This window comes from Urocampus carinirostris, chromosome 1, assembly GCF_059441175.1.
Source record: "Urocampus carinirostris isolate Australia breed hairy pipefish chromosome 1, RoL_Ucar_1.0, whole genome shotgun sequence".
In the NCBI taxonomy this organism is placed as follows: Eukaryota; Metazoa; Chordata; class Actinopteri; order Syngnathiformes; family Syngnathidae; genus Urocampus; species Urocampus carinirostris.
This window is the reverse complement of record NC_142349.1, coordinates 17546429-17690607: the sequence shown is the minus strand read 5'-3', so window position 1 is coordinate 17690607 and position 144179 is coordinate 17546429. Positions and strand designations below refer to the sequence as shown.

At 39.7% G+C, this 144179-nt stretch overlaps 6 protein-coding genes and 4 non-coding genes across 17 annotated transcripts; 4 read left to right on the top strand and 6 right to left on the bottom strand.

Annotated features, from left to right (window-relative positions):
* The first annotated feature begins 37002 nt into the window (after positions 1 to 37002).
* Positions 37003 to 37074, top strand: trnae-cuc (transfer RNA glutamic acid (anticodon CUC)). The gene has a single exon. It is a non-coding gene; the product is annotated as a tRNA-Glu (tRNA).
* A 1852-nt stretch (positions 37075 to 38926) lies between these two features.
* Positions 38927 to 41022, bottom strand: rps11 (ribosomal protein S11). The gene is made up of 5 exons (XM_088329267.1): positions 40896 to 41022; positions 40392 to 40532; positions 40134 to 40209; positions 39290 to 39419; positions 38927 to 39099 (listed from the first exon to the last, which is right to left on the bottom strand). Exons 1-5 carry the CDS (start codon positions 40908 to 40910, stop codon positions 38976 to 38978), a joined length of 486 nt encoding a protein of 161 aa, XP_088185393.1. The 5' UTR covers positions 40911 to 41022; the 3' UTR covers positions 38927 to 38975.
* On the bottom strand, positions 39166 to 39246 carry LOC148373783 (small nucleolar RNA SNORD35). The gene has a single exon (XR_015849091.1). It is a non-coding gene; the product is annotated as a small nucleolar RNA SNORD35 (small nucleolar RNA).
* LOC148373782 (small nucleolar RNA SNORD35) lies at positions 39490 to 39576 on the bottom strand. The gene has a single exon (XR_015849089.1). It is a non-coding gene; the product is annotated as a small nucleolar RNA SNORD35 (small nucleolar RNA).
* On the bottom strand, positions 40271 to 40353 carry LOC148373781 (small nucleolar RNA SNORD35). The gene has a single exon (XR_015849090.1). It is a non-coding gene; the product is annotated as a small nucleolar RNA SNORD35 (small nucleolar RNA).
* A 2279-nt stretch (positions 41023 to 43301) lies between the features above and the next one.
* Positions 43302 to 46161, top strand: polr3k (polymerase (RNA) III (DNA directed) polypeptide K). Its single transcript, XM_088329346.1, has 3 exons — positions 43302 to 43589; positions 43677 to 43764; positions 45944 to 46161. Exons 1-3 carry the CDS (start codon positions 43482 to 43484, stop codon positions 46069 to 46071), a joined length of 324 nt encoding a protein of 107 aa, XP_088185472.1. The 5' UTR covers positions 43302 to 43481; the 3' UTR covers positions 46072 to 46161.
* Positions 46162 to 46206: 45 nt separating this feature from the next.
* On the bottom strand, positions 46207 to 51518 carry cdip1 (cell death-inducing p53 target 1). 3 transcript variants are annotated; one of them, XM_088329316.1, is made up of 5 exons: positions 51417 to 51518; positions 50382 to 50534; positions 49922 to 50074; positions 48615 to 48891; positions 46207 to 47428 (listed from the first exon to the last, which is right to left on the bottom strand). In XM_088329316.1, exons 2-5 carry the CDS (start codon positions 50455 to 50457, stop codon positions 47317 to 47319), a joined length of 618 nt encoding a protein of 205 aa, XP_088185442.1. In that variant the 5' UTR covers positions 50458 to 50534; positions 51417 to 51518; the 3' UTR covers positions 46207 to 47316. The 3 variants fall into 3 exon arrangements, with proteins under 3 accessions (XP_088185442.1, XP_088185451.1, XP_088185460.1); XM_088329325.1 differs by having other exon boundaries at positions 50382 to 50480; positions 51417 to 51515; XM_088329334.1 differs by lacking the exon at positions 51417 to 51518 and adding an exon at positions 48996 to 49071 and having other exon boundaries at positions 50382 to 50480.
* mgrn1b (mahogunin, ring finger 1b) lies at positions 51044 to 69690 on the top strand. 4 transcript variants are annotated; one of them, XM_088329288.1, is made up of 18 exons: positions 51044 to 51163; positions 52258 to 52341; positions 52962 to 53083; positions 55343 to 55461; positions 55556 to 55644; positions 55745 to 55891; positions 56745 to 56862; positions 56946 to 57012; positions 57934 to 57977; positions 58050 to 58097; positions 58231 to 58299; positions 58365 to 58524; positions 58591 to 58700; positions 58885 to 59093; positions 61514 to 61625; positions 61706 to 61751; positions 61817 to 61921; positions 66985 to 69690. In XM_088329288.1, the coding sequence occupies exons 3-18, from the start codon at positions 52996 to 52998 to the stop codon at positions 67095 to 67097; spliced, it is 1644 nt and encodes a 547-aa protein (XP_088185414.1). In that variant the 5' UTR covers positions 51044 to 51163; positions 52258 to 52341; positions 52962 to 52995; the 3' UTR covers positions 67098 to 69690. The 4 variants fall into 4 exon arrangements, with proteins under 4 accessions (XP_088185414.1, XP_088185423.1, XP_088185431.1 ...); XM_088329297.1 differs by lacking the exon at positions 52258 to 52341 and having other exon boundaries at positions 51056 to 51163; XM_088329305.1 differs by lacking the exons at positions 51044 to 51163; positions 52258 to 52341 and adding an exon at positions 66849 to 66894 and having other exon boundaries at positions 52744 to 53083.
* Positions 69691 to 75793: 6103 nt separating this feature from the next.
* On the top strand, positions 75794 to 83582 carry aanat2 (aralkylamine N-acetyltransferase 2). The gene is made up of 3 exons (XM_088353763.1): positions 75794 to 76622; positions 79909 to 80063; positions 81629 to 83582. Exons 1-3 carry the CDS (start codon positions 76454 to 76456, stop codon positions 81932 to 81934), a joined length of 630 nt encoding a protein of 209 aa, XP_088209889.1. The 5' UTR covers positions 75794 to 76453; the 3' UTR covers positions 81935 to 83582.
* Positions 83583 to 83674: 92 nt separating this feature from the next.
* On the bottom strand, positions 83675 to 140839 carry rhbdf1a (rhomboid 5 homolog 1a (Drosophila)). Of its 3 annotated transcripts, none has more exons than XM_088329237.1 (19): positions 140462 to 140839; positions 105810 to 105955; positions 104265 to 104404; positions 102811 to 102918; positions 101053 to 101266; positions 99191 to 99397; positions 96251 to 96370; positions 96017 to 96180; positions 93086 to 93337; positions 92881 to 92992; positions 92716 to 92790; positions 91681 to 91842; positions 91502 to 91602; positions 91369 to 91432; positions 90382 to 90476; positions 89552 to 89627; positions 89373 to 89473; positions 87365 to 87518; positions 83675 to 85653 (listed from the first exon to the last, which is right to left on the bottom strand). In XM_088329237.1, exons 2-19 carry the CDS (start codon positions 105924 to 105926, stop codon positions 85234 to 85236), a joined length of 2682 nt encoding a protein of 893 aa, XP_088185363.1. In that variant the 5' UTR covers positions 105927 to 105955; positions 140462 to 140839; the 3' UTR covers positions 83675 to 85233. The 3 variants fall into 3 exon arrangements, with proteins under 3 accessions (XP_088185363.1, XP_088185372.1, XP_088185380.1); XM_088329246.1 differs by having other exon boundaries at positions 102811 to 102915; XM_088329254.1 differs by lacking the exon at positions 102811 to 102918 and having other exon boundaries at positions 140462 to 140838.
* Positions 140840 to 144179: the final 3340 nt, after the last annotated feature.

Sequence of the window (144179 nt, the reverse complement as noted above, 5' to 3'; positions counted from 1 at the left end):
TGCCTATTAGTAGGCAAGGGGTCTCAAAGTTTAGGCATAGTGGTGGAGGAAGGGGGTGTCGGGCAGAACAGATGTGTGGAAAATCTCCCTGGGGGAAAAGTGTGCCGCCACTGTGGGAAAAGGTCAGGGCATTGGGAGACGTCTCAGACAATACATAATAATAGTTACCATGGTGAAAAGCAGCATCACCAAGCCACCCGCTGTGTCATAGTGGAAGACTATTCAGTAAATGAACAAATGTCTTTTGGTTGTGATGAAATTTTCATTATTTTAAGGAACTGAGAAAGTTTGGAAGATTGTGTGGTATACAAAAAGCTATTGATGTGGTTACTGACTGTGAACGCTGGTTTAAAATATAAATGAATCAAACCAAGGTTTGCAACTGTTTTTGATCCCTGGCATATCTGGTCAAAAGCCAGTAAATCATCTTATCAGGACACCTGGACTTTTTAAAATGAATGTTTTGCTTTGTTTATATCTTGAGAAAACAATCCCATTGTGAGGTTTATCCTGCATGGCCCAGGGAGACTTTCTTTCCAGAGGTTCCAAACACAATATATTCCAGTCTTCTTTTGTTGTGAAAGCCCCCTTGTCCCTTCCAGGATTCTTGGATTGACCACAAAGAGCCGTAGCTACAATGCTGGCAGGTCAGAGGCTCACATTTTCAACCATGATGTATGCTTTGTATATAATTATGCGGGTCAGAACCCTGGGTCAAGATGTGAGGGCTTTTGGAGTGGCAGAATGTGGAAAAGCTCTTGAACTTCACTAAGGTCGCATTCAGATATGCATTTTGAGTCCAAGCGTGTCTCCACTGGGCTGTTGTGGAGGAAGAAGAAGGAGCAGCAGGCAAACAATGTGTAGGTTCATTGCATATCCAATCAATGGGAAACATTCTTCTGAAACCTTCTGGGAGCGTCTGGCTGTTAGGACTCATTGGAATAAATTCCTTAACAAAGTACAATAACGTACAAAGTTTAGGGACAGCCGGATTATTTTGTGTTTTTAATGAAAGTTAGAAATAATGTTTTTCATTTGAGTGAAATTGTATTTTGGAAGACCATGAAAGCAGCCTTGATAATTTTAGAAAATACATTATCATGATTTGTTATGTTTACTTCATAACTCATGATTATTAATTCCAAAAACTGAAATGTATTTTGGAGCCATACCTTATTTTCACATTATTCATTTTTCAATATCTGCTCTAAATCTAAATCTATCTAATCCAACTATTTTAAACTACTTTATAAATCCCAAATTGTTTGAGTGTGTGTGTGTGTGTGCGTGAGTGTGTGAGATTTATAGGCTCAGAAACGGCCCAAATCGATTTTTGTGAAAACATATACAGTTTAACTTTAGGCTTACGCGAGTTTATTCTGCTAGGTTTCGTGTCAATGCAACCCCGAGAGATACCAACAAAATCCATAAACCACCATAACACCATAATGCGGCCAAATTGGGTCCTGCAGCTCCCAACCACTACTCCAAGCAGCTGAATCCAATCTCCTTTTGGCCTTGCAACGCCGGGCCATTTTGCTTGTTATTGAATGAATTATTTTTATATTTGATCCCATGTATTTACACATTTTCATACTTTATTTAATACTTATATTATCGCTATATTCTTTTAAATTTATTACTGATATATAATTATAGTTTTGGAAAGGTATGTCAGTTATCAACAATAACAATAACTTTGTTCACTCTACGATACTTTTTTGGCTAAACCTGCTAACTGTGTTTTGTATTTAGATGTTGTTGACTGTTAAATACTATTTTACCATTTGTCTTGTGAAATAATGAAAAATATTAAACTATTCAATTGAGATATTTAATAACTATGACTATTTGTTGTTTAAGACTAGAGAAAATCCAGACTGATCGAATGCTGAATTCTTAACATTGTAACATAAAGTCTGGTGAACCTAATTGAACCAACTGAAAACCTGACAAATTGCAATAGGCAATGTGTTCAGATAAATAAAGCAATATTGGCCTATTGTTCTGTCAGTCATCTTTAATTTTCAACAGGAACAAAAGACATTTTTTTTTTCAAATAAAAATCCACATAACATCAACATCAAATGGGAGTAGCTGGTAGCATTCAAGCACATTCAGTAGCCCATAGTTTCTACTTCAGCAAAAGTGGGCTACATTTGCTTCAAAGGGAAAAAAAAACACAGTAATGGCGATTATTCTATCATTCACTCAACTGGAACCTTTTTCAAAATAAAATCGTATTGAAATATTATATAACAAAGGGATAATTTCTATTAACCAAAAAACCTCAGTTTCATCATAGAACAGTGAAGAAATTGAACAACGTTTCCTGGTGTATGATACAATAGAAAATCAAGTTTATCTCAGGGGCCGTACAAAACTTTCTTACGTGCCGGACAGGGTCCATGGGCCTTTACTTTGACATATGTGTTTTAGAGGGTCAACATATTAGACTACTTTCAGTATACCAGATAACATAAATCAATACTACGCTGACATTTGATGATTGCTATGTTCTCTGTTGAGTGCAGAAGAACTTTATTTTTATGTTTAAAAGTCGTGACAGAAATAAGTTACTGAACCGATTGTCGTCAAAAACAGAAAGTCAGGTACGCTCATGAGCCAAGACAAACATGGAAGCCTCATCAGTGCTTGAGCAGAAAGCAAAACAGGTAGATGTACGTATCAAAATGACAGAAGCAGGAAGACGGTTCACCATCCTCCCTGACTCCTCTTTTGTCTTGGTAGTATTGACGGAAAAGCTCCTGACTTCCTGGGTCACTGTCTCTGACCTGACCTGGACATCTCCAGGAAGACTCTCTGACGTCCGTAAGGTGCAATATGGCGGATGGAGGATGGTGAGAGCTCACGATCATTCTATTCATATGTACTAAACTTTGATGGTCTAACAACGAACCAGTTAAATGGACATTGTTTACAAATCAGTGTGTGCAAGTATATATATAGGTAGATAATAATTATAATCAACCAGTAGGAAAAACAAGGAAAACTAGAAAATACAGAGACTTTTAAAGTGACCAAACTCTACCTTTTTTTGAAGAAATCACCTCAGGTCCCTTGGGGTGACCCTCATATTATGTAAAATGAATGCACATTTTTCAAACTAAAAGCATTTAAAAATGCAGGTTTATATATATATATATATATATATATATATATATATATATATATATATATATATATATATATATATATATATATATATATATATATATATATATATATATATATATATATATATATATATATATATCTTCTCATCTCATTAGCTGCCTCGCTTATCCTCAGTAGGAGCCCATCCCAGCAATCATCGGGCAGTGGGCAGGAGACACCCTGAACTGCTTGCCAGCCAATCGCAGGGCACACAGGGACAGACACACCTAGGGACAATTTGGACCGGCCAATTCACAGAAGATGCATGTCTTTGGAATGTGGGAGGAAACCGGAGTGCCCGGAGGAAACCCATGCAAGCACGGGGAGAACATACAAACTCCGCACAGTAAGGCCGGTAGCTGGATTTGAACCCACACAGGAGGTTCCCACGACCTCAGAACTGTTCCGCACACGCGCTAACCACTGCGCCGCCGTGCTGCCCCATTTTAAATTAAGTCAAATGGACATTGTTTACAAATCAGTGTGTACAAGTATATATAGATAGATAATAATTATAATCAACCAGTAGGAAAAGCAAGGAAAACTAGAAAATACAGGGACTTAAAGTGACCAAACTCTACCTTTTTTTGAAGATGTTCGTGTCAAGAAACCTAATGAACCGTAGTTTTGGTATGGTGCTAGGGGGACGTGTCTCTTCTAATATCGAGAAATTAGATAAATAATTGTTTTATCCCCACCAATATTATGTGATCACTTGAAAAAAATGCCAAATCCCCACCAATGCCAAAACCAAACCTACACCCTAGGGTGTATCCAATAAAATCAGTGTTGGGTGATCTTCATACAAAGTGTAAAATGCAAATTCCAAGACAATCTTGAACAAGCTTCGTTCTGGTCAATAACCCTTTAAGAGGACCAAAAAACTTTTGGTTGAAAAGAGTCCTTGGATTCGAGCCAAGGTCAAGATCTCTTCTGTGTGTTGACGTTGACTAGAATAATACGAAGGCAAACAGCGACTATGAAGAGAGCCAGACAACTTTGACCTCCAGCTGTACTGCTTCCTCTCCAGCCTCTCTGGGTGGGACTGGCTATGGGCTACAAAAACTCTACTGTTGAAGTCCCTCGGGTCCCACTCCCTTCGTGTCCAATTGCATCTTCACTTATAGCCCTAAGTGCTATATTTTTCCACTGGCTTCATCATTACTGAGAGCTCGCATGACCTGAGGCAGACGACGTTGTTGCAGTTGGGCCACGACCACAGGAAACATCAATCTGCTCCAGTGGTGCCCGGAAATCAAGGATAAGCCTGTAAACAAGCTAAATTAGTTTGGACTGCAAAGTAAAATGGATGATCCTTGGTTAGTTGTGAGTTTCGTGGACGTGCGAAGTGATGGGAGCGTCTCAACTTTTGCCTTTTGTCTTATTTTCTCCTTAAAAATTGTATGACATGTTTATATTGGAGTGCCATGTCTAATATCGTTGCACGCCATGTTTCACCATGTTGATATCAATGACAATAAAGACAATTGAAATTCAAATACAAATGTAGCTGATTACTAGAGGAAAGCAAATATACTGACTACTACTGTGCCCTGACTCACAGGTTGAAAAACTCTGTTCTAGCAAAATCTTTTAGTCAAGTCAGCCAATCAGATCCCAGGGGAAAGTAATAGAAAGGAGAAGATGAGGGAATATTAAGACTATTAAACCAAAGAGGATGATGACCGAAAAAACATAACAAATAATTTCGAAGCGGAGAAAAAAACCCTTCACAATGTTTACTCCTACTAAAAAGTGAAGACATGTCTTCACGTCTGTGACCAAAATAGTAGAAGGACCGTTCTGACCGAGGACACTTAACCCCTAATGCCCCGATAAGTAGATAGACGCCCTGCATGGCTGTCGCCGGTATCGGTGTGTGAGTGTGTGTGTGTAGCACATTGTAAAGCGCTTTGGGAGGTCTTAAAAAGCGCTATATAAAATGCAGACCATTTTCCTTTTCCCATTTACATAACCCGGCTTGCGATGAAATGCAATCGCTAGAGTTACTCAGGAAGTGTGTGTAAAACAAGAGGAAGTTGACTCTGCTGTGATGTTTATGTTGGACGAGGATGAAACAGAGAAACTTTGATCCCCTCCACACCTCCTTGCTTTATTCCACGCTTGGTCTCATTTAATGTTTCCCACTTCCGGTTTCAAAGAAGCACATGTTTATTTGGATCTTTTTCTGGAGACAAATGTGTTTTGCGTGTAAAAAAAAGAACATGTGATAAAATTGATCACTTCTTAATGTCAAAAGGTTGGCGTACGGTATTCATCAAAATAATGTTTAAAAGAAATTGCCTTTTTTAAGTTCAGGTGTAAGGACACTGTGCTGCTCGTCCTGGTGTACGCACCTTGGCCTCCAGGGTGACAGTATAATCAATCTCTCAACATAAAGTTAGAGGTCAGTGTTTCTCAGCAGGCAGCAGGTGTCATACTCTCTACCTTCTGTAGTGTCGTGTTCAGTCTATGGGTCTTATTAATGAATTATTTTTTAGCATACTTTAATTATTTTACCTCTTGTTAATGCAACATCCATTGCAGCCTGGTCATCCTGCAAGGGAGATTACCTCATGTGTGGTCCTTTCTCAAGGTTTCTTCATTTTCCTCATACTGAGGTTTTTGAGTTTTTCCTTGCTCTCATGTAGGTTTTAGATCAGGGGATGGTGTAATAATAGTCTGTGGTTTGCAATAATCTGTGGTCTGTGCAGCCGTTTGAGACTCCTTGTGATTAAGGTCGTCACAAATAAACATGACTTGACTTGACTATACTATGGTCTCACTAAACATGGCACTCCTGTTATTGATCTATCAAAATGTGGCATTTGTCCTAAGTTGTCTTTCTTTCACATTTTGTTCAGTCAGAACCAGTTAGTATCTAAACATCTTCTTCTTAATCGTTCTTTCTTGTTTTTGTTCAGTTATGGTGATTGTTGAATTGAATTGTCTTCATTGTCGTTGATATTGATGTTGTCAAACTGTGTAAGCAACAACATTAGACATGGCACTCACGGCTTAACATGAAATAAGGACTTTTTAAAAAAAAATAGATAACAGGATAAATAGGCAAAAATATTTACAAAGTTGTGCTTAAAGACTGGCTTACGTTGGAAAAATAGTGCAAGGATTTATTTTTTAAAGAACAGTTCATCGTAAAAGCAGTGCAACAAAAAGTAGAGCAATAACATTTAATGGCAAAAAAACATTTAGCAGCAAAAAAATAAATTAAGAAATCCTGAGCCTGTTAATCCTGTCTTAAGGGACTTGTCGCACCTACCACCGGGGAACAAGGTAGTTGCTTGGGTGACGAGTCTTTTATAATGTTAATGCCTCTGCTGGGGTATCTCGAGCCGACAATTTCCTCCAGACTGGGCAGAGAACAGCCCGCGATCTTCTGAGCTCCGTTGATCACTAACAAATAGTTCGTGTGCCTATATTACATTTCGTGGACTTATCATCATAGCACTCTTGTTATTTTTTGGTGCAAGTGTAGAAACCTTTTTTGATGTGTCATTATGTTTCTCTTGGAGCCGGTTGGGGTTGGAACATTATGTAGTTGTATCCAAGCATCATTATGTTCCCTGTGTCTTCGTTTTTTGTATTTTGTTCATTCAGATCGAGTCAGTGTTTCGACATTAGGTAGTAAGGATACTCTATCAAAGCCAATGATAGAATAGTCTTGCTATCTTTGAATTCTAAAGATCCCAGTGAACTTCTTATTTTGTGTTTACCTTTGTGAGGGCAGCACGGCGGCACAGTGGTTAGCGCTTGTGCGGCACAGTTCATGTCATGGGAACCTCCTGCGTGGGTTCAAATCCAGCTCCAGACTTCCTGTGCGGAGTTTGTATGTTCTCGCCGTGCTTGCGTGGGTTTCCTCCGGGCACTCCGGTTTCCTCCCACATTCCAAAAAACATACATTTCAGGTGAATTGGCCGGTCCAAATTGTCCCTAGGTGTGAATGAGCGAGTGAGTTGTCTGTCCCCGTGTGCCCTGCGATTGGCTGGCAACCAGTTCAGGGTGTCCCCTGCCCACTGCCCGGAGATGGCTGGGATGAGCTCTAGCCATGCCAAAGCATGACTGCAGTAAAACTAACTGCTCGTCACTGAGGATAAAAATATATATATATATACTTCTGTCAGTGTTTCTAATAAAGCATGTCTTGGGTTTTGACTGTGGTGGAATTCAAAAGATGAAATCTTTCGAGAAGATTAGGTTTGCTTATATGACTCCACACTGAGAATTTATTGTTTGTTTTTCTTTCTTTTCTGAAAGTTTGGGAATGGCTGTTATCTTCATCATGTTTGACACAAACAGAACCGCCTGCTTTGGTTGTCAGGCACTCAATGGCACACACAAGGTTATCAGCAAACACCCATGGGTCGACCAGGGATATCATGACCACCACGGAAAGCTCTGGGGTTGTTCGCTGGGTCCGTTTTTGATCATTCGACAAAATGAAAGAAAAAGGGACTTCCTCATTTTAATGTCGGAGAAAAGTTCTGATCGGCCGTGCTTTATTGATATTATGACTGAGCATCTTGGTGCAATTATGTTGCATTCCTTCAGCAGCCACAGAAGGCTGCCTTCCGCACAAAGGCAATCAAGTAACGGTGATGAGCGGCTTCCTGTCCATTTATCTCTTTGTTCTCGCTTTGTAGCAAAGTGGAAGGTGGTCCTTTTTTTATCATTCTATCACTGCGGATGTTTAACTTTAACTGCCTCCCTTTTGTTACCCGACAACAATAACACACAACCGAGAGCGCAAAGTAAAACTCAAAGGAGATTCAGCACCGTTGTTTCGAAAATTGATTTCATGGACAGATGGATGATCCTAATCTCCCATTTGAGGGATGGATCGAAAAATATTTTTTTAACATAGAACATTCTCTCAAAAAGAGGGTGAAAATAGGCCAGACAAATTTTCGGGTTCTTGTTTTTACGTTTTTTTTTAAATTTTTATTTGTGATGTTCACATGGGTTTTTACCAGGGCCTATGTTTTCCAGCCCAAAACAGTGCTCTTTTTCATTTGAGACAAGTCAAGTCATGTTTATTTGTATAGCCCTTAATCACAAAGAGTCTCAAAGGGCTGCACAGATGAAAGACTATTCCAAACTACAGACTATTATGACACCATCCCCTGATCTAAAACCTTCACGAGGGCAAATAATACACAGATATTGTCAACATAAAATATTGGTTATTCATATGCTATGGAATAGAAGTGTGTTTTAAGCTTGGATTTAAATATTTCCACTGAGGTTGCACATCGAATCTCAGGGGGATGAACATTCCGCTGCCCCGGGGCCCGAATGGAGAATGCTCTCGAATCTGCGGATCTCTTCTTGGCTCTTGGGATCACTAGTAGACCAGCATTTTCAAATGGCTTTCAAGATGGCTGCGCATGGATACATGCTTGCAGCTCGTAGCTCTCCAGCTAATCTTCTATTTATTGCCGTTCTCTTGTCTTTTTTGCTTTCACTTTTGGACACATGTGTGGCCAAAAACACTTACAGTAGGGACGAACTTATTCGGTTGGGTGAGCGTCTAAATTTCGACTTTTCGGGCACTTTTTATACCGCCTATGATATACCGAGCGAACTTCAAAGAGACCCGGCATCCTTGTGGACAGCTATTCCTCTTAATAAACGACGACAACGTCGCCGTAAGGACAGAAAACAGAAGCGTGGTTGCCGTGCAGGTAGATGTGTGAAGCGTGTGAAGTCCAAGCAGCAAGATGGACGCGAGGATGGACGCGAGGATGTAACTAATTCCACCATTCATTCCTCGCCGGACAACCGACGCTTTAAACTCAGCGCTCACGAACGGCCACAACGCCGGGAGCTTTTGAAGATCTCGACAAAGACTACAAAGAGTTCAGCTAAGTCAAATGATTCAGCAAAGCTGAAATTTGGTCTGTTAAATATTAGATCGCTTGCTCCAAAAGCTTTACTTGTTGATAACATTATTCGTGATTATAAACTTAATTGTATGGGTCTTTGTGAAACGTGGTTGCGCCCGGATGAGTACTTAGCGCTAAATTATGCCTCTCCCCCAGACTACGAGAGTAGTCATTTAGCGCGCACGTTGAAAAGGGGTGGTGGTGTTGCGCTAATCTCTGAAAAATCGCTCAAATTTAATCCACGTACCTCTAATAATTACAAAACGTTTGAGGCTCTTGTGATGCGGTCCTCTCTATTGTCAATTGACGTAATAACTATCTATCGTGCACCTGGGCCATACACAACTTTCTTAGACGAATTTGCTGAACTTTTGTCTGAACTAGTAACCTATGCAGACAAAATTATAATTATGGGAGACTTTAACATTCATATGAACTCCCCACACAGTTCACTTACTATTGCATTTAGTTCTCTAATTGATGCATTTGGTTTTAATCAATTGGTTGATTTGCCAACCCATAAAAATGGGAACACGCTAGACTTGATTCTGACTCGAGGAGTTTTAACTTCAAACATTATGGTGTTACCGTGTACTACCGTTATCTCTGATCATTATTTAGTGACATTTGAGGTGCTAACTAAATGTAGTGTTAAAAAAGCTGAGGGATTTAGCGGACGCAATATAAGCACTGGCACAGTTTCTGAGCTCTTTGAACTCCTTCCTGGAGCAGTTGCGTCCTTTCCTAAATACAATGGCTCGATTGACTCACTCATGAATGAGTTCAATACCACCCTGACTAGTGTGCTGGATTCAATAGCGCCCATAAAACTAAAATCACGTCCTAAAAGACGCACACCTTGGTTTACTGATGAAACTAGAACCCTTAAAAAAGAATGCAGGAAATGGGAGAGAAAATGGCGCGCTACCAAGCTTGAGGTTTTCCATAAAACCTGGTGTGACAGCTTGTTAAAGTATAAAGCGGCCCTTGCCTCTGCAAAATCGGCCTACCTTTCGAAGGTGATCGCATCTCAAAAGAACAACCCCAAAGCCCTTTTTGACACTGTAGCATCCCTTACAAGGCAACAGACTATCGCAGATAGTTCGACACACTCTGCTCAGGACGTAATGGTCTTCTTCACTAAGAAGATTCAATGCATACAGGAAGAAATTGCAAAAGATATTGTTAGTACCACACTGAAATTTACAGATGCACGACAGGGTGGCTGCCCTGGGAAAATGGCCGGTTTTAGTGAACTGTCACTTGATGATCTCAAACAAGTGGTGAATGCGGCCAAACCGACAACTTGCCAGTTCGACCCGCTCCCAGGTTCACTTATTAAAAGTATTTTTAGCGTCCTTGGGCCTTCAGTTCTAAATATTATAAATACATCACTCTCCTCAGGTGTAGTTCCAGCAGCTTTTAAGTCCGCCGTTATTAAACCCACACTGAAACGACCCAACCTTGATCCAGAAATCTTAAGTAATTACAGACCTGTGTCAAACCTACCTTTCCTCTCTAAAGTACTCGAAAGAGTAGTGGCACAGCAGCTGAATGCTTTCATATCTGAGAATAACCTTTTTGAATCCATGCAATCAGGATTCAGGGCTAACCACTCTACTGAGACAGCTCTGATCAAGGTAACAAATGATCTCCTAATGTCAATGGATTCTGGCGCTTCATCACTTTTGCTGCTGCTGGATCTTAGTGCTGCTTTTGACACAGTGCGCCACAATATCCTACTAGAACGGTTGGAAAAATGGATTGGTCTCTCAGGAACCGTCCTCTCGTGGTTCAGATCCTACCTCTCAGATAGGACGCACTGTGTTAAATATGGTGAAACGACATCTGAGCCCTTTAATGTTACCTGCGGTGTTCCGCAGGGTTCAGTGCTCGGCCCCCTACTTTTCAACATTTACATGCTTCCATTAGGTGATATTATTCGCAAGTACAATATCAGCTTCCACTGCTACGCAGACGACACTCAACTATATCTTCCGTTGGAGGAATCTTCCACACTAAACTGGAAATTTGGAGGCCTGTCTCACTGAGATAACAGAGTGGATGTCACTCAATTTCTTGCGTCTTAACTCTGAAAAGACCGAAATGTTAGTCATTGGTCCTTCTAAATGCCGTGACTTATTCTCAAAAACTGCTGTGAACATTGACAAATGTCACATCACACAGAGTGACTCAGTTAAAAATTTAGGTGTCATATTTGACCCTGATCTATCCTTTGAGATGCATGTAAAGCAAATTACTAGAACTGCCTTCTTCCATCTTCGCAACATTGCTAAAATCCGTTCAATACTGTCTCAGTCTGATGCGGAAACAATAATTCATGCATTTGTTACCTCCCGTCTCGATTACTGTAATGCACTACTCTCCGGTCTCCCGAAGTCCAGAATCAAGTCTCTTCAGCTAGTACAAAATGCCGCAGCGAGGCTTTTAACTAGGACAAAAAAGTACGATCACATAACACCGATTTTGGCTAACCTGCATTGGCTCCCAGTTAGCCAAAGATGTGACTTCAAAGTTCTCTTAGTATTGTACAAAATCATACATGGACTTGCTCCCTCTTATCTTTCAGATCTGATCTGCCACTATGTCCCGGTCCGAAGCCTATGATCTGAGAGTGCTGGTCTTCTGATGACCCCGAGAGCAAAGAAGTCTTCTGCTGGTTCGAGAGCGTTCTCCATCCGGGCACCGGTGCTGTGGAATGCTCTTCCCCCTGAGATCCGATCTGCAACCTCAGTGGAAATGTTTAAATCTAAACTTAAAACTCACTTCTACTCCATTGCATACGAATAACCTACTCCTCTTGTCGGTTGAAAATAGTTTGTGTAATATAGTGTAACAATCTGTGAAGCCCTTTGAGACTCTTCGTGATTTAGGGCTATACAAATAAAAATGACTTGACTTGACTTGACATTTTCAGAGCGAAGTCATCTTAAGATAACAGGGAGCCAATGCAGGTTAGCTAAAATCGGGGTAAAGTGATCAAACTCTCTTGTCTTAGTTAAAAGCCTCGCTGCAGGATTTTGAACTAGCTAAAGGCTCTCTATTTTGGACTTCGGGAGACCGGAGAGTAGTGCATTACAGTAATCGAGACGGAAGGTAAAAAATGCATGAATTATAATCTCCGCATCTGACTGAGACAGCATAGGGCGATTTTAGCAATGTTGCAAAGATGGAAAAAAGCTGTTCTAGTATTATTCTTAGCGTGTGTTTGAAAGGACAGATTGAGGTCAAATATGACACGTAAGTTTTTGACTGAGTCACTCTGGGTGATATTATATTTGTCAATGTTCAGAGCCATTTTTGAGAACAAATCACAGCATTTAGATGGACCAATAACTAGCATTTCGGTCTTTTCAGCGCAATAAGTTGAGTGACATCCATTCTCTTATCTCAGTGAGGCAGGCCTCCAAATTTCCAAAGTTTAGCGTGACAGATTCCTCCGTCGGAAGATATAGTTAAATGTTATCTGGGTAGCAATGAAAACTGATATTACACTTGCAAATAATATCACCTAATGGAAGCATGTAAATTCTGAAAGGAAGGGGAACAAGTACGGAACACTGCGGACCTCCACATTTAAGGTTTTATTCTTTCATCGAGTTGGCCAATTAGTTCAAAATCAAAATTGTATTCTGCTAAATAACCGAATGAGGATTTTACAGTACAATTACATACATTATCATCAATTAACCTTTGTGCCGTTTGTTAAAAGTCACAACCCATAAAAGTGGTGTCTGCAACTTGAAATTTGGCCACTCCGTCTCCATCTCTTGGCTTGAAGTCATGATCACGGTCTCAGTAAGCTCATTCCCTTAAGTATTAATAAACTATTCTTTTTTAATCTTTACTAGGGTTTAGGTTGGCGTTTGGATTGTATTTAAAACCCGCCTTTTCTTACTTTTACCATTTACAATTTTACAGGCTACACTAACAGAAAACCCGGGAACAAACACCCCTCCCCCCTCTCCTTTTTTTCTAATGTGTCTCAAGTCTCCTAACAGCTGTACTAAAAGTAAGATAATAGCAGATAGGGGCACTGGGAAAAAATATTATGAAGGCTCTTTGATTTCAGTTGGGCATTGTTAACACATACTTAATAGAGAAAATATTCTACTTTTAACTTAAAGACACCTCAACTAATGCACCCCTTCTTTATGAATTTTGTATATTAGTAGGTTTTAATAAATATGTGGAAGGTGAAAGTGGCTAAATTTGAATTTTTAAAAAGCTCTGACGGACTAAAAAAGTATAAAGACCATGTGAGTAATATTTGATATATTTAGTCACTGCCATAAATGTTTCCTTTCCACTTTTAGACATTAGTAATTTTTTAGCGCATTCGCCTAACACACGGAAGGCCCCCGGTTCGAGACCGTGTGGAAACATGTTGGCCTGGAGAGCCCACCAGGCTGTACTTTCCCAAGACACACCGCATGAAATGGTGCCCCTATGACAATAGTGGTTAAGGGATCCAACCAACCAACCACGTCAAAAATAATTATATCCAAAATGTGGTCTTTTTGTATTAACTATCTGAATCAGGGGTGTCAAAGAGGCAGCCCGCGGGCAAAAAAAAAAGACCAATCCAACCATTTTCTCAACCGCATCAAGCTTTCTTATTTCACTTTCATTTCAAAAGAAACGGCTCACCTCTTTTTTACACTTCATACCAACCATATTGAGTGGATGCACGAGATATTAAATAATAAAAATGTCAAAGTTCTTTGAGCGCTGAAAATACAGTATAGAATGTTCACACACAAACTAGGAAGAGGAAGCGGATTTCTTCCTTGGGTGGATGCTGGGTGACCTCACAGCGCCACCACACGCCGGTAGAGGCGGAAAGAAGCACTACAGTACTGTCCTCTACTCGGAAAAAGGTGAACACAATACAAAAAACAACTTACAGCAATGTCCGGATATTTTTTGACATCCCAAAACAAATGTTCGTATCTGCCGTTTTTCGTAAGTCTAATGGTCGTAAGTAGGGGAGCGTCTTGAAGGATTTTATACATTTGACTCCAAGGGATTTTATACGATTAAATACAAGTTACATTTATTGAGTGAAATGATGATTTTCACTGATTGGGCTTCAGGTACCGCTGTTCCAAATGCAGAATGTTTTGGCTGTGGAATTTTGATAACAGGACTCTGACGAAGGACGGCAGGCATTGTTTAGATAAACGCTCTGCTGTTTTGAGTTTTTCCAGACATTGAGGCGAGGGGCTGGACCCCACGTGGGGGCTTTCCCGGCACGCCCATGGGAAGAGCCGGCACACCAGGTTGCGGAAAAAACGTGGGCCGAGAGAAGGAAGCAGAAGAACGAGAGAGGAGGCTTGACAGAGACTCGAGCGACACTAATTTGGCCAATTCGGCCATCTTCGATGGAGTTCACTTAAATCTGCTCTCGTGTGAAAATGCCGGTCTCTTGTCCATCTTTTTCATCAAGAAACGAGCACGCATTGTTTGGTAAATGTAGTTTGTGTTTGGTTAATGGAGTCAGACAACTAATTCGAACAATTTGGTAAACGATACATTTTGATATTTAATTCCTAACAGTCTGTATAAGACTTTTACGAGTGCTCAACAACATTCTAAACAAAGGCTTCTGTAACAGGATCAATCAACACCCAGAAAAAAAATTCCTGCCTGGTAAATGAGATTTGCTCAATGACAAACACGTCGATTGTAACCTCCCATCTCAAATCCTCTACGTTCGCGTACAAAAACGAGCATAAGCTGCCTGCGAATCAAGGCACACAGAAGTTCTTTGCGCGGGAAACACGATCCAACAGAGGAGGCGAAAGACGCAGGGATGGATTACCGCAAGGTTTCCCATGATTCCGCCCCTCTCAGGGGGGAGCCGGCCAGTGGCTCCCCCGGCTCGTCATTATCACCGACGAGAGCCCACAATAGGTCAGGGAGATGAGATAACATTGTGAGCGGCCCGAGCAGCAGGTGAGCGACTCAATGGGTCTGATTAGGTGTCCGGGTCCCAGGGTGTAGCGTTGCCTCAGGGCCCTCGAGGGGCCTCGGCCCCACCATCTGCCGGCCCGAATTCCCGCTCCGTGTGGCGATAAAAACCTGCTGTGTTGCTCCGGGCATTTCCTTGGGGTTTCTCCTGTTACCTTTCACACACTCAAGTGTTACACTTTGCGGCGCCTTTGTCACACTTTCACACACTGGCGCAAAGAAAACTACCGCAACAAAAAGTTCCCTTCTGGAATTTGGATGAATCTCAGGCTTGTGTCGAATTACCGAGGTCATGTTAGACTTTGACATGCCGAGTGTTGGTTTGCGAGTGAGGGTTAAAGGGGAGAATATGCTATGAATTGCTGATAGAATTCAACTGAGCATGATTGAATGGAAAAAATTGTGAGACAATAGAGCAGGGGTCGGGAACCTTTTTGATTCAAAGAGCCATAAAAGCAAAAAATATTAATTTTATTTTGGGAAAGAGCCACACCATATATTATGAGACAAATTTACTAAATTGCTAAACCGGCGCCCCAGACAAAAGCTTAGTCTTCAGCACATTTATTTTTGATGATTTGATAAAAATTATGAAAAGAGAATAATGCCAGAGCCCCTGTCCCAGATTCAACAAACATACCACTTTAAACTTGTCTCTTTCTTGCAATTACTCAAGATCGGTTAAACTCCTTTTGACCCCTTTTTTCATACATATTGGTTTCAAAACCAGATGCAAGCATTTATTTTGTAAAAACGTCACAACATTCTGAGAATAGGGAGCCTTATGTGCTTACCTTTGGCGAGAGATGGGAGGGAAGGCTTGTACTTTTTGCATAGCTCCACCCATCCCTCCCACTCACCCAATCAAATGACTAAGTTCTCTTCCGGTGTTTTGGCATATTTACAGTTAGGTGGATTCATCATAAAGTATCTGAACACTGAACACACATTATATAGTGAACTTTTAAATAAAGGATTCTTTAGCGTTGTACAGCCAAAAGGAGTTTTTTTTCCCCCTTTTTTTTGTGTGACACCTTGACTGTAAATTGTAGAGAAAAACGTGCCCTATATATACTGCGAAGTGTTATTTCCGTGTTAAGCTTTGATTTGGCTTTGCGTGTACCAGATAGACAGCTCCGTAATTGAACATTATGGAGACATTTTGCATGCAATCAAATTGGTCTCTGAGCCTCAGATACCCATAGAAAGAGCCATATATGGCTCGCGAGCCATAGGTTCCCGACCCCTGCAATAGAGTCACCAATATACGCAGCACTCATAAAAATAATCTGTACAAAAAGTTGAGAAACTGCTTTTTTTCCTCCGCATGTTCGTTTGATTCTGGTATGCAATGAGGTATGTTGGTAAAATAGTCTGAAAAAGGATGAACACTCCTATTTAAGGTTTTATTTGCAGATAATTCTGGGAATAAATGAGATGCAGGAAATGGTGGTAGGAATTCTCTTCATGCATTAAAAAAACAATAAAGTGGAATCTTTATAATATTGGTTTGGTTGAGAAATTTGCATTTATTTATATAACATGAGGGAATTACATAATATAAGACATTTTAAATTATAGTAAAACCTTTTCCTCATGCTCCAGTACGAACTGATTTAAATTTTATGTGAGTTTACAGTTGCAGTTGGGTTTACCTTTCGGAACCCAGGGTCAGGGTCTTTGCTAATCATAGGGTTAGGGTTAGGGGTTAGGGTTAGGTTCAAAGTTAGGGTTAGGGTTAGGGTTAAGTGTTAGGGTTAGGGTTAGCTTACTGTAGGGTTAGGGTCAATGTTCCCTCTAATTTTCCATGGGTCTGAGCGTTCACACAAAGTCAGTGAGCAACGCTTAAAACAACAGTGAGCGACAGCAATCCCAAGTGTGGAAACTAAGTCATTATCAAGCATGTCCAGAACTTGACATCACGTTACATTTTGCTGAGTTTCCGGCAATGCAAAAATGTTTTTCATTTTGGAATAATTTGTCTAATGTATCATTGCAAAGGTTGTACGGCCTACAAACGTTTTTTGTTTTTACAACAATTCTTTCACAAGATTTCCATTTCTTTTTTTTCCTGGTATCTTTTGTCGCATAATACTAACATTTTTGGGGGCTTATTCGGTCGGTTGCACGATACACAAATGTATTTAATCACATTTTTAGTGGAAGTACAATGTTGGCAACAAGATTGACTTGGTATAATTGAAAATTATTTGAATGTAACACAAACTTTTTCTTCTTTTTCCCTGTTTTTTTCTATTTTTTTTAATTCCTTTAAAAAAATCTCATTGTGTTTATTTTTTCCTAGCTGTTTTTTCTCTTTTTTTGTTCTCTATTTACTTTTATTCCTTTGTTTCTTTTTCCTTTGTTTTTGGTCGTGTAGGGATTAAAGAAGCAAAAACAACCTGAAGAGCCGTTTGGGACCCGAAAGAGCCGGTTCTTTTTAGAGATGAAGAAGCCGGTTCTCGAAAAACTCTACTGACTTTACTCAACTTCGTTCTACTTCGACCCCGACTTCCAAATACCGCATTTAGAACACAGCGTCAGGGCAACCCGTGTATTTTCACCTTTATGCACTGTAACTTTGACTTGATTCGCTTCTTAATTAGCAATTTCGAGCCCTGATTTTTGTGAGCTGGCTAGATTTTCTTGTGCGTGGAAAAGCTCTGGGTAGTGCGCAATTGGGCACGCACGCAGCTTAGAGGGTACATTGCGCTGGATAGATTTTCTTGTGCCCTGAGAATGTGCGGGCAGTGCACGATTGCGGACGTGCGTAGCTTAGAGGGAACATTGGTTAGGGTTAAGGTTAGGGTTAGCTTACAGAGGTTTAGGGTTAGGGTTAAGTTAAGGGTTAGGGTAACAGATAGGGTTAGGGTTAGGGTTAGGGTTTGAGTTTTATTATCCAGTGTTTTTCTGCCTTGCGTCTTTCTTCTTGCGTCCAATTGCTGTTTGTTTGTAGACCCCATATTTCTAGTGCCTGTAGCCCATGTTGTATGAAGTGGGCTACTAAGTGTGTGTTAGTTTCCCTGCTGTTTCTGATGTTGTAAATGTGTTGTGCTAATCTACATCTGATTGAATTTCCTGTCTCTCCTATATATTTAATGTCACAGTGTTTACACTTTATGACATATATACAGTTTTCCGTATTAGGTGTGAGTGTTTGTTTAATTAGGTAGTTTGTGTTGGTGACGGTGTTCCTAACTGTGGTGGCTTGTTTGTAAAATGTGGGGCCCCGTGTTCGTGTTATGTTGATTTCCGGTAATTTACTTTTTACTAAGTAATCTTTGAAGTTTTTGTTTCTTTTAAAGGCTGAGATAATTTTGTAATCTTGGATTATGTATGTGTTCTGTAGTGTCTGGTTTATATTTTGTTTAATTTTTCTATTAGCAGTTTGGGTTAGGGTTAGGGTTAGGGTTACGGTTACGGTTAGGTTTTTGAAGCAATCTTACTTTCCCAAGGTCCCTCAAAAATATTTTTTTGGGGTTCTTGGGAAACCAAGTTTTTTTAGCACTGGCCATTCAGGAAATTGGAGCGTTTCTTGTCTTACCTGCGTTCGTTTAGTCCATCTGGGAAGAGAGTGTTTAATTTTCCTATCCAGCCTTTTTCTGCCCTACGTCTGTCTTTTTGAGTCCAATTGCTATTTGTTTCTAGGCCCCATATTTGTAATGCCTGTAGTCCATGTCGAATGAAGTGTGCGACAAGATGTGTATTACTTTGTTTAAGGTTCTTAATGTTGTAAATGTGTTGTGCTAATCTACATCTGATAGAATTTCCTGTCTCTCCTATATATTTAATGTCACAGTGTTTACATTTTATGACATAAATACAGTTTTCTGTGGTAGGAGTGATTCTTTGTTTAATTAGGTAGTTTGTCTTGGTAATGGTGTTCCTAACTGTGGTGGCTTGTTTGTAGAATGTGGGCCCCTGCGTTTGTGTTATGTTAATTTTCGGTAATTTACTTTTTACTTGTTGGAGAAATTGCAGGTTCGATAATCGAGAGAAAAGTCTTCTCATATGTGGATAAGGAAAATGGACAGGAGCCAGCCTCGTGGGAGGGAGATACAACTTTTATTGATGCATCAATGAAGTTTCTCAGAGAGCTGGGAACATGACAATGTTTTTAAAGCTGGTAGCGACGATTAAGCTTCGATTACACCCCAAAAGGCGGTCCTGTATCACGTATCAAGTTCAGAGCGTCCCGTCCCTTGCACGCTATCTTCAAGGAAACTTAATCGTCGCCAAGAGTATCTTCAAGGAAACTTAATCGTCTGCCAAGAGTATCTTCAAACGATGTCAACCCGACCTTTTCCCACAACTGTAAGCAAGTCTTTCTAAATTTCTACATGTATGCAAATCTATTCTACAAATGCAAGTGTATTTACCACAACATACTAAGTAATCTTTGAGGTTTTTGTTTCTTTTAAAGGCTGAGATGATTTTGTAATCTTGGATTATGCCTGTGTTCTGTAGTGTCTGATTTATATTTTGTCTAATTTTTCTATTAGCAATTTGGCTAAATTCTGAGTAGGTACTAATTAGTGGGATAATTTTCTGTGTGTCTCGTTGCCCTGTGGTTAAAAATGTTTTACGGACCTGCCTGAGGAAAGATCTTGAGTATCCTCTTGGTCTCAGTGCCTTGAAAAGGGTTTGGGTGGCCTTTTCAAAGTGAATGAATGAATGAATGAATGAATGAATGAAAACTTTATTTCGAACATAAAAATAAAAACAGGACAAAAACAATGAATCAACAACGAAATAATGTCACACATGTTCGAAAAGGGGTAGTCAGAAGCAGATGCTTATTTTTCCTACCCCTTTATCTTCCCTATAAAACACATTTTATATATAGCTCCTCTTATGTCCAATACAACAAAATCTCATGGATATACTTATTAAATAGGTCAGATATCAATAATTATAATAGTTACAATAATCACATACTTTATACACTAATCTTCGCAATACCCATCCCTCAACGTCATAATGCGCATAATGTCACTGCGGCACCAGTGATAATATCAATAAAAATAAACACAATACTTATAACAGTTCTGATGTGATAATAGAACAATAACAACAAGTTAGCCATAGTTTGAAGTGCAGTATTTCCAGTCTCCCTCATATCCCATTTTCTTCATCTCTGTATTTCGCCAGTAATGCTTTTTTATATTTAAATTTGAACACATGTATATTTGGACATTGTTTGATTTCATTTTGCAAATTATTCCAAAGTCTGACTCCACACACAGACACACACATACTTCTCCTGGTGGTTCTCACCTTTGGGATTTTGAATTCACCACAGCCCCTCAAGTTATAATTTCCCTCTTTCCGAGTGAATAATCTTTGTATGTTTTCTGGCACTATGTTTTTGTTGACCTTAAATAACAGTTGTGAAGTGAAAAATTTTATTAAATCATCCAATTTCAATAAATTGGACTGCATGAATAAAATATTGGTATGATCCCGATATCCTACCCTGTGTATGGTTCTTATTGCACGTTTTTGAAGGATAAAAAGGGGCTGTAGTGAACTTTTGTAATTATTGCCCCAGACTTCTGCACCATAGGTTAAATATGGCAGAACTAGAGAACAATATAATAAATACAATGCATTATAATGTAAAAGAACTTTGGTTTTATTAATTATTGAAATGCTTTTAGATACCTTTGTTTGTATGTGTCTGATGTGTGTTTTCCAACTTAATTTATTGTCTATTATGACCCCTAAAAACTTAATTTCTGATACAATGTCTATCGTGACACCATCCATTTTTACTTCTAAATCTTGATTTGGCTTACGATTACCAAAGAATATTACTTTGGTTTTATTTAAATTTAAAGATAATTTATTTATATCCATCCATACTTTTAGGTTAATTAGTTCACGATTAATACAGGTTACCAAATCCATATAGTTATCATTTGAATAGAAAATGTTAGTGTCGTCTGCAAATACTACTATTTTCAATAGTTTTGAAACATTAAAAATATCGTTAATATATAAATTAAATAGCTTTGGTCCCAGGATAGAACCCTGTGGTACTCCACAACAGATGTCCAAATATTCAGATGAAAACTCTTCCATTTTTACATATTGCTTCCTCCCCGTCAAATAACTTTGAATCCATTTCAAAGCCACTCCCCTGATGCCATATCTTTCCAGTTTTTTTAATAGTATATTATGATTAATGGTATCAAATGCTTTTTTTAAGTCAATAAATACCCCGACTGCGTATCTCTTCTTTTCCATACTGTGGGTGATTTCTTCTACTGCATCAATAATTGCCATTGTTGCTGATCTGTTTGCTCTAAAACCATATTGACTTTCATTAATCAATTTATGTTTATCTACAAATTGTTCTAGTCTATTATTGTAAAGTCTCTCTAATATTTTAGAGAACTGAGGAAGCAGAGATACCGGTCTATAGTTTGTAAAAATGTGCTTGTTCCCATTTTTGTATATTGGTATAACTTTTGCTATTTTCATTTGATTTGGAAATGTGCCTGTTAGAAATGATAGATTACAGATGTAGGTCAATGGTTTCACAATGCTGTTTATAATTTGCTTAATTAGTACCATATCGATGTCAAAACAATCCATAGACGTTTTGTTTTTACAGTTGTTAACCACGTCTAAGATTTCTGATTCCGTAACCCCGGATAAAAACATGGTCTTGGAGTTCATTTTTATCAGTGACTCAAATTGTTTACCACTGCACTCTGGGATATTTGCAGCGAGCTCTGGTCCAACATTTACAAAATAACTATTAAAATTCTCCACAACTTGATTTAAATTATAATTTTCACTGTTCTTATCAATAAAATAGTTTGGATATGCATTGCTTACATTCTTTCCTTTTATTATACTATTTAATATATCCCAAATACCTTTGATATTACTTTTGTTATGATGTAATAAATTGGTATAGTATAATTTCTTGCTTGCTCTTAATATTCCTGTCAATTTGTTTTTATACGTTTTATACCGGGTTTCGGCTTCCTTAGTTCTTAGTTTAATAAATTTTCTATATAAGTAGTTTTTTTTCTTACAAGCATTATGTAAACCCTTAGTTATCCATGGATGGTTTACAGATTTATTCTTAATATTAATTTGTCTCATTGGGCAATTTTTGTTGTACTTGTTGGTGAATATTTCCAAAAATATGTCAAACGCACAATCCACATCATCTGTACCATATATATAATTCCAGTTTTGTTTAACTAAGTCATCATACAGTGATGTAATAGTCGCTTCAGTTCTAACTCGTTTGTAAACATAATCCTTAATTGATTCTTGTCTAGTAACCTTTTCATCATACACTGTAAATACTGGTAGGTGATCAGAAATATCACAAACCATTAACCCGCTGACGTTTGTAAATTCCATATTATTTGTAAATATATTGTCAATGAGTGTTGCACTGTGTGAAGTGAATCTACTAGGCCTTAATATAGTTGGGTACAAACTCATACTGTACATCATATTAATATAGTCATCAATGTTTTTATGTTTGTTTGGATTCATTAGATCGATGTTGAAATCTCCACAAATGAATAGTGTTTTGGCGCTTATTGTTGAATATGTTTTTTCAGCCCAGTTTGTGAAGGTTTCCAGATTTGAGCCCGGTGTTCTATACACACAACTGACTATAATATTTTTCCTTTTTTCATTTATAATTTCTATTGTAATACATTCAAGTAAATCGTCAATGACAAATGACATGTTTTGTAATATTTTCGATTTTAATCTTTTGTGCACATATATAGCTACTCCACCTCCTATTTTGTTTGTTCTATTTACATAGTTCAGATTATAGTTGTTTAATTCAAAATTTACACCCCTTCCCTCACTGAACCACGTTTCAGAAACTGCAATAACACTAAACGGGTTCTCAAATTGTTGTAAGTATTCAGTGATGTCATCAAAATTTGTGTACATACTTCTACTGTTAAAGTGTATTATTGAGAATTTGTCTTCAGATTTAACAAAGGTATTGTATTCATTTCCAGTATAATATTTGCAATTGTCTGAGCTAGCTGATATGAATTTGTGGTCAGGATCGAAGTCATCTAATCTTGAATTATTGGAGTCAGTGTGATTAACAATGCTCAGTTCCGGTAAATCATGGCCTAATATATTATGATGGATTTTTTTATTGTGATCTGTAATAAAGGTGTCCATATTGTCAGTCCAGGATGCCATTGTTACTCTTCAGGCAAATCTGTCCAGCTCCTGCAATTCTCGAACCCATAATATTTTTGCTTGTTCCGGGGTGCCGTTTAACTTTATGTATACTCTGCAGTTTGAAGTCCATGTTCCTTGTATTTTGTTCGTTTTCCTCAAAAATCGAGCCTGTCTTGCAATGTCAGAGTTTTTTTTGCTTAAGTGTTCATTTAAATAAACATTAGTCCCTTTTAGTTTTTTTCCTTGCTTAAGGATTTCATGTTTCCGTTTTCTGTTAACAAACCTTACGATGGTCGCTTTGGGTCGGTTGTCACCTCTTGTTAATTGGTGGCATGCTTCTATGTCCTCAGCATTGATGGATATGCCTTTTTTACTCATAAAAGCAATGACCTGTTGCTCAGCAGAATCCTCATCAGCATCTGTTCCAATATTTGTATTTGCCACAGCCTTGGCATAGGTCCGAGGTTTGATGTCCAGACCGGTGATAATGATGTCATTTATCCTGGTATACTGTTCCAGATCTGCTACGCGCCCTTCTAGTTCAATAATCCTCTTTTCTTTCTCAATGTTTTCGTTTTTAAGGTCTTTGATTTCAGCCATTAAACTCAAAATTGTGTCTTGTTGTCTGGTGACGATATCCATTTTATCCATTAAAAAGCCGAGTGACTTTTTAATTTCCTCGAGTTCCTTATCTCTGCTCGGCATCTTGAAGACTTCACGTTACTCTTACGGCACCGTCCGCTGATCGCATCACCCGATCGCCCGCTGAGTCTCAGGTTGTTATTTTCGCCGGACTTAGTTTCCCCGACTGTTGGTCGCTATACAAGTAGCGCCGCCATGTTAGCCAGCGTCAACAATGGCCGATGTCGGAAAGCAGGCGGATCGGCCTCCTCTGTCTATCCGCCGAATCAACGTCAACGTCGACTCCGTGCTTTGGGTTCTTTTCAAAAACCCACAGACGCCAAAATCGTGTCATTCAAGTGGCCATAGCAGATTAGCTTCACTCATTAGCTTCACTCGCGGTGCGGTCAGATTGGGTGAAGCTCTTGTGGAAGTAGAGTGACCTGGGTCAGGAGCGGCTCGCAGACAGGTTTGGTGAAAGTCCGTATCTTGCGAGCAGATTCTGTGGAATCTGAGCAACTGTGATTTTATTAAGCCTCTGTAGGTGTGCTTTGGATGAAGGCTGTTTTTGTGTAAGAGTGCATGTGTGTCTGTGTCTTTAAAGAAGGCCTTAGTGTCTAAAGTTTGTGTTTGAGTGAATGAGGGTCCCTTGTAAGTGGTTGTGTCTAGAAAATCTATCTGGTGGTCATTTGTGGAATGTTTGAGCGTAATTGTACTATGGTGTGTGTTGAGGATTTCTATGAATTGTTTGAATTCCTCTCTGCTATGTGTCCATGTTCCCCAAATGTCATCTAAGTACCTAAAATAATTGGTGGGTAGTTTGTCACATTTTTCAAAAGCTGTTTCCCCCCAATGCGCCATGTAAATGTTAGCATAGGCAGGTGCAAATTTTTTACCCATGGCTGTGCCACTAATCTGTAAGTAGAATTCCTTGTTGAATTCAAAGTCATTCCTAGTGAGGTTAATTTCTAGTAGTTGTAGTAATTCTGTGTTTGGGCGTTTGTCGTCCGGGTATTTTTCCATCCAGCGTCTTACTGCTTTTAACCCTGCGACCGTATTTGTCAGGGCGGACCAGAACAGAGCAGGCGGCAGAGGGTGAGTCCGGGGGGCAACCAGGAAGAATCAGGACCGGCGATTCAGACAGGACAGGCAGAATCAGATCAGGCAAGACAGGGGCGGAGACAGGACAGGCAGAATCAGCGAACAGAGCAGGCAGAAAGGACAGAAACAGAACAGGCAGAATCAGGGCCGGCAGCGGAGTCGGAGTGGCAGGCCGGAGAGTCGAAGTCGGAGTGGCAGGCCGGAGAGTCGAAGTCGGACTGGCAGGCAGCGGAGTCGGACAGGCAGGCCGGAGAGTCGGAGTTGGAGTGGGACTGGCAGGCCGCGGAGTCGGACTGGCAGGCCGCAGAGTCGGACAGGCAGGCAAGGGAGTCGAACAGGCAGGCATGGGAGTCATTGCGCAGTCATAATGCCGATTGGGTGGCAGGGAAGAGGCCTTAGCTTTACTGAAGACTTCCCGTAGGTGGTTGTAACGAAATGGGACCTTGGACAGATTGGGTGAAGCTCTTGTGGAAGTAGAGTGACCCGGGTCAGGAGCGGCTCGCAGACAGGTTTGGTGACAGTCCATGCCCCATTCTAGTATCGACCCAGTGCGCCAGTCGAAATGGGGGTTGTGTTGGACCAACCATAGATGACCCAGAACGAGGGGTTGGCTCGGGGAGTGAAGCAAATGGAATCGGATCCTCTCTTGGTGATTTCCAGACAACTGTAATTCTATGGGTTCAGTTATTTGAGACACGGTGCCTAACAGGTGACCATCTAAAGCCCGAGCAGATATCGGATTAGGAAGGGGTTTAACAGGTATCCCCATTTTGCGTGCGAGGGACAGATCAAGGATATTTACCTCAGCGCCAGAGTCAATCAGGGCTGGGAATGTCTGCGTAGAATCGGGGAGGAAGAGAGAAGCCTGGATAACGGGTCTAGCGTCTTTGGGAGCAGATACAAGGACTGAGTTCAATCGGACGCCCCTTACGTCCGACGAGCGTTGGCCTTTTACCGGACAGGTGGCCACGCGATGTCCCTTACCACCGCAGTATAAACATAATTGATTGACAAATCTTCGCCAGCGTTCCTCGGGGGAAAGAGAGACCCGGTCCACCTCCATCCTTTCTTCGTTGGGGATGACCGGGACCTGGTCCACCTCCATCCTTTCTACGATGGGGCTGAACGGAACCCGGGGGTTTGGTACATTATTAGCTTCTTGAACTTGCCTGGTGACGGATTGGCTGGGACCCTCCCTCTCTCGGCGATCCGGGCGGTCAAGTCAATAGCTTCGTCAAGTGCTGCCGGAGGAGCGTGGGAGACTAATTCATCCTTGAGATAACCGGACAGACTGTGGAGGTAGGCGTCGACCAGCGCCTCTTCATTCCACTCACTTTGTGCTGCTAGCGTACGAAAGTCGACAGCATAGTCGGCAATGGAACGTCTCCCCTGGCGGATGTTCATGATCGAGCGGGCCGCGTCGACCGATGAGGAACCAGAGTCAAAGACCTTAATCAGCTCTTGAGCCAAGAGGTTGAATGATTTGCACGCCGTAGCACCTCTCTCGTAGGCGGCCGTTCCCCAAAGACGCGCTCTTCCCGTGAGGTGATTAATGGCAAACGCTACCTTAGCTGCTTCCGTAGCAAAATTGCGGGGCTGGAGATCAAATATTAATCTACAATTTACTATGAATGGGCGGATCTGAGCGGGATCTCCCCCAAACTTTTCTGGCGAGCCCACTCGCGGCTCAGCGAATCCCGCGCTGAATGAACTGGGAAAGGCCAAAGGTGGCCGGTCAGTGTTGGGCGCCGATGAAGTGGCTTGATGGGTCATTACTTTGGAAAGATAGGACCAGTCCCGACCTAACAGATCCCACTCGAGCCGTAACTGACTCACTTGCTTAGCTAATTCCGCCACGTCGGAAATTACTTGCCGAACTGCACCTTCTAAAGGGGGATTGGGCTGCTGGTTCTGGCTTTCATAGTCGTCAGGGGGCACATGTACGAACGCGGGGTCCATTCTGGTCTGAGGATTCTGTCAGGGCGGACCAGAACAGAGCAGGAGACCCCAGAGCGTTCGTACAATTCTTTATTTGAGGAAGCGTAAGGGTTAGCGGGAGACGTGATCAATCGTAGCGTGGGACAAAGGCAGGTCGAGTTTACCAGGACTGAAGAGAAGATCGTAGCGTGGGACGAAAGCAGGTCGAATCGGAGGCAGGTCGGATCGGAGGCAGGCAGGCAGAATCAGGTAAACAAGAAGGCACATGTAATCGGGAGAGTCTTACGGGGTACAGAAGTAATCCTCAGACAAACAGGTCTCGGCGTAGCGAGCTTAAAAAGGGAACATAAACCAATCAGGGAGCGCATTCCCGCGCGTCAGATGATTACCCCAGGTGGCTCCACTTGGGTAATCATGACAGTATTTATGTTTGTGTAGAGGCTATCTATGTCCATGGTAAATAAGATTGTGTCCTGCGTTATTTTAATCTGTTTTATTTTGTTTACGAAATCATATGTGTCTTTAATGTAGCTATTATGTTTTGTGGATAGTGGAGTGAGGAAGTGGTCTATGTATTCCGCGATCCTGTAGGATTCACTGCCGCAATCTGAGACAATTGGTCTTCCTGTCGGCACTTCATACGGAATAGTCCACGATAGTGGTGATTTGTGTATTTTAGGTAGCAGGTAAAATCTACGGGGTCTGGCTTTCTCTTCCCCTATTAGGTAGTGTTTTTGTTTTTTAGTTATATATTCATTTTCTAGAAGTGTTTGTAGGATATCTTCTATTTTCTGGGCTGTTTCTGGGTATATTGGTTTTGTTAATTTCTTATAATGTGACGTATTGTTTAATTGTCTGTGTGCTTCATATATATATTGTGTTCTGTCTAGGATAACTATTGCACTACCCTTGTCCGCTGGTTTAATAACTATCTGTTTGTTGTTAGCTAATTGAAAGAGAGCTTCACATTCTCCTTTGCTAAGGTTATCTTTGTCTCTGTGAGACTGCGGGTTTAATGTGTTAATTAGGCTTTGGTTATCCTCAATCACTTGTGTTATTATGTTAGGGATTTGATTGTTGCTTGGTTCCCAATTAGATTTTGGTATGAAATGTTTTTGTTCTGAATCTTCTGACTTGTTGAAGAAGGCTGCTAATTTAAGCTTTCGGTGGAATTCTTGTAGTTCACCTCTCAGAATTTCCTTTTGCCTCCTCCTAATATCTACCGTGGGGACGAACGATAAGCCCTTTTCGAGTACATTAATCTGGTTTTGTGTAGGTGTGAAGTTCTGAGCTAGTAGAATGATGTTCTTATACCCCTCCCTATTTGGGTTTGTGGGGGTGTCTAGTTTAAATTGTGTAACCAGTGTTCCAACATATTTTCTGCCGTCTTACCTGTCCAGTGGATCCCGTCCTCGGTGGTGTGGAAGTCCCGTTCTGGGAGTTTTGGGAGGCATGGCATGTTCCTCGAGATGTGGTCATTGATTTCCTCCAGGTTGAGTTTATGGAGGTCTTCTAGTTGCTGTGAGTAGTTGATCAGCGGTATCCAGATTTCAGCTGCTGGGAAGGTGGTCTTGGTGTTTTTTACCATCATCTGGAGTTGTTTCACCGCTGTCTTCTTAGGTTGTTGCTCCCTGTTGTTTATTCCAACCGACAGAATGACCCTCTGTACCTTGTAATTTCGTGGAGTTTTTTCTAGAAGATGTGCCATGTGGTAAAATGTTGCTCCGGGATAGCTGTCAATTTGGAGGTTCTCTCTGGAGTAGGATTCTATCCCCGAGAGATTGGAGTCTCCCAAAATTATATTTGGTTTGACGGCTGTGAGTGTCCATTCTTGAATCTTCCGAGGTGTTCTTGGATGTCTGTTTGGGTGAATGAGGCTGTGGCTGGGGTTGGGTGTGGTTAGGGTTACGGTTGTAGAGACAGGATTGGAGGTTCGCGTGGGCCTCTGTGTTCTTTGTGGAAGTGGCTTGGGACACCTGTCGTCTTGTCGCCCAAAGGTTTCTTCTCCTCTTCCATTTTCCTGTCTCGGTGGTGTTCCCTGTGGTTCCGGGGGTCCCGTGGGACTCCCTGCCGTCCTCGTTCCCTCGGGCTCGGGTGTCTCCCTCAGTAGAGGTCCCCGAGGGAGACCGCAGGATCTGTCCAAAGGAGAGACAGTGTGGTCAAAATTGTCTCCACTTACCTGGGTCTGGTTCCGAGCTGTTGGTGTTCCTCGTGGCTTTGGGAGCCCCCTGGGTCTCCCCGTTGTCCTCGTCCCTTCGCGCTCGTCCGTCCCACTAGGTGAAGGCCACTGAACAGGACTGATAGGTGTCTCCCTCAGCGAAGGTCCCCGAGGGAGACCGCAGGATCTGTCTGAAGGATAGATGGTGTGGTTAAAATTGTCTTTACTTACCTGGGTTAGGGTTAGGGTTAGGGTTAGGGTTAGTGGTTAGGGTTACGGTTCGAACCAATCTTCTTTAGACTTTCATTCCTTTGTTCCCGAAAATATTTTTTCAAGTTTTTACTCAGAAGGGCTTTTGTTTTAGCAAATGTTTACCCCAGGGATGTGATCGAATTTAATACTTATGGCATGGTCAAGAAATGGTGCCTAAAATGGAAATATCAGGATTAGATTTCAATCATTTTTTTACATTGCAGGGTTGTATTTAATTACACAGCAAAGCAAACTTGAGCTGGAAAACAAGTTTGCTATAGCGAGCAGCAGACAGAAAATGTTCCTCTGTAATAGCTCCGCAATGATGTGCCGCCTGACACAGAACTTTGCTTGGATCATGATTTTCCTTGCTTGTCAGCATTCTTTCATGAGTCAGAAATGTGATCTTATTGCGTAACTGAGACATTCGAAATCAGTTAGGACCCAATAACCGTGACAGGAACCTCTTGACCTTTGATTCACAGATCTTGACATGCTTATTTAGCATAACTAACGTATGTGCACGTGTTTTTTAGCATTTTCGGAAAACATTGGCAGCATTTTGTCATCAAACAGAGAAGAGAAAAAAGATGAGAAGCCCAGATGTGGAGTTTTGACCTTAAATGTTTCTTCATAGGCCTTCCTCAGAGGTCCTGAAGAGCACCACAGAAATGAGCCATCAATTTAAAAGTACATTTTTACACTCAATGTTTTGTGCTAAAGTAATAATGTAAAATTAAGGGTAGGGTGCAATATATGGTTACACTTTTAGCAGTGGCTACTTTTGTTTTATAGAAGGGATGTCAAACTAAGTTTGACTAAAACAATGTCGAAAAAACATTTTTACTTTAATGGTCAGTAGCATGCTTTATTATTAACCCCACATTAGTAACCCTGTGTATTGTAATATTATATTGTATTAACAGATGACAAATGATCTTTTATAAATATAAATGTTTTCACAAAAAAATGGGGAAAATATTTTCATGTTTGGCATTGAAATTTTTAGATATTGTATTTTAACTTTTGAGTGAATGCAATTTTACATCTTAACCAACTCACCACACTATACAAACTCGGCACTGCCCTCTAGCGGCAGGAGAGAGCATTTGGGTCACATTTATGCTAGGCCCAATTGAATCATGGGGCCAAATCCAGCCACAGGGTGGGATATTTCACCACTAGAAGTCGCTGTATCATCGAATGAAACCGAAGTATGTGCATTCGAAATAAGTCGGAGTCAAGTGGCCTACTTTAAAAGAGGTGTGTTAAACATGCAGCGCATGGGTCGGATCACGACCGCCAATCTATTTAATTCAGCCCGCAAGACGATGATCATGATGCCAAAAAATGACCGGAAATTTTAAATATGTCCTCAAATATATCTCACAAGTCTTCACATCCTCAATGCCCAGGCTTAACAATACAGTTGTACCTTTACTTACAAATTTAATACACTGGGAGTACGTTCGTAACCTTAAAACTTCATACGTAGAGACGCATTTTGTATGTAAATGTGCTAATCCATTTACAGCCCTGGAAAAATCCAGTATGATATTTTTTTAATTAATCATAAAAGAGCATCAGACCATTACACAAATACATGTTAAAATTACATGATCGCACTATAAACATAAAAAAGAGGCAAAAAAAATAAATAAAAAAATAAAGGAAATTATTAAAATATTCATTTACCTTTCTGCCTCGAATTTATCAAAAAACGGATCCATTGACGGCTGCATTTGCCGGCGTTTGACAATCCTTCAGAAATGTGCGAGGCAGACGTGACGTGGCCCGACGTGGGTGGACTCGTCACTACTTTTTCAAAGTGATTCATTTTCATGAATTCCACGACTTCATGGAATTTGGGGAAAATGTCTTTTGTTTGGGCTGATCGAATAATGACTGCGTCTTTACAGGAACCTTCCTCCTCGTTTGTTAACTTTGAACTGTGACGGTGACATGAAGAGTATGCTGGGAGCACGCATTGCCAGGTAAATTTAAGTGATGGTTTATTTTACGCTCAGGAAACTATTGAAGCCGTCCTATGCTGTATTTTTTGACTTCGAAAATAGAGGCAATCTTTGTGACTACAGGCAAAATTTTCCTGTTAATTTGTAACCTAAAACTTTCTTATTAGAGACATTGATTAGAGGTACCACTGTACTGTTCACTAGTATCAGTCTTTTTTCTTACTTTTCTAAATTATTCTTCACATATTCTTCTCAGTACGTTTATATATGTTTTAACACTTTTTAGAACCTTTTCATACTTTTTCAGTTAGCCCTTTTTACATTTCAGTTTTAAGTACTTTTGAGTACATTTTCACTCATTTCTTTTCTACTACTTTATAGTACATTTTATACTTCTGGTGTCTTTCATTAATTTCAGAATGTATTAATAACTTTTGTACTTTTTCATATACATATAATCCAACATGGCGGCGCATGAGAGCGTTCTCCATCCGGGTACCGGTGCTGTGGAATGCTCTTCCCCCTGAGATTCGATCTGCAACCTCAGTGGAAATGTTTAAATCTAAACTTAAAACTCACTTCTACTCCATTGCATACGAATAACCTACTCCTCTTGTCGGTTGAAAATAGTTTGTGTAATATAGTGTAACAATCTGTGAAGCCCTTTGAGACTCTTCGTTATTTAGGGCTATACAAATAAAAATGACTTGACTTGAAAATGACTTGACATACTTATGTGTATATATATATATATATATATATATATATATATATATATATATATATATATATATATATATATATATATATATATATATATATATATATATATATATATATATATATATATATATATATATAAATGTTTTACCTACATCACTAAGGGAATACACTTTGGAGCTTTGTTGTAAAAGTTTGAAAAAGCAAGAAGCGGGTTACTTTGTGCACATGACGAGCGCAAGGACCTTATTTCATGGCCTCCATCTGTTCAGCTGAGCATTGATGGCAAGGATGGATGACGAACGGGGTCATAACCTTACTCACAGCACCAATGCCCCAAATCTCTCACCCTTAACCTCTGCTGCCTCATGGAAGGCCTGTGTTTTCATAGGGCCAGTGTAGGCTCACCCCTTCGATTTTTGAGCCCGGTGGGTGATTTATGCAAAAACGAGCAGAATGGCCGGGATTCCAAAAGACACCCATTGACAGACAAGACGGAATCTTGCTTTGTTCAAAGAGACACTGTCCAAGAGTCCAATCCAAATCCAATCATTTGATTTTTACAATTTTTGTATAATTTGAAGCGACACTGTCAGAGAGGTATCTCATCAACAGTGTGATTATCAACAATAAAAAATACATCTTTGTATGTAATACAGATGATAAAGGCTTTTGTTTAACGATCAAGCACGCCCCAATTCAATAGAGGGCGCCAACGGTCAATCGGCCGCGAGAATCCCCACACTCGCCCACATTCCTCCACTGATGACTCTGATTAGGGATTCAGTATAAAAAGACTACACCAGCAGGTTCCTTTGTCAGGTCATCATCAATATCACCAACAAACTGTTTTCCAGTTTCATCCTCTTTCGTGAGGTTTGTTTTCTAGTTGTGAAAATGTGATGTTTTTTGACCACTTGTTTGTTACTTTGTACCTCGTCTTGTTTTCAAATACCATTTTTTTTAGCACTGTGCGTCCCTATGTTTGGGTCCATTTGTTAAAATGTAACATAAAAAAATATAAAAATAACATAAATCAATAAACTTAAAAACAAGTTTTCTGCTTCTATTTATAATAGCAAAGTATATCCATATTTGTGACATAAATAAATAAATAAATAAACTGGGTTCAATTTCAAACTTGTTTTATTAATTTAATTTGTGTTTTATTTATTTAACCTTAAAATAGAAATATGATATGAAACGTAGAACTATTGATAAATTTTGAGATTAAATGTAAACATAAATGTTCTGCATTTATATCGCGAGAACAGGAGAGTACTGTATGAATAACCGTCAGATAAGATAATTGCTATCTGTTTTAACATCCCCCCTTTGCCCTTTGTTTCATTAAATCTCCTAGGTTACAAAAAAACAACAGATTTAATTTCGTGTTTGCATTGAACATACCGTACATGTAGAAACCACGGTAAACCGTTCTAAGAGCTTGCTCTGTCCACTCCACGCATCGGCCCGGTATTGCAGTACCTCCGGGAACGGTGCATTCGCACTGATCGCTGCTTGGCCATGTGGCTAGGACCTTGGCTCAGCCTCTTGGCTGGGAGCAAGTGTCTCGGCCTCTTGGCTTTGTAGTGTATTATGATTTGACCAATAACGGATAATGGCTAATTGACAAAGAATATAGAACAATAAACCTCTACAACGTTTTAGGGTATTTTGTTTTTCACGTTATTTTGACACGTTTGTGTTTATTCATTTATTCCTTGTACTTCCCGTGCATTCAGAAATAAGAATTGCACTTGACATTCAGTAAATTCACAAACATGCTGTCTTATCATTACACGCCAATGTAACACTCCAAACCTGGAACGGCTTGAGTTGGGTTTCTAAAAACGGGATCAGGCAAACACGCTGATAAGCGGCAAACCAACCATTTTAAACAATGTGTACTTGTATCTACTAAGACACTTTCTAAAGGGTGTGGGAGTAAATAGAGGCAAACAGACCTTTGCACCTAAACAAATTCTTAGTGGGAGAGGATGTGCTCATGCGTTCTACTGAGTTTTCTGTTATTCTGAGACCACCAGACCCTCAGCGCTAACAGTGTCAGGAAAATCCTGAGTATAAGAGTGATCAAGGACAAAGCATTACACTTCACATTGAATGCTTTTTTATTTTATTTATTTGACTATAAGGGATTTAATATAATACAAATTACATTTGCTGAATGTAGTGGGGATTTTTCACAGGGAAGGCTTGGGGTCAGAGTGGCCTGGACAAGAATGATGTTTACAGAAAAACAAGAACGGGGACAAGGGTTGACGCGGGAAAAGGAGACAAGTGTTCTGATAAGCTTTCTTGTTGTGAGTCCTTAAGACATGGCGGCATCTTTCGGCGAGGAGGAGGTGAAGTTGGCACCTGAGCTGCCCCATGGAGGGGGGGGGGGCTTCGTGACGCACCTGTCAGACGAGGTGGGGAGTTCCTGGACCGCCCATGGGGGGTGGCCGATGCCCCAACGTGTCAAAAAGACGGAAGAGAGAAGAGAGATGGGAGGCTCGACGAAGACTAATTAGACTAATTCGACAATAATTCGGCTAAATTAGATGGAATTCACTTAATAAATACTTTAAGAAAATAAATCTGCCCCTGTGTGAAAATGCCGGCTATCTTTGTTCATTGCATTGTTATGAGAATAAAGTTTGTGTTTGGTTAATGGAGTCAGATAACTAATTCGAACAATTTGGTAAACGCTACATTTACCAGCTCAGTAGCCTAGATGGTAAGGCGCCCGCTTTGAGACTGGGAGGTCGGTGGTTCGCGCCCCGACCGAGTCATTCCCAAGACTTAAAAAGTGGTCGGCGGCGCCCTCTGTTGGCTGCGGCTGCATCGGCTCGCTACAACGGGTCAGGTGCAATCGACATTTCGTTCTGTGTACATTGTTACACAGAATGACAATACAAGGAAATTATTATTATTATTATACAGTTTTTTTCCCTAACAACGTCAATATTTTCTCATAAAAAACGGAAGCGGCTATGATAAGTTTACCCCTTTTCTTTAGGGGTCATCAGCATACACAATGAACAACTACATTTATGTAAACTTGCGTGTTTTTGGACCATATCCCCATTTATCTCTTCCCATCTTTTTGTTTTTTGTGCTGATTGTGCTGCAATATACAGATCTAGCCCTGTGGTCTGTAGAGCTGCTCATACTAGTGGACAGGAGACCAAAGCATTCCCGCCTTATTCCCTGAAAAAGAAGACAACATTTAGCATGTACTGTACTATTTGCATGTACTTGTCAGCATTTCAGGCTCGGTCAGTCAGCATGCACAAGGGAAGTCACATCATTCTAAACAGTGAGCGAGCCACAATAATTACACACGCTTGTTGAATGACAATAGTGTACAAGACACACAAGACGCATGAACAAATCCTGACCTGCTTTCTTGAAAAAAAAAAAAAAAAAAACATTTCATAAAAGTTCAGTTGCTCATTTGGTTTAAATCCAGCCAGCGGTTGGCCCGGCGTTGCTGGCTGATAGAAGATTGGATTTGGCTGCTTCGAGTGGTCGGTAGTCTGGAGATGCAATTTCCAATTGCGCCGCCAGAGGGTGTTAGAAACCCCACTAAAAGCAGACCACACAAGAGCAGAGGTTTATGGATTTTGTTGGTATTTATTGGGGGTGCCTTCGCACAGAACCTATTTTAAGACACTCGTGGAGGCCTAAAGTACAACTGTTTACATTTTCACAAAAATCGGTTCCGTCGTTTCAAAGCCTATAAAGTACATCCAAACACACAAATGCAAAGTTGATTAGATTAGATTGACTAGACTAGACTAGACTAGTCTGGACTGGACTGGACTGGACTAGAATAGACTAGAATAGACTAGAATAGACTAGAGTAGACTAGGCCAGACTAGACTAGACTGGACTGGACTAGAATAGAATAGAATAGAATGGACTAGACCAGACTAGACTAGCAGTTGAATGAATGAATGAATGAATGAATGAATGAATGAATGAATAGAAATATGCGAAACAGCTCAGCAGAACATCTCAACCCAGGAAGAAAAAAAACTGATTACATCTAAATCCAAATTTCTTTTACACTTTCCTAAAAAATCATTTGAATTTCTGTTTGACTTTAGGAGTCAGCCGTTGTGAGTATTTGAGTCATCCTGTGCTAAAAATGAAAATAAAAAGCTATCCTGTCTTGTTGTGTTCATCATACAGTACATCATTACAGTGACATCTAGCGGTGTATTTGGATCATGTATTCTTTAAGGCACAGGTGTCAAACAGGCGGCCTGCGGGCCAGATCAGGCTGCTAAGGGATTGAATCCGGCCTGCGAAACAACACTCAGAGAAGCGCAAGAGAAAAACAAGCTGCAGGTTGAAATATGTCAACTTGATGTTGCCAAAGCCAGGTGCCTCTCACAAAGACAATGTACTTGCATATATTTCTCTCTCTCTCCTTCTTTTCCACCCCTTTTCTCCCACTCTGTCTCTGTCTCTTTCACTCTCCGTGTCTCTCTTTTTTCTCTTCCTTTGTTACTCTTTGTCTCTTTCTCTCTGTGTGTCTTTTAACCTCTTCTGCTCTAACTTCCATTTTCCCTCTTCTCTCTTTTCTCTTTCTCTCTTCTACCCTTCGGGCTTTCTTTTCTCTCCTTCTGTCTTTTTATTTCTCTTTGGATTTATTTCTTCTTCTCCCTTTATTTTCCCCCTCTCTCAAGACCTTTTATCTTTTGTTTCTCATGCTCTCTAACTCTCTCTTTTTCTTTCTTTGTACCTCCCTCCTTCTCTTATTTATTTCTCTCTTTTTCTTTCTCTTTATTCTACTAATCCGGCCCCCGACAGAATGTTTGTTCTATCGTGTGGCCCCCGAGTTAAAACGAGTTTGACACCCCTGCTTTAGGGGACGGTGTCACGAGCGGTATATACTTTGATGGAGTCGAGGCAAGATTAGATTTAATTGGGTGAGATATATACACAATGCAAAACAAAATCATTGATCTCCCTGGTGGTCTAGTGGTTAGGATTCGGCGCTCTCACCGCCGCGGCCCGGGTTCGATTCCCGGTCAGGGAACTTATTTTTCTACATGTGATCTTCAGTAGACCAGGTAGACGATTTTAAGGCTCCGCCGGAAAAGTTTTCCTTTAGGACAGCCAAGATCATCGGTCTTGGGTTGGTTCGGGCCCTATGTTTTAGAGCAAAGGATGGAACCTTTTTCACCAAAAGAGGCAAAAATAGTTTGATTTTATTTTGTTGGAGTGCCACATTATATATTTAAAGACAGCATAGACCCAACCGCCAAACCCGCTCTCATTTTACAAAAGCTGATTCTTCAGGACATTTTCTTTCACTGTGTAAAGCTGGATGTTTTGATAAAACTCTATTAAATAATACTAATGCCAGTGCCTCTGTCCTATATCAAACAAGTATGCGATTTAAAATTAGCGTCCCTCCTGTAGTTATCTGATGCGTGTTGTGGCTCATACATCATTGAATTACGGTTTCAAAACAATATCCAAGGAAATTGCCATGCTGTGCACTGTGGCACTAACCCTCGCTCGTATCTGCTAACACACTGTCATCTAGTGGACATAATTTACACACTGTTTATGAGCACTGAAGACGGATGCGTATATGTACAAATTCTTTTGTAGTTACATACTTGTCAACCTGTACGGTTTTGACGTACAAAGTACGTTTTAATGTATGTTAAGACGAGTAGGGCGTACAAGGATATCTGTACGGATAAACGCAAATTTGCCAATCGCACGCGTCTGCCGCCTCGGGATTTCCCATCATGCATCATTCGGAAAAAAAAATATCGTGTACGATTTTTTTGTATTTTGTACGAGAAAATACGAGTTTGTACAGGCATGAAGCCGTGGAGGTTGACAGGTATGTAATTACCATAACCAGCCTATGCAAGCACAGTGCAAACGCGTAAAACGGTCAGAAATATAGATGCAATCGGGCCATGGGATGGAAATCTTAGTTTATGAATAAATGTGATATAAAAATTAACACAGTATGTCAATGAAGACGCTGAATTTATAATTCCAACCACCAGGTGACGCTCTAGACGACCACATTCGCGACTTGTCGCAAAGCCACCCAGTTTGATAGTCATTTGTAACAAAATAATCAATTACTATGTCATTACCAGGTTAATTGTTGGAAGGTGGGTCAAATACTCGTCAGCCAATCATTTTAGTAGAAAACCACGTTGACTAAGTACTGGTGAACAACATCCAGGGCAGGGCCGCGAGCACCTCCGCTGTCCCTTGAGGACCCTAGGTCGGAGACCACTGTCCCAGATTGATTTTACTATTTAGTTAAGGGATGCAGCATACATCTCGTAGCATGTCTAGCACCTCCTCTGAAACGCTGCAGGGGCATTAGACACCCCGAAAGCTATTCTGATTCAGTCGTAGTCCCCAGAGGGTCGAAAACGCCTTCATAAAGGGAGTCTATTGAGAACTAGGTGTCATTATTGTGTAGGGCAACCAGACTGCTAAATAGCATAAGTATATAAACTAGACTAAGTAACCAGACCTTAGCGCTTGTCTTCAGCAACAATGTGGCGGCCAATTGCAACAGCTCCCTGTGCATATTTTTGAAAATATGTAAAAGCTAAATCACACTCCTAAATCATAAAAACCCAATTGTGAATAGAATCCATAAGACTCTGTATATTCAATTATGTAGATAATTGGAGCAAACAGCCATCATGCAAAGTAATTTGAGGCCCAGTCTGAAATTTAACCAAGATCTGCAAACCAAATACTGAAAATCAACAAGAATTGTATTGCGATTAAATGTACATCATTCATCCATAGCAAATACAAGTTTATTCATCACATGTAACCGATGTGGAGACCGATTACACTTTAGCATAAAACATATTGGTAAAGGACAACCCCAAACAGTATTTAAACAAGATTCTTTTTAATGAAAGCTGACATTCCTATTGACACCTAAAACTTTTGGAACTGTTTCTTGGAGCCAGCTGCTTTTGTCACCTTAAGGACGTTGAACCTCACCGTCTTGCTAAGCGGTCGGCACTCTCCGACTGTCACCGTGTCTCCAACATTGACATCCCTGCACGGGGCAAAAAAAAAATTACTCTTTAAAAAAAAAAAATCACATTGGCAGTAGCAAGGAAACAAGGCTGCATCAGCATTTGCCCTAAGGCGATGTCGTCAGAGCATAACTTGGAAGACCATCGTGAGAAAAACATCATGTACAGTCCAAAGGAATAAATTCCCATCAAAAGATTGGTTGGGGTTACCTGAAGCATGGTGACAGATGCACTGATAGATTCTTGTGCCGCTTCTCAAAGCGGTTGTACTTGCGGATGTAATGCAGGTAGTCACGTCTGATGACGATTGTCCTCTGCATCTTCATTTTGGTAACCACGCCTGTACAAAACAAACCAAAGCTCAAAAAGCCATCTCATACATGCATTAAACAAATACCAAGGCACTGTAAAATACTGCATCAGCTTTGCCAAAAGGCATTGTCGTCAGAGCCTGTAATAAGGCTTGGAAGACCATCGTGAGATAAACATCATTTGAAGGGAAGCATTTAATGAAGGACAACACTATGCCATGCATAATGGTTTTTCCTCACTGCAAAATAGGGCTGCAACAATTAGTTCATGTTTCGGCTGCGACTATTGTCGCCCAACAGTTAGAGTCATTTCTATATGAATACAATATCCGCTGAAACACGTGCGTAAGAGTCTCTGGAGCTGTAACGTACAAAAATGGGGCATCAACCTCAACCAGGCGTACCATTACTTGTCAAGTCTTGGATCGTCAGCCGTCTGACGTACCTTTTAAATGTTCTTGGGTCACCCATCTACCGCCGTGATGCGCAACCTTAACAATTGGTTTATTTTTATCCGTCATATCCAGGCTAATATGTATCCAAGACTTGACAAGTAATGATACGCCTAGTTGAGGTTGATGATTAATAAAAATCACCCTCAATTTAAGATCGTGTAATTGAGTGATTACTCGACTTTCAAAAACTTGTAGGTGGTTGTCTGTTAAAAACTAGTTAGTTGCAGCCCTATTGCAAAAGAAGAAAATACGTCAGGGCATTAGCAATATAAAGTTTAATGAACTGACCAGAGAGAATACGGCCACGGATGGAGACGTTTCCAGTGAATGGGCATTTCTTGTCAATGTAAGTGCCTTCAATAGCCTGTGCCGAAAACATTTCTTATTTAATTATTGGTGACAACACACAAAACACGTTTGATTCTTTGGCGGCATCAGCTGTGCCAAAGGCATCTTCGTCAGAACCATACAGGCTTGGAAGACCATCGTGAGAAAAACATCACTTGCACGTTCATCCAAATCTAGAAACAGAAGCATGAAATGTACCTCTCTTGGGGTTTTGAAGCCTAACCCGATATTTTTGTGATAACGGGGGAGCTTTTCCTTGGTTTCCTTGCCCCCATCGGCGACCAGAACACGCTTCTTGTTCTGGAAGATGGTAGGCTGCTTCTGATAAGCCCTCTCGGTCTGCACGAGGAAAAAAAAACTTGCATTCATACAGAACGTGACTGGCAGGGTTTGATCGTCCAACCCGTAAGACAAAACCGGGCATGAAATTAAAATGTCCCAATGAGATAAGAGATTGGATTGGAAAAACAGAGGGGAAAAGTCTACGTTGTCATGTTAGCAATATAGCTACTAGCTAGTCACACGAGGGTCCACGAAGCAGGTACAAATTATGAATCTTAACCACAGACGTAGCCTTCCAAACATGCACTCGATTGGTAATATAAATCAATACCAAATAGATAATACACGAAAGTAAGCGCAAGTGTTAGTTAGAAGGTAATTCGTTCGTTTGAAAAACCCAGGCCGATTTCTTCAACCTACTTGAACATCCGCCATCTTGGGGAGCCGAGGAGTAAAGAGGCAGGAACATGCACGCGTTGAGCGGAAGTTACCTCAAGCCGGAAATGACGCCTTACATTGTGGTGGTGGGAACTCAGGCTCTTTTTAGTGAACCGGCTTTTTGGCTCAATTCATTAAGAAGGGTCGGCTCTTTAGGCTCCCAATGGCTCTTCAGATTATTAATGATACAGTAGTCAAGTCAAGTCAAGTCATTTTTATGTGTATAGCCCTAAATCACGAAGAGTCTCAAAGGGCTTCACAGATTATTACACTATATTACACAGACTATTTTTCAGACGACGAGAAGAGTAGGTTATTCATGTGCTATGGAGTAGAAGTGAGTTTTAAGCTTAGATTTAAACATTTCCACTGAGGTTGCAGATTGGATCTCAGGGGGAAGAGCATTCCACAGCACCGTTGCCCGGATGGAGAACGCTCTCGAACCAGCAGAACACTTCTTTGCTCTTGGGATCACCAGAAGACCGTCAGTCTCAGATCGTAGGCTTCGCACCGGGACATAGGGGCAAATCAGATCTGAAAGATAAGAGGGAGCAAGTCCATGTATGATTTTGTATAATACTAAGAGAACCTTGAAATCACATCTAAGGCTAACTGGGAGCCAATGCAGGTTAGCCAAAATCGGTGTTATGTGATCATACATTTTTGTCCTAGTTAAAAGCCTCGCTGCGGCATTTTGTACCAACTGAAGAGACTTGATTCTAGACTTCGGGAGACCAGAGAGTAGTGCATTACAGTAATCGAGACGGGAGGTAACAAACGCATGAATTATAATTTCCGCATCCGACTGAGACAGTATTGAACGGTTTTTAGCAATGTTACGAAGATGGAAGAAAGCGGTTCTAGTAATTTTCTTTACATGCATTTCAAAGGATGGATCAGGGTCAAATATGACACCTAAATTTTTAACCGAGTCACTCTGTGTGATGTGACATTTGTCAATGTTCACAGCAGTTTTTGAGAATAAGTCACGGCATTTAGATGGACCAATGACTAACAGTTCGGTCTTTTCAGAGTTAAGACGCAAGAAATTGAGTGACATCCACTCTTTTATCTCAATGAGGCAGGCCTCCAAATTTCCACAGTTCATTTATACAATTTATACAATGATACAATTTAATGAAACATTATGCAGAAAATTGATTAATGTTATCTGTATTACGCTGCCGGATTATATTAGTCTTTATGTTTTCAACATGCAATGAACTTTTACGTGGTTCAAACTTTCCAAATCGTTTATAATATTAAGCTAACAACACCAGGTGACCCCATTTATATTGGCCAGTCACGAGCACCCTTCACAAGAGACACAGAGAGAAATAGCATAACAAGGGAAACAGATTAGGAGACACAGAGAGAGATAGTTAGAGAGATGGCGAGAGACAGGCACACAGATTTAAATAGACAGGCAGAGAAAGAAAGAGACCTGAGAGTGAGAGATAGGGATAGAGATAGAGGGGGGAAGAAGGGAAAACAGAAAGGGGTAGAAAGCGACAAACAGAGGGGTAGAGAATATAAGAGAAAGAGAGAGGTAGACCAAGGCAGAGAGAGGGGAGCGAGAGCAAAGGGAAGGAGAGAGAAAAATAAGAGTAAGCGATAAAGAGATATAGAAAGAGTGAAAGGAAAGAGAGAGAGAGAGACAGCGAGAGACAGGCACACAGAGATAGACAGAAAGAGAAAGAAAGTGATAGAGAGAGAGAGAGAGAGAGAGAGAGAGAGAGAGAGAGAGAGAGAGAGAGAGAGAGAGAGAGAGAGAGAGAGAGAGAGAGAGAGAGAGAGAGAGAGAGAGAGAGAGAGAGAGAGAGAGAGAGTGTGTGTGTGTTTCGAAGGGACCGGACTCCTCATCAATAATATCGTCGTTTATTTCAAAGGGTTGGCTCACAGGGCTGTTTCGTTCGCGAACAACACATATATTCAGCATAATATCATCATATAATTTGGGCTAACGTGTAATAGCTCTTTCCCCTTTCAAATCAAAAAGCGTGTTTGAAAATTGACAGGTCTGTCTGTCAACTGTGTATTAAGAATATGTCCCCCCTGGCCTCAAGTGTCTTATTTTCGTTCATTCCAACTTTGTAGTACAGTACTGTAAAATGACTGATATCCCGTCATCATTGTCTGCAAACTGTTCACTAAACCGTTTTAGATATCAGTATAAACAAAATCAAAATAATTTGAAAAAAATATGTTCAGCAAATCCAGTAATTAATGCAATTTGTTTTTCTCACTAAAACACACCGAACAAAACTGCATACGCAGTGTACAGTCTCTAAGGAAATAGCTCAATCATATCCAGGTGTTAACCGGCATCCTGTAAAACATTAAAATGTCCAACAAATCAAAGACGCAGACTTATAAGGAAGCATTTATCTATGTCGGTGGTTCCGTTAGCTTGTTTCTGACCGATCTCAAAAGAGTGTAACTCCATATCCTTCTTGTTTCATGTTTTCAACACAGATCTCTTTCTTTAGTTTATTGAGATCAGTTGAAACTTTTGTTATTTTTCTCTGGAGATTACACAGCTGTCATCAGTTTTAAGCCTTCGCTGAAATGCTTTTTTGTCCGACCTGCGGTAATGTTTTGATTGTTGAGGAGGGACAGAAGTGCCTGAGGTTCGCGTGTAACACCTGTCCTTACATTCATAACGTCACGAGAAAAGTGAGTTGAACAAAAATCGAACTAACAACGGGAAACGTATCAATTTTATGGGATCCTCCCGCCCCTGAAACGTTTTATTGTCTCCAGGTAAACAATAGGAAGTATCCAAAGTTAAAGGAAGTTGATGATGTTCTGGGCGGAGCTGCTGCGTGGGAAAATGTGGATTCCACTGCGGGTGAGTTGCCTTCCTTGTGCATACTGTAATTATTCCGATGAAGCGTTTTCCTCTTTATTCATCGCATCAGTACACATTTTGTATATATCACGAATGTTTGTTGGATCCCTTAACCACTTGGGTCGTAGGTGAACCGTTTCTTGTGTGCATTGGGCAAGTACAGCCTGGTGGCACCCATCCCTCCCCAGGAAGACCTGCCGATAATACAGCTAACTCACTGGCCTGCCTTTAACCGTGTCTCCACCATTTATGCCAGGGGCGATTTAAGGTTCAGAGCTTTATGGTGCTGAGCACCTAGAGTGTCTGGCTGGTAATTTATTTTCCCATTCACTTTTAGTTGTTTAGAATCACACAAGACTGTTTAGGAGTGTCACTTCCAATTTGTGAACATCACATTACACTATTACCTTGGGCAAGACACTGAATTGCTAATGCCCCCAATAAGCTGGTCGGCTCCTTGCATGGCTGCATGGCCGCTATTGGTGTGTGTGAATGGGTAAGTGTGAAGCACATTGTAAAGCGCTTTTGGAGGTCTTCATTGACTCGAAAAGCGCTATATAAAATTCAGACCATCTACTACACCATTCCCAGTTTTTACTTTATTTTTGAAAGAGTACACACACACACACACACACAGGCTACGCATACAGAAGAAGCAAAGGCCATACTGGACCTGGATGGATGACCACACACATCGCTCACACACGTCAAGTCGCGGTATTGGGCGATAAAACAGTTATTCGACATAACCACTCAGGGATGTGATTTTTCCGCTAATTCGCGGAATTCCGCTTTTTTTATCTCCAAAAATAAAATTTTAAAATTTCCGGTGTTTTAATTGGTAAAAAAAAACGATTTCGTCTCGACAGCATGCCATTTGAGTGTTTCCGTAACTGAAATGAAACGTACTTGCGATTGGTTGAAGTCTCGTGTTGACCAATAAACGCGCTTGTTATAGGAGTGTGCCATTGTTCATTTCTCACACGTTTTTGCCGGGTGTTTAAAGAAAGATGTCCGTGATCGAACGCAAAGATGCTCCGCGAGCTAAAGAAATTGATAAGATTGTAAAAAACAAGTTTCGATGGGACTGGTTGGAGAAGGAATTATCTACGAATGTTGGAAAGAAGACTGTGACGAATTTGTTCAATGACTTTATTCGGAAGATCGATCGTGCCGGGAAAGCACTTTGCATTTGGTGTCATGATACCATCGACTATGGTGGGAGAGGTTTCAAAGCTCTTGAAAGTCACGCAAAGAGCAAAAAACACGTGAAAGAACTCCAGTCAGCTATGTCGGCGGGAGTCTCGTACTCCTGGTAGGGTTACCCAAGCCGAACAGGTCGAAGGGTAGAGTCCAGACTAAGAGTGATCCCAAAAGCTGGTGGCGGCACGCTTTGAGGCGGTTTCCTACAGACCTGGATCCCGTTAGCCGCCTGCAGTTGTAGAAAGATGCCGGTCGTCTAGGGTCTCCCTTGCCACTGGAACCATCTTCTTTACAATTAAGATAGTGGCGTTGGGGAAATGTTTTTTAATGTGACTGATTTTGAGTTGACTTAAACTGTAATTTTATATGGGATAGTTCAATATACATTGAAAATTTATGCTGTTGTCTTGTCTATTTCTTTGTCATCTGAGTGCATTGAAAGTACTTAAAAAAAAACATGAGCTCCGGGGGGGGGCTTCGCCCCACTTTTCCCCCCACCAGGGCACTGCCCTGGTCCTACCTGGTTCCCCCCCCCCCCCCAGCTAGCAATCACCCCCCCCCCCGCTAATTTTCAGATAATTTCACTTTGGTCAAATCACATCCCTGACCACTGTATATCATACTCATACCGTAATACACCGGAGCCTCCACAGACTCTGCAGCTTCACCACATGTAGGGGGAGGGGGCAATAGGAACTAAATAGATTGAACCATTTTAAGGCACTGGAGTATTTCTAATGCTGCATTTTTTTGATTTTCTTTTTTTTTTTTTTAAATCTAGCAATTTATCTTATTTTAGTCTACACCTTCTATTATTAAAGTTTTTTAAAATGCTATAATTGTCTGAGGTGCAGGTGTTGAATTTGACAGTGCTTAAGCCCCACAAAAACAGGCTAGTTACGCTCATGATTTATACAAATCCTCCCAGTCAACATGACAAGAATGTGACAAATTTTTGTTTTTTTTCCCCCCACAGAAACATGTCCGAAATGTGAGCATCCTCGGGCATACTTCATGCAGATCCAAACCAGATCTGCTGATGAACCCATGACCACCTTCTACAAATGCTGCAATGCCCAATGCGGACATAGATGGAGAGATTAATAGATGTATTTTCCAACCATAGCAATTTATTTAACACACATATTGTAGAGATTATTTTTGTTTTGCCTTAAAATGATCCCAAAGACTCAACCATGTGTGTGAATTATTTATATATACACATTTTAAAAACGACAATTTCAGTGTTGCACTTCTTTTATTCATAAAATAGTACCTATGTACAGCAGTCATTAGTTCGACTTCCATTGTTATACAGATCAAACACATTGAGAGAGCAATGCAGACGGGTATTTGTACCATCACAATGGCATATACACTACTTTGTATTCAAATATGTTTTTAAATATTTGCACAGTTTTGAAGTTCAGTAACACTAGTAGTCATGATGAAATTCAACACTTTTAAATGCGCGATGTGTGCTTACAAGGACCTGCTGGTAATAAAAACTCGTTTTGAACCAAGCAACTCTGATTTAGCCATTTTAACAACTAAATTGTATTTTAGTTTCCTTGTTAGCACTGTTTAAAATGAGTGTTACATAACTTCCACTCCAACAATCTTGTCTGTCATAAGCAACCTGTCATTTGGCTTGCGACAAACATTTAACCGCAAGTTTGGCAGCAATACAATCTAGTGTGAGATCAGATTGCAACAGTGATTTTTTACTCCTTACTGCATCTACTGAGGCATTGAAAACAAAAATCCTTCACTAGATGTTTTTTTCGTACCTAAACGATGCATTAGAGGAAGGTAATTTCGTCCCTTAAAGTGCAAATATTCTCTTTTCCTTAAATACATTATCAACAGGGAACGGCTCAACTGTCAATCACTGTGTGCATACCGAGAGTAGTCGGAAAAATTACAAATGGAAATTATTTTGCAAAATCATCATGAGGCAAATGTTCACACACCAAAATGTGATGTACACAAATGGTCACAGTCTTCAAGATGGAAATTATTATACAGTGTATTTGAAAAAATATGAGGAAATAAATAGCATCTGGCATTCTATATTTTTTCAGATCAGTTCAGATAAAGTGCCCAGTTTCACAGCCCTTCCCTACAAATCACTATAACTTTACAAGTGTAACAACAAACCAAACCTTCATTTTTTCGCATAAAACATCAAAGAAGAAAATGCCTATTGAAATCCTGCATCAACATAGGGGTGATCAACATTTAAGAGACACAAAGTGTTTAGAAAGAAACTAACAGGGCAAAACAAAATTACAAACGTAAGAGTAGAGGGGGTAAAGGAAATAAAGTGTGTGCTAATGACACTTGCGGTTAGCATATACGTTTGTATGTGTAGATGTAACCCTTACAGTAAGGGCAGGTGTGTGTAACATCCTTCAGGTCATCAATCAGACATGGAATCAAGCAGCAACCCAGGTCACACCTAAAAGAGTAGCGGGTGACAGACATTAATTGATGCAATTTAAACACATTAAAGCACAATTACCCCAACAAAGTAGTTTAGAAATCCATAAGACAATTGACTTGTCCATGGTATAAACATTAAGGGTGCACTCACACTAGGGCCATCGTACAATACCTAAGCAGGCTTACTGCTTAAAGTCAAGATTTTGGAGGTAGTGTGAGCGCAATGGAACCCTGGTTGGGCTCGCCTGTGAGAGCTGGGCCGGAGTGCAATATGATTGGCCAAACTTGCTGCGCAAACAATCGCAATAATGTCACATATGTAGAAGCGATGTACACTATCGTGACTTTCCTTAGAGCTAGTCGAGGATCTGGATTATCACACGTGATAAACTTTCAAAATGGACAAAAAAAAACTTACGGGAAACTCAACAGTCTATTTTTATAATGAGAAAGGCAAGGCTATTTCATGCAAGCAATTGTCAAGAAACTGACAATTTCCCACAATGGTGTGTAACACACTTGTGCTGCACGGATTTGGGGAAAGAACCTAATTTCCATTGTTTTCCTTTAGACTGTTCAATTTTAAAAGAAAAGTGCATTTACTGTGCTGGTTCTGTTTTTTTTTTGTGAGTACTTAACCCTTGGATGCATGACCTACCAGTACAAACACACATTCATGAGTTAGATTGAAAATTGGTAGGGGGAATACATAAAATACTTAACAGCATTATGTCATTAACATGTTTTATGAGGAATACTTGGAATGTGACAATATTGAAACCTTTTAAAATTATTTTTAAAGTTGTTGAAGCATAACAACCAATTGAAGCATTTTTGACCCCTCTCAAGTATCCAAGAGTTAATACAGTACTGGTGACATATTTTAAACTTAAGTAAATAGCGTCCTCTTCTGGGGAGGTTTACAAGGGTCGCTGTCAGTTCACACGTGGATGTGTGACGTGCTGCTTGGTAACTTTGCCTCGTCTTTATTGGCTTCTATGGCTAGTGCCGTTAAAGCTTGCCTCTGAATGACCCGAATTGTGACAATTTTGGTTAGCCAAATACTCCATCACTCAAACAACAAGGGGAACCATAGGTGCTTAAAGGTCAGGCTACAGCACAGCATGGGAGAAATAGCCCTAGTGTGAGCTGAACCTACAGAGAGGAAACACCCACTGCTGCTGCTTATGTAAATTTCTCACCCCACAAAAAAGCAGAAGAGACAGAAGAGGGTGTTCATGAGACCCACGTCGTGGGAGATGCGTGTCACGATGGCCTGCTGGCAGTGTGGACACACTGTCTGCACTGGGGATGTCTGGAACATCTCGCCCTGTAGCACGGTCACTGTGGTGGCGGTGCCTGGTGGGGCCATAACAGCAGTCCCTGTGTGGCCACGCATGTGCATGTAAGGGCCTGGTCCGGGACCCATGTGGCCTGGCATCGGATGCGGGAAGTGGCCAGGTGGGGGGAAGGCACCACCTGTATGAAAAATAACATTGAAAAAAAAGTAATGTGTTCCAAAAAAACAGGTTCCTTGAACGCAATCACTTTGCTAGTTACTACGTGGTGCGTTACTCCTCTACTTTTCAAAAGCAGATCGTGAATCACAACGTCTAGTGCAATTTGGCAGTTGCGCCTTAGCTCATGAAGTTCTTTCACCTGCAACGCAACACAATCAAATGCAACACGTGACTAAGGCTGGGATATTTACATCTACAGCACCTACATAATAGAACTGAATACTTACAGGGTGCTGTCTCAAGTACATAGTACGAGGACTCTTAATTTCTATATTCTGATATTCTTGCTTCCATATATACTCGCATCTAAGCCGTATGTATTTACGAATATAAAATAAAATAGTCAGTTTATAATGTGCATGCGAATTTTGATGTGTGTCACCAGTCGCAAATAGTTGGCAGCGTGTGAGGAAGGCACATGGCTTATAGAGGAACATCGGAGGCAAACATGAGTACAGAATTTGTCGTAAAAAAGTGCTGAATTTTCGTCTCTTTATTTGAAGTATAATTTTTGCAATACACAATGGCTGGAGAAAAAAAAACGTCCTGGACATTATCCAGATATCAGAAAGGAAATATTCAATGGTGTGAACACAAAGGCCAAAATAGATACGGAGAGTCTCAATGGTAAGTTTGCAAGCTCTCAAGATTGCACAAGCCAAGACATATCAAGGCTTCATCGCTTCCACAGGTTAGTTTATACTTTTTATTCTTTTTCTTTTATTATGTGACTATTTTTTAAATTATTTATAGGAGGTTGGTTGAGTATGTGCGGCAATTTGTAACGAGATAGTTACTTTCAGAGTAACGGGCTACTTTTGGGTGTCAGTAATCTGGGGCGTGAGGCTATTACCTTTTAAATGAAGTAACTTTTACTAATTACTTTTTTCAGTAACATGCTTAATATTGGTCATCACTGCCAACACTTTTCAGTACACGACTATGAAATTTTATGACAAAATAATCATGTCTCTGAAATGATCTATCACCTTGAGGTGGCAGAGGCATATGCATCGGCATCGGCATGGGCCCATCACCAGGGACATGTGGCGGAAGGAAGCCTGGGTTTGGTCCTTCGTATGGCGGCGGACCATAGTCGGGAGGTAGAGGCTGACCTTGCGGGGGTCCTGTCCTTATAGGAGCTGTTTTAAATGAACATGGAGAAAATTAAGCAACACCATGGACCAACAATCAAAAGACCAAGTTCTGATTACTGTTCTGAAATAGATGTGAATATGCACACATTTAATATATATAATTAATATATTGCTCTTTAAAGTTTTTATCCATTTGCATATATTAAACTTTTAATTTGTTTACTTGCGCTGAAAGAAGCCCTTTAATTTTGTTGTAATTGTACTGTACTGTACTGTCTAATGACATTAAAGGTCATTCATTCATTCATTCCATAATTCATGCATGCAATCATTCATTCAGTTTAATTTTGACCTGCTTGTCCGTTCTTTTCCTCAATGAGGGGTGCACTTGGACCTCCAGGGTAAGGCGGTGGAGGATCGCTGGACATAATGGCCTGACGGACAGGTGTCTCTGGTGGGACGGAAAATATGTCGGTTGGACACACAAGTGTCTTCGAAAAACAACCTGCAACGTAGCAAAGATACTAAGGACACCTATTTTGGGCTTCAAATTTACTTCAGACAGGCAATTGTGTGATTAGGTTTATGATAGAGGGACAATTTTCAAAATAACTTTGAAAATCAAAGACAATATTACACGTTTTAAAAATGTGCTCACATGATGTGTGCTAGGATATTAAACAGAAGTTTATTTTTCCTTTTAAAACCATTTGAACAAAAATCAGTGATTCACAAATGTATGCATTAGTTATTACACGACACAACTACTATCTTCGCTGTTACTAAGCTTGCATTTTACATCACATCCCACCGAAATTTAAACAAATGATGATCCAGTTTCAGTTTCAGTTTCAGTTTACAACCGAAGCCAGCTCGCTAGAAGATGTATTCAAATCCAAGATTATCCAGCTCAACGCTGAAGAGCAAACGCGGCCAAAGTGAACTTAGTTTACGTAATTCACACCATAGTGAAAACGAGAGAACCAGAAGAAATCGAAAACAGTGCGCTCTATCGCCTGGAAATGTTAATTAAACATTTTCTTAAGACATTAATCGCCAGTGCAGATAGTGACGCTTGCTAGTGAACAGCTGATACGATAGCCTTTCTAAGCTCTCATCGCTCCAGTGGCAGCGGTAGGCTAATGTTGATGTATTTCGTTCACAAGCGAACAATGCTACTAAAAATCGAATCGAATATATTTATTGGTCACACGCTCGTGTTTTCTTTTACAAATGCGCATAGCTTGTTATGCTAACGTTAGCCGCGTTGCGATTCCAACCTAACGCGAAAATACAAGCCGTCAAGATACTATTACCACAGTTAACCATAGTAGACGTTGGTTCAAATAGACTAATTTAAAAGGATTCAGAGTTTGACGGCAAATACCTCTCGTGCAAATACAGCTTTACTTGAGCTTGATGGTAAATTACGTCACTGTTTGACGACAACCGACATGCGCGAACCGGATTTACCAGGTGCGTTTAAAACTAAAATATGGCGTGATTTAAGTGTGTTTTGTTCCTACGATATACACTTTTGATCTCTTGTCACTTTTTCGAGTGTGAAACCTAGATCATCGATATGATTACAGGCATCCTAAAGAACATACCAAAATATAAACTAATAACCATTTTCTTTAGTGTAGTAGCCCACATCAGTAATTCTCCACTTTTTTTAAGCCAAGGCAGACCTTTTTCATTATAAAATTTCAATTACCACCGTCTGTGGAAAAATACTTAAAAAATAATGTAATTAGTTACATGTTTGTTTTTTTCGAGCTCCTATTATCATGTTGCCTAAATTGACAGTGTTACGCTATGATCACTGTTGAATCCCATCCATCCATTTTCTGCGCCGCTCATCCGTCAGAAATTCAAACAGTTTCACAAAGATCATTTTGGGGGATATTTTAGGGATGCAACGGACCTGTTTGTTGAGATAATTTGGTTCCAATTTATGATTAAATAAATGTTATTGATTCTTAGAATGTTATTGATTCTTGGAAAAATATTTTCATTTTTTTAGCTTTAAGTATAGAGTGTGAAATTTGGCAAAATGACAAAAAGTTATTGGGGGCAGAGGACAAAACTGTATAAGTGATAGGGAGTAAATCAACTTCAACAACTGATTTTGACATGAAATATTGTGGAAAGCCTAAGCATTCTACAAAGTAATTGTAATTTCATCTATCCATCCATCCATCATCTGCACCGCTTATGCTTCGTAGGGTCGCGGGGCTGCTGGAGCCCATCCCAGCCATCTACGGGCCGTGGGCAGGGGACATCCTGAACCGGTTGCCTGCTCGTCGCAGGTACGCTATGCCAGTGATTTTCATCCACTGTGCCGCGACACCTAGTGTGCCGTGAGATATCGTCAAGTGTGCCGTGAGAAATCATCCAATGTCACTTTTTATGAATCATTTTTTGCAAATATTATGTCATTGTCAAGTGTCTGTGCTGTAAAAACTGGGGGTATTATAAATTATACTGTAATTAAACGTACTGTTTGGTGTCATTTTCTATCATTTTTGTTTAGTGGTGTGCCGCAAAATTTTCCAATGTAAACCGCATGCCATGGCTCAAAAAAGGTTGAAAAACACTGCGCTATGCAGTCACGCACGCATTCCTTCTGATCTCTCACCGCTTTAATGGAGCACATGCTCCACTAGGGGACGCTGAGGTACAATAAAGCGAACATTTCCTATCTCTGTTTGTGCGTCAGAAAAAGCTGCCAACCAAATGGCGTCATTGAGTTAGCCATAGCTTGTCCCTGCACAACAACAACTGAGCTTGTTTGTGTTTCCTGTTTGGATCTGACACGACACTCTCATCACATCAGTCGTCATGTCGATCTAAATTAAATTGTATCGCTTGACTGTTGTTTGAATACTGTTATTGGTGTTGTGTAAAGGCCATTTGTTTTGGCTGCCAGCTAACCTATTGCTAGGCGGCTGAGGAATACGAAGATGGGCTCCATCCTGAGTCGTCGAATCGCTGGCGTTGAGGATATCGACATCCAAGCTAATTCGGCTTATCGTTTCCCACCGAAATCTGGTAAATGGTTCTCATTTTATATAATTGCGATTATGCATATAGCTTACACTTGTTTTCTTGTAGTAGTGCCAAACATAATATCGTAATTATGCTTTATCAAATGCCTCCGAAATTGAAACTACACAGCCTGTCGATTGAAAACTGCCTACTCCAGTGATGCAAAGCTACCCAAGAAAAGTAACCCAGTGTTTTCCAAACTTTTAAGAGCCAAGGGACACTTTTTTTTTCTGTAAAACATGTCGAGGCACACAGTCTGTCGAACATATTGAGAAGTCAAGTCATGTTTATTTGTATAGACCTTAATCACAAGGAGTCTTAAATGGCTGCACAGCGTTCTCCGGTGCTGTGGAATGCTATTTCCCCTGTGATTTGATCTGCAACCTCGGTGGAACTGTTTAAATCTAGGCTTCACACTTATATTCTCTAGCTTATGAATGAGCTATATTTCATGTTGACAGTATTTGTGTAGTGTTTGTTATTGCAACATCCGTTGCAGTCTGGTCATCCTGGAAGGGGGATTACCTCACGTGCGGCCCTTCCCAAGTTTCTTCATTTAACTCATGTTGAGGTTTTGAGTTTTTCTATGCCCCCATGAAGGTTTTAGATCAGGGAGATGGTGTAATAAGTCTGAAGTTTGCAAATATATGAAGGAAAAATTAAGTAGTAATATTAAAAATGAATCATTTAAATGGAAAGAAGATAAAATAAATTTAAAAAGATAAATGAAAAAAGTTGAAAAATATAGTCAAATAAGTATTTTTTAAAAATCTTTAAATTAAGAAAAAGTATTATGTGCTTGGACAAGACTTTTTTTCTCTCGTACAATTTTAAATATCCTAAACCAGGGATGTCAAATTCAGTTTGATTCTGTGCAGGATCCAGACTTTCGGTTCTTAAGTGGCCTCAACGGTAAATAATGTCAACTCCAAATTTTTTGCTTTATTATCCTGCCTACATAAGTAACATACCCCACTGATCAAATTCTGCCACCAATTTCATGTTTTTTTTAAGCTTAAGATAATGTTGAAGAGGGCGGAAAACCAAAGGTTCAGTATGGTGTGGAGTTCACATGCTGGTTTAAGATCAGGTAATTGTGTAATTTTATAACTGTAATCCTGTGCAGTCCTTTGAGACATTTTTGTGATTAAGGGCTATATAAATAAATTTGACTTGACTTGACTTGTTGCCTAAACAGTATAACATGTTTGTGATCCCCGTGGCTCTGGACATGTATGTTATTCATTTAGCTGTAATTTGGTATTTGACTACCTTATAAACATTTTTACTACATTTTATTTCTCTACATTTTTTCCCAGTGTATTTTTTTTGTTGCATAGAATGAGCCAAAATATATCTGCCAGGGTAACAAAAAATATTTTACTATGTTCAAACGTTTTCTGTATTCGTTTTTTGTAAATTGAAATAATCAGCAAAATGAAGTGCAGGATTCTTTTGATTTATTTTATTACTTTTTGCAGTGCAATCTTAAACAGCTTCGTCAAACACAACAAATTCATACATATATTCCCCAGTACCACTTTATGAGCAGATAATCAGATATTTAAACAACTACTCTCTGCTGCCACATACTGAAATTGATAAATTTCACTCCGAAAGATACGATTCTGGAAAAGTTATGCTTTTTTGCAAATGTAAATTTGGGCAATTTTTCTGCAGCGCATTAGACAAGGTCTGATGGCACACTAGTCATGTTTAATTGTATAGCCCCTAATCATACACCACTCCCTGATCTAAAACCTATATAAGGACAAGGAAAAACTACAAAACCTCAGCATGAGGAAAATAAGGTTACTCCCGCTTCCAGGACGACCAGGATGCAATAGATGTTGCAAGGGCATCAACGGACAATACACACATCATCAACATGAGACATAAGTAATAGAATGTCCAGTTGATGGCTTTCCTGTTCCAAAATGTTGAAGATGTAGCAATCTCTAGATAACCGTGTACATCAGGTACTGGTGCCACTAATGTGCCTAGGCACACCAGTTTAAAAACACTGAATTAGACAATGGATATATATATATATATATATATATATATATATATATATATATATATTATTTAAAGTTATTTTAATAATCTTTCAAATGTATTCCTACTGAATATGGCATGGTTCTTCTATTAGTATGACGTTGACATATCATTCATTTGTGGACAGAAGTATTTCAATGCATATTTGATTGAATGCCTACGAGATTAAACATTATTTACACTCATTAATGTTTCTACCTACAGGGAATTACTTTGCAAGTCACTTCTTCATGGGTGGGGAGAAGTTTGACACACCACATCCCGAAGGATATCTTTTTGGGGAAAACATGGATTTGAATTTCCTGGGAAATAGGCCAGTGCAGGTAAATCTAACTGTAATACAAATATCGTCCAAACAGAAATACAAAATAATGTGTGTTAAATCCATCATAATGATGATGCTTGTCTTCCATCCAGTTCCCCTATGTCACTCCAGCACCTCACGAGCCTGTGAAAACCCTCAGGAGTCTGGTGAACATACGCAAGGACTCTTTGCGTTTGGTCAGGTGAGACTGAATACTTGACTTTAGCAACATTTTAAGGAGTAGGGTTGAATGTGGCTGATTCTGGAACCTTGATGTTATTTCTTGAATATTTACTTCACAGGTACAAAGATGATTCTGACACGCCTGTGGAAGAGGGCGGAAAACCAAAGGTTCAGTATGGTGTAGAGTTCACATTTGATGCTGACGCACGGGTGGCCATTACCATCTACTGCCAGGCCTTTGAGGAATTTTCCAATGGGATGGCCATGTAGGATTTTTTTGTTCTACACTGATTTTAAAACTCACCTTATTGGATAAAATTTGTTTAATCAAATCAGCTTACTGTAAAATATATATATATTACACTGTGTCTATGGGAAAATAGAATAATATTTTCAAGTTAAATGTATATTTATATATTTGAAGGGTTTTTTGGGGAGTAAAATGTACTTTATTTTATTATTTTATATGTAAATATTTTTTTTCCATTAACAAACAGAGCAACAATCTTTGACAGCAGATACTTTTGCTTATTGTAATTATTATTTTGCTTATTTTCATTTCCCCACTTTCCCTTTTGCATTGATTAATCCACTAAGGACACCATATCTGATTCATCCTAATTTTTATTCCTAATATTCCATTATTTCGTTCTCAACGGTATAATAAAATACTGTTCTGGTATCGCATTTAAAATGTGCATTACATGCACTATAATTATTTTAAGTACTGTATCATTAGTGTGAAATTGTGAAGCTTTATGACCACAATAGATTTGACAGATCCCCACAGACACGACACAAGGCTTTGAGTTACAAGAGAAGGAAGTTTGTGTAAGGTTGATGAATGAAAACAAAAGACCAAAAGATACATTGCATTGCGATGTTGTTTCATTTACATGACTGTATATTTTCAAACAGAATTGAGAAATATTTTTAGGCAGGTGCCTATATTATTTATACTTGTAAATGCATTTTTTTCATCCATGTTTTTTTGAAGAAACACAAGTAATAAGCGTGAAACAATGTCATAATTACTCATACATATACATTTGTTAGGATTATACATCAGATTTACACTGCTTAGCCTCCGACTCAATTTTTTCTCAATATTCTGTGAAGATACAGCCCAAAAGATCTATCCTTGGCCTCAGAGACTGTCCACTACAAGAGGGGCGTGAGCCAGCAGTTCTCTATGCCCACTTTCAAAATCGACTTAAACGAGTGGAAGGAGGAAGACGTCAGTATTTGCCTCCCCTATTTATTTTTGTCCTTTAGCACAAGAACTGCCATTTGAAAGTCCTTTTTTTTTTTTTTTTTAAGCTCAACTTTGACCTTGACCGCGGAATATTTCCTATGGTAATCCAAGCAGTGGTCGACGAAGGAGATGGTACGTAGATTGTTAGTGGTAAACTGTGACTTAAACATACGGTTGACCGATTATTAGTATTAGCAGCAGCTCAATAGCTGATATTTGGAGCTGATACTCATTTGCTGTAAAAGCTTAGAAATTGCTGGATGAAATTGTTAATAATGCTAAAAGACACATAATATGTGTTATAAATTAAAATAAAACTCTTAAAGCTTTTACAGTAAATTAATTAGAATTTCAATACAACTAACTTCAATAATCTTTCACTTAAACCAAAAAAATAGAGTCCAGGAAACGAAATCAGACCTAGCAGCAACTCGTATAAATGTGTCATATAAACTTAAAAAGCTTCCTGATTTTTTTTTACAATAAATATATTAAATTGTCAATACAACCAACACGACTTAAATGAACGCAAAACAAAAAGGGCTTCGAAATTTCAACGGAGGTCCCTAATTGAAAAGTGGGCATTCTTGTTTTAGAGCCAGATGGACAAACAAATCTAACTAAGGTAACAGTTAATTACTCAGCCGTCCATTTAAGCGTGATATTTCTTTTATGATTTCTCTCAATCACAATAACAATCGCACACGTGGTTACCTTTTACGTCTGTACTGTCGCGCCGGTCTGCAGTGTGTGACTGCGGACAGTGCTTAGTGGGGACAGCTTCCTGCTTCAGTGGCTCTGCCCCCGATCGCTTATCCAAAGACTCTGCAGGTGGGTAGCTTCAGAGACAGAAGGCGGTAGAGGGGCTCAGCTGTATCTGAGACTTGATAATCGGCTAGTAGAATAAATAAAAATGCCGATACCGATATCCATCAAATTCCCAAATATCGATGCCTATAATCCCCTTGCGCACTATTCGGTCGACCTCTATCGCATACATTTCAATTCACATTCTCCCAGAGTGAAACGACTAGTTTATTTTTTCTTTCCAAGACTGCCTGGGACACGCTCATGCACTGTTGGCGGCTTTTGAACGTGTGAGTACACATTCCTCATTTGAAAAAAGCTATTCAGTGCTCGACCCTCATTTTATCAATTTTTTTCTGCAGCATGTCGATGGCAGTTTCTCCGTCAAACCACTGAAGCAAAAGCAAATTGTAAGTTTTCTCTCTATTGTGAGGCAAGAAAAGCCACTTTTCGAGTAGAATGAGTCATTATTTATGCAGGAGACATTTGGAGGTGTGGTCGGACGTCAAAAACAAATTAACCCTCTTTGACTTTTGCCTGCAGGTTGACCGTGTAAGCTACCTCCTACAGGAGATCTACGGCATCGAGAACAAGAACAACCAAGAAACCAAGGTAGGCGCATGACTGCGAAACTGGACCAAAACGTTTTGAAAAGTGCATCCTCCGTCCGCTTGCAGCCATCCGACGACGAGAACAGCGACAACAGCAACGAGTGTGTGGTGTGTTTGTCGGACCTGCGGGACACGCTCATTCTGCCCTGCAGACATTTGTGCCTCTGCAACTCGTGCGCTGACACTTTGCGCTACCAAGCCAACAACTGCCCCATCTGTAGACTGCGTGAGTGCGCTCAGCTTTGCTTTTTAAGCAAGAGTGCGCTGTCTGATTTGTGTTTCCCCGACGCAGCTTTCCGAGCACTATTGCAGATTCGAGCAGTCAGGAAAAAGCCGGGAGCCCTCTCCCCTGTCTCCTTTAGTCCCGTTTTGGCCCAGACAATGGACCACGACGAGCACTCCGTACGTTTCCAAGTCCACTAGAATAGGTTATTACAAGCGCTGCTACTTTGAGGGTTATTATGTATTGCATTGTGAGTAAATACTGTCCAGATAATCATTACTTAGTTCAGCCACGGTTATCAAAATGTACATTATATTAGCCCACAATTGTTCTTGTACCAACATCTTTCCTTCCATTCTTCAGGGCAGTGACTCAGTCCCGCCCGGCTTTGAGCCCGTGTCACTGTTGGAGGCCCTGAACGGCCTGCGGTCAGTGTCGCCCTCTGTCCCTACAGCGCCCCTTTACGATGACATCAACTTCTCGGGCGGGGATGGCAGCCGGCAGCTGAGCTCCCCCGAACACCTGAGCGACGGCGGTCTGCAGAAAGCCAAAGTCAGCAAATCACCAGACAGGTACCATTTTTTTTTTCTTAAAAATTTGTTTTTACGTCTATTGGAGTATCGACAGAATGTATTGCAAACTAAAACAGCAGTACCAAATCACGCAACTAGACGCTAAGCCACGGATGGCTAACCTTTTGAAGCTGCAAGGTATTTCTTAGCTAATGATTAATTTGAAGGGTTTCCAGTTTGATATGCATCTCAGAAATTTCTTTCTGTGATACTACTATGTTGTTACGGTTTTTGTCCACCGCCAAACTATATTTCTCGAAAAAAGTGGCTGGGCGATTAAATGTATTGAGAAGCTAATTTGAAAAGATTTTTTTTATTTCTTAAGAATTTGTTGTGTAAATAAAGAACACTTGATTGTTATTGATTTCCTATGCCAGTTAGAAAATATATACTATACTATTCATTTTAAGCATTGTTTCTTAACTTTTTTTGAGCTGAGCACAATTTTTAGTCAAATTTTTTTTTGAGGCACACTCTGTCGAAATTCATTTTTTAATTTTTAAAGCTTATATGATCATGTCGCCTAAATTGACAGTGTAACATTTCTATCTATAGGAATTAGTGGAGAGGTGTTGTAAAAGGATAGTGGGATGTTTGGACGCGTTCTAAGGGATGGGCAGGGCACCTGTATGATGCGGCAGGGTTAAACCAGTGAAAGCTGTCGGGCTCTGATGTTGAATAAAAGGGTGTGTTGTGTCACCCTGACCCGAGTGACATGGCCGCTTTCCTGTTTCTTGTTTCATCTGGAGGGACGAAAGCATGACCAACTTGGGTGCCAAGGTGCCTAACTTGTTTGGGCATTTGGGTTGGCCATGGTCCAAAAAAGTTTGTGTGTGTTTTTGCTGTTTTTTTCCCTTTTTTTAATTTTCTTTGTTATTGTGTGTGTTTATCTTGCTGTTGGTCACCCCTCTTGAGGGATATGACCAAGGTGGATAGATAGATAGATAACATTTCTATCCATCTATCTATCTATCAATCTATATATCGATCTATAATTGTTTGTGGTCATCGTGGATCTAGAGGTAATACAGGTTATTTATTTTGGTTAATAATATTACAGTAATATGGGATTTTTACTATATCACTTTTATAGGTTTTACTACATGTTTATTTTCGTATTCTAAAAAATAATAATATAAAAATAATAATTAAAATGAGCAGAAAGATCTGCCAGTACAATTAACTTTTATTTTACTAAATTAACTTTTTCTGTTTTTTTTTAAATAAGACATTTTCAATCCAAATGAGTACAATTAAAAGCAATATTTTTACACTGATTAATTGTATTATTTCTATTGGAGTACAATCTTGATCAATCAAACTAAATAAGTTATTAATAACATTTCTGTGATTTCTGTGTCTACTTCATAATTAATATATAACGGGTAAAATAATAGGAAACAGCTGCTGGGTAGATGAATGTTAAAGGTTTTGGTCTGACCACTGGAATAAAAGGAAATATACTGAACAATGGGATGCTTTTTTATGGAAAAATAATATCAGGAAATTTCCTGTGGCACACTAGACAAGGTCTCCCGGCGCACTGGTTGAAAAACACTGATGTACAGTAAGACCTTGGTTATCGCGGTTAATGGGGACCAAAACCACCCGCGATAAGTGAAAATCCGCAAAGTAGCGGCGCACCTTCAAAAAAAATAAAAATAAAGAAATAAAAAAAAAAAAATCTCCATTATCTGCACCGCTTATCCTTTTTAGGGCAGCGGGGGGGCTGGAGCCCATCCTAGCCATCTCCAGCCAGTGGGCAGGGGACACCCTGAACTGGTTGCCAGCCAATCGCAGCTGCAAATCACATTAGTTCTCGCAGCTAGCTGCGTTCTTCATCGACGCACAAGCCGAGTGATCCACCGCTAAGAGTCGTACAGCTGGGCGATTTTACGTCCGCCCGGGATGGTCACAGACAAATTCACGACAGGGTATTTACTTGCGCGCACAGCGGGCGCCGTTCGGACGCTCCCGCGAGCGAGCACGACACCGACACAGTTACGGGGGTCCCGCGCACGTCCGCCGCCTTTCGCCGCCTGTCGTTGCGCCGCGCTACTGGGGTCGTCGGACGAGCGGGCTCCCCGCCTTTTCTCGCGTCCGCCGAATTCGCTCCGTCGCGCGGCCCGGGAGTGACATCCGCCAACTGGATCCACTGGCCTGAGTCAGCTCGGGCTGGATTTTTTTTGACCTGATATTACCTCTAATCTGTGCACAATTTTTTCATCCATCAAACCTTTATAAATATAAATAATAACTTACTTGTGAGTTATTAAACATTGGCTACCCAGTGATTCTTTGGAGGGGCTGTGTGCAATGAATTGGTGATTTCCCCTAACACACGCCACTCTCGGTAGAATAAAAATGTGTGAAATCTCACCAAATGAAAATACAACTTTCTTTCTCATATCTATCCCCAGCACTCTGAGGTCACCATCTTCTCCAATCCAGGAAGAGGATGAAGAGAAGCTATCAGAGATGTCAGACGCTCAGCCACACACGCTCCTGTCCAGTAGTCCTGCCCCCACAGATGTAAGTGGCCGTCATTTGCTCTTCCCGCCTCTGCGTTTAAACTCTAGGCGCAAGTAACTGTGAGACATTGATATCATTAGGTCACAGCAACTGAAGATGTAGCAAACTCGCTGTCTCCAGATGATGGTAAGTTGGTCAGAGTTGAAACTTGCTGCTGTAATGCGTTTGAGTGACACGCATTTTCGCCACAGAGGACAGGATGGATGCTGGAGCAGACATACTCCAAGATAGTGGAAGTGAACACAGCAGCTTGACCAAAACAGAGGACGAACAGCCGGGCGACCTGTCGTTGCCAGGTAGGAAAGGCACTAAATAATATTTTCTTGGAAATTCTTAAGAGTGAATAGGATCAAAGTGGACACTTCATAAAGTAGACCTAAATTAAACAAACACGCTGTGAAAAGGATGCAATGAACCCTAATCCTAAAAAAAGAAGTGATAAAGTCTATACACCCTTGTTTCGTGCCAATTTATCGAGTATATAAACCTATGGATATTTTTGGGGGGAGAAGTTCCAGTACAATTATTAATGTTTACAGGGACAGTGTTTTATTTTGTGCCACTCAGTGTAAAAAACAACAACTCAATTCATCAAAAAGAAAAAAACGATACTGATTTATATTATAAGTGACCAACTTGCTACCCCAAAAGCCTTGTAAAAGACTGGGCTACTAATATTAACGGAAAATGGTGCGGTTTGTTCACATTATGTCTACTTAGTTTGTATTTTCCTTGTGCTTTTTAGAAGTTGTGTTCAGGTGCACTACACAATACAGACTTTTAGTGGTCAACCACATTGTCCCTTCATTGAGAAAATCTTATGATCTAAATAGATGTTTGTAAAAAATAGAATTCTTTTTTTCCACATTGTCTATACTTGACATCATTGACTACTCCAGTGGAATATTTGTCATCTGTATTGATCTGGAGAAGTGGTTTCTGCTATTCTTACTTTGGATGTATTAAATGTACCCCCACACAAAACAATAACAAACCATCTGTGTAATATTTGACCAGTAGGGTTTGCTGTATTTTGTAGTGCAATCAAAAATGAGTACAGTGGGACCTCGCTACTTCGCAGTTCGACGTTCCTGGATTCAGATTTTTTTTTTTTTTGAAGGGGCGTCGCTACTTTGCAGATTTTCACTTTTGGCGGGAATCCCAAATCCGACTCCCGTACAGAATCCTCCCCCCTCGCGTGAACGCGCATTCTGCTGTGCTTCCGACAAAAGCGATCGTATTCTATATAACACGCTTATTGAAACCATAAAGCGAGCTAATTAAAATAATTGGCCGATCGTAGTCCATATAATGCGTTTATTTAAACAATAAAGCGTGATCGTATTCTACAAAATGCGTTTGTTAACGCGGATGAAAAAGTCACCAACGTCTCCCGCTCGGGCCGCGATGGCTCTACATGGCGCTACATGGCCCTCGATGGCTCTGGCCGACGGACAGGGCTGCGGGGGAAAGGGGTAGGGGGGGGCCTGTGGGGTTAAGGGGCGGTGAAACCGCGCGCCGGTGTTGTGCCCAAATCAGACTCCCGTACAAAATCCTCCCCCCCTCGCGTGAACGCGCATTATGCTGCGCTTCCGACAGGCCAGCCTCCGCGCGGAGGGGCCGACCCGCACGGCTTGTCGCGGTGTCGTGCGTATCGCGCCCGAAAGTACCCGCGCCGCAGGTTGAGGGGCTCGCTCGCGAATAATAAGGATAAGCGGTGCAGATAATGAGATGAGATTTGCAGATTTTCACTTTTTGCGGGTGGTTTTGCTTTAAACGGGTCTAAAAAAATAATAATTAAAAAAATAATAATATAATTTTTTTTTTTTTTTTTTTTTTTGAAGGGGCGTTGCTACTTCCAGATTTTCAGTTTTTGCGTGTGGTTTTGGTCCCTATTAACCGGGTCTAAAAAAATAATAATAGAAAAATAATAATAATAATAATATATATATATATATATTTTTTATTTTGAAGGTGGGCCGCTACTTCGCGGATTTTCACTTATCGCGGGTTGTTTTGGTCCCCATTAACCTTGATAACCGAGGTCTTACTGTACAACCAAGCACTAGGGTAACTAAATATATTATTTTCTTCGCCAGCCTTTCACAAAGTTTTTGTTTTTTGGTTGTACCAGTATAGCATGATGCCGGAAAATCATGTCAGCTCCCTCTACGTGAGCCACGTTATTTAAAAAATCACTGCAAATTTCTCAGAGTATTTTTAAAAAAATGTACATTTTTATGACGGTTCATTTTTTTTAGCTTATTCAAATCAGTATTATTTTCTTTTTTACTGAATTAATGGTTAAAAAGAATACTACAAGAAGGCACTAAATGATACACAATGGCCTATACTGTATAGCATTTTCCTTAATATAAGTGACCCTTAATGGTAGTGCTTTTAAAAGTAATCCTTAATTCTGTGTTGAAGCTTTAAACTTTAATTCTGATGTTTTCTGATCTTTAACACCAATTTCTAACTTCTTCTTCCTTAATTTAAAGTTCAAGAGCGTTGTCCACTCTTGATGAGCGATACAGTGGTACCTCTTTATCCTAGCTTAATTAATTCCAGGTTCGTGCTTGTAGCTCAAATTACTTGTGTAATGAGTGAATTATCTTCTGTATAAAATGATATAAAACAAATTGGTCTGCTCCCGTCCACCCAAATTAATCAACGTAAACCCTAAATAGCCATAAAACACACCTTCTTTAAAATACAGTAATGAGATGATATTATTATGAGAGCCATATCAAATGTGTGCATGGGGTTACAGAGGATTTTGTGGGGTCTGGTGCAACGAGGAGTCACAGAGACTACATACAGTGCATCCGGAAAGTATTCACAGCGCTTCACTTTTTCCGTTTGTCATGTTACAGCCTCATTCCAAATTGTATTCATTTAATCTCTTATCTCAAAATTCTACACAAAATACTCCATTATGACAATGTGAAAGTTTTTTTTTACTTTTTTTGAATTTATTAAAAATGGAAAACTAAGAAATCACATTTACATAAGTATTCACATCCTTTGCTTAATACTTTGTTGATCCACCTTTGGCAGCAAATACAGCCTAAAGTCTTTTTGAATAAGATCCCACAAGTTTAGCACACGTATCTTTAGGCAGTTTTGCCCATTCTTCTTTGCAATAAGTCTCAAGCTCAATCAGGTTGGATGGGAGACGTTTGTGCACAGCCATTTTCAGGTCCCTCCAGAGATGTTCGATCGGATTTAAGTCTGGACTCTGGCTGGGCCACTCCAGGACACACGGAGTGGTTCTGAAGCCAATCTTTTGAGATCTTGGCTCTGTGCTTTGGGTCGTTGTCCTGCTGAAAAATGAACCTTCGCCCCAGCCTGAGGTCAAGAGCGCTCTGGAGCAGGTTTTCATCCAGGATATCTCTATATATTGCTGCATTCATTTTTCCTTCTATCCTGACTAGTCTGCCAGTTCCTGCTGCTGAAAAACATCCCCACAGCATGATGCTGCCACCACCATGCTTCACTGTAGGGATGGTATTGGCCTGGTGATGAGCGGTGCCTGGTTTCCTCCAAACATGGCGCCTGGCATTCACACCAAAGAGTTCAATCTTTGTCTCATCAGACCAGAGAATTTTGTTTCTCATGGTCTGAGAGTCATTCAGGTGCTTTTTGGCAAATTCCAGACGGGCTTCCATGTTCCTTTTACTAAGGAGTGGCTTTCGTCTGGCCACTCTACCATACAGGCCTGATTGGTGGATTGCTGCAGAGATGGCTGTCCTTCTGGAAGGCTCTCCTCTCTCCACAGAGGAACGCTGGAGCTCTGACAGAGTGACCATCGGGTTCTTGGTCACCTCCCTGACTAAGGCCCTTCTTCCCCGATCGCTCAGTTTAGAAGGCCGGCCAGCTCTAGGAAGAGTCCTGGTGGTTCCAAATGTCTTCCATTTACAAATAATGGAGGCCACGTGCTCATTGAGACCTTCAAAGCAGCAGAATTTTTTTCTGTATCCTTCCCCAGATTTGTGCCTCAAGATAATCCTGTCTTGCAGGTCTACAGACAGTTCTTTTGACTTCATGCTTGGTGTTTGTGCTCTGACATGCACACTCAACTGTGGGACCTTATATAGACAGGCGTGTGCCTTTCCAAATCATGTCCAATCAACTGAATTTACTGCAGGTGGACTCCAATTAAGCTGTAGAAAGATCCCAAGGATGATCAGTGAAAAAAAGATGCACCTGAGCTCAATTTTGAGCTTCATGGCAAAGGCTGTGAATACTTATGTAAATTTGATTTCTTAGTTTTTTATTGTTAATAAATTCAAAAAAAGTTAAAAAAAAAAAAACGTTTTCACATTGTCATAATTGAGTATTTTGTGTAAAATTTTGAGATAAGAGATTAAATGAATACAATTTGGAATGAGGCTGTAACATAACAAAATGTGGAAAAAGTGAAGCGCTGTGAATACTTTCCGGATGCACTGCACCTGTCAACTTATTAAAAAAACGGGGAAAACGTATGTTTTTTCAATATTTTAAAATTGTATACGCTACATAACAATTTGCATACAGGAAACGATTTCTGATAAAAGCTTGTGTTGCCCATTTCATCTCTTATCTGGATCATCTCCGACACTTAGCAGACAACAATGTCATCATAGAGTCCTAATATTATAACGATATTCTTCATAGTCTCTCTTGCTGTCAGTAAATAAGTGTTGTAATGTTTATCGCTAAATAAAGAAGATTTGCAATTTTTAATAAAGGAATCAATTGCCGGAGGGTGACATGTAGAAGATTGGAAGACTGTTGATGATACATAAGCACTTACTGTACACTTAAAATTCTTCTGGTTTTGTATGAACGTATACACAAAAAAATTGTACAACACAATTTTCATTTTTTTCTTGTAGTTTAAAAGCGCAAACAGGTTAAGTTGATGCTGGCAGTCACGAGCGGTGAATGGTATTGAGCGACCTCTAGTGTTAGCCTCTGGGACTACTCGTGAACCGGAATTTCCTTCATATAGCGAGCAAATATAACTTGTATACTGAAATTCTTGTGTTTAGAGATTATCGTATTAAGAGATATCACTGTACTTTGCAAAAGTGTGGGCCTTTTTAGTGTTGCGTGTTCACTCTGGTATGTATTGTCAGTCATCTTGAATTCCCTTGGTATGCTCTGCACGTGGGTGGTGTGCTCCTCTTATTTCCTAACATTTCCTCTCCTTGCACTCCTCCACCCCTACGTCAGCCCTTGGCCCCGATTCCTGCTCTATTGGTATGGAGAAATAAGCGTGGTACGTAGGCATTCCTGTCCTGCTCTTGCCGCTTTGCATTGTTATCTGGTTGCCAGGCTTGCCGTCTCACACATCCTTGTCCTCCCTCAGGGTCATCTGAGTCCACGGAGAGCCTGAAGAGTCAGAGCACCAACTGCTCCAGCCAGCCTCTCCTTTGCACCTCTGGCAGCTTCCACAGGGAAGACGAGCACCTCCTTCCCTGACCTCCATGCTCCCGCTTGCTTCGCTCTTCGTTACGATTTGCACCCAGGCTGTCGTGCAAGAATCCATTTTGTATAAATTTGTATTCAGAGCCCACTTACTCTGTTTTAACTACAATATTCAGGGCTTCATGCAATAGTACCGTGTTTTTCGGACAAGTTGAAGGTGTATCTAAAATCCCCAAATTTTGGCCAGAAATTTAAAATGGAAATTTGTAATCTGATGCGGCTTATATTCGAACTAAACTAGAAATGGGTTATATGCATATTAGTGCAATTATCGCCGACCCCAATAGTATATTAATGGTGACGACGGTTATCAAACTGGATAGCAATGGTGAGAGCACCGATTCCTAACCACCAGGTGGCTAGGTAGATGGATGGTTGTTCACTATAGCTCAGCATTGAATGCATCAGGAATGAGACCCGAATCACGATTGAGGGGGAGCTTGATCCTATCTGCTAAACCACTCTGAATACAACTATACTTGAGGCATTAGGGTCTTTATTTCATTATCACACTTTTTTAATCATGGTACCAGATTCACTAAAATTATATTTACGCTTCAACTCCTGCTGTTGAAGATCTGAAGCCTGCATCCTGGATAGGATTCCGGTTTCCTCTTGCCTAGACAATAATGAAATCAAAACCACGATGGTTTAACCTTTTGTCGGAGTAAAAGACAACCAAGGTTTCAAACAAGGCACTGCTATGCAAGTATAATATAATCAATTTACACTTAACTGTCATATCAACCAGTTTGGACATGCCTACCTGCGGCTACTAGTTGTGTTAACACTTGAAGGTGTCGATGCTTCACTGCATGGTGTTTCACTGCGTGCTGGTGAGTGTGGTGGTGCTTTGACACTGGATGTGCAATGCCCCAAGGACGTTTCCTCGTTTATGTTAGCTGTAGAGAGGAGCAGCCAAAGATGCAAATTTAAGTATGAAATACAGTTGAATAAGATGAATATACAGGATGTGTCGTAAATAAATTAATAGACGACAGGATTGATAAAAGAGAAACGTACTGAATTACAACGCACACAGAAAATCGCAGAGTTCGGAAATCTACTTTGCATCGTTAACACATACTTAATGGAGAAAATATTCTACTTTCAACCCTTTAAGTACACCGAAAATGATGCACACCCCACCTTCAATAAATCTTGATGATTTCCAATGAAAGGTTGTGGCAATTTACCATACCAGATTCTACCAGGGAAAAGCCCCCCGTAACCAGCACAACAATAGCACACAAGTAAGGTCAGTGTCATTTGCAATCAATGATAGCAGCCCACAAAAAGTTTGTGGAATTTAACAAAACCGTGAAGAATGTTTGAAATATGGTCTGAGAGGAAAAGGGTGTGGATTGAAATTGTAAATTCAAAACACATAAGCGTCAAATAATTGGTGGGCATTTTTTGTTTTTGTATGGAAAAAAAATGTACATTTAATTCCTCTAACTGGTTATTTTTTCGGAGACTTGGGATTTTGAAGTTAAAAAGATCTGCAATAGCCTGTAGACAAATGTTGGCAGGACTAAAATAAAGACTGGTTGCCACCCCGAAATGTGCAAGTCTATGAATATTTAGAGGTTCATTAAATGTTTTCAAATTTGATATCCTTTGAATAAATAAAATTATTAAACATATATGTTTTCCCCTGTTTGTACTCATGAGCAGATAATTTGTATATAAAATTTTAAAAATGGTAATCTTATGGAAACTTACCCAAGATTTGTTTTAGCGTGTTAGGCAGGAGCTATTGAACATTTGTGAAATGGTTCATATAATTTGCATGCTTTTGTATTTCTCATTCAGATTTGGAATAATAGATCATAAGAGCTTCATCATTAATACTTAATAATTTTATTGGCCTTAGTCATTTATTTTCTGTGATATTTGCATCTCGAAGTATATCAATATTTTGAAACGGCCTGTATTATGTAAAACAATAGCTGCAACTTGAACTCATCAATCCCATCACGTGATATGATGCTTCAACTTCCTTCGTGATTAGCGCCTCATAGCAACGTTGCCCCCGTTTGCTTACTTAAAGAAGCAATGGAAACAAATGAGCATTTTGTTTTACATTTGTGCCTTCTGTTGATGCTTTTGACAGCTTGTTGCATTGAACATTCTTTGCAGTGCCACACATCTGTAATTAAGACTTTGTGTATAATGGTTATTGTGATTTGGAAATAATGAGTATAGGGGTTGATGAATTGATTATGCATTATAATGTACCTAGATTACCCAAGCTTGCTAGGATTGTATATACTGACTCAATACCCCAAGTCGAGACTGTGCCTTTATGTCCTTGTTACCCCATACCACGTGTAGACCTGGTATCCAGGGCAACACCACACTAGTTTGCTTCTGTGCATATTAAGCCCCTCCAGCCGACTCCTCTGTCTTTAAATACTTGTATGTACAGGTAGGGTAGCATGTGCATTGAAAAACATTAAAGAGCAAACGAGACGTGTAGTCAAAATGTGTTCCAAATAGTGCCATGACATTAATATTGGATTTGCTAGCCCTGTAAGTCAAACCCAAAGTTGGAGCTCAATAAAAGACCTCTTGAAATATCTAAGATTGTGGTTTTGTATGTGGTTATTTTTCTCAATATTCTCATGTGAAGCGTTTCTTTGTAAAAAAAAACAAAAAAAAACCGACTCATCTAAAACCTTGTTTAAAAGGGGCTTGGTAAATCCTCGAGTTTCCACCTCAGGAATGCAGTTGTTTTTTAGCCCAGTGTATCTGATCTAAAATCGTAAGATTATTCATTATACTCTTGCGCATTGATCCAGGGTTCCTGCAGATCTTTGATCAGTCTTTAAAAAGTATTACAGTCATTTTTCTAAAAATAAGGACTTAATTGGCATTAAAATGTCTTAAATCTAATTTTCAAAATTCTTAAAAATGAACTCATAAGATTTATATTTGTTTGAATTAAAACGATTTGGTAAAAAAAGTCATTTTTTTTCAAGTTTCATGATAAAAATGGTCATCAATGGAGCAGAAGAGTTTAAGGGAATTAGGAGTTATCTGCCAATTTTGACCGTGGATTCACGATGTACTGTAAAGGTCCTTTTAATTTATTTTCCATGTCTAAAACTTAGAGTGCCATGTTTTTAAGAGGGAAAGTTTTCAAATAGACCAAAATGTAATTTTTAAAAAATGTACACATTTGTTTAAATTTGCCCCTAATTCATTTGGTGATTTTTGGTTTGTTTGTTTCAATTGGATGTTTTTTTTGTCGACTTGGTCTAAAATTTGATTTCAAAGGGCATTAAAGGAGTCTTAAAAAGCCTCAAATTTAACCTGCTTTCAGCTGTAGGAACTCCCATGATCCCGATTTAAACCCTGCCAAACTAACCATCATGGGCGTAGCGTCCAATTCAAAGTTATGTAGACTGCACTAAAATTAAACTCTAATATTAAGGTTGTGACCTCACAATATTGTCTTTCAGGTCTGCAGGCCGCAAGTTTGAAACCCCTGGTCCACATTATATGTTTTCTTTAGGTCAAAAGATTCACATGCAGCAGCAATTTTGGCTATCAAGGTTTGACAGCATTTAAATCCCAGTGAACTGTTTTCCTTTACCTGCCTTTGATTAAAAATACGTTTTTATTGTGTTATTTTTGTTCTGTCAATGTGTTTAAAGGGACAGTGTGTAATGATTAGTGCCTCCTAGTAGTACAAAAAAACTTTTGTTCAGTTAAAAAAAAAATTGATTTGAATACCAGGATAAAATACCTGTACTATCATCACAGTTCTCGGCACCAGTCCATTCCTTAATGTTGGCGGCCCAGTTATTTTTCAGTCTTCCTCTCCTTCTGGCTGCTTGGACTATGCCCTGGAGAATTATCTTGGTCAGTCCTGATGATCTTGTGATGTGACCATACCACTCAAGTTTTCGTCTGTGCACAGTTGACAGCAGTTCTCCGTAGGGTCCAATTTGCCCTCTGATGGTGTTGCGCTCACTTTCGATTGTCACATGGGCTAAGTAACTGATGCTTTGAAGTTTCCTGTAGCATCGCATCATACCTATGTTATTTTTCATCAGAGAATCACCGGTTGAAAAATTTGTATTTCTTTTACTTAGTGGATACCCTACCTAAGGTGGCCGATGTTTTTGACAACTTGATGCTACACTGCACCATTGCACAGGTTTTCTTTTACATCAGACAATACAGTGCCATCTAGTGGACAAATGTTGTACAGTCAGGCTTTAATCTTGTCAATTTATTTTCTTTAGTAATCTTAGCTACTTTGTTTTTCTTCTTATGTGCTTCTGAATGTTAACTATTCTTTTTTGGAGGGGATGTAAGAGTAATGTTTTTGCACCCAAACTTAAGCATCTAATCTGATCCTAACCCTAAACGCAGTCCCCAACACTTCTCCCTAACCATCTAACCAGCAACAAGCAGTTCTGGAGCCACATGCAGATCTTTGGCGCTCCCTAATGGCTCCCTGGAACTTTTTCCCAAAATTCTGATCATGGAAAACAACATGGTTTCTGTAGGAGGACAAGAATGAGACAGACATTTTTAACATTTTACAATCAATATATGTGTATATGTACAGTATGAGGTGCCTTCCTTAATCCTTATATACAGCATATTTTTTATGGCTCCAACCATGGTTTATTTTAAATTCCAATATGGCTCTTTCAACATTTTGGGTTAACAGTTTCCGGCCATTAATACTAAATGGGTGGTGTGAGGGCACATCGCAAAACCTCTAATTTTAAGTGTTTCATTGTGAATTTGTTTAGGGGCGGAATGGTACACAGATTGGCGATTTAATAAGCAAGCGCTTATGTCAATTTGTTTAAGTACGTATTTTGGGGAATCTTTGGAGATGCTTTCGATTCTATGAAAGGCCGCACGAGAACATTTAATTTGGCACGTGTGAGATCCCCTCCAAACAATGAAGGCATCGTACACAAACATACTTATCGCCATTTCATTAGCGGTCCTTAAAGCTCTTTTAAGGAGGTCAAAGCTACCAGACAGCATTGCAATAAGGATCTACCAGCGTGTGGTTCCATGATCTCCCAAATGCCCTTGATCTCCCAAAACATGCATTCACGTGTACCCACACACCCAAGAAGCACGCTCAAAATCGGTGTATTGCTATTTAAAGAGTAGCACGCATGGTTAGGAAAGACGATTAATCAACCTTTAACGTATTTACTTGTTTTTTTCAAAGCCGTCTTATTGAGATAATAAAACGAACTATTCAACGACGTGTTGATCTACTATTATGGTTACGCTGCAAAAGTAACATTCAAGTTCAAATAACCATCAGGGGAAGCGGTTGTAATAAATATATATTTTTATTTTACCCAATTTTCAAAAAAGATTTTTCTATACCTTTAACTGTTTATGATGGTCAACAATCATATCATAACATTGGTAAAATGGCGGCGCCCTCTGTTGGCTGCGGCTGCATCGGCTCGCTACAACGGGTCAGGTGTATCGACATTTCGTTCTGTGTACATTGTTACAAAGAATGACAATACAAAGGAAATTATTATTATTATATCAGTTTCCTCTAGGTGAGCCTCATGTTATGTAAAATAAATAAAAAAATTTTGACCTACGAGTAGTTTTGAAAAATTTCCATGTTTCTATTGCATTTTTTCTTTTTACTCATGTAACCGCGGTGTACCTGTCCCACCAAAGATCCACAATTCACGCTGGACTGGATGGTGAGGTTTTTATTACAGTTTCTGCAGATGAAATAAGTCACAACATTAGCTTCTCTGCTGGCTTTGATCTCTTTGATGTCATTGGCAGCTGGCTCTGTAGATTGCCCAAAGCATATCAAATAGCTTTCTTTTCAATTTATGTAAAATACATTTTAGAATATCACAATACATTTTTACATCCATTTTAAGTCAAGTCAAGTCAAGTCATTTTTATTTGTATAGCCCTAAATCAAGAAGAGTCTCAAAGGGCTTCACAGATTATTACACTATATTACACAGACTATTTTTCAGCCGACGAGAAGAATAGGTTATTCATATGCTATGGAGTAGAAGTGAGTTTTAAGCTTAGATTTAAACATTTCCACTGAGGTTGCAGATCGGATCTCAGGGGGAAGAGCATTCCACAGCACCAGTGCCCGGATGGAGAACGCTCTCGAACCAGCAGAACACTTTGCTTTTGGGATCACCAGAAGACCGGCAGGCTTCGGACCGGGACATAGGGGCAAATCAGATCTGAAAGATAAGAGGGAGGAAGTCCATGTATGATTTTGTATAATACTAAGAGAACCTTGAAATCACATCTAAGGCTAACTGGGAGCCAATGCAGGTTAGCCAAAATCGGTGTTATGTGATCATACTTTTTTGTCCTAGTTAAAAGCCTCGCTGCGGCATTTTGTACAAGCTGAAAAGACTTGATTCTAGACTTCGGGAGACCAGAGAGTAGTGCATTACAGTAATCGAGACAGGAGGTAACAAACGCATGAATTATAATTTCCGCATCCGACTGAGACTGTATTGAACGGATTTTAGCAATGTTACGAAGATGGAAGAAAGCGGTTCTAGTAATTTTCTTTACATGCGTTTCAAAGGATAGATCAGGGTCAAATATGACACGTAAATTTTTAACTGAGTCACTCTGTGTGATGTGACATTTGTCAATGTTCACAGCAGTTTTTGAGAATAAATCACGGCATTTAGATGGACCAATGACTAACATTTCGGTCTTTTCAGAGTTAAGACGCAAGAAATTGAGTGACATCCACTCTTTTATCTCAATGAGGCAGGCCTCCAAATTTCCACAGTTTAGTGTGGGAGATTCCTCCAACGGAAGATATAGTTGAGTGTCGTCTGCGTAGCAGTGGAAGCTGATATTGTACTTGCGAATAATATCACCTAATGGAAGCATGTAAATGCTGAAAAGAAGGGGGCCAAGCACTGAACCCTGCGGAACACCACAGGTAACATTAAAGGGCTCAGATGTCATTTCGCCATATTTAACACAGTGCGTCCTATCTGAGAGGTAGGATCTTAACCACGAGAGGACGGTTCCTGAGAGACCAATCCATTTTTCCAACCGTTCTAGTAGGAAATTGTGGTGCACTGTGTCAAAAGCAGCACTAAGATCCAGCAGCAGCAAAAGTGATGAAGCGCCAGAATCCATTGCCAGTAGGAGATCATTTGTTACCTTGATCAGAGCTGTCTCAGTAGAGTGGTTAGCCCTGAATCCTGATTGCATAGATTCAAAAAGGTTATTCTCGGATATGAAATCATTCAGCTGCTGTGCCACTACTTTTTCAAGTACTTTAGAAAGGAAAGGTAGGTTTGACACAGGTCTATAATTACATAAGATTTCTGGATCAAGGTTGGGTCGTTTCAGTGTGGGTTTAATTACGGCGGACTTAAAAGCTGCTGGAACTACACCTGAGGAGAGTGATATGTTTATAACATTTAGAACTGAAGGTCCAAGGACGCCAAAAAGACTTTTAATAAGTGAACCTGGGAGCGGGTCAAACTGGCAAGTTGTCGGTTTGGCCGCATTCACTACCTGTTTGAGATCATCAAGTGACAGTTCACTAAAACTGGACAATTTTCCTGGACAGCCACCCTGTCGTGCCTCTGTAGATTTCAGCCCTTTAATATGTGTGGTATTAATAATATCTTTAGCAATTTCTTCCTGTACATTGAATCTTCTTAGTAAAGAAGACCATTAAGTCATGAGCAGAGTGCGTCGAACTATCTGCGATAGTCTGTTGCCTTGTAAGCGATGCTACAGTGTCAAAAAGGACTTTGGGATTGTTCTTTTGAGACGCAATCACCTTCGAAAGGTAGGCCGATTTTGCAGAGGCAAGGGCCGCTTTATACTTTAACAAGCTGTCACACCAGGTTTGATGGAAAACCTCAAGCTTGGTAGCCCGCTATTTTCTTTCCAATTTCCTGCATTCTTGTTTAAGGGTTCTAGTGTCATCAGTAAACCAAGGCGTGCGTCTTTTAGGACGTGATTTTAGCTTTATGGGTGCTATTGAATCTAGGACACTAGTCAGGATAGTATTGAACTTATTCATGAGTGAGTCAATCGAGCCATTGTATGAAGTATCTTTTAACAAGATACTTTTAACAAGAGATCGTATAGTGTTTTTTTTTATGTTTACAATGAATGCAACATATTTGTCTTTAGTCAGAATTTTAACCAACATCATCCTTTTTATATATATGAGAAAATCTCTTTGATCTCTACAAGGGGAATTAACATTTTAGCACAACAGAAACAAAACAAAAATAAATCCAAACAGCTTGACAACGTCAATCACATTACTGTGCATGTTGAGAGATTTGTCAGCTGTGGTTATAATGTTTAAAATTAACTTCTTTTGTGGAGCACCAAAAGATATGTCTTACCGTTGGCAGCTGGCTGGGTAGACTGCCAACAAAACCCCGCCTTCCGGTCACATGTCAAAATCCAAAACAAACCCCACCCCATACCAGCAGGTGGCACTGTTGGACTCATCATTGCAGGACACTTACCAAAAACTATACACATATTTCAGCAGGCATTTCAATAAAACAAAAGTTATTATTACACCCGTTACACTCAAATAAATATCAACTTTTAAATTGCATTTTTTGCTATGAGGAGGCACGAAATAATAGCCAATGGCCCTTTTATGTTTGTTCTCTTTTAACTCGACAGTTTGGGCATTTACCTTTTTTCAAAATTGCTGTATTTTCACATGAAATTTTGAACGTTATTATTACAACTAGTATAAAATGTATTACTGTGTTTAGCGTCTGCAGCTTCAGATTGAGGCACGCAAGTCTCTTACCTCATGGCAGAGGGCGATAGTGAGACCTTTGGCACACCTTAGCCCCAAACAGAATTGTTTTCTCGTTACATGGACTTGTTCTAATAATGTAGGATTACCAATTGATGCTTTTTTTCAAAGTGAGCAGCATAAAGACCTCATCGGTTAAGGTAATATGCTAAATATTGCTGTCTTGCTCTACTAATCAAATGATGAATAAGATGTCGGCTTATTTATTTGTAAATCTGACTGTCGCCTCACCAGACTTAAACCTATAATAAATGCTTTTACATTCAATATTTTAGCATTGACTTAATTTCATGTAACACAATTTTGAGTACTAATTGTCTAAGTGCAAATGGTAAAAGTGTTCCTCTGCACAAAGTAGGTACAGCATCCGTCAAGGGATAAGGATTAAGAGACGAAAAACGGACAAGTGTCACGTTGCCGGCCGACAGCTATTTGGGCAAACTCACACGAGTCCCTCAGCTCAAAGCAGACGGACGGCGAGGAGGCCAACGCGATCTTCGTCTCGTGAGAAGGACAAGCCATCATCATGACCCAGCACCTGAACGCCTCGTCGCCCTTCCTCAAGCCTTTCTTCCTGAAGACGCCGGTCCGTGTGGTCAACCCTCTGCGGCAGAGGCGACACACGCTGCCCGCCAGCGAGTTCAGGAACCTCACGCCTCAGGATGCCATCAGCGTTTTTGAGATTGAGAGAGAAGGTCCGTGGTGGCTCTTACTGTCTTTTGCGGGTCCGCTCTTTGGTGTAGTCCATTTACGCATCTTTAATACAAATTATCGTTATTATGTTATCTTGATTACAAATCATAATTTCATGACCATTTCATGGTGTTGCTTAGAAATTACTCCTTACTTTTACTCCTTACTCCTATTACTCCTTACTCCTTACTGCACTCCTTACTTTTTAAATAAAAGCACTCCCAATGAAAATAACATGAAACTAATTGGAAATACATCCCATAAAGTGCTAAATGACTATTTTGGCTGCTAATGTCTGTTTTTAATGTAATTTAGGTGTAGAGAGACCAATTTCCAACAACCAGCACTGCAGTGTTCTAATAGTACATTGTGTTTGCCAAATGTGTAACAAGGCTAATGGATGATCAGAAAACAATTGTGCAAAGATAATAGCGGAGGTTTAGCTATAAAACAGACTCTCCTTTGAGCTAGTCGAGTATCTGGACCCTCACGTTTGTGGGTGTGATTAAACTTTCAGAATGGCGAGAAAACAAGAACTTTCATGTATTCTTGTTCTAAGAAATGAAGGCTATTCTGTGAGAGAAATTGCCAGGACAATGAAGATATCCGACAACAGTGTATACTACTCCCTTCAGAGAATAGAACAAACAGGCTCTAACCAGAGTAGAAAGAGAAGTGGGAGCACAAGCAAGCAAGAGAAAAAGTACATTATAGTCGAATATTTTAAGTTTCTAGCTAGACAAATTGATGCCTAACAGGTACCCAACTCACAGCTTGGTTAAATAGTACCCGCAAAAAAAACAGTGTCAACATTTACGGTGAAGTGACGTCTCTGAGAAGCTGGCCTACGAGGCAGAGTGGAAAAAAAAACCCGCCAAGACCGGACAACAAAAGATCAACAAAAGAAGAAGATCGTACTGGCAAAAGAACGTAGACATTTGTTAACTCATTCGATAAACAAAAGTTTGACTTTTTTGTGGAAAACTGTCCCCAAACTTTTAAACAGTAGTGTAACTCAGATTTTAAAACCAGTATTACGATTTAATTCTACGTGGCAGCCTTTCATTGTACTATTATATTTCATTTATTTGTTGCTCACATAAAAATAGATTTTTTTTTTCTACTCACCACCTTATATTTATTTAACACTTACTGTGAACATCATTAGTGCCACTGCTAGTGGCCAAGGTAACCACAACAAGGTTAAATACTGGCAACAGGTTCCGAACATTACAAAGCAATGTTTTCACAATAAAGTAGTTTTTTTTAATATATTTTCAATGTACATCGACTATATTTTTTCTTATATACAATGTTAGGCCTGCCAACATCTTTCAAAAAAGAACATTGACGTCCAAACTTTAATTAGTAAAGTAAGGTTTTTTTAAAACAGTAATTATCGTCTTCACAACTATTTCTAGAAGCCTCTTCCAAACAATCTACCTATTTAGGGTGTTAAATGTATTTAAAAAGGAACTCAGTGAAATGGAAACTTGGGGTTTTTTTGGTTTGCATGGATTGATTGAGATGTTTATTAATCACATTAAGATCTCGTGGCACAACTGTTTGTGAGTATATTTTATGGTAACATTTTTTGAAGGGACACAAGATGTCGCTGTATTGTGTTTTGCAACAAAAATGAACGCTATAAATCATAGGGAAGGTTATCAACTACAGAGACTCCAAGTGACCAAACCGCACCATTTTTCTTACATTTATTTATTTATTTCTTGGCCCCAACATTTTGGTGCATTAGCCTCCCATGGCCTACAAGGTTAGACGGCACACAATGCCAGCTTCCTCTAGGTGAGCCTCATATTAGATCAAATAAATACAAATTTCTTGAAAGAAATGTTTTAGAAATAAATCGACGTTCGTATGATAGTTCATGTATTTTTGTTAATTATTCAAATCAATATTCGTTGTTTTTTTTTTTTTTTTGTTTTTGTTTTTTTTTCACCCCTACGAGGTGCTGAATGCTACACAATGCCCCTTACACCAGAAAAGAAATTACTTTGGAGCATGAGGACCCTGATTTCTTTCTAACTTTACAACAATATTTCTGTAATGCAAATTAATATTGCATCAATATAAAATAAATAAGTCCAAAACGTTATCATATAATGCATTATTTACCAATAACATGCAGCCTATTGTACCTGTTTTTTTTAAATAAGAAGCACACAAGTAGGACTTACTCACATAAGAATAGAGTGTGGTTTCACTCCCTCTACTATTTTAAGTAGAAGAACCTTAAGATGCTTGAAGGTACATTGTTTAATATTTGACCACTTGATGATATCGTATTGTCAAATGTGAATGAAACTCAGTGCCAAATGATCACAAAGTAGCAGCAAGATACCAGACAAGGATAGGGGCGACTACTAGGTAAAAGGGTCAGTGTGAAATATTTAGAGCCTTTTAGTGGTACTTAAAAAAATCTTCATTCAGTAGAATAAAAGATGATTGTAAATACGAAGCAAAAATACCTGAACCATCATACTTATAACATTGGTAAAATGGCGGCGCCCTCTGTTGGCTGTGGCTGCATCGGCTCGCTACAACGGGTCAGGTGTATCGACATTTCGTTCTTACAAAGAATGTCAATACAAAGGAAATTATTATTATTATTATTATTATACAAATGTAGATTTGTATTAAAACAAAAATTAGGTAAAAATAAAATTGTTTTTCTTTTATGTAGCAGAAGCCCTTTTATGTTGCCGCCATTTTTGTCTGTCGTTTTGTTGCTTGCTGTGGCACAAGTTTTCATTTGTGTTAGACAACGGCGCTATCTTCTTCTTCGTCTTGCCTTATTCCATCTTGCAAGGGTTTGGCTCCCATACTCAGTAAGTAATGCGAAGATAGTTCCACCTAACTGAAGCGTCGCAACAACTGTTGTCGGTAGTTATTAGGTGACCAAACCCCCCAATTCCAACCCCTAATGCAGAGCAACAGGTACCAATGTTGTGAGTCACAGTATGACTCGCCCAAGTGGCGCTCTACCCCAATGCCACCGAGCAGATAGACAGCAGTGCCATCTAGTGGTCTAATATTACACACCGGGGCTTTAAAAAAATACCAAGTTATTGACCTAGGAATATGTATAAAATCAACATTGGTATAACTCATGTGTTTTTACCTATTATTCAAAATTTACACCACTACGAGGCCCTAAATATCACACACCGTCCCTTTAATGAATATGTTGTTCTTTTAAACCTGTTGTGACACGGTAGATGATTTCTTGCTGTGACATGTGCTGTCCTCTCTCTCTGGCTTCCCCAGCTTTCATCTCGGTGTCTGGCGAATGCCCGCTGACCCTGGAAGAAGTGCTGCAATTTGTGCATCAATGCCCCGAGCTGTCGCTGGGCTGGTTCGAAGAGGGCCAGCTTGTCGCCTTCATCATCGGCACCGGCTGGGACAAAGAGAGGCTTTCGCAGGTCAGAATGTGCAATTATTACGCATTATTAAATGTATTCAACTTCGGGTATTGTGAGGACGATCACTTGTTAAAATTGTACTAGGAAATGATTTGAATTAAAGGATCGACATGAGAGTAAATGATACATTTATACTTTTAAAAATCTAGTATTCGATTTTAAATTAGGATTATGACGTGAAGGGAAATGCTTATCTGAGTTAGGTCCCAGTGAATCAATGAACCAGGTGATTCACCAATTTGCTAGCAATTGATCCATAAGTCTGTCAAAATAACCTCACAAGTTATTGAGGTATATTATCATATGTGACGGCTTTAATTCCAAATGGGAGTTATGAGGTGAACGGCAACATGTGACAAAGCGGATAACGAGCAGACCTTCCCTCCTTCAAATCAGTGTCAAATTTGCTTTCAGAATCTTGGCGCCTATACCGACAAGTGTACACTTGTCTGACCCCAGACCGGAGAATGATAAATTTGATTTCTTGAAACAGATGACTTTGTTTTAAAGTACGGCCCACAAAAAGGTGCTTGCTTTATTATTGATATATATTTCCTGAAATAGTTGGGATTGGGGTAGGTTCTACTTTAGTCAGAGACAATCGTCCGTTGGCTCTGCCATCATTTCAACTATAAATGAAACCTCCTTCTAACCCACTTGAACCGAGTGAGAAAATAATTCTTTCATCTCCAGCCAGCATGCCTGATTCCCTTTTAAAAGGCATCAGACCAAATCTTATATTATATTATATTATATTAGCTTGCTAATTATTCATGTTTCTGTCTCCACAGCCATTTAACTAGTTCACCCACTTCAGTCGTATGAATTTTTTTAAGCTGTTCCTCTATAAATCATTGGTTGTTTGGATCAGTAACTTCAGTTGAATATATTTAATAATGCAGCAGACAGACACAGTGATATTCGAGAAGTTAAGTTTGTAAGATTTACTGAAATAGTGCCAAAAATATAGAAACAAAAGTATCCAGGTGCATAAATGTGAGCATCCCAACAGAAAAACTGAATACATTTCTCCAAGAACCATCTTTTTAAGAAATAACGGCCTTTAAACATTCCTATAGCTTTCAATGAGTGTCTGGATTCTGGTTGAAGCTATTTTTGACCATTGTACTTCACAAAACATGTAAAGCTCAGGAATGTCTTTTTTCGAGCACAGGCATCCTGCTTTAAGTCAAAACACAGATTTTTAAAAATATTTAGGTCTGGAGACTTATGGCCTGCATTAACAAGATTGCCATTACTAACACTGGCCACACAGCCACACAGCATAATGGAAACGGCACCAAATTTTACTGTGCGTAGCAAGTGTTTGTCTTGGAGTGTAAGTGTTCATCTTCCGCCATGCATACCGCCCGTGCTTATGTCCACACCACTTTATTCCGAAATAAAGCTGGCTTGTCCAAATGTGCTAACCACATATCGGTCTTTCTGATTTGAACTGGTTACCCTGCAATCTATTATTTTCTGTCTGTTGAGTGATTACAACTATGATTTGTTGTGGCAAACAGTTTCATTATACGTCATATTTTTCTGTATGCATCCCAAAGGAGGCCATGACCTTGCACGTCCCAAACACGTCGACGGTACACATTCACGTGTTGTCGGTGCACCGCCATTGCAGACAGCAGGGCAAAGGCTCCATCCTGCTTTGGCGTTACCTGCAGTACCTGCGATGCATGCCACGGCCCCGCCGGGCCCTGCTGATTTGCGAGGATTTCCTGGTGCCCTTCTACCGCAAGGCCGGCTTCACGGAGAAAGGTCCGTCGGAAATCAGCGTGTCCAACATGCGCTTCCAGGAGATGGAGTATCTTCTCGGCGGGCAGGCGTACGCCAGGCGGAACAGCGGCTGCTAGCCCCATCGACTATATTCAATGAGGAATTGTTGCTTTAATGAACTTTTACACCTCGTGGACGGCGGGTGCCTTAAATTGTGTCCTCTCAGACTTTCAAAATATTCACGTTACTTCAATTGGTACACCAACGCGTTTTGCTTCCAAAATTTCACATACACAGGAATTTGTAATTTCTGCTACAAAATATATTTAGTTATTCTATTTTTTTGTAAGATGACATGCACAGGAATTAAGAGTATCATAGTTCTTGGCAGGGTTTGTTCAGTGTGATAAGCACAGAAACTTGAAACTGTGACATGATAAAAAAATCATATTTCCAACACAAGATTAAAAACATTTTGTGAATTTTCATTACATCTTATTTTTATGAACATGCCGTTTTCATTTTTTACTTGTATTATTTCACGTGTGTTACATTCACTTCAAACATCCCATACTGCAGTGATCGTTAAGTATTACTTAAACTTGAATTCTAAAATTCATGTATTCCAAACTGCTTTCTTCTCTAGAGTACAGCAACACAGTGACGGACAGTCAGGAGAGGCACAGCCTTATCATGGAAACATAAAATTGAAACTGTATTAAAATATGTTAAAGTTCTTTCTTGTTTAACGTCAACATTTTTACATATTTTATTTTCTAAATTGCTAAATTTTTACATTACTTTATAAATATTACAAACAAAGTTAGTATGCAAGTTATTACTGTGCTGAGGGCCCGCAAATGGAGTGTGAGGCACACAATTCTCATGCCTCATGGCAGAGGGCAAGAGTGAGACCAAGGATTGTGTTTTGGAGAACACCTCTTCCCCAAACCATAGTATTAGTACTAGTATCAGCAAGATAATGTCAGGTTTAGCCATTCAGTATTTTTTATTTGTTGCATGGACCTTTTTCATAATCGAGTACAGTATTACCCATCTATCGATGCTTTTGTTGAAAAGGATCACCGCATCGACTTCATTAAGAAGTGAAGACAAAATTAAACGTCTTTTTCTATGCAACAGTTTATATTTTGCAATTTTGTTCCGTCAATCAAATGAAGAATACAATGTAGGTTCATGCATTCGTAAATCTGACTATGCCTCACCAGCCGCATTTCACCGAATGTCACTGCAACAAAGTAAATACGCACAAGAATTTGACCAAAAAAGGGACATTTTTTTGTATTAACTATCTTCTTTTTTGGTAACACGCGAGTTTTACTTTACTTTGGATTTAGTTACAAAAATGCTCCAGTCTTATATGAGTAATCTCGTCACATTTCCCGTGCGCTAATTTTTGCTTGGTACGTACTTTATTGCAGAATGTTGTTTCTTTGAGTCAGAAACTTTAATGGATTCCATGCAAAAGCAAAGCCACAATAATGCTAAGTCTCCCATCATCAGTTGATTGAAGTTTAAGTTCCTAAAACATTTTCCTCTCAACCCTTTGCTGGGGTTTGAGCTATATGCTAAACTTCATAAACAATTTATCTTTGGCCATTACTGATTGGAATTCTTTTGTGAAATTTCTGAAAGACAGGACAAGTCAAAGTGGGGATTTCCTGTTTAACTCTTTTGCACTCCGTATAAATGTATTTTCTTCGCTCACTTTTGAGCAAAAGGCCAAGCCAGGTTAAAATCGAATTAAAGTGGCTATGACTCAGATCCAGCCACATAAATGCAGCATTTTTATTCTTGTTAGCAATTTTGCTGGATCTCGGTATGAATGAATAATAAAGAGTCAGATTCAAACAGGCTTCTTGTTCATCGTTTGTTTATTTTTTTCTTTTTACTGTTGTTTTCAGTTACATGTAAGTAGAGAGCAGCTAAAACGCTACCATGTTCAAGATGACCATCACTTCCGGGGAAGCAATAAAAAAAAAATACAATTAAGAGGAAACCATTGGAGTACTCAGCATAACGTAACAAAAATATGGCAGTAGTAGTTGGTACATATCTCTTTTAACAAGGCACCAAGGGTTTTGTTATTGGATTTCTATTTCCTGTCCCTGCTCTTTGAGATTGCCTCAATGAACGCTGTGGAAATGGATGAGAACCAAGTGTGGAAAAAGAAACAGCCTACTTTCCAATAGGGTGCAATTCTGTTATACTAAAAGTAAAACTTGAGTTCTTAAAAGTTGTGATTTCCAAATATGTAGTCATGAAATCGTGGTAAAATGATCAGGTTAGCATTCTACATTAATCCAAATATATTAAAAAGTATTTGAAAATGCACTACAGTATATGATTTAGGTTCGGCGTCAGTTTAAAATGAGTGAGAATGCAACTAGAAACTTCAGATTTACTGATTAAAACACACGATTCTCTTGACGAAAGTACGGAGGCTGGAGTGAAAAAAAATTATCAAAGAAAATTTTGTTGAAGTGCTTTTGAGACAAAGTTTGGCCTGATTGTAACATTCAGTCAATCTTTTGCATTATCAAGAGTCCCATGTGGACACTAGCCAAATAAAAATCACTATATTGACCAAATGTGGACATACAGTAAAGAATGCTTCATTCCAACAATGACAATACAAAAACAGATCTTTTTCTAAATGTACAAACGGAAATTAAGAGCTTGTAATTTGGTGAAAAAGTGCTAAGTTTGTAGTGTTTGATGTGGTGTGCAAAAGTACAAGTGGAATTGCAGTAGCTAAATGTCTGTTTTTTGTTTTTAAATTGAAAATGTGAATTACGGTATATGTGGAAACTCAGGTGTTTAAAATAAGGCATTCGTCTACTAACAAGGATTGTATTACACTTTTAAAAAAAAAACTATCAATGGCATTCAAAGGTATTAGTATTAGTTTATGAGTCACTGTCTATTTTCTCTTATTTTTGTAAGTGCCTCTGTGATTATATGGATAAGAAAAATGCCTAAGACGGGGTAATCAAGTAAAAGTTTAAATGATCAAGTTTTACTTAAAGTAGCAATAATAAGGATGAAAAAAGCATTCAAATTGAATTTTTTCTTATTTTTTCCACATCAGGTCCTGATCCTTCACATATATATATATATATAAATATATATATATATATATATATTATATATATATATATATATATATATTATATATATATATATATATATATATACACACATATAATTAAAAAAACTAGACATGAAGTGTGAAACACAAATTACATTTCCATTAAAACCAATGAACCTCATAAGCGAGGTCACCCGATGACACTAAGTGACACGTTGGTTGTATACTGACTAGAGTAGAAAAAAAACTAAAGAATCTTGCTGTGGAGTTCAAGTGGTCTCAGATACGTTCGCTCTGACCTGATTGGTGGGGGAGCCTGAAGCCTCAGTGGAGGTGCGCGTTGAGGTCATATTTCTCGCAAAATTTGTCCGTGAAAGGGATGCAGGTGAGCAGCTCGCACCACTCGCACTTGATGGGGTAGACGTAGAAGAGAACGACAAGGCCCGAGAAGAGGCCCACAAAGACCAGCAGGAAGACGATAATCTGGCAGCGCTTGCGGTAAAGGTCCATGCGGCCGAAGCTGATGTAGGGCAGGAAGGCGAAGGACAGGAAGAAGCCCGACACGAAGCCGCTGAAGTGGGCAAAGTTGTCGATCCACGGCAGGAGACCGAAGGCGAACAGGAAGAGCACCACGCACAGCAGTTTGGTGAAGGCGTGCCACGGCTGTGCTAGGATCTGCCAGCTCTGGAATAATTCCACGAATAAGCAGGCCAGGATGCCGAACTGAGAGCCTGCTGGTCCCACCTGCACGCAACACAAAGGTTCAGGTCTTCCCAAAAGTTCAGGACTTACCAAAGATTTGAGTCATCTGAACCCCTAATTACATTGTTTTTTTTATTATGACTATTATCCAGATTGCCTCCTTTGGGTTGTCTGAGCGGAGATTTTCTCATAAATTCTTGGTCGGGTCATTGCCCAAAAAATAATAACTTGTGTTATTGCTATATTGTTGCCAAGTAGTAATTATTAGAAGTAAAGTCAACCTCTAGAACACCCGCTTAAAACTCCCAGCCCGCGGGCCACGTCCGGCCCGCCATGTGATCATATCCGGCCCGCAAGACCATTTTACATTATAGTTATTAATGGCCCATTCTCCATCTTGTTCAAAACTTGACCCATTAATCCTGTTCAGATACACGCAAAGCCAAACCAATACTGAAGTAAATGGCAGTACTTTTCAGAATATATAGGGCACGTTTTCACTACGATTTACAGTCAAGGTGCCACACAAAATAAAACTCGTTTTGGCTGTACAAGGCTAAAGAATCCTTTATATAAAAGCTCACTATTTAATCTGTGTTCAGTGTTCAGACACTTTTTGATGAATCCACAGAACAAATTGTAAATACGCCGTCTGCGCCAAAGGTAAGCACATCAGGCTCCCTGTTTGCAGAATGTTGTGACCTTTTTACAAAATAAATGCTTGCATCTGGTTTTGGAACCAATGTGTATGAAAAAAAGGGTCAAAATGAGTTTAACCGATCTTGAGTGATTGCAAGAAAGAGACAAGTTTAAAGTGGTATGTTCGTTGATTTTAGGACACGGGCTCTGGCATTATTCTCTTTTCATAATTTTTATCAAATCATCAAAAATAAATGTGCTGAAGACTAAGCTTTTGTCTGGGGCGCGGGTTTAGCAATTTAGTAAATTTGGTGTAGCTCTTTCCCAAAATAAAATCAATATATTTTGCTTTTGTGGCTCTTTGAGTCAAAAAGGTTCTCGACCCCTGCTATATACTATATATATACTATACCCTTTTCGCCGCGCTGAAAACACAATACTGCAAAGAACTACACAGTGTCCGGCTTCGATCAGAGCAAATGATCAAATCAGAGTCTTAAGAGCAAAGAAAACGGAATGATTAGAATTGTTATTTCTAAAAAAAAAATACATGTTTTATGTATATTTCCAGGTTTTGTAGCATTTTCATATTTATACTTTTGACAGGAGATATATTAAGGAGAGCAAAATATTTTGGGATATTTAAGTTTTTTTTTAATATATACATTGACATAAGAGCAAAGGAATTTGAATGTTATTTTAATGTTAAGTTGTTTAAGTTAAGTTCTAAGTTGTATAATTTAACAAGCTATTTTTATTTAGAGCAAAATAATAAATAATGTATAAGTGATTTAAGGTTTAAAATTTATATTCTTGTCTGTTTCTATTCATACTTATGTTCCAAAAACATTAAGTTTAAATGTGTTTAATAAATGTTTATCCTGGTTGGCCCGCGACCTTAAGTGTGTTTTGAATTTTGGCCCCTTGTGCAATTGAGTTTGACATCCCTGCTCTAGAACATGGGTCAGGAACCTATGGCTCGCAAACCATATATGGCTCTTTTCATGAGTACAGATGAGTCAGCGATAAAAGTTTGCCCATGCAAATTCAATCTGTATCGATCCAATTCAAAATCCATTACATGATGTAAAAGTGTTGTTTTCATGTGCTTCACCTCTGCTCTGTAGGGCAGGAAGATGGCCGACGCCAAGTTACCGGTGATGCCGCTGACAATGTAAATGATGGAAATGCGCAACCATCCGGCCAGCTTCTCCAAGTCCCTCAAGATGGTCATCTGGAAAGCCACCGACACCATGCAGTGAAGGACCCTGGCGGGGCGGCAGAGGAGCAGGCCACGTGATTTACGCTGCATTGTGCAAATCCAAGGCCGCACGTTTTCGAACGAGATAAGCCTATTAAGTCAATGTCAGTACAAACAAAGCTTCAAATAGCACTTTCTCTAATTAACTGGGTCAACTAAAAGTAGAAGAAACATTCTCCTATTAAGTGTAGCTGCCCAGACAGTGACGGCCCGCTGCTTTCTATGTTTAATGTAGGGCTGCCAAATCGAGTCGACGCTGTCTCCAAAATCGATGATGGAAATATTCGTCAATGAGTCTCATTGTCGACGATTGTTTCATTCAGAGGTGGACTTGCTGAACTTTTTTGAAAAAGTTGTCCTGCTGCATGATCCAAGAGCGCTCGAGATTGAGGGCACGAAGTGATGGCCAGACGTTATCTTCTAGTAAACACCAGAACTCAATATTTTGTCAACCACAGCAAAGTTGTCCTGGTCCTGTGGCAGCAAAACAGCCCCAGTTAAAGTCCGTGTTCATGATTCCACTATAAGAAAGCCACTGGCCAAAATTGACATACATGGGAGAATTGCGAGGCGAAAACCACCGCTGTCACAAAAGAACGCAAAGTCAAAGTCGTCCGGCATTTGCCAAAAAGCATCTTGGTTATCCTCAGTAAATTTGGAGGAACATTGCGTGAACTGATGTGTCAAAAAGTGAATTTTTAGGAAGGTGTGTAGCCCATTACATATACAGTATGCCGTATAAGTGGCAGATCATTTGACAAAAAGAGCATGATGCAAACTGTAAAACGTTTGGGCGTTTCTGCCTCAGGACCAGGACAACTTTTTGATGACTTCTTGTGTTCTTTTGTGACAGTAGTGGTTTTCACCTGAGAACTCTCCCTCGTATGCCATTGTTGGCCAGTATTTTTTTTATAGTGGAATCATGAACACGGACTTTAATTAGGGTTGCTTTGCTGCCACAGGACCAGGACAACTAGCAGTGGTGGACGTTATAATAAATCCTGGTGTTTATCAAAAGATCCTGAGGGAGAATTTTCGTCCATCAGTTGGTGCCCTCAAACTCAAGTGCTCTTGGATCATGGAGCAGAACAATGATCCAAACGACACCAGCAAGTCCATCACTGGCTTAAGAAACCCAAAATGAAAGTTCTGGAGTGGCAAAGAAAAGTTTGAATCCAATTAAGATGCTTTGGTGTGACCTTGTACGGGCAGTTCATACTAGAATATTCTTCAATATGGCAGACTTGAAAAAAACTTTTTCAAAGAAAAGTGGGCCAAACTTCATCCACAGCATTGTGAAAGACTTATTAGCAATTATCACAAGCATCTGATTTCCGTTATCACAGCCAAAGGTGGCCCAACTCATTATTAGGTCAAGGGTACAATTATTTTTTCACATTGGCAAATGGAATCAAAATTTCAAAACTGCACTTTGTATTTCTTTGGGTTGTCTCTGTGGTATATTTAAATTAGTTTGATGATCTGAAACATTTGTGAGTGAAAATAATGCAAAAAAACACAGAAATCAGGAAGGTGACAAATACTTTTTCAAAACACTGTACGTATACAGAGTATGTTCAATAAAAGATGTATTTTTTCATTGTACCCATTTTACTTGTTCATCATCATTTGCATCATAATAAAATCATTTAAGAAAAGATTATTGCTCATCTGAGTACTCAACTAATCGTTTCAATAGCCGGTGGCTCGTCGACGATTGAAATAGTCTTTATTGCAGCCCTAGCTCAATGGCCACAATATTTGGCACTTGAGTGATTTGATGATCAAAAATTAATTTAAAACTGCAGCAGTAAAACCAATAAAAACACAACAGAGTTGTGTATATTTTCCATTTACGCACCCGGCGTGAAGGAAAAGGGAAAGCCAGAGTCTATAAAATTGATCGGGAATCTCAGGATTGAGGAAAGGCAGCAGTCCACAAACGTCATCCATGCAATGCACCTGATAAGTGGAGAATAAGACACAGCCATGAGGAATTCTGCCAATAAACCAGACGAACTTTGAAGGAAGGACGTTTACTTGGGAGCAGAGAGTGGCTTCCTCATGAAAGAAACCATTCATGAAGTCACAATATTCTCGGGACGTGATTTCACACCTTGAACAGAAAAAACAACAACAACAAAATATCAAGTCAGTGTTAAAACATCAACAGGCAACTCATTACTGTATTTTCTGAACTATAAACGTGCAGCTAAGGGAAAAAAGCCCACGTGCCTCTAGCTTAATTGCATATGGGTCCACCTCCGACAACATTAAGCTAAAAATCTTTCCAGGAATTCGTAAATGCACCTTCAAATAAAATACGGTACAGTAATCTCTTGCTGTATTGCCGTTTACTTAGTGCGGTTTCGCTACTTTGCCGATTATCATCTTGCATTGTGTTCTGCATTCTGATTGGCTAAAAGGAGGAAAATCCTTTCTATTGCCAATAAAGTTGGACTTCTCGACCTGCTAAAATTGCCCTGGAGGCACATGAGGGTCTTTTGGTGCTCCCTAAAAAAATTGATAATGGAAAAATACATGGATTCTTTAGGACGGACTGAAAGGTAAATTCAGTTTTCCATAACGTTTAAATGCTGGCCGCAAAGTACCATGGAACCTTAAGTGGATTGTGTCCTTAATCCATACAGTTGTGTGGTAAAATGGCAATATTATTTATAAAATATAATTAGAGAGTACGGTAAAATAAAATCATAAAGTACGTAACGCTGTGAAAAACGAGGGATTACTGTGTAAGGAAATATTTCACAAGTTATTATTTTTTGTGAAGGTGTGTCTTACACATTGGCACCCTCTTTAAGTTTTTAAAATATGGTAATGATAATCATAATGATGAATGGTTTCCTTACCTTCCTTTGGTTCCGATGCAGCAGGGTCGGCCCGTGATGGTGCAGTCAATGTGAGGCAGGTTGGTGTGGTTCCCTGTGTTGTACCTGGTGCAAATCTAGCAGCAGGAAAAAGTAGTTACTACATAGGGTAATTAAACGCTTGTTCCAACAATCTGATGATTGTAACATCTCATCTCATCTCATCAGCTGCACCACTTATCCTCAGTAGGGTCGCGGGGATGCTGGAGCCCATCCCAGCAATCATCGGGCAGTGGGCAGGGGACACCCTGGACTGGTTGCCAGCCAATCGCAGGGCACACGGGGACAGACAACTCACTTGCTCAGTCATACCTAGGGACAATTTGGACCGGCCGATTCACCTGAAATGCATGTCTTTGGAACATATTAGGACAAAATGTCCAGGTAATGTTCCACAGCGGGACTAAATTGGACACACAAAGGCAGGAGAGCAACCTCTCCACTACCAACAAACCTGCGCCTTTATTATTAAATCTCATTTTTGAATATTATAATTATTTTTTTTAATTATATCCTTTCTGGCTCGTTGAACTTCAAGAATTATGTTTTTCTATTATTTGTCATATTTGATTAATTGAAAAATATCTCTCAAAATAAATGGCATTTCTGTTTTTCTCGAGTGGTGGGGGAGATGGGTGTTTGTGAATTTTTTGACCACTAGATGTCACTGTAGTGTAAAGCGCGGAAATGAGTGCTTATTGGGGTTTGTGCTGGAGAGACACCTCTGCTGGTTATCTCATTTATATTTGTCAGTGTAGCATGAAAATGGTGAAAGTAAGAAAAGACTGCCTCAAGTTCAGTCCAAACGCAAACCTAAACCCCGTACGTAAGAGATGCATGTACTTGCATGCGCATCATGAACGAGCTGAGGAAGGCTGCAACCATGACTTTAAGCTAGGAGATGGCAGCAGAGAGTAAGACAGTTGAGAAATCAATACAGGTCCTTTAAGTAAAAACATTTCCACTCACAGGCCACTTGGTGATATCATCGGGCCATTCGTGTGGAGAAACTGAGCCTGGTTCTACACAAATCCTGACGGGAAAATACACCATGAATAAAACGTGAGTGCTTGTTAGCCGACAGGGGCTTCAAGAATTGTACCTGGGGTCCTGATGGCAGACAGAGCCGTACTGTCTGAATTTCCCATTGAGCTTAGGTGTGCTGGAATGCTGGGGCCACTTCACCCACACCGCCAGAGTGCTCTGCGGTCATATAACATATGCGTATGAATTACTCACGTTTGTTACGCTGACGTCATTAGCTGCACAGGCATTACGAACAGAGCATTGCTCTTCTGAGGTCTGCACACAGCCGGAGCGATCGTTGCGCACGCAGCACGCCGAGTTGCGTTCGATTTCTCGTTTTTCCCTGATGAAGTCATGCACTTGTTTGTCCTGCCGCATGCAGGGAGAGTATTTGGCCCCCAAGTGGATCAGCGCCTCCTGTAGGGAGTTAAAATGTCAATGAACCCTTGCCACATAACAATTCTGTAGTACAGTAATTCCTCGGTTATTGCAGTTAATAGGGACCGGAACCTGCGCAAAATGTGAAAATTCGGGAAGTAGTTAAGCCCCTTGATAAAAGCCACCAGGGTACAAACTTGCGTACCTACTATAGATCTGCAAATATAAACAGAGAACACAGAACTGCAGTTGAACGCAATGCAGTCTTTATGGTCATCATACAAAAGTACAACAAAATTGTGGGTTGTAAGAAAGAGAGGCTATCACAGTCGCGCACACAGTGTTACACCGACCAAAGCCCTCCCTAATCTGCCTTGTGATAGCATTTCTGTGTGTTGTGTGCTCAGAACACAATGCCTGATACGTTGATATCAATGGTAAAAAAAGACAATTCAATTGAAAATCAGCAGTGAACCAGGGATAATTGAACTCAGAGATATAGAAGGAAATACTAATCTTTTCTGTATAATTCCAGTTGTGGTATATTGCAAACCTAAGGTGACGCATTGGGTACGTGGTTCGGTCCAGGGTATATAGGGCAGAGTTCCAGCTACAGTTTACAATCACGGTGTTACACCAACCGACCGCATTTTGGCTGTAGGTCTATGGACACTTTATAATAAAAACCCCACAGAAAAAACTGCAAACACTCGCCAGCCAAGCACCAGGGCCAGTTCTCTCGCTGTGTCTCTCTCTCTTTGTGTCTGTGTGTCTCTCTCTGTGTCTCTCTGTCTCTCTCTCTCCCTCAACATTTAAAATGCAAATATTTAATACTGCTTATAGAGCTATATCAAAATGCTACAATATGATGCAACACATGCACTAAATATGTATGTGCTTTTGTGTTCTTACCGAGCTCGGCCCAATCCAGAAGTTCTCCTGCTGCACAAACTTGACATTTTCGTACACACCTTTGTTTCTTAAAACCTGCGAGACGCAAAGAAGCCGTGATGGCCACGGTTTAACATTACAACGCTGGTGACAATATTGGCTAAGCTAAGTGAAGCGTCCTCTCACAGAATCGATCGTTTCGTGTTGGGAGAAGCCAACCGGCGCTATGCCGTAGATGCACACAGCCAGGATGGTGATGAGCATGTGGACAAAGGTGATCCAGTATGTAAAAAAAGGCCTGCAGGCAGGAGGAGCAGTTATTAAAGATTGTTTACAAATGGTTTACTCGAGCAACATTTCCTTGAGCATTGTTCATGGGAAGGTGCAGCACCTGTGGTCGTCCATGTCCTCTATTTGCCTCTTGACATAGCTGTCGATACGCTTGCGATATGTGCGGTTGGTCAGCTTGCCCACCATGCCCAGTCCGTAAGGCCTCTTCTCGCGGGCAAAAAGTTTTTTGACAGGCACAGCGATGCGCTGGCCCCGCCGCTGTCCGTTGACACTCACCACCTCCTGGCGCAACGGGACCTTGGGCGGGCCTGGTGCGCCCTCTTTGGCTTTACGCCACCCTCGCTCCAAAGGTCTGCCCGGGGATCACATAAACACAAGGCAGAATGAGATAATTTATAGGTTGGCTTTTAAGAAGTGCTTTAATGTAAAGCAGTGGTCATCAGCTACCAGGGCGCGGATCAGTACAGGGCTGCACAGAAATAAAGAAAAGTCGCCCTGTTTTGAAAAAATAAATAAATAGATATTTATTATATTTTGCTTATATCCTGTATAGGGCGCATTTTTCTCCACCCACAAAAGAACTCTGGGTGAGTGTTATATACAAGGTTTAAAGGTAGTATATTACCATATTAGAGCAATGATTGATCAGTCGAAACGTATCGCTGACCACAATTGCACAACATTGGATGCAACCGGAATAATCATAACCACCAGAGATATCTAACAACAAAGTGGTACCATGAGTTAAAATAGTGTGATGATGAAATAAAATGTAATGCCGTTACCTTTGTCAGCTACAACCTTAGTAGTCTAGTCATTAAACAGTGGATTTAGGCTTAGTATTATAATTAGTATTGCTTATGTTATTTATGGTTCGGGCCACGAAAATATATTTTGACAATAAACCTGTCTGCGGTACACAAAAGCTTGGGGACCACTGATTTAAAGTACAACAAATAAAACTTTTATTTTAAACCTGTGTTATTTTATCAACTTGTGTTGTTTAACTAGAAAGTATGGTTTATCATAAAACATAACAGATAATAACTTTATAACTTTTTTTTTCTCGAAGGAAGATTTTATATATATATATATATATATATATATATATATATATATATATATATATATATATATATATATATATAAATCCCTTGTTGATTACAGGAGTTACATTCCAAAAAGAACCAGTGTTAGGCCAAATTTGTGAAGTAGAAATCATTTTTTGCAATTGTTATACAATTAAATACTGTAATCTAGTGCACCGATACTTGTCAAAGACACACCAAAGGAAAGGGTGCCCCTACGGCTCTGGTGGTTAAGGGATACAACAAAACAACCAACTCTATTATACACTGAAAGCAAAGAATAAACCCGGTGTACAGAAAATACAGACTGTTAGGCCAATCAGAATGCAGAACACAATGCACGGTGCAAGTCCAGAAAGTAGCAAAACCGTGAAAAGTAAACAGCTTTATAGCAGGGATTACTGTATTTCACAGCATTTATTGAAAATATAGCCACAAAATGTATTTTTGGAGAAATAATAGTTTCTACTTCCATCCATCCATCCATCCATTATCTACACCGTTTATCCTCAGCAGGGTCGCAGCGGTGCTGGAGCCCATCTCAGCTGTCTTTGGGCTGTGGGCAGGGGACAGCCTGAACTGGTGTCCAGCCAGTCGCAGGGCCATAGGGACAGACAATTTGATCGCTCATTCACATCTAGGGACAATTTGGACCGGCCAATTAACCTGACATGCATATTTTTGGGAATGTGGGTGGAAACCGGAGTGCCTGGACAAAACCCAGGCAAGCACGGGGAGAACATGCGAACTCCACACAGGAGGTTCGATCTCATGACCTCAGAACTGTGTCGCACACGCACTAACCACTGCGCCGCCGTGCTGCCCTTGTTTCTACTTATCTTTCAGAAACATTTTTTGAAAATGTGTTTTTTTTTTTTTTTCAAACGACAGAAACGATGTATTCATTTAAATCACCCAATTAAGGCAACAAAACCAAAAACAAAATAAACAATTCAATTCAAGCTATACATGCAAACAAAAAGCTCTGTTCACTTATTTTCCAGACTAAATAAAATCAAGCATAGCCTTTGGCAATTTTCAATTTTTTTGAATTAATAATTTGTCACATCTTGACCATAAGATCATTAGGTGGTGTTAAAGTGTTGCGGTAGTGCAGTGGTTAATACATTCGCCTCATATGTGAAAGGTCCCTGGTTTCAGACTAGGTAAAAACATATGTTAGCCTGGAGAGGGATGGGTGCATCCAGGCTGTACTTGTCGAAGACACACCACAGGAAAGGCTCCAATCAACCAACCATTAATAAGTAAGATATGTTTTTTTTGTGTGTTTTTTTCTCTTTGCCTAATGGAACAGTGTTCGGCAACCACTGGGCTATAAAACGTTTGGTACCAGGCCGCAGAGAAAGAAATTTACCCTTGCTTTTTACATATACTGTATTTATTAGTGTATACACACATTATTTAACCTAAAAAAACTTCAAAGTGGGTTTTCAATAATTTACTGTATTTGAGCAATGGTTGATCAGTCAACGAATATTGCCGACGACACTAGCTAAACATTGGGAGCAACGGCCATTACAACGTTGTTCAATGTAATGGAGCATTATGGGAATGAGTTCAGCGAAAAAAAACGTTAGAAATTGATTGACCGATCACATACGCTTTTAACATAAAAAAAGGTGGGACAACCTGGTACTGTGAGTAAAAGTAGTGTGGTAATGAGATTGAATGCTATGCCTTTTCCCATTTTATCCAGATCCCGACTGGTCTATTAATAACACAGTGGATTTAGGCTTATTATTAAAGTTATTGTTATTGTTAATAATACTGTTATTAATGGGGCGCCGCAAGAATATAGTCAGACATTCAACCAGTCCGTGTTACAGTAAAGGTTGCCGACCACTGCCATCCAACACATCCCCATCATGGGTCTTGCTTTGCTTGAAAGTTCCTGTAGTGCCCTCTTCAGGCGTTGGACTCACAACATCAGGTGACTCCTCTCCAGAGCACTTTTATCCAGCGCGCTCCCTGTCTGCTCCATCTCATCCTTCTTGTCAATGTGTGTGGCATCTTTCATCACCGCTTCTGACGGGGATTCGAACACTTCGTCCGTATATGTGGACAGGTCTTCATGCATCATAACATCCTGAGAAAGAAAACATACTTAGGAAAGTAATCCAGAGAGCATGTAGTTTTCAGCTTTTTGACCATCTTACTCGGGCGAAGAAGGACGTGTCCAGCTCATCGAGAAAGTCGATGTCTTCCTCCACAAAGCTGGCAGGGGTAAAGCTGCGTCTGTGCGTACGTCGCAGGGTGCTGTCCCGTATGGAACGCCCCTGATGCAATGAACACAAGTGATTAAGTACACGTATCATACACAACTAGCTTTAAAACGTTGGTGTGGAGCAGGGGTCCCTTAAGGACAGATGAGGTGCCTGCAGACCTGTTGTGAAAATAGCTTACCTGCGCTGGGTATTTGTGATTTTCTAGCAAAATTATTTTTCTAGTGGTTGACCGAGTCTTTTAAACCCTACTACCAGTAATTACCCTGGTAATAACACTATAAGTTGTTATTTTAGAAAGGTATCTAAAACTGGGTGCTCTTTGGGTTAATTAGTGACAAAAGTAGAGCTCTCGATTCGAAAAAGGTTGGAAATCCAAGGTGTAGAGCATGACTCAGTGTTCATACTCACTAAAGGAAAATTAGAATCTAGAAGTTTTGCTCTCAACTTATTGTGGACATATACAAAGTTAGAACAGGAAGGTCTGAGCTGAATGTGAACCAACAGCCTCTCAACCATGAGGTGGATGCATGCACCACAACTACAACCTCTTATGACTTCATGTTACACATTTTGGGTTATGTTAACATTGTAGCTGATTCTGCTTTACTAGGGCCTCGTTGCCACATATGTAGACATCATTTTCTCTAAAACTACACCATGTAAAACAGGGATGTCAAACTCAGTTTGGCTCATGGGCCAGGGCCAGTCTTTCTGTTCCGAGACAGGTTGTATCAGTAAAAGAATGTCAACTCCAAATGTTAAGCTTTGTTTTTCAGTATTATGCTTTATCGTTCAGACTACATTAATAACCTACCCAACACATTATACTAACAGATGACAAGGGGTCTTTTCAAACACAACACATTTATTCACAAACAATGGTGGGAAATATTTTTGTTTGGTATTGAAAATGCTACAGAACAGAAGAAAAAATACAAACTAAGGAGACCAAAAGTGACCAAAAGTTTGGGTTTCCTATAGCTGCAAGGTGGCTGAACATCATGCCAGCTTACTCCAAGTGATCCTAATGTTACATGAAATGGGTGCAAATTTCTCAACCTGTGAGTTTTTAAAAAATGTGTATATGTTTATATATACGATTATACTTAGAAACCTGCAGATTCTAGAGCGTTCTCCATTCTGGCCCCGCTGCTGTGGAATGCTCTGCCCTGAGATTTGATCTACAACCTAAGGGAAAAGGGTTTAAATCCAGGCTTAAAACACACTTATATTCTATAGCTGATGAACTATGTTGACCTCAGGAAGCTGTCAAACGGACATTAAGTTATTTATATTTCATGTGATGTAATGGTAGTCTGTACAGCTTTTAGAGACTTGTTGTAATTAGGAGCTATACAAATAAACATAATTTGACTATATCAAAGTTTGTGTCTCATCTCATCTCATCTCATCTCATCAGCTGTACCGCTTATCCTCATTAGGGTCGCGGGTGGGGCTGGAGCCCATCCGTGAGTGTATGTTTTGGAATGTGGGAGGAAACCGGAGTGCCCGGAGGAAACCCACGCAAGCACGGGGAGAACATACAAACTCCGCACAGGAAGTCTGGAGCTGGATTTGAACCCACGACAGGTTCCCATGACATGAACTGTGCCGCACATGCGCTAACCACTGCGCCGCCGTGCTGCCAAAGTTTGTGTATTTTTGCTTAATATTTATATGATTATCGTCTTTTATTTTTAAATGAATGATGTTTTATTTTACTAGTACGGGGCGCCTAATAATACACATAATTAATACTTTTGAAATTAGCAAAAGAATAAAATCAAACCAGAGGTGGGCTAGTACACATAGCAGGTACCATTATCAATGCCATTCCCACTATTGTTTTCATGGTATCGTCCTTCTACTGGCTATTTAAAAAATAAGGAACATTTAAGGGACAGTGTGTAATATTTAGTGCCTCCTAGTGGTACAAAAGACTTTCATCCGAAAAATCATAGTTCGAGAAATTTGTATTTCTTTTACCCCACTTAAGTCGGCGTATTGTTTGTCCAGCACGCTATGCCATGTAACACTGGCCCTTGCTCATTGCAGACAATATAGTGCCATCTAGTGGTCAAATATTACACATTGGGGCTTTAAAGGAAGAGTATATTGCCAATAAATAGATGATTTGTACTTGTGGTGGCGGTATTTCTCATCGGTATCGATGACTACTAAGGATATGGGTATTGGTTATCATGCGGCATCAAAAATACCAAAAACACATCTGTTAATTTAAGATATTTATTACACAAAACAGTGTTTCCGGCAAAATTTATGAATACCAGGAGAACCGAATAACTAAGTTGAATGTAAAACGATGACGTGATCATGTCAAATTGAACAATTTTTCCATTTCAATTAACAAAACACCAAGACCTTGCATTAAGAGTTTGTCGTCCTAAACAGTGTATCTTCCTGTCATCCACGTATCAATAACCTTTCACCGGTTGAGCACCGGATCGTAATTAAAGGAAGAAATCATTACAAAGTACTTCTCCTTAATCCATATTTCATGTCAGAGCTCCTTCAAATTTCTGCTCCTGTTGTTTGACTGCGCTCCTCATTCGCCCTCAAACTCCGTGTTGGCCCCAGCACAATATGATGCAGAAGCTTCAGTCACCCTGCTCACAAGATAATCCTGACCTTCGTTCCATCAACTCCCTCCCGTTCTTCAAAAACCAGCCTTAAAATTTACCTGTTTGGCCTGTCCTACTCCACCCATCAGTAACTAAACAGACCCACTCACATGATTTATCTATTTTTTACCTTTTCTTACTGAATATTATGTTTGTGTGGGTTTCCAACATGTTTTTTAAAGGCGAGTCATATAAAATGCATTATATGCGGATAAAAAGGTCATCTCACCTTAACAAGTGCTGCAGCTGCTCTAAAGCTCATCTTGGCCACGGACTCACGCTTGCGTCGGCGCGGTATCCGGTTGAGACCCGAACGTGAGCTGGTGAAGGAGCAAAGAGACGCCGCCCCGGGTGTGATGGGCGTATGCGGCACGCTGTAGCCATCCACTTCCTCCACCATGCGAAAGGCTCGACCGCGAGCCAGCGGGTCGACAATCTAGGGCAGGAATTAGTTTGGACGTGAACTGGAGAACCAATAGTCCAATACAACTTTTTGTTGATAACTAATAATGCAAAAGAAATCAAAACAATACGCAAACGTGTCTTTACGTTTATGACGTGGAGTAAATATAAGAAGAAATGGAAGAATGGAACACATTTTTCAAGAATTTTAATTATGTGGTCACTAGTAAACACCTTGAAGGCGGGTGCGTAGTTTGAGGTTATTTCACTCTCATGCTTGTTCTTTTATTTTTCAGATTCAGATTCAGATCTACTTTATTGTCATTCTAGTACACGTGTATACAGAACGAAATGTCGATGCATCTGACCCCCACAGTTTCCTTGAATGTACAGATATAAATAAAGTTGTATTGTATTTTGGCTACGTATAGTATTTTACCATAGTGCCGATAGTGCAAGAAGAGTAGCTAACCAGATGTGCAAAATGGGCAGTCAGGTTAACAAGTCAGGTACACAGTAACATTAACACTGTAACAATAACGCTGTAATTACAATAGTGCAGAGAGCAATGTGCAAGGAGTGGCAAGCTATAAAAAAAACTGCCAGTAGTGCAAAAAGTCTGATTAGCAGCCGTTTAGATTTAAGTTAACTATATGTTAGATTGACCATTTAACAGTCTAATGGCCAGGGGGACTAGACTATTGCGGAGCCTGGTGGTCCTGCACCGCACACTGCAGTACCTCTTCCCAGAGGCTAGCAGAGTGAACAGTCCATGATGGGGGTGAGAGGGGTCCATGATGGGGGTGATAGGGGTCCCCGGTAATTTTTATTATAGGATGAAAATTGAGAATAAAAGCGCGTTTAAGAGAGACATGTAGGCCACAGAAGCAGCTTGACAGAGGCTGCAATGATGATTTGAGACAGAAGATGGCGTCAAAAAGTCTAATATTTTGAAGTTACGGACACCACCTTAAGGCATTTTGAAAACAGCAATGTTTACCTTTGCCGTGCCCAAAACGTTCATGTCCTGAATCTCAAATGACATAAATACTACAGTTTTTGAGGGGAATATGTTTTTTTACATTTACATATGCACATTTCCTTGTTAAATTGTAAATTTAATATATAGTGTACAGTCATTTCTGGACTTCAGAGTGCACTTGAGTAAAAGCCGCATGAGCCAATAGTAACAGTTATGTTTCTGTAGTAGTATTATTGTATCATAGTATTACTTTAGTAATATTTTGAAAAATTTCTATAGTATTTTTTCTTATCAAGATGAAAGCAAAATAATATATTGGGTCCTTGTTTTTAAACACAGAATTTTATATTTAGTTCTACAGTATTTTTTAGTATATGCGTAGTAGTATTTTTGTTGTAGACAAAGAAAGGGACAGTGGGGACCAAGTTGGCACATTTTTTAAATTATCAAGACTTTATTAACTATTATACTGTATGTATTGTCATCATAATTTGACCATTTTTGTTGTAGCCTACTTTTTGTACTTTTATAAATATTGTCATTATATTTTGCCCAATTTTATTTGGCAGGTCAGATGAAAAAGCCCGACACTTGATGTACAAAAATCATTTCATTTCTATGGTTTCTTGATTGAATAATAGTAATAATTGGTTGGTGGCCATGATTGTGTTGACAGTAAGTTTACCGAATGCATTTTGATTTTTTACCTTTTGCATGCCATGCGACGAGGAGGGAACATAGAGCGGAGGCGGCGTCTCCGTGCTGGCTAAGGAGATGTTGTCCTGGCTGGGCAAGTCCATTTCTCGGATAACTTGCGGCTTGAGCTTTCCATAGCGCAGGCTGCAATGGCGGAGGCTCTTGCGTTGCCATTTCTGCGTGGCGTCGCCATCCTTGCTCACCCCGAACCAGTCGGCCGTGCCCCTGACGCCACAGGCAGCATTCACTTCAGTCACAAAAAATCATGGCGGTCGTGATAAGATAAGAACGTGGTGGCAACGAGATGACACTTGAGCAGATGTTATAACAGGAGTGTGAGGAACACGTCTGGGCATGTTAGTGAGTGGACACACAAGAATACCAAAGTTCCACATCCGAAATGACAGACACACAAACTTGAACACATGATTGAGCACACTGAAATGCATGTCTTTTCTGCTAGTTTATAAAATTTGGGATATGACTTTAATTTTGCAAAGTTATTTAGAATTTCCATCAGCAGAAAGAATAGTTTTCTTCATGGTAAAAACCTACAGGGCACAGATTAAATAAATAAGCAAATACAGGAATTGCAAATTACACACTATTTCAAGAGAAACCAAGTGTATTTAAATGCATCCAAGTGAAAACAATAATCATTAATTGTCATTTTATATAGAGGTTGGCAACACCAGGCCATGGGTCATTTGGTACCGGCCAGCACACAAAGAAAAAACATTTGCCGTATTTTCTTCTTATAATGTATTTGTGAATGCACCCTAAAAAGTTTAAAGTTTGGGTGCACGTTATACCAAGGTTTCACATTAGTATGTCACAGTCATTGAAATGATTGATCCGTTGACATTCAGCACTGGATGCAATTGAAAATCGAACCTGGATCGTGGCGGTGAGGGTGCTGAATCCTAACCCCTACACTGATAAAATTGTTGATGACAAAAAAGGCATTACATTTAATCCCATCATCACACTATTTGTACTCACAGTGCCACGTTAATCAACGTTGTAATGGAGAGTTCTGAGAAAGAGTTCAGCCAAAACAAGGTGGTAAGACATGGTACCGTGATTAAAAACAGCATGATGATGAGATTAAATCTAATGCCTTTTCCTATGTAATCTAGATTCCCAGTGGTCTAGTGTTTGAACAATGGATTTGGGTTTATTATCATCATTATTATTATTATTATTAGGCAGGTCTGAAAGAATATTTTTAGACATTATACTGTTCTGTGGCATAGAAAAGGTTGCCGACCACTGATGTAATAGTATATAGCTATATTTTTCAGCCTCTTAAAACACCCCCTATATATTTTTTTTTATTTTTTTTTTGAATTATTAATTATACACTATAATAAAACATGAAAACATTCATACCATTTTTACATGTACAGTATCAATAAGTATCAACTCAACTAAATAAAATCATCCTAATAAAAATAAATACAAATACAAATGTGAACAGGAATATTATTTATAAATTCAATACTTATTTTAACAATTCATATTTTTAATTCTACTTAATCAAACATCGAGAAAAAAAAATTGTACCAGTTATATTTATAAAAAGAGACTGAATTATAAAATAATAAATCATAAATGAATAAACAAATAAAGAAAGTAAACAAATTAATGAATGAATTTGCAACAATTTGAAAAAATAAGCAAACACATTACATATCATGTGCATAATACTGTATAGGGGCATGACCAGCTCCATATGCACTCGGAAAAGTGGGGTCTTCCCTGCATACCTGAGCAGGGTTCTGGAGAGTGAGTGGTGTTTCCTGGCACTGCGACGGGCAGCCCTCTGGCCCTTAACGGGCACCGTGTTAATCCGCTCAAAGTGAACCCTCCTGCTGCTGTCGCCGGGCAGGGAAGAGGTGAAGGAGGAGGAAGAAGTGGAAGAAGAAAAAGGAACAGGCAGTAAGTAGCAAGAGTGCAGAGATTGATTTTTCAAGCAAGTGCCAGGCAGATTGTTAATGCAGATTAAGCCAAATGTAAGCAGTCTTCCTTCCTTATGATTTCAGTAAAGCCAAATGAATAGATTTCAAAATAAAAGTCTTACAGAAGACATGTAAAACATTTTTAAAACATTTCATTTCTCTAGTAAACTTGAGCACCTCACAAAGCTGCGTCAATTCAACACACTTTCTTGACACCAAGGTCAACCCCTGAGTCACAGACCGGTCGTTTGTTACTGGGCTGCACAGAAAGAATTAAAGTTGCCTTATTTTTGCTTATACCAATTTTATTTGTGTATACACACTTTTTTTTACTAAAGCTTTGGTGCGCTGTTCACCTTATTTAAGCAATAATTAATCCGTCAACAAATATCTCCAACCACACTTGCACAGCATTGGATACATCAGAAATTGAACCCCGGTAACAACCGTGACAGTGCTGAATGCTAACCATTAGGCTACTATGAATAAATATGACAAATGATAAGGCATGAGATTTTATCCCTCTTAGCACAATATTTCTACTCATGGTGCTACGTTGTTATTGCATCATGGTAAAGTGTTCAGCTAAAACAACGTTATATAATGTGGTACCATGAGTAATAGTGTGATGATGACATAAAATCAAATGCCTTTTCCCATGTCATCTAGATCCCTAGTGGTCTCATGATTACACAGTAGATATTGGCTTATAATTATTAATTTATTGTTTTTATTTCTGATGTTATTAATGGGACGGCCGACAGAGAGGTCAGAAATTGAACCGGTCTGTGGTATAGAAAATTTTGCGGACTACTACTGACCTAGCACAAAAACAAGTAAGACTAGCTATTCTATTTTTGCTAGACCACCGTCTTGCGGTTATATGTGAAAGTACCTGACTGTACACATTATTATTGATAATGACCAAGTAAACATTATTTGCATCAAGATTAGACATGGCAATCATGGATAAACTAGTCAAACATATAACAAAAAGGTAAAATGCAAAATATCTCCATATGTTTGTGGTCCAATACAAAAAAACCCTTACTTACTTTCAGATTTTTCAAACTGACTTCATAATCACCTTGTCTGTGCTTGCTGCTCTACCAGATGTCTACACTAGAAGCATTCTGTTCGCCTGTTAGTAAGCAGGTAAGGTCAAGACGATCCAAGACCGGCCATGCAATTTGAATGAAAAGAAGGAAACAAAGGGAAAGCTAAAAGGTTCTTCTCACGTAAGTCCAACACACTGGCCTCACCTCTTGATGGTTTGTGTGATGGAAGACTGGCGCTGCAAGACCGGTCGCCGGCTGTCAAATAAATCTCGGGGAGGAGACTGCAGATGGGACGTCTCCACCGGCATGCTGATGCTGCGTAGGAAACCCTGCCTCTTCGTCGGCTGAAACAGGTTGTAAGGATAAACGTCAAACTTTAGCCCTAATATTTTGTATATGCCCCTCTAGTAATGCTAGGATCACGATAGAGCATTTTTGGGAGGACAACTACGGCTTTAAAATTTGTTCAAAAAATATTTTAACCTTCTCTGTAAAATAAACTAAAAATAATACATCATCCAACCCCTCAATTTCCATCCATCTATCCTTACATATTCCACTTATCCTTACTAGGATCGCGGTGTGTGCTGAGGCCTATCCCAGCCATCTTCAGGCCGTGGGCAGGGGACACCCTGAACTGGTTGCCAGCCAGTTGCAGAGCACAAAGAGACAGAGCCATTCACATACTCATACCTAGTGAAAATTTAGAACTGCCAATCAACCTGACATGCATGTCTTGGAGTATGAAAGGAAACCGGAATGCCCAGAGGAAACAGACGCAGGCAAATGATGAGGTTAATTTATGCATTTTTTTCTAATGGCCACTAGGGGCACCCGAGCAGTACAGGCAAGAGTGAGTCAGGTGGAATATATGTGTCGAGGAAGACGCAAGTTTAATGTAACTTTGCACTTTGTTCATGACTAGCATGAACAGACCCTCATCATGGAAATAGTGTCAATCAAAAGGGTAGTGGTAACTACGATAAAAAGTATAGTTTTACGAGTCTGTTTATTTGTAAACGGAAACGAACGGGTTACAAGATGTAATGTCCAACACTCAGAATTTTATTCATGTGTTCGCATTACCGTGGGATTTGGAATAAATATTTTACACGGTTGGATTCTATGGATTGTCCTTGATGTAACAAAGCCATTTTCGTGGACATTCAAATAGGTTGAAGTTGGCCAGGGAACGAACTGGTGAGTTACACTGGCTTTATAGTTTTTGGGTATTTTGTTTCAGACTGATCCTGATGTTTTTCTGATGAGTGGCCGGCTCAAAAACACAAACCTGTGACTATGTAAAGTAGATGATACAACGATAATTCTACCCAACCATTTGTCGCAACACCTGTGGTTGGAGTCATTAGGTGACCAAAACCCCCAATTCCAACCCCTAATGCTGAGCGCCAGGAAGGGAGGCAACTGGTACCAAGGTTGTGAGTCTTGGGTATGACTTGGCCGAGGCTCGAATCAGCGACCTCCCAGTCTCGGGGCAGGTGGCTTCCCCAAGGCATCTGGCATTGAATGAGTTAAAACTGCATTAGATGGGCTTATTTTTCGTTTGTGTTTTTTTTAGTTTCGCCAGATCCGGCTGGCGAAACGTATTTACGTGTAGTTTGCCGACCCCTGAACTGAATAAAAAAAATTGAGATTCTAAGTGTATAACCATTAGTGGCACTAAATTCGTTCACTGAAAAGTCATTTGAATACATTAGTAATATCAATTCTAACATTGCTATGGTTCACCTGTACAAAAGTGGGTGGCTCGTCTAGCGACATCTGAGTGGTGGGAATGTCTAATCGCAGCCATGGAGGTTTCTTCCTCTGCAGACTGCTGGTGCTTTCCCGCCGCGCCTCTGCCATGTTGAGCGTCCCCACCACAGGCCTGCCAGCTGGGAGGAGAACAACATAATATATTGTGTCACTTATAGCAAGCATCAAAACTCAAGGAGGATCAAGGATATGACTCGCAGGGCCGACTGACTCTACTAGAAAGTGTTGTTGACTGAACGCGCGATTTTAACAGTATTTTTACTAAAAAGAATGAAAAACAAGTTCTGTTGGAAAATGACGTGTCAGGGCGAGGCAGGGGCAGTAACGGAATACAAGAATTGTATATATGCATTACGTAATAAGGATAAAAAAATGTGATCGTTAAAAAGATGTAATGAAATTACAAATATATTGACTTTGAATAAGGATGATTTTGCAGGATTACATCCATGCATTATCTGCACTGCTTATCCTCAGTAGGGCCACGGGGGTGCTGGAGCCCATCCCAGCTATCTTCCGGCAGGGGACACCCTAAACTGGTTGCCAGACAATTTGGACCGGCCAATTAACCTGACATGCATGTTTTTGGAATGTGGGAGGAAACCGGATTGCCCGGAGGAAACCCACCCAAGCACGGGGAGAACATGCAAACTCCACACAGGAAGGTTCAATCTCATAACCTCAGAACTGTGCCGCACACGCGCTACCCACTGGGCTGCCGTGCTGCCCTGCAGGATTACAATGTTTATTTAAAAGTATAGTTACATAAATATAATGCTCCAATAGACAAATTGTTTTTATCATAGTTTCAACCACTGACAATAGAGAGACAAAGAAAAATGAACCGAACTACGTGGTTAAAATTCAAGCACTTATTTTTGTAGGACTACAAGATACCTGACCTTCTGACCTTGGTTTCCTCTGATTCTTTTTCAAGTTACATTTTTTAACTCACTTAAACAAAGTTTAGTCATTTTATCTATATTATTTTTATTTATTCTTTAATTTGCATATTTGGTGTTGAAGTTGTCCAAAAGTAATTAAAAGTAGTCTATTTACATTATTGCAATATGATGGTATTCGTATAACGTTACCGATTACATCTTTCAACAGGTAACTAATAACTGCACCAGATTCCTTTTTTAAAGTAACCTCTCAGACCCTGGTCAGGACCTAAATTTAGTCCCTGAGGAAAGAAGCATGGGACCACAATAGTATTACACCCAAAAATGTGGAACGAGAAGAAAAACAGCATTGGGTCCAACCTTTCGTAACATCTTCCACTCAAAACTAAAAATAGTATCTTATCCACAGAGCCTATTAAGTGTGAGTACACAACCCCCTGGAGACCTGTTGACAAAAGGTGCGCAATAAAAGCTCTAAACTTCATAGAAAGACCCTCTGCCATCAAAATTCACTTCTTTCCTTCTACTACCAAATTTCTGCATCAAATATAGTTTTCCACATCCTTCAAATATCATTTCCAACAGGTAAAGTAATAATTTACTGTTACACCTAGCCAAATTGTTTTTAATCTAATCTATTTGAATGTGGGGTACATAGTTTGAGGTCTTAAGAAGTTGAAAGTAGAGTATATTATCCATGTAGTACGTGTTAACAATGCCCAAATAAGTTCAAAGAACCTTTATAATTTTTTGTCCACCGCACCCATCTACTTTATCTTACTTTTAGAAAAGGTGTTTCTGCCCAGAACACATGATGGTGTGGAGAGTGACGTTATGCTTGTCCATCCCAAACTCCAAAAGGGATGGAAAAAAGAAGAGTTTAAGAAACGCTGTTACTTGCATGCACCACAAAAGGAGCATGACAGAGGCTGCAATGATGACTTAAGGCAGAAGATGGCATCAGCGGGTAAAACATTTCGAAATTCTGCACAGCACCTTCAAAAATCAATATTTAATAAAAACCTATAAACCTTAGGGGATATTAAAGTATGGTTGTTCTAGCTGGGTTTTGCTCTTACATACCGGTACCTTCATATAAAATGTAATTAAAGTAATCCCTCGCTGTAACGTGGTTCATCTTTTACAGTCTTGCTTCCCAGATTGTCATCTTGTATTGTTTTCTGCATTCTGATTGACTAAAAAGTTTCCTTGCGAGTGGGTATTGATGAAAAATAAAATAAATGCTTACAACTACATATTACGTTACTTGTTTGTGTTAAATGAATTCTTGGACCTGTAAAAGGGTTTGTTATTTGATTTCAATGTAAGATTGAGTAGTTGATTTTATAATAAATGTATAAGATTTCTACTTTTTGCAGATTTTGCCTATCACAGGTTATTTTTGGAACCACCCACAACCCCCCCATCATTTGCCATGTTGCTTGAAGCACTATAGAAAATGTATACATTACTTTATTCTTCCAGATGACGTCAACACAGCATGGCAAAGTCACGTCCCCACTTGCCTCTGCTACACTCTAAAGTGTATACAGTATTCAGTTTTGTGGAGCATGTATGCCATTTCACTGCCAACTTATTGCAAGCTTTTTAGTTTCGGTTTTTGCACTCCTGCTTCTGACCCTGTAACAATTGGGTGGACGTTAAAGAGCGTCAGAATTAAACAATGGGCAAAAAACTTTAGTTTACACGTGGAAAATCTAAGACAAAAGAAGCATCTTTGTGTACTGGATAGGGTTATGTATTCATTCATTTATTATTCATTTGTTTTTTGTTTTTTTAACGTGATATAATGCACAACAGTCTCACAACACTTCAGACTGCCACCACAATAATAAACCAATTGTTAAATTAGCCATGGCAAAAAAAATAAGGCGTAGTGGCACATTCCTCTCTCCTACGTTCCCAGCTAAGATTACATTGGCAGCTGCAGCCTGATGTGCGTTATAGACTGGTTGCTAATAGCCAAACCAATGAAGAAAGGCGAGTCCTAAGTATGTGTACATTAAAAAGTGGTAAAGAACTAGAATACTAATTTTTAACATTACCACCTTTTAAACATTGTTTTGATCCCCCCTAGCCAAGAAACATAAAGCATGATAAGGAAACAAAGTAATGCCCATAAATAAGTATGATTACACCTTTGTTTGTGAAATTTTATACGCTTGAGATGAGAACCAACGTTCATATACATCTGCCCACACAATCATAATTCAGGTTTACCCAAGAATAGTAAGCAGGGTCATTTTCGGAGCATAGACGGGAGAAAAAAAAATTGTACACATCACAACTGCCCAATAATCTTTCAGAGTCATGCAATGATATGAAAAACAAATGCTCAAATCTGGATGGTTTATCAGGAGTGGTTCACAGACAATAGCACAGTTAGGGGGTTTAAGCCGTACCTGAGTTTTTATAACTATTTTTACACAGTCACCAATGTTGTTGCAGTTTTTTAGAGGAATAATCTCACCTTTTGAAGAATGATTACTTGATTAATATTTGCTACCGTGGCCATTAACTATAGCTGACAACTTGGCAAACATTAGCAATAGCTAACATGGCCAAAATAAGCTTGTTTCTGCTCCAATATCACATAACCTCACAAAGCGGCAATGACTGCAGAGGTAATGTCTTTTTTTTCCGAGAAATATGTCATTTTATTGTCAATACTTGGACTGATATATTTTAAAATGTACTTTCATCCTACTTCAAACTTGAAGCTTTAGCAATAGTTGCCCTTCCAGCAGGCCATCTGAGAATGTGACTATGAGAGTTACAGTAAGACGTTCATTTATTTGAAGTGTATGTATAAATGGTAAATGGAGTGCATTTACATAGCGCTTTTTAATCACTGCTTTACAATGTATTTTACACTTTACCCATTCACACACCAATAGCAGCGTCAGCCATGCAAGGCACCTACCTGCTTATCAGACAGTGTCTTGCCCAAGGACACTTCGACATTTAATTTAAAGGTGCCAGGAAATCGAACCTGGGACCTCTTGGTCCCAAGATGAAGGCTTTACAATGTACTTCACACATGACCAATTCAAAAATAATCACCAAATTTCTGTAGGGTTTTACCTATTTACATTTATGTACTCAACAGAGTATTTCGCAGTTGTTAGGGATGGCTTTGTAACTTATAAGAGGAGGTTCATTGAAATCAATTAACCAACCCTTTTAACTCAAATGCAGTTGCATGCTTTTTAACATCATCCAAACGCCATCATTTTTGAGGCCAAGGCTGATTCTTTCACTGTATCAGGTTGTAAATGACACCAATACAGTCATTTTAGTAAAAAAACCCTCTCACCTCACAGTCCAACTGAAGTGACACAGCCTGCCTGGTATTTAATTCCATTTGATCATTTGTGCTAACAACAGAGCTTGCTGATTGCACATATCAGATAAGAGCTGAGCTGAAAAGGATGCACGGGTTTCCCTCCTAGATAACAAGTTTTGTTTGTCATAATAATGATTGATGTTTCCCTTTGGCAAAATAAGTGCCTTTTTGTGGTTCTGCAAATGTGCGTTTGCTCTTGCTTTAAGCTTCTTCCTTTTCCCATCTACCCCTGCAGTGTTAACTCTTCCACGAATAACTGTCAAGCGCACTCCTTTTTGTGCACCGCATGTAGAATATTACACACTGAACTGCAACAATGAAGATAATTTGATGGCAGCATGACAACTGGACATTTGACCAGTGCAATATTATTGCTTTCTTTTGGAACTGTTTTGGTGGTTAGTATCTTTCTGCAGTAATGCAAAAGGAAAGCAGTCACCAACTGGATATTGAGACATTTTGTGACTTAGGTTGAGCATACATGGCGGTTTAATGTAAAATTTGGTCCGACATTGATTAGTAAAGGCTAGCAGAAATCATTAAGAGCAGCGCGCCTCTAAAGCAGATGTCCCTTTCAAGGATCTATAAGCCGTTGGACATGAAACACAGATTTATCCATCAAGAGAGCAGAGAGAGCAGAGAGCGAGCGAGATCTCATTTAGAAAGTGAATAGGTGGGGTAGGGGTGAATAAACAATAAAAAAAACACAAAACTGGATGTGGGCCGACGTCATCGGGTCTGTTTTGACAGTTTGAAGACATTTTTGTTTGTCTGAGGGCTCATAAAACACTTCGGATATGACGCCGTAGGCTACCCGATCAAGATTTTTACCACCAAAAACGTACATGCCATCATTTTGACCATAAACAGCGGTAGATGTTATCACACACACTCTATCTTTACGTGCCAAACACAACACGTCGCCAGATGACTGAAAAACAAAGAAACAACATGTTGAAGTTGCAAACATTTACCAAAATGGAAATCTAATGCGATCGTTGAAGAGGTTTATTCATGCACAAAGACTTGGTCTCAATTTATAAAAAAGCAGTCATAAACTAAAATACTAGTCTTGAGTCAATATATAATTTTTTTTTAAATTCTTTTTCAAATTTCTTAAAGCAGTGGTTTATTTAAAAAAAATGGTAGGCTTTTTTAAGGATAGAAAAGCAGTAGTCTAACGTGTAAAGCAGTAGTGTTGGTGGGTATGCAGAAAGCGTTAAAAACAAGGTATGCTTTGTTTATTGGTGAGAGAAAGATGAGATTTTTCTGGGATAGGTACACTCGTGTCATTTTCCCAAATCAGTATTTCATTGGTTTTGTTAATTAGAGTTTTCAAGTACATTTCTGACTAACTTAATCATGTAAACCAATAAAAGTTGAATATATACATTATTGAATGATTAATTTAATTATATGCAGCTTGATTATTTTGATAATATGCTGCGTTTTTCCAAACAAAAATAAATAATTTTATTTGAACAGTTAAAGGAAAAAAACATATTTAGATGGTTCAAAATTTATAATAAACCATTTGTATCTGAAAATACTGGTCTACTAGTGATCGCAAGAGCCAAGAAGAAATCCGCAGGTTTGAGAACGTTCTCCTTTCGGGCCCCGGTGCTGTGGAATGCTCTTCCCCCTGAGATTTGATCTGCAAAATTAGTGGAAATGTTTTATTCTAAGCTTAAAACACACTTCTATTTTATAGCTTATGAAAAACCTATATTTCTTGTTGACAATATCTGTATCTTATTTGTTATTGCAACATCAATTGCAGCCTGGTCATCCTGGAAGGGGGATTACCTCATGTGCAGTCCCTTATCAAGGTTTCTTCATTTTCTTTATGTTGAGGTTTTTGAGTTTTTCCTTGCCCTCATGTAAGTTTTAGATAAGGGGATGGTGTAATAATAGTCTGTGTTATGCAATAATATGTGGTCTTTGCCGCCCTTTGAGACTCTTTGTGTCTAAGGGCTATATAAATAAACATGACTTGACTTGATTATCTAGATTAACACCAGAATTGGAGTAAAATTAATCTATATTACAATTCTTACTGTATGCCCAGCAGTAAAAATGAGTAATTACATACCTGTGAACCTGAGTCAATTGCTCCCTTAAATAATGATTGCCGTTCCCTTTGTTAAGAGAAAATAGAGTTTACAAAACGCAGCACCTATTTACTCAAAGCAAGACAGACTGCATAGAATAAAAACAAGGTTTAGTTGTTTACGTCACTGAGGATAACATTAGCTAGTGTACCGTGACAAAATTAGCAATTTATGATGACCAGGGACCTACCAGCTAACCGAGATGATCCAGATTAGAGTCAAAACAGACAAGATTAGATTGGTCTGACAAAATAACGTGACGAAAAAAAAATCCATTATAGAAATTGTTGTACGGCGTAAAGTTTGAAGTGATCAGATAAAGGAAAAATAAAGGGGAAATGTCAAAGTTGAAAAGTATGTAATCGGGAATTCCACATTTTGATGTCATCACAAGTATTAGAAAAGCAGAGTGTCTATTGTAAAAGCACTGTGCACCTGGTGACAAGGAGTAGGGCTACACGTTTTGATAAATTGCTCACTAGCGGCCTCGTAAATCAGTTAAACAGCCAGACAAAATGATTAATTAGAATTATTTTTTTTACATACTATAGAATATATATGTATTGACAAATTATATTAACCACGTAGCATACATCTTTTTGGTGAAATAATGCATGGCTCCCAAATACAATAACATGAATCACAGTACAATACCATTTTGAAAATCTACATGTTTTCACAACCCGGGGGAAATGTAAGACCGCAAATGTTTGCCGTTACTTTTTATTGCTTGCTGTTTGATTGGAAATACAAAAAACATGAATATTTACATAATATGTGCCTGCATGCCACCAGGGTTAAATACAACGTGGAAAGTGTTCCTACCATCCCAGCAATAAATAGTAGAAACGAAGACAAGATGGCAACATTTTGTCTTTACTTGGTTGAAAAAACAACAACATATTTAGAACTAAAAAAGAAGTTTAAATGACGTAGTTATACAAAATTATTAGACTCTAAAACCTGGACCTCAATGAATGAGGTGAAGAAGACATGATTTACTCTTCGAGGGCTATATTTGGGTCAAGTTGGATAGGCTAAATACAACCTAATTTAAGACCTATGATTTATGGCAGCACAGCGGATGGGTGGTTAGCGCGCACCCCACGGTGCAGAGGTACAGGGTTCAATTCTAGCCACTGCAGCCTCTCGTGCAGAGTTTGCATGTTCTCCTCGTGCCTGTGTGGTTTCTTTTCGGGCTCTCCCAAAAACATCCATGTCAAATGGCTGGTCCCTTGGTGTGAACGAGCGAGCAAATTGTCAGTCTCTGTGTGCCCTGTGACTGGCAACCAGTTCAGGGTGTCCCCTGCCCACTGTCTGGAGATGGCCTAGTGATGATAAGCAGAGCAGATAATATATATTTTATGACTAAATCAAGTCTAAAACAGACCAAACACATTTTAGGCTAGAAACTACATCACAAAACATTGTGGTGCTGGGTGGGCATTATGAAACCAGGTTGAACGGCGTTGCAGCATTTACCAACTCCCATTTGCTCTCTACAACATGCGCTTTCAACTAGAACAGGGAAAAAAATCTTTAATCTTGTTTTTTATCCCTTTATGGCACACTTTTAAAATAAGAAGGCCTCAAGCCTGCCCTTCCCTCTAGTGGCAGCAATGTCCTTTCTGGGGAGGAAAGTCGCGGATGAACGAGTGCTTGGCGTCTCCTCAAGATAGAGGATTAGCCCCTTTCATCGAGGGCACGTTATCATCTCACGGCCACGTTCACACCAGGGAAAAAGCTCTGAAATGTTCTGCTGTTTCTTGAAAATATTTCACTCACTTATCCCGCTTGTGTTGTAATCTCACTTTCAAGGCGATGTGCGTGTTATCCCAGTGATAGACGGCGTGTTTGCGTTCGACTTCACATTCTTTACAGCGCCATGATTTCATCAAGTTGCCTTTTGTTTTGACTTCACAAGGACAGGCTTTCCACCATCTTCGTGAGGCCCCCATCCCAAAACGCAGACACACTTCCTTCACAATCAGGAGGACACCGGAGTCAGCCGTGCACATCGTGTTTGAAATGGAGAGTCCATTAGGCAGGAGAGGGACGAAGACAAAACACACAGCTGACATCTCGCCAGGTGCGTGTATGTGCAGGGGGAACTGAAGACCAAGCAGGACAGGCACAACAAATTGCCAGGGTGGGAGCTTCTTTTATTGTGCGTCTACAGCAGGCATTCACTCACCTGTCAAGTCAAGTCACGTCATGTTATTTGTATGGCCCTTAATCACAAGGATTCCCAAAGGGCTGCACAGACCACAGACTATTGCAAGCTACAAACTATTATTATACCCAGTTATCAAATTCAATACCAAATATGAAAATCTTTTACCCCCATTGTTTGTGAATGAATGTGTTGTGTTTAAAAAAATATCCCTTGTTCTCCGTAATATGCAGGGTAGGTTACTAATATACTGTAAACTGAATGATTTTTCTTCTTTTACCTCACCTCATCCCTGACCAATTAGGTCACTTGGCGCACGCTATGCTGTGATAACACTGACTGTACAGTCGGTGAAACTGATTTTCCAAAAGGGGCACAAAAAATAAATTGAATTAAGCAGGTTAGCACACTTGTCCATGGAAACAACTTATTCAATTTTGCTTTATGCAACGTCTACTGTGTTACTCAACAAGACAAAAGTGACAAGGTATGCCAGTTGTGTTGCCTTAACCTCACATAGAAGCAAAAGTCTATTTGTTGTATCGCCAAATACCATCAATGACCTTCAAATATGCCAACCTCGTCCAAAAGTGGTTGATCTCAGATAGGCGATACCATCCGATTTGAAAAGTAACTGACAGGCCAAAGGCAACTACAGGGCGTTGCATGTCCGTCAAAAGGAAGAACAGGTTCAGAGAGAGCTCATTTGCCAGGGTAATTCACCCCCCCAAAAAAGCTCACAAAATTGTGAAAACCTATCTTACAACTTATATTGGGGTTTTTCTTTTTTGTTGATGCTAAATGTTATTGTACGAAACTGTGAAAAGTCAGAGCTAGTAACTCATGTTAGGTTTTTGTTGCTGCTAAATGTTATTGCACTTCTTTTCATTGCACTATTCTTACGATGCAGGACTCTTTCTATTCACGAGTACTCCACTATTATCATCACTTAGGCCAGTCTTTAAGCATTACGTTGTAAAAAAACAAAACAAAAAACAACTTCTTATCCCGATAGTCTTTTATCTTTTTTCGTTTATAAAGGCTTAAGTACATGTTTACCCTTTGAGTGCCATGTCCAGCCTTGTTGCATACAATGTTTCACAAGGTTGATATCAATGACAAGAAAGATAATTTAATTCAAATGCACTTAAGGGCACGTGGTGCATGAATTCAAGGGTTTGCACCTGGATTAAAAAAAAACACCCAGAGGTTTTTGCACAAGTGTTATCCCACTTCATTTTTACAAACCAAATATAAAAAGCGGCCTCCTGGTTTTGAAGTAAAATGGTAAATGGTCTGCATTTACATAGAGCTTTTCAAGTCAATGAAGACCTCCCAAAGCGCTCTACAATGTACTTCACACTTACCCATTCACACACACACACACTCACACACTAATAGGGAGTCAGCCATCCAAGGCGCCTACCTGCTTATTAGGGACATTAGGGATTCAGTGTCTTGCCCAAGGACACTTCTGTTTTTATGATATATTGTGACTTTGCAAATTGCATAAAATGTATTGGAAATGAAGTGAATTTTGTTTTTGCTTGATTACAAATGCCACCCCTGCCGAACCTGTATTACACCAGCACCAGATCCATTAGCAATGAATCGGATGACCTGGAGCTATAACTCTTGGGAAACTGCTGCATTTAGTCTTTTAATCATCACCTGGCTCACTATGAGGATACCCTATGCTAAGCCGCTCTCTAAATCGCTTTCTTACACTGAAAGCAGAAGCCATCAAATTTTTTGTACTTTTGTATGATGTCAATAAAGACCATTCATTCAACTGCTATTATGTGTTATGTGTTTTTATTTTTAGATATATATAGTTGCCTGGTTATGGTCATATTCTCTCAGTAGGTAACGACGTCATATTGAGGAAAGTTTGACCCTTGGGGGCTTTTATGAAGTTCTGTCGCTACTTTGTGGATTTTCACGTTTTGTGGGGGGTTCTGGTCTCCATTAACCACGATAACCAAGGGATTACTGTATGCCTAAAACATGTAAAAGCAGTCATTTTGAATACAATGTGGCCTAGAGATGAACACTTTTGTGAGAGTCAATTACTTTACAATAATGTACTGAGGTAACATGAGTATTTGGGGTAGTCTATTTAAAATGGTTTTCTCTACTGCCATGGTCATGTTGAATGCCATACCCACATTCCACAATTGTTCAAATTTAGCAGGCAGCTCAAAAAAAAAAAAGGGAAAGAAAATGCTGGAGCAGAGACTACATGAAGTATAAGCTTTACGGACAGGAGCCATCTGGTTTCCGGGCAATGTGTTTTTTTCCAGCTGTGGGGGGTAGTGTTGCCGGAACCGCGGTCTATGGCAGGTTTGGCAGAGGAATCTGTGGACAGTCAGAGGCAGGAAGTTGTTCCTCTGATGTACGACCTCATTAATGTGAAGGGTTACAAGTCTGGATCGCTCAGTGGCTAGCGCTGCAAACCCTGCTTGACCTCAGGATTCTTTGTCTGTTTACACGTATTTCACTTTTGCATCTTCCTACAATTTGTCCCCCGTTTGACTAAAAAAAAATTCCATTAGATTGGGGTGGTCGTTTACTACAAATGTCATTGACAAGCCATTGTTTTGTTTTTCTTTATGTCCAGTTTAGGCTCGATACTGGAAACAATACAAGGAAATGACAACTCAGTCTTTAGTTCCCCCCTTCACCCACCTAAACCTAGGTCCTAAATAAAGGACCTTGTTATTTGGAGGGAAATGCATTGCTCTTTGACTTAAGGAGAATCTAAGGCTAGGTTCACACTGCAGAGCTTAATGCTCAATTACGATTCTTTGGTGAAATCAGTTATTGTGAGATCGTTCACATTTACACCTAAATGTGACTTGTATGCAATTTCATCTCCTGCGTGAACGCCGCAACTTGTCCGCATGTGCAGAAGAGGACATGTGACGTCACACGCAATAAACTCATGTTTGTGTAAGTACTAATGGCTGTTAACAGCAGTGCGTTGCCCCCCCGAATATAATTTAAACCTCGCTTTCCCCCTATTGAATGCTGTCCGTTTGGTGTAATTTAAATGTAAATATTGTTATCTTCTATTAGACTCTTAAAAATATTGTCGACGTTGCACTCTGGTTGCTTCCCGGTCCTCAAGAGCCGCATGTCCCGCATGTTTTTGGAGTTTCTTTGCTCAATTACAGGTGAGTCCAATCACCTGGATCATTATCAAACTCTCACAAAGCTTGCTAAAAAGCTGAAAATTGGCATCACCTGTGTCGGAGCAAAGAAACCTCCAAAACATGCAGGACATGCAGCTCTCGAGGACCGTGTTGGCCACCCCTATACGACAGGATGTTATTGCTTTATCAATGACCGCCATTGTTGTTCACATTAGTGACAATGATTAATGTATTGCATGCATCGGATTTAGGACCACATAAGAAAGTGGCCTAATTCGCTCTACAAATGATCTTACAATCACAATTAAAATATTTCAAGAGTTTTTTCTTCAAAATTCTTTGCACCTTCTTACAAAGTTGATAGGTATCTTACTAAATGTTTTCCCTGCATCGACATGAACCAATAAGTTGCTCCTTATGCTCTACTCAGGGTTCATACTCCTTTTTCATGGCTAAATTCAAGTACCTTTTGAGGACTTTCAAAGCCAATTTTTCAATTTCTCCAGTGCCATTAAAAGAAGAAATCTGGTGTGAATGATGTATTTTGCAATTTCTTAGTGCCACGTGTGCTTCCATTAAGACATACGCTTTTTAGATCTTGATTAAATACATTCATGGATCTGAACAATACGTGTGTAAATATTTGTAGTCAAATTCTCCACATATAGGTTTTGAAAAAAATGACAGTAATATATAGCTTACATTTTAGTTGCAGGAAGATTTTCCCATTACAATTTACCACTGGGAAATGCTACTTTATTTTTTTGCATAGCCCATAATAAATGTCCAGATACAATTCTCAATTCTCGCACTACGGCCATGTTCAGGTGTAGCTTGCACCTGTTCTCTTGGGCGTGACCCATAGGGGCAAGAACGCTTCACAGGACAATGTAATACAAACTAATGCCAGCTGTCGTTAAGCATTAGGCAAGTAGAAATGCAATGGCAACAGAAAGACACCAGAGTGCAATGTCAACAATATTTTTAGGCAGACCTGTCATAAAATATGGCAACAATTCTAAGCATTTACAATCACTCAAACCACAACTCAAGCATTTTTCAATTCTTGGAAACACAACAATAAAATTCATGCATTTTCAAGGATTTCAAGCCCCCGTACAAAGAATGTCTACTGCTCATGAGTTAGCCAGCCAACTAGCTTTCAGCATACATAGCTTAAATGTGAATGTTAATAAGCTAGATAGTTACAAAGTCGAATAGACATCTCCACCCTATAGACATTTACCAGCCCAGATTCTATTACAAGAAATGGATCTTAGCAAGCTAGCTAGGCAGGCAGCTAGCTGGATTGATAAATAGATTGAATTATATTTAAAGCAAACTTGACAGACTAAAATATGAATTGAGGAGCTGTTTCTTGAACTAGCAGGTCCGGTATACTTGTTTTAATATAGTGTAGCTAATCATTTCACAAAATAGGTAAACAGTGCAAAAGGTTATTTATTATCCCCAAAAAACGTGGGCAAAGAGAGGTTGCCGAGGTCCTAGTGGAGCTGCTGTCATCGGCTAGGGCGACAGGCTTCCATGGCCATCCAGCCATTTATGACATTAAAACACACACGCAGCAGAAATATCCCACGCAGCTGACCCGGAGATCAAGTGTCAAGGCAAGTAGAAGGGCCAGACACATGGGCATTGAGGGGCGGCGGGCACAACCAACCCAAAATGTCTGCAGTGTAATGTTCACTTTGTTTTAACTGTTTTTCCACAGATTAGTGCTTGGTTAGAGAGGATGGCCTTTCAAACCTTTTGACTATGGATCCTTTACTTGTCCCAGACTGCCTCACGCTCATAACAGTGATTACCAAATGACAGCGTGCTGCGGCAGAGATATGAATAGCATCTGAAAGTATAAATGGTATCCTCAAAGCAGGCCTTCGGCATGTGGTGTATTTATAGACGTGAATTTCAAATGTGCTTCTTGCTCAGATTTAAAAAAAGAGAAAAAGAAAAAAAAGCCTTGCAGGAAAGACAACCAACAGGCCCGGCCTATTGTGCTGTGGTATTTTTCTCTTAAACCTGATTGCTTGTGACATTTTCAGTACTGTGTTATGCCAATATAAGGACAGAAAAGGCAGGGAAATTATTACTACAGGATTTCAGAATAGGACACATTCAATATCCAGCACAGGACACGAAATATGGATGTGAGCCTGGTGACGCCTTGTTATTGGGGGAGCTGACTCAATGCTTTGAAATATTTAAACCAGACAGGTTAATTATTTACCCACTGCGACTGGCACACCGTTTTATAATCTGACTTTTGTTTCAAATGCAGATAAGCGAGTACAATTGTGCGCAAAAGGCCACCGCCATCAGCTTAGTTGTTTTAATAACCTTTTTGTTAAGTTTACAGATTAGTAGACACTTAAAATAAGGAGATAAAATATCAATACATTTTGAACTTGCAAGGAGAACGGGACAGGACTCCAAAAGACACCCTCACAATTTCAAATTCCAAATCTGGTCTGAAAGCCCTCTCCTGATCCATCTCTTTTTATCAAATCTTCTAGGTTACAAAAGCAGATTTGCGTAAAGGGTGTCAATGACGCTTTTGCACCACATGGTTCCAGCTCGCCTTTTTTGTTTTTTTATTATGAAAAAGTATCCGGTTCTTGCTACCTTGTACCACCTTTTTTTGTACCATCTCCATCAGCATTATAGGCAAGTACAGTAATTCCTTGCTGTATCCCGGTTTACTTCTGGTGGTGTGTGTTTACTTATGGCGCTTTTGCTACTTTGCGGATTTTTACTGCGCATTGTGTTCGGCATTCTGATTGCATCTTCCTCTGTTTAGCCATTCTCGCGCCAACAAAGCTTCACCTCTCTACCCGATAAACTTGCTCTGGAGCCACATGTGGGTTTTTGGCACACCCTGGCGCTTTTTAAAAAATGTTGCTGTAGGACAGAACTGGAATGTAAATGCCATTTTCCATAATGTCCATACAATGGTGGCTAAGTATCAAGTAAAAAGAGTAGGATCGGGTCTTTAATTCAAAGAGTTGTGCAATAAAACAGCAAGATTATTTTGAGATTATAATTTGACAGTACAGAAGTTACCGTAAAATTTGGACTATAAACTGCGACTTTTTTCCCAAGGTTTCAATCCTGCGGCTTATGCAATAATGTAGCTAATTTATTTATATTGTTCCAACAGCCGCCAGGGGCGCCCGAGCAGCAAGAGTAAAAAATGTGGAATATACAGTATGTGTGCAAATTTAATGTAACTTCGCGCATGAATAGTCTAGCATGAACAAACCCTCATCATAAAAGGAGTGTCAATCTAAAGGAGAGGACCAAACACCATGTTGGTAATAATTTAACAATTCTGTTTATTTGTAAACGGAAATAATATGGCGAAACGAACAGATCAAAAGGATCAATCTCCAACAAGGCGGAAATGTTAAAGCGGGATTCTATTTATCTGTGGGCATTATCATCTTTTATGGAAAAAATATTTTACACTGTGAGATTCTAAAGATTGTCCTTTATGTTACGAAGCCATTTTTGCAGACATTCAAAGAAGTTAAAGACAGCCAGGGGACAGGGGTATCTTGTTTCAGACTGATCGTGAACTCTCTCTGATGAATATATTTTGGAATAGTCATTTAATCAAGAGTTGAAGCTTTCCAATGATATGTGGCATGACATATTTAAGTGACTGGTGACATGGTACAGACACATATTTGTTTATCAAATGTCCAGCGGCCTGCCGGCGGGCCGTTGGCATGTTTAGAGGTTAAGGTACCGTATATTATTAAAACTTTCTGTGCACGGTCTTTCTTGGTGAAGATCTCATGTTTCAATGTACAAAATGTTCTTTCCTTTAAAAATGTACTGGGTGCGGCTTATAATCAGGTGCTCTCTTTAGTCCGAATTTTACGGTATTTGTAAAAAGAATGTATGTAAAGGAATAGTCAAAATAAAAAAACAATGAGGTATAATAGTTAAAATCAGATATCCAATATTAAAAACAGAATAAACCTATCACTTTTCCACACAACTCTCAGAGTGAATGACTAAGTTCAGCACAATAAATTACTAATAAATACATTACCGCAAAAGAGTGAAAAATAACTGAATATTTAGTGAGCACTCTCAACATAGAGATACATTTCCTTCAGTTTTTATGGCACTAAAAAAAAACTTGTTTGGTTAGAATACTTTTAGGGAGAACTGTTAAAGGCCACATAAGCAGAAACACAAGATTTGCTAACTGAATCTTATGCCTAAAGGGATGGCTGGAATCTTGAGGAAGCAGATGACCACAGATGAGGGAACACCCTGTAAAATCAACCCTGCGCGCTCAAACGACTGCTTTGTGAAGTCAAGCCGCTGATAAGCATCTAATTTTACATGGCTGAGGCAGCAGAGGAACCTGAAAGCGCTTTGTTTGTAGTGAAGACTTATCTTTCAAAGACTGGAACTACACCTGCACTCGTTCCCTATTAGTGAATGTCCTTGACTGTGAGCATAGCTTGTGGGACAATGCATTCACCTGGGTTAGTGAGTCTGCATGAGAAGCACAGTGTGGAGAAAAGGCAGAAACTTGCTTGGGGCTGACTGTTCAGGGCGATACATGAAATTCAACAAGACTGTGATACTCACAAGAGCTGACCTGAGGCCAGGTGTGAACAGGAAACAATGGGAAAGGAAAAAGTAGCAGAAATACTCAGCAAAAAGAGCACCGTTACTATAATGCACCCATCCAGGCAAATGGGATATGTCAACTATATCAGTGGTTCTCAACTGAGCTGACACGACGACCCACAATCTCACCCTAATTACTAGACGTGACCCAATGAAGTGAGAATTTCATTTTCTGAAATTTAATGAATGAAACATTGTGCAGTTTAAACCAGATGTAGTAAAATATCTTCACCTTTATAATAATAGTAATAATATTCCCTTTAATGCCCAATACAATGCAGTTTTAATAAAATCCTAACGTCTTTACTTTTGTAGCTTCAGCCATTTTAACAGACTTAAAATGCACAGACATGGAATGAAAAGTGCAAATACTGCTATATTAGGTTTTATAAATATTTTAAAAACTTTTAGTAAATTAACCTCATCAAGTAAATCCAAACAATAAAACCTGCACTATGGGTGGAATAATAAATTTCTTCTGTACCAATTATTTTCTACAAACTCCAAATACGTTGAAAAAAGAGGGAATTTAAAATTATTCAAGTTCAAGGAATGAACTTTTTTAATGGACTTGGTAATAGGAAAATACTGTAAAACTTTGTGCTTTGAAGAAAATTAAAATTACTTTTCCACATTAGCAGTAACACAAACCTGAGTTTGGAGGAATTAATAGGAGACCTGTGCATGTTTCTTATTATAATTATCATCTACTGTTGAGGATTTTAACCCTTGACCCTCAGAAATATTTTCTTCTTGGAATTATTGTTCAAAGGCAAAGGCCTGCCACCCACTCAAAACATGTCCGTGACCCACTTTTGGGTCCCCGACCCACAAGTTGGAAAACATTGAACTATATCATTGGCTTCAATGACTAAATACCGGAAAACAAATGGACTTCGTGCTTTAAGACCGTGGAATATAAAATATGAAAACATGCCTGAAAGAATATAATAACAAAATTGAATGTCAACTATGCGTCACCAGAATCAGAACATTCTCACAGATTGTCATTATGAATTTTTAATGAAAATAGAAAGTGTGACTGAGCGAGTGAGTTGTCTGTCCCCGTGTGCCCTGCGATTGGCTGGCAACCAGTTGAGGGTGTCCCCTGCCCACTGCCCGGAGATGGCTGGGATGGGCTCCAGCCCCCCCCGCGACCCTAATGAGGATAAGCGGTATGGCTAATGAGATGAGATGAGATGAGAAGCGCAGTGTGTGCCCTTCTCAAGAAAAGGGTAAGCATTGAAAATTGCACAGTACAGCATAATAGGCTACTCAATAACAAAAATTTAAAATGTGCCAAAAATTTAAGGCTAAAATGTGAGGACTGTGCTCCAGTGAGGAAGCTGACAACGACAATTAAAGCCAATGTGTTGTGTTGGCTAAAAGCCGGCAAAAGTCATGATAGAACTTCAACCAACACATCTAAGAGTCCTTTGAGAAAAGTGCAGTAAATTAAGGAAAATTAGATATCTCTTCAAGTGAAATTGTCTTGTTCCGTTTGCTGATATTAAAAGAAAAAAATACTTAAAATGACCAAAACTAACTTATTTTAGGTAAAATATATTAAAGAAGAAATGTTACTCGTTTTTATTTTTTAATGCATTATGTTTAGAATATATTTTTTTAAATCAAACAAAAAATTCTACCATTTGCTGTAATAAATATATATTTTATTGCAAAAACAATTAACGAATGGTAAAATGAGGAAAATTGGACTTACATGAACAGAAATATCTGCGAGTAAAACATGTCCCCCCTAGTGAACTTCAAGACAAAAACTGAAATAAGAAAACAGGAACACTGATTTCTGGCAAAACTGTGTACTGTGAAAAGTCAACTAAAACTATCCACAATCCCAACATTGAATATAAAGATCATAAACATGCATTTTGAAACATAATGCACCAAAATCATTGTATGGAGGTTGGTTCAAAAGGCAGAAATGGAAAAACACTGCATAAAGGTCACAGCCAAGTTACAAAACATTCACATATTGCTTAAATAAAAACTGTAATGCTGCGGTTTTCAAGTGAAAAAAAAATAATGATTCTGCCTTTAAATTTTGCTAATAGAACTGGAATGACTTCCCAGAAATGCATATAAGAGATCACATGAGACTTAGTGATGAAGTTTGCAGAATGAACTTTTCCCCAATGACCATTCCATGGCAAAAAAGGCGAAATCTGTCAATGATGTACAGCACTGACCAATACTTAAAGACCCTTGTTATAATGCTGCACACCCAGCTTGAACTCAAAGAAAATGACTATGTTTTACAGATACCACACCAAACAAGACATTGGTTGTTTAGAGGACGTCTGACATTCTCCCGTTAAAGTGGGTAAGAGGGGCAGACAGCATGTGATAGCAATCCAGATAAATTCCAGCATGATATCAGCCTTGAATAAAGGCCACAAAAGCCCGCATTGTGCTGCCTGATTCTCAACAACACTCGTTGTGTTGCGTGATAGGAAAACGTCGGGAGGAAAAAAAGCGGAATCAGGATTTAGCTTGGGTCTTGTAATTATTGGAAAATGGTGCGGCAAGAAAATTCCCAATGGCGGTAATTGTCCTATTTGTTAGCGTAAGGCAGGGTGAATACATCTTAAGCAGCAACAAGCGCCATTGGGGCTCGGCTTTGTGTTGAAAAATCACTCATCGGGACCTAAAAATACCCCACAAAAGGAACCATCGGCTTCGTCATCCCGCTTCCTTTCGGGAGAGCCACCATTATGTAGAGCCGGGGTTACTGTGAGTACTGGAGGGAAGGAAGTAAACTGATGAGACACAGCAGGAAGCAAACATATAAACACACACGCACAACGGGATGGATAGAACACATTCGGTCCACACGTACCCGGAAATGACAGGCATGAATCCTGTCTCATCGTGCGACCCCTCAAAAAGGGAATCCGATTTAGTCGGTCGCTGCATCAATGATGACAGATGTGACAGAAAATAAGAACAGTCACAAGTCAACAAGAGAGGAGCTTTAGAGGTCGAGTCGGTTTATTATAACGACTTCATTGCTGTAAGTTAGGTTTTGTATTATGTGCACCTTTTTCCAAATACAAGACATTACTGTAGTGCTTCTTTCCGCCACTACGGCAAGTGGCGCTGTGAACCACTTGCCGTAGCATCCACCCCGAAGAAGAAATCTTCCTCTTCCTAGTTCGTGTGTGAACATGTTTTACTGTATCTCTAAGAACTTTGACATTTTTGTTGTTGTGCATCCATTCAGTATGGTTGGTGTAAAGTGTAAAGGAGAGGCGAGCAGTTTCTTTTGAAATGTAAGTGGAATATGGAAGCTCGATGCTGTTGAGAAAATGGCTGGATCGCTTTTTTCGGCCACTTTTTACCACGTAGGAGGAAGTCGTCCAACTCTTGAAGCCCATCTTCCAAAAGTAAGTTAGACTTAACGTTATTTATCTTTATAGAGCATTTTATTCTATGAAATGTTTATTTTTAAGTACAAAACAATACCGGTTACTTATACAAGCCTTAAACATACTTATATAAACCTTAAATATAAATTCCATACAAAATATAGCAATGAGGCATCTTACGAACAAATTCAACTTAAGAACAATCTTCCGGAATCCCGTTCGTAAGTAGAGCGTCTGTATCTGCGAGTGAAATAGGATTTTTTAGATGAATAAACATGACTTGACTTGAATTGCATGACAGAAACTGAAATGAGAAAACAGGAACGCTGGGATTTGTGAGTAAATAATGTACTCAACAAAAACAATCCACAGCATGCTGCTCATTGCTAATATAAAAAAAGACTAAAAGTAGTGGGCCATTAGGGCCTGCAAAGCAGTCTCTGCAGGCCTAAAGAATATTTGAACCATGTGATGTTAAATTATACTTTGTCCTTGAATACTTTATTTATATAATTAAATAATTCCATGAATTGTCTGTCAGCTTCATTTAATTGATTTTCCCCTGGTTTGTGCTGCTTCCAGAAGTGTGCTTTCATATTCAATCATATTTCAGCTATTACTTGGTGCCAGGTTGAGAAATCTGCCCGGAGGCCTTCAAAAACAATTCTGAAGGTCCTGTAGTAGAACATCAGGGCGCGCTGCACATACAGCCTGCCATTTGTAACGAAATTTAAGTTCAACAAGACCGTATAAATAATTACATATTTTATATTTCTGTATCTGCAGAGGTTACATTGACCAACAATTTTCCATCATTGACAGATTTTATTTTTTTTGACGTAATAAAAATTAGACAATGATCCACAGCAGCAGAGCGTCCTTAAAAGAGGGGCACCACAGCAGCAGTACGTTCTCAAGAGAGGGACACTTAGAGAGAGAGGCAGAGAACAATGACAGGTGGATTAAAAAAAAAGTCAGCAAGAGAGAAGCCCAGTCCAAACTGAACGTATAGATTGACAATTTAGGCCCGACCCAGACTTACCTCTGCTGAAGACCTAGGTGTGGAATGCACATCTCGCCACTGGTCTATCGAGATCATCAGCATGCATTTTGAAATAAAATGAAGAGCACTCCCAAGTCAACACAAGAGAAGTTTTAGAGGAAGTCCAATTACTATGACAACTTCAGATCAATTTATTAATAACACTAACTAGGTCGCTAACGATTCCTTCTTCCATACATGTTGACAATATCTGTGTATTATTTATTATTGCAACATCCATTGCAGCCTGGTCAGCCTGCAAGGGGAATTACCTCATGTGCGGTCCCTTCTCAAGGTTTCTTTCTTTTCCTCATGTTGAGGTTTTTGAGTTTTTCCTTGCCCTCATGTAGTTTTAGATCAGGGGATGGTGTAATAATAGTCTGTGCTTTGCAACAATCTGTAGTCTGTGCAGCCCTTTGAGACTCCTTGTGATTAAGGGCTATACAAATTAACATGACTTGACTTGACATGTGCAACAATGTAAAGTTAAAAATTTAGGTGTCATATTTGACCCTGATCTATCATTTGAGATGCATGTAAAGCAAATTACTAGAACTGCCTTCTTCCATCTTCGCAACATTGCTAAAATCCGTTCAATACTGTCTCAGTCTGATGCGGAAACAATAATTCATGCATTTGTTACCTCCCGTCTCGACTACTGTAATGCACTACTTTCCGGTCTCCCGAAGTCCAGAATCAAGTCTCTTCAGCTAGTACAAAATGCCGCAGCGAGGCTTTTAACTAGGACAAAAAAGTACGATCACATAACACCGATTTTGGCTAACCTGCATTGGCTCCCAGTTAGCCAAAGATGTGACTTCAAAGTTCTCTTAGTACTGTACAAAATCATACATGGACTTGCTCCCTCTTATCTTTCAGATCTGATCTGCCGCTATGTCCCGGTCCGAAGCCTGCGATCTGAGAGTGCCGGTCTTCTGGTGATCCCGAGAGCAAAGAAGTCTTCTGCTGGTTCGAGAGCGTTCTCCATCCGGGCACCGGTGCTGTGGAATGCTCTTCCCCCTGAGATCCGATCTGCAACCTCAGTGGAAATGTTTAAATCTAAACTTAAAACTCACCTCTACTCTATTGCATACGAATAACCTACTCCTCTTGTCGGTTGACAATAGTCGGTGTAATATAGTGTAACAATCTGTGAAGCCCTTTGAGACTCTTCGTGATTTAGGGCTATACAAAAATAAATGACTTGACTTGACTTGACTAAAGCCGGCCTTACACTATACAACACAGGCGCATTTACCAGTTTGTTTTAAAAGTACAGCTTGGACTTGCGCCAAAATTCTTGTACCGTTTAACCAGGATGTCTTATATCAACTTGAATGAGTAACTACCTGTAGGTTTGCTGAAAACCTGGATGAAATATCTGCCCCAAAAAATAATTAAATATAATAAAAATCCGCTTTGCTCCAAAGGATCAATAGTACAACACTTTTCTGAAAAGTGATCTGATATCATGCTTAATGTACCAACATTAACCTACATAAATTTGTCTTTTATTTTAAATAATGTATTTGAAAAGTAAATGGTCTGCACTTATATAGCACTTTTTAAGTCAATGAAGACCTCCAAAAGCACTCTTCCATTCGGATTGTAGATGACATAGGAAAAGGAAATCAATTTTATCTCATCATCTCACTGTTTTTACTCACTGTGCCTCGTTGTTCAACGTTGTAGCATGCTTCACACTTACCCTTTAACACACGCACTCACACAGCGACTACCTGCTTACAGTGGGCATTAAGGATTCAGTGTCTTTGCTCACTTTTTAACTTTAATGCCAAACGTGTGGTAAGACAGGAGTTTATGACTGCCTCAATTATCGACTGTACAGTAGACCCCTTAGTTACGGAGTCTCTTGTTAACAATATTTTCATGTTTCATTGTGAAATACGATGATTTTGCTGGGCGGAATTTTCCCCACTATACGACATAGACACAAATTATTTGACATGTCTAAAAACTTAAAATTGTCAAACTTTGCAGTGGTTGTGCATGTAAGCGAGTCATGTGCATCATGCCTGCTTGCTATTGATCAACGTGATATAATGCTGGTCTGCAATTGGTTTAAGTCACTTAATTGACGATAAGTTATTGGCTGTACTCCCTTTCACAATGCTCTCTTTCTCTGTCCTTATTCAGTTCAGAAAGACTTGATCTCTGTGAGTAAGTTTGTGTAATATTGTATTTTTGTTTTTTACACAAACTTTATTTGTTTAGCTATGGTTCCCAAGACTTGCAGTAGGAGAGGCAAGAAGGAGATAAAATGGAAACAAAGCTTGAGACAATGTAGAAAAACTAAGAAAGTACACACATTGTTACCTAAGCTGAGGAATATGGCTGTAACCAATCGACAATCAGGACCATTTTTAAGATAAGGAGGCAATTAAATCAAAGCAATATTTTCATATTTGCTGTCTCTTATATTTATTTATCTTGTTATATAAATTTTTGCATGTTTATTTCTACATACAACTAATTACTATTTACAATTTTGTTAATTTTTGTTATGGTATCCCGGTGATTCAACAAATTCACCTTATGATCCCAATCTCAGAATGAGTCATTATTGTATAATAGGGGTTTACTATAGACTGTTCAAACTTAATGCTCAACATAGCCATCTTGAGACCCTCGTGTCTATCCAAACAATCCATCACACTAGCACACGCAACACTACACTTTGCTACAAAAATCTTACCCTTTTGAACAGCCTGTCTGCAAGTCACAGTCAAATTGACTATATGCGATTTAACCATACCTAGTCTAACATAAGACAGTATAACATGCTTTTTTAAATGTTACCTTGTTCATGCACCCACTCTCTAGACTCGTGCATGTTCTGTTATGTTATATGTGAGTGAATCGTCCATACAAGAAAAACCTTAAAAGGCTGTTTAAAAATATGCGTCTTAAGTCACCAGAAAGTCAGCTGAGATAAACTCAAGCTCACCGATAATTGCAATAAATTCATGAAACAGATGTAGGGAATGACTTGTAACATAAAAGAGCACAAAAAGCTTCTCCTTCCAGGATTTGTAGTCCAGGCAACAAATTGATTAACTCCATTGATGTTCCATTCAAGGACACGTACACAAACAAAGTAATCCACTGCACACACTTAGGTTGGTGTGTGCATCCTTTGGGTAAAAGGAAAGCCAAGTCAAGTCAAGTTTATTTGTATAGCCCTTTATCACAAAGAGTCTCAAAGGGCTGCACAGACCACAGCCCGTACACCCTGAGTCACATATGAGTATGATTAGAAGCTGAAAACAAAAACTTTGATTTGATTGTGTTTTTTTAACTTGCTGCAACAGCTGCACAGTCTCGTGTGCAAGTTTGAAATCCCCTTTGTCATGTGACTCTTCAGGGTCATGTGATCATTCAGGATCATGTGATTTTATAGGGTCATGTGATTTTTGCTCCAGTATAATTTAATTCCACTACAGGAGACCATTTATTTTATTTTATTTGAGGGTTCAGCGTAGACATTACTTACTCAAGGAGTATCATGCCTTTGTGTTGTGTCAAGTAAAAACAATGTTAATTATCTTAATAAGCATATTCTATTTTAATATCGAATTGACCAAAAAGGTTTGGCCTCCACTAGTCATGACAGAAAAAATGTTGCCTGAAAATATGATTGAAGAATCAGTCTTCAAGGGCAGCCAATTTGCTAATTGCCGTACGCTGAAATTGACATAAATGTGCTGCAAAGCTGTTGGGTAACAACATATTGTGGCCAGTCAATTTTCTGAGACACAGCAATCCTTTTAAAACACATTACTACTTTGGCTGTCAAACAAGCAAAACTACAATACACGCACACATGCCTCATTCCATACATATTGTGTGAATGACGTATTATTTCAAAGTTATTCATTAATTGCTTTCCAAATGCCGATGATTAATTTCAAATTACCTTTAGTTTTGTAAGTACCAAAGTCAGGTATTGCCAGAGAAAATCCTTGAGACATCTCAATTAGAATTTGAATTGTATTGTCATTGATAACAATGTTGTGAGTATTACTTACAATAATATTATACATTGCATCCCAGGGTAAACATGTAAGAAAGACTTAAAAGAGAAAAATAATACTTAAAACAATTTGAGGATAAATGGGCATAAATTTTTACAAAGCAGTGCTTGGGGGTTGGCCTAAGTTGTAAGTGCATCAGAACGATGATGCAATGAAAAGTAGTGTAATGACATTAAGCAGCAACATACTTCCAACAGAAATAGGATATTAAAGACTCATTTTTCAATCTATAATTATTGTAATTTTGTTCCATATTTCTAAAATAAAAATAGATTAAAGAAGTTCACATTTTTTTCATCAAGTCAATTATGTTAAATTTTACAAGCACTTGAGTTTTTGTGCAGGAAATCAATTCATGTACTCAAGTCCAATTCGTTGCTTTGATCATGACAAGATAGCGAACACACTTTCCACTGGCTGAAATGTCAACCACTGTCTGAAAATTGTGACGCTCACTAAATTCCCTGATATATAAACTTGGTGGTGTCACTAAGATTATGTCCAGATACTTTGAGAACAAAGGAAGGATGGAGGGGGAGGAGGAGAAGTGACAGCTGGGTTGAGAGATATGCTCTGGAAAAGTCCAGGAGGAAGGCACAGGAAGACTGGAAAGACCAGGACAGGTCCTCTGGGATCGTCATGTCGCAAAATGCACGGAGGAGAAGAGCCTCTCAAAGTCGGACTCAGCGGCAGCCAAGCAATTATTGTCATACAGCGGGGGCACCAAGCAGTCAGGAAAGATGACGTCATCAAGGAGAGGAGAAAAGAGGCAGACAAAAAGTCTTTTCTACTCCCTTCAAGTGGGAGGACAACTACAACTTTTATTCTCGCCATATATTCAGAGCGACGCCTTTGTGACTGAAGAAGTCACCGTAAAAAGAGAGCCTTGACATCATTTTCCACTCAGTCAGCGCGCAAAAAGGACAACTGTTTGAAAAAAAAATCTGGCACTATGAAATAGCGGAGAGTGGAAAGGAAAGTTGATTATGGGCTAAGGTGCTTGTTAAAATCCGCCGGCAGTGTTTGGCTGAGAGCCACCTTGCTGCACTTTGATTGACAAACATTCTTCTCTCTCCAACAGACAAACTGACAGCCACGAAACAGCGCGGTCTTCCAAACGTGTTTCAAGACGAAGGGGTGGGAGGCCAAAACACACCCTGGTTTCTGGGAAGGCCCTTGGATTGAGTATAGTGCGTGGTATGCTATGCTAGTGGGGCCGGTGCTGAAACGGTCCACATAGAAATGCTCCACATATGGACGACATTTACGGAGCAGACTCGACGTGAGACTACCAGACAGCTTTGCGTCAACTGCTGTTGCTTAGCTGTGGCGATCAGTGGGCAGTAGTAGGTCATATTAACTTTCAATATCCTGACATCCTCATATGTCCCATATCTGATGGCTTTGGGTCAAAGTGCTGAAAAAATACTCCAATACAGTGGTCCGCAACCTTTTCTGTATCACGCTCCAGCTCAAGGTCTGACAATATCCTCAGGGCATGGCCCAATAATAACATTATTAAATTTAACAATAATAATTATAATAACAATAAGCCTAGATTTTATCACATCACCACACTGTTTTTATTTAGGGTACCACATTGTACAACGTTGTTGTGGCTGAACTCTCATAATGCTCCGTTACAACGTTGAACAACGAGGCACAGTGAGTAAAAGCAGTGAGATGATGAGATAAAATTGATTTTCTTTTCCTATGTCATCTACAATCCGAATGGAAGAGTGGTTAGCATTTTAACTGCTGCTATCCGGGTTCAATTCAAAAGTGGTCAGTGCTATTTGTTAACTGATCAATCGTTGCTCAAATGCGGTAATATACCACCAAAAAGCCTCATATATGACGCCAGCCCACAGTTTGAGTTTTCTTGGGTTAAACAAACGTTTGTATATGAATATATAGAGTATAAGCAAAATATAGGCAACTTTCTTGACTTTTATTGTGACCCAGCACCAATTAACCTATGGCCCGGTACCGGCCCACGGCCTGGTGGTTGCCAACCACTGATCGAATAAACAATAGTATAGCAATAAAATCGTTGGCATTTTACCAATGAAATAGGTTGCCATTTTGACAAGAGCATATTCCTAATATCAGTCGTATATATAAAATCACATTTTTTATCATTTAATACTTTCTTTTATCTATGTAAGTTATACACCATGGCACACTCAGGTTTTATCATTTTTTGGATGTGTCATCGAAAAACCTAAATGAGGTGCAGCAATTGCATGGACTCAAGAAACCAGAATTGTCTGATTGAAAATGTGTCCAGTCCAGTTTAAAAAGATGACAAAAAACCCCCCACAAAAAACAGCTTGGATTTATGTCCGGTCGGATAATATAGTTATTGAACAATATTATAGGTTGCTATCCTCATATCAGAGGATAAAACATGTTAAAGCAACAAGCATCATTTTGATTATTTATATTGTTTGGCAGAAATTAAACACATTTTTTATTTTTGGGCCAATGCTGATGTAATTACTCTCAGGCACAGCAGTATGCAGTATATTTCTGCCTCACATTTTGCATAACTTTCCTGAACAGTGATAGCGAAACATCTTTGCCACACTGATTTGTTTACTAAATCACCATCAAGTTATGCCAGTGTAACGAAGGCTTGTGTGAACCCCATAACGTGAGCCTGCGTCAAAGATTTCACCCACGTATGGAATGCAATCTTGCAACATGGCCTACAAGGATATTTCTGTCCCAAGGTGTCAGGTACGACATTTATTGGCCAGTCTCCAGCCGACACACCTTTAAAGGGTGCTGCTCAGGAGTCAAAGTTCAAAGAGTCATGGTTGCCACCGCCGCCGCTTCTGGGAAAATACACAGAAGGTTCCCACAACCTCAAAACTAAGCTCTGCCCCAGGGTTAAACAGCTCCAGACACCATGTCAGTGCGCCGGGAACCGAATCACCCGGCAGCCGAAAACCCTAATGACAGGTCTTCCTCCCCGCAAATGGCATCTGTAAGATTTAAAGGCAATATATTATAGAAAATGACTTTTCAATGTATTGTGTACGAATAGTTTTCTAGAAGGCCTTGAGAGTAAGAGTCCCGGCTCCTAGGCTTTGTAGCGTATTATGAACTGACCGATAACGGATAATGAATAAAGAAGATAGAACAATAACACTTAAAAAATCCCTCCCCCGCTCCCACACATCAAATGAGATTTAAAAAATCAAGCTATTTGTCAGTCTAGTTTAAAAACACAGCAGAACCTTCTGCATCTGCCCACTCATTTGCACAACATTGGCAAGGGTTTGTAGTAAAGATGGGCATGCATCTTTAAAGTGGAGTCCAAGTCAAGCTTGAAGTCCATCAATGCGAGTCTAAACTAACATTTGGACTAGGACAGCAACAACAAATGGATAAAATTGATTACAATCGATAAGTAAAAGCTTGTAAGTTTGAACTTTAGTAGACACTCAAAATATGAGTTTTTAAAAAAACCTGTTCATCGATTAATCAGTTATTTAACTAATCGTTCGTTGCAGCGGTAATTTGGACTTTTTTATATGTTGTAACCTGTCACATTTTCTACTTGTGTCATTGACATTATAAGTTGCTTGACTGTGAAAATAAAGGGTGCCGGGACTAATTACGGGCCAGCACATCAACAGAGCATAAAATAATTGGCATCCAGCTAACCTCTCATAACTGCCTGGAGGTTAAACAATAAGAAGGTGGTCGACAAGCTCAGCGGTAGACCTGAAAATAGGGTACACTGCATTACATCACACCGATCGTAATGTCCGCGGCCCGTGAGTCACCCAGAGCCACAGGACAGACATATGCCCCAAGCCAAGTGTATTTCCAGGAAGAGCGAGCAGCAGCCGTGGATTGTTAAAGTGCACCCACTTCAGACGAAATAGAAAAGACTTCCTGAGTAATAAAAAGCAGTTCGGACAAGGCAAAGCATCACTACATTCCATCTAGGAAGCACAAATAGACGAATCACACGCCATTGTTACATTCATTGTTTGTTATAGTTGCTTGCTTAAAATAAAAACTATTTATAATGTTTTTCCTGTTCATTTTTGTGGCAACGCTTTGAGAAAAAGACATGGCATATTTGAATAAGAATCAAGCTCTTTCTAAATGGGGATGGAAATCCACTCTGAATCTGTATTGGCTATCTACAGATTTCAGCTCTTACTAAATGGAATGCAAACGTTTTTGCTTCAATGCTGTTGACGTGACACACATCTTCTTATGGTCTTGCCTTGGGCCGTCACGGATCAACTGTAATATATATCTAAATTCATATAATTCATCTAAGTACATCTAAACTACTTTAAAAATCTTGATTTGTGTGTGTAGATGTGACTTAAAGAATCCAAAACGGCTACACCCATTTTTGATAAATTTTACACAGTTGTACTTAATGCCTCCACAAGTGTCTCTAGCTAGGTTTCGTGTCAAGGCACCCACAATGAATACCAACAAAGTTGCCTTTTGTGTGGTCTTCTTTTGTGATGTATCTAATTCCTTTTTGAGGCCAAATTGGTTACTGAAGCTAACGACCACCAACCACTCTAGGCAGCCGAATCCAATCTTCTATCAGTCATTTTACTTGTCAAAATCTATACTACTTTATAAATCCCGATTTGTGTGTGTTTTTGTATGTGACTTATAGGCTCCTAAACTGCTGAACCAGATTTTTGTGAAAATGTACACTGTTGTACTTAAGAACTCTGCGAGTGTCTAAGCCAGGTTTCATGTCAAGGCAACAGCATTAAACACCAACAAAATCGATAAAAGTCCACTTTTCTGTTGTCTGTTTTCGTAAGGTCTCCAAAACCCTTTGGTGGCCCAAATGGGCACTGAAGCTCCTGACCGCTCTAAGCATCCAAATACAATCTTCTATTGGCCCGGCAATACCTGCCTTTGGCTTGTTTATAACTATAAATAATGTCATGCTTGATTTATAGCTTCAATTCTTATTTAACTCCAGTTTAATCAAGTTTTAAAATGTAATTTTAGTTAAAACCAAAAGTTATTGTAATTTTTACAGCTTCGTATGTTTTGAATTTAGCTGTGAGGAGTTACAAATATTTCAGTTAACACTAGATATTGTTTACTTAAAGGAATTAGGAAGCTATCCTAAGTGTTTTGATGCATCTCTGGGGATGTCCATTTTGAGAGTTGGTTGTGAGTAATGATAACATAGCTGAGCCTTGGGCAACATCAAATAACTAATCACGGTCCACATGCAGAGCCCGGATTGGTCTTGAAATAAAACTTGATGTACATCCTACATTTCAAAATGAATTCCAGCACCTGAACCTGAACCGTGTAATCATCTGTATTGACCAGCGAACTGAGAAGGGAAGCTGTGTCGTTGCTGTCTTCGACTTTTTGAACAATTGTACATATTGCCTATGTTTATTGTTGATGTTAAATACATTTTTATGTATTGTTACCCAATGCAACATCTATTGCAGCCTCGTCGCCCATACTTCATGAGGGACCCCTTATCAAGGTTTCCTATTTTCCTCATGCTGAGGTTTTACTGTTTTCCTTGCCCGCGTGCTGGTTTCAGATCAGGGGACGGTGCAATATTGGCCTGTGCATTCCTTAGAGACATTTTGTGATTAAGGACTATATAAATAAATGTGACTTGACTTGACTTTGACATCCAAGTTGATGCATACATAGCCAATTAGTGTAAACCCAGTTACACCCAATATCAAAAAAAGAACGTAATTGAGGGTGTTTTATTGGAACTGAGAAGTATTAAGACCTCAAACTATTTTGACCATGCCGAGGTACCCTTTATAAAAAAATAGACCTTCAGTTGCTCACAATGTTGCCTACTCAGGATATGATTGAGGAGTGAATTATAAAGTGCTATGACGGTCTTGTAAGGCGGAAAAGTGTGATGTAAGTGAAGAGCCATTTAGCATAGATGTATTTGAGTGAAATGGATTATTTGATAAATAGCCATTATATTGGTATTGAGAACTTTGACCTGCTGAGCAGAACCAGCCAGAGTGTGAGCAGATGCTGAAATAATATAAAGCCATAGCTAATTCTAATACTGTGAGCGTCTGAGACGTGGGAACAATACTAGTAGTAGGCAGCAGAACAAGTTGGTTAACATGTCTGAGTATGACCTCTTGACACACTCACACATTCACAAATCATGACATCACAAATATGATTGTAAAATCAACTACAAATGTTGAATAAAGCATCCAATAGAGCTAACAATCATAGTGCTTAGTTAATTGAGTAAACCAAGGAAGTGTGTATGGAACGGTTTTCCGAATAAATTAGAAGCTCTTACCAAAGGTCCATGCATTTACTAGCTTTAACCAAATGGCTTTATGGGGAGACCTGGAGTTTTTTATGAATGCATTAAGTGTCAGCTTCCAAGACTCTAAGCAGCAATTTTGTGGACGGCTTGAAATCAAAACAATATTTATGTGTAAGAGGAAAACGTTTTTTTGTTTTGTTTTTTTTCAGGTCCATGTGTATTACATATGTAAGTTTTCTGATCTAGAACAAGCAATCAGGCAACTGTTTTGTTGCACAGACTTTACAAGTTTCTTCCTGGAATGACGTCTGCGTCATATCATACCAGGAGTGCTGTAGTGAAACTTGTTGTGTGAATCAGCATCTTGAAGCCGTTAGCCGGCTAATTACAGTCTGTTGACATGGACCAACTTCAACAAAATTTATTAACAATTCGCTCAGAAGAGCCATATTTCCACCAAATCCCCTAAGGAAGCACAACCTGCAAAGGTTGTTTTGTAAATGTATCTTTACCATACTAAGATGATCAGTTAAAGTAATCAATAAGCACTAAATTTGACTGACAGTAGCTCCATGATTTATTGAAAGTAGAGAAAGATTACAGATGGATATGCTTGTTCTTTTAATATTTTCACATTACCTTTCCTAAGATCTTATGTGCAGAATAAAACATGAAAAAAAAATTAAAGACACATTTAAATGTAGAAAACCCTACTTTGGCTTCACATTTTTATAGATAGTTGTAAAACTGGTTACTTTACAAGGGTAAATGATGGGTATTTGTGGATTTCACCAGGGATTGTCCATTTTATGCCTGTCCCCATGGCTGAAATATCACAGTTGTACCCATAAATATATAGTGTTAAACGATGCTTCTAGCAGGCCACGTATCAACGCAACTGGAAAACACACAAGATGCAGAAAGAAGAACAGTTTGGGAGCCAGAAAGAAACAACCATGATACTTTGTTGATTGTCATGAATAAAATAATATTTTGTAAATGCTAGATAAGGAAACAATGTCAAATAAAGTAATGACATTACTCTGGCTTTGCTCCGCCATTCGGAAATGCCATGGACACAAAGTTGTTATTTGTCACTAAGCATGTAAACAATTAATTCAGATTGGTCACAAAAATCAGAATTCTGACACAGGTCGGACTATTCCCTGCATAGACATACAGTAATTCAACAATGTGATCGTTTGTAGCAATTACTTTTAGGTTGGCGACAAAAGATATAATACTGCCATTTCGTTTACTGGGAAAAATGTCAACTTTCAATAGAGACGTTGTGCTGTGGTAAAAATGCAATTTCAGAAGGCGCCATTATGACCCGAACAGGTCTGTACTGCACTACTTTGTGTTGGGTGAACTTGGCGAGACAGCCCAGCAGACTGACAAACAGTACGCAAGAGGTATTGCAGGCACGACTAGCTGGGCCGACCCTCCGAAAAAAACAAACAAAAAAAAACTCATGCATACCAGACACTCAACACAAACCCAGCATGGACACCCGCCACCACATATATCCCTGCTACTCCTAATATCAGCTAGTGGCCCTTTTTTGTGTGGTTACTTCATACCCAGCTATGAGTGCCCCCCCCTCTTGCCATGCGACAATGTTTCAGGCCAATGTTTCTAATAAGCCAAGGCAGAGAGGAGGGGAATCACGGCCCACCTGAAGCATACTTCAAAAAAGGAGCCGACAATAAAATTTTGGGGCCCAAACGGTCTGGAATATGGGAAGCACATGACTGTTTTCTTCACTCATGCCTGCTGACTAGTGAACACTATTCAATGTCACCCCAAATCAGGGGTCGGGAACAAATGGCTCGCGAGCCAGATATGATTTTATTAGTACATCTGGCACTGAGATAAAATAAGGACCGTTCCTTTCTCCTCTGTACCATTCAAATTTTTTTGTATGCGAAGCCAAAGCAATACAGAAGGCGAATAGTTCAGTCCAAAATAAATAGGACAAAGCTCCAACTACAGTTTACACACGGCGTTACACCAACAGACCCCGGCTGTCTGTCTCTAAGGAGTCCTTTATATGGTCGCTTGTTAAACAATCTATGTTCACTGTTGAGATACTTAATGATGAAGACCCAGAGAACAAACTGTAAACACCTGAAAACGTCGCCAAGCACCCAGAACAATTTGCTTAGGTGAGCGGTTAGGGTGGGTGGATCTCTGCACACTTTACGCATTCCCCTAGATACACCTGTATTTTGTGACGATAAATCTGCTGGCACCTCGTTTTCAAACCATTATTTTCGACACACATGATGATCAAAATGAGCCTCAAAGATCTTAAAGGAGCTGTATGAAATTTGGAACTTTGTTACTCTTTGCTGCTTTCTCCTGGCTTAAAGTTATAATTGCAGCCTAAGTCAGCTCATTTGTCTGGACTCTACTTGACTCTACTTATTACTTTCACTCTTTTCATGCTACACTTACAAGAAAAATCTGTGGAGTCGAGCATTAAGTCAATTTCCAGCACCCCTCCTCCTCGAACATAATGTATTCCGCTCCGAACACCTGATAAAAGTAAGATTTAAGCAGATACCATAAAGGTTCCTTGAACTCAGGTTGTACATTGTAAACACATCCTTAATAGAGAAGATATTTAACTATCAACCTTTCTAATGAAGCATCAAACGCCACAATACTGATACTGTGACAAATTGTAAGTGGTATATTCGATTATATGTGACACAGGATCTGGCATTATTATTGTTTCATACATTTTTATCAACTCATCAAATGTCACACTGAGAAATAAGAACTAGCTTCTGCCTAGAGAGCGGGTTTGGTGGTCTTGTTGAATTTTGTCTTAAAATGTATGGTTTGGCTCTCAAACAACAATTAAAAAAATACTCTAATGGCTCTTGAGTTTCCGAAACCTGCCCCAAGTGGTCTCATAATAATCATATTTTATCAGTGTGCATATCTGTTCCAGAGACATGCAATGACAGGATGACCTATTCAATTCTCTTTTACAACGTGGCTAACTTACTCTGTGTACATGTTATTTTAAATTGTATTTCTGATTTAAAACATGTACAGTGGCATACAAGGGGAGTTGGAAACGTCGAACTGCTGATGATGAAGAGAAGAAGGCAAGTGATGGGGCGTGAGGGACACGATTAAGATGATGGCGTGACTTCAACCCATGATGATTATTCAGCAGCATTCCTCATTCTTTTACACAACATTCCTCTCGGACGATTAAACTGAATACGCCGGGTTTTTTTTAAACCACGGATGTTAGGTTAACGCCTTTACGGGAACGGATTGGATTGATAAGTCCATCGTAATATCAAACTAAACTGCTGACTGACCTATGAAAACAATTTAAAGACGCTGAGAAAAAATAAGTCATCAAACTGAATGAGGAAGAAGAGGTTCGCACCTCTTCTTCTCCACGCGCGTGACCACCAGGCTGGTGGAACCGGAGCCGCAACTCACCCTTCAAAACCGGCGGCTCGGATGATTTCCAGCGGAGGGGAAATAAATCCGATTTCCGTGTTTTCCCTCAGGGCTCGTCACATCATCCTGACAAGTTGCAGGCAGGAAATAAACGCTTCTTGTTGGTGCCCACAGTCAGGCAGCAAGGCTAAGGCTCCCTTCCGTCCTCTTCGCCACAAATAATTAGCCGGCGCCGTGTCGTCAAATCCAGCCACTAAAATCAACGACGGCAGCGTCCCTGGAAGATGCTAGCCCGGCGTCCGCGTCTCCGCCTCCCACAGACGGTTACAATCTTCCCACACTGCTCCATGTATTTTACCCGGCCCAAGTTTTTCTTGCGCCGGTTATGAGCGTGTGAGCCCCGCCCTGAGCTCCGAAACCGTCAGTGGGGAAGTGGGGCGCGTCCTTGGAACAACGATAGCCAATCGGCGGGCGAGGTGGGAGGCGCCTCCTCCCCATCTATACTCCTTGAGTTGGACTGGTTTCCGACGATCGACCTCATCCGGAGAGCAAGACTTCGAAGGGGACCAAAGCAAAACTGATCCGGAGAGCAAGTGGACCCAAGCGAAACTGGCCTGTCACGCTGCGTCAGGCGAACTAACTGTCTCTCGCAATTGAATTGTTTTTATTGTCATTGATATCAACATTGTAAACTTGTGAACCACAGTTGCAACAAGATTAGGCATGACACTCCAGGGTAAACATTTAATAAAAACTTTAAATGGGCAGTGTCAAATATTTAGTGCGTCCTAGTGGTACGAAAGACTTTCATCCAGTAAAAAAACAATAAAACATTGATTTGAACATTAGGCAAAAATACATGTTGGGAATTAAACTATTAAAAATGTAGTGTTTACCAAATTATTAGAATTAGCCACTATAAGGCGCACCGGGTTATAGGGCGCACCCCCCAAAAAATAGTCTTTTGTCCGATATTTTCCATACATAAGGCGCACCGGATTATAAAGACGCACCCCCAAAAAATAGTCTTTTGTCCGATATTTTCCATACATAAGGCGCACCGGATTATAAGGCGCTACAATGGGAACGTCTACAAAACAGTCAGATAGTTCAGTCATTACCCCCTTAACATTTCGAAAGCTTGCAAAGAAGCAAATACGTGTCGTAGACACGTGCGGATGCGGTGTCCGTACGATGTCACCAGACAAACATTTCTTAGTTCCCATTTTATTTTTTGCTGGCAACTGTGTGGACAGTCAAGTCAAGTCAAGTCATTTTTATTTGTATAGCCCTAAATCACGAAGAGTCTCAAAGGGTTTCACAGATTATTACACTATATTACACAGACTATTTTTCAGAATATTATTATACATTCCCCTGCTCTGGAGCTGACGAGAAGAGTAGGTTATTCATATGCTATAGAGTAGAAGTGAGTTTTAAGCTTAGATTTAAACATTTCCGCTGAGGTTGCAGATCGGATCTCAGGGGGAAGAGCATTCCACAGCACCGGTGCCCGGATGGAGAACGCTCTCGAACCAGCAGTACACGTCTTTACTCTTGGGATCACCAGAAGACCGGCACTCTCATAACGTAGGCTTCGGACCGGGACATAGGGGGAAATCAGATCTGAAAGATAAGAGGGAGCAAGTCCATGTATGATTTTGTATAATACTAAGAGAACCTTGAAATCACATCCAAGGCTAACTGGGAGCCAATGCAGGTTAGCCAAAATCGGTGTGATGTGATCGGACTTTTTTGTCCTAGTTAAAAGCCTCGCTGCAGCATTTTGTACCAGCTGAAGAGACTTGATTCTAGACTTCAGGAGACCAGAGAGTAGTGCATTACAGTAATCGAAACTGGAGGTAACAAACGCATGAATTATAATTTCCGCATCCAACTGAGACAGTATAGAATGAATTTTAGCAATGTTACAAAGATGGAAGAAAGCGGTTCTAGTAATCTTTACATGCGTTTCAAAGGATAGATTAGGGTCATATATGACACCTACATTTTTAACTGAGTCACTCTGTGTGATGTGACATTTGTCAATGTCAGCATTTTAAAGCAAAGTAAGAATTTTATTGTGCAGGAAAACGGGGTTCTTTACTGTGCATATGACAATAAACACTTTGAATTGAATTTAGTTTAAAAATAGACTCATCACAGAAACATCAAGATCATTCAAAAATAAGATACCGGGAAAATATAAATTCGCATAGCTCACCTAAGTTCTCTTGCGGCCTTCACGTTCATTGATGATACGTAACCATGGTCTTCTTACAACCGTGAGCGTAGTAAATCCAGGAGAGTAAAATATTTATAAATACAGAATAGTAAAACATGTTTTCTCTATGCCGTCGCCCAACCCAACATGTGATTCACATTCATCTTTTTCGGCCAATTGCAAGCTTTGTTTCGCCCCTTTAGCCTATGCGAGCCAGTAAATAATAAAAAAGATCCGCCCCCTTTACCTCCGAATAACTTTAGCCAATAGTGACTGATTCAAATAATGGTTGACACATTGGTTAGGAAATGAAACGCCGGTATATAAATCCCAGCATACACCGCGGACGAGTTCGCCTTCGGGGGAATATCTAGTCGGCGGCTGCTGCATTAGTTGCAAGACTTAATATTGATCCATATATAAGGCGCACTGTATTATAAGGCGCATGGTCAGCTTTTGAAAAAAACAAAGGCTTTTAGGTGCGCCTTATAGTGCGGAAAGTACGGTAGTTATCTGACTCCATTAACCAAACAACCTTCATTCACCCAACAATGCATGCTCTTTTCTTTTTCGGAAAAATATGGGCAGGAGACCGTCATTTCTACGTGAATTCCATCGAATTTGCCGAATTATTGTGGTGCCAGCTTCACCACCTCCACGCCGAAAGGCGTCGCGATGTCTAAAGAAAACTCATATCAGCGTCCATCCACCCTGTCAGGGAAGACCAGAACAGAGCAGGAGACCCCAGAGCGTTCGTACAATTCTTTATTTGGGGAAGCGTAAGGGTTAGCGGGAGACGTGATCAATCGTAGCGTGGGACGAAGGCAGGTCGAGTTTACCAGGACTGAAGAGAAGATCGTAGCGTGGACGGAAGCAGGTCGGATCGAAGGCAGACGGGCAGAATCAAGTAAACAACAAGGCAGGTAATCGGGAGTGTCTTACGAATACAGGAGTAATACTCAGACACCCATGTCTCGGTGTAGAATGCTTAAATAGCGAACATAACCCAATCAGAAGGCGCACTCCAGCGCGCCAGATGATTACCCCAGGTGGCTCCACTTAGGTAATCATGACACCATCCATTGACTTCCAGTTATCCAGGGTCGGGTCGCGGGGGCAGCAGCCTTAAAAGGGAAGCCCAGACGTCCCTATCTCCAGCCAGACAATTTATTTTGAAGGCAGCCTGTCTTGTCTTTGCTTTACTGAGCTGTGATGTCACCAAACTGGTTTACATGTTAATTACTCAAAGAGGTTACGAGTGTTATAAGCCAAGTTTTGGTAGTTCTCAGGGAGAATACCTAGACGTTAAGTCATAGGTGGGTGCAGTATTCGTACAACAAAAGGCGAGCACCCAAAAGGGGGCTAACTGTAAAAATTAACACACGGAGAGCGAGGAGGGGTTAACCGGGAGCAATCAAAGAAAGGCGGTCACAGCCTAGCTTGAAAATCGCAAGGCTGGCCGACCAAAAATAAGCAGTGAGCAACCAGGCTCACCAAGAACCCACAACGAAAAACAGTTTCTGTGACAAACAC

Excerpts from the sequence above, each read along its gene's own strand:
- rhbdf1a (XM_088329237.1), bottom strand. The coding sequence starts at position 105,926 with ATGGCAGAGGCGCGGCGGGAAAGCACCAGCAGTCTGCAGAGGAAGAAA. Across the intron at positions 92,993-93,085 it reads GAGGACATGGACGACCACAG|GCCTTTTTTTACATACTGGA; the intron begins GTGCTGCACCTT and ends TCCTGCCTGCAG. Across the intron at positions 91,843-92,715 it reads TCTGGATTGGGCCGAGCTCG|GAGGCGCTGATCCACTTGGG; the intron begins GTAAGAACACAA and ends AACTCCCTACAG.
- polr3k (XM_088329346.1), top strand. The coding sequence starts at position 43,482 with ATGCTTTTTTGTCCGACCTGCGGTAATGTTTTGATTGTTGAGGAGGGA. Across the intron at positions 43,590-43,676 it reads TTCATAACGTCACGAGAAAA|GTAAACAATAGGAAGTATCC; the intron begins GTGAGTTGAACA and ends TATTGTCTCCAG. Across the intron at positions 43,765-45,943 it reads AAATGTGGATTCCACTGCGG|AAACATGTCCGAAATGTGAG; the intron begins GTGAGTTGCCTT and ends TTCCCCCCACAG.
- cdip1 (XM_088329316.1), bottom strand. The coding sequence starts at position 50,457 with ATGTCCAGCGATCCTCCACCGCCTTACCCTGGAGGTCCAAGTGCACCC. Across the intron at positions 50,075-50,381 it reads GGAAAAGAACGGACAAGCAG|CTCCTATAAGGACAGGACCC; the intron begins GTCAAAATTAAA and ends CATTTAAAACAG. Across the intron at positions 47,429-48,614 it reads CTCTTCTGCTTTTTTGTGGG|GTGTGACCTGGGTTGCTGCT; the intron begins GTGAGAAATTTA and ends CTACTCTTTTAG.
- rps11 (XM_088329267.1), bottom strand. Across the intron at positions 40,210-40,391 it reads GCTTCAAAACCCCAAGAGAG|GCTATTGAAGGCACTTACAT; the intron begins GTACATTTCATG and ends TTTTCGGCACAG. Across the intron at positions 39,420-40,133 it reads CCGTGGCCGTATTCTCTCTG|GCGTGGTTACCAAAATGAAG; the intron begins GTCAGTTCATTA and ends TGTTTTGTACAG.
- aanat2 (XM_088353763.1), top strand. The coding sequence starts at position 76,454 with ATGACCCAGCACCTGAACGCCTCGTCGCCCTTCCTCAAGCCTTTCTTC. Across the intron at positions 76,623-79,908 it reads TTTTGAGATTGAGAGAGAAG|CTTTCATCTCGGTGTCTGGC; the intron begins GTCCGTGGTGGC and ends TGGCTTCCCCAG. Across the intron at positions 80,064-81,628 it reads ACAAAGAGAGGCTTTCGCAG|GAGGCCATGACCTTGCACGT; the intron begins GTCAGAATGTGC and ends TGCATCCCAAAG.
- mgrn1b (XM_088329288.1), top strand. The coding sequence starts at position 52,996 with ATGGGCTCCATCCTGAGTCGTCGAATCGCTGGCGTTGAGGATATCGAC. Across the intron at positions 53,084-55,342 it reads TCGTTTCCCACCGAAATCTG|GGAATTACTTTGCAAGTCAC; the intron begins GTAAATGGTTCT and ends TTCTACCTACAG. Across the intron at positions 56,863-56,945 it reads ACGAGTGGAAGGAGGAAGAC|CTCAACTTTGACCTTGACCG; the intron begins GTCAGTATTTGC and ends TTTTTTTTTAAG.